Below are 144,179 nucleotides of genomic sequence, written 5' to 3' on the forward strand. Positions count from 1 at the left end.
ATAAGAAAGTGGTAGAGGGAATTCCCTGGTGGTACAGTGGTTAGGACTCCACGCTTACACTGCAGGGGCATAGGTTTGATCCCTGGTTGGGGAACTAAGTCCCACAAACCACACAGCACAGCCAAAAAAAAAAAGGAAAGAAAGTAGTAGAAAATTCCCATATGTTTGCAAAAAAATCACTGGAGAAAATGTTATAGTGAAAATTAGAATATACTTTGAAGTGAATAATACTCAAAATAGTACATAACAAAAAGTGATGGGATGCAGATAAGCTGTACATAGAAGGAAATGTACTGCCTTAAATACTCAGTATAAGAAATGAAGAAAGGGTGAAGATTAATGAGTTATATACATCATCTCAAGAAGGCAGAAAAATACTAACAAAATAAATTCACAGAAAGTAGAAGGAAATAGTAAGAAGACAAGCATAAATAAGAAATAGAAAACAAACATACAATGAAGAGAAACAACAAAGGCAAAAGTTGGATCTTTGAAACGATTAATAAAATTCTAAACCTCTGAGGAGAGTGATCAAAAGCAAATAGATATGGCACAAATGATCAATACAAATAATATAAAATAGAATATAAGGGAGGTTAAAGATACTATACATAATAATTAGAGAGTATTGTGAACATTTTATCTGTTACGTCAACAGATTTGAAAATTTAAATGAAATAGATGAATACCTTAAAAATATAACCACAACTTACACAAGAAGAAATAGAAAACTTGAATAGTCCTACAACCATTGAAAAAACTGAACCAGAAGTCATATATATTCCCATTTAAAAAAAAACAAACCTTCAAGCCCAGATGTTTTCATCAGTGAGTTTCAGCAAACAATCAGAAAAAAAAAAATCCAATTTCACACAAACATTCTAAGAGAATAGAAAAGAGGGAAAACTCCCATACTAATTTTAATAGGCTACCATAACTTGGATATGAAAATCTACCAAAAACTTTTCAAGAAATGTATTTACAGGCCGGTCTGAAACATGAATTTAAATGCATCAATCGTAATTGAAACTAACATCAAATACAGCAATGTATAAAAAGTATAGTAATTCAAGACCAAGTTGAGGTTCTCTCAAAATGTAGATTTGCTTTTAATTAGAAAGTCAATTATTGTAATTCACCACATTGACAATTCATAAGAGAGATACTGAAAGGCAACATAAAACTTAAGGCTTATTCCAGAAATACAAAGATATTTTAATGTTGACTATTAAAGCTACATCAGCTTGGTCATGTTAGGGAAGCACCTTATTCCTTGTTTACTATAAGTTTAAAAATATAATCAAGAATGAATGATAAATGTTATCAAATGTCTTACTTTTTATCTAAACAGATGGTCATATGGTTTTTCTCCAATGATCTATTTGATTTAACCTCTTACATTGTATTTATAAGGTATAAATACTGATAAGGTGTGACCAACCTATTTTTATTTCCTGATGGTATTATTGTCTACCAAGAAAATTAATTTTAAAACTAACTATTAGTTAGAGAGTATCATCTGAGACTCTTGATAAACCTTAACAACATCAGGTTAGTCTTCATTCTTTCCCACAGGAACACATGGAGTTAATAAACTGTGACACATTCTTAAGTCACACTAAGATTTGCGTGTTCCTTCCCAGAAAATAAATTATACATAATGCAACACGAGAAGATCATTTAATGTTTAAAATATTCTTGTTAAACATTTCATTTGTCTAGAAATTATGCTTCTTGCTATTTAACACTTATAGTTTAGGTATGCAAGTTAGAGCCCTAATGAGGTTAAAGTTGGTTTTGGAAATCACCGCTGAACACGTTTCACTGGTAAAAGTCTTGAGACTGAAGGATACCTTGAGCACACAGGTTGTGACCCAGAGGACGTAGTAACAGGGGTCGGCACAACCCCTTTTTGTGATGAGTAAGGCAGTGGGCCTAAGAAGCCGCTTCTTCACAAGAGGACTGGAAGCAAGAAGGGGATTGTCTGAACGTGCTGATCGTATTTGATGAGGAACAAAAGGGGACCAGAATCCCTTGATTTGTCTCCATTTCTTGGTGTCATAAAATTTCCACACACTGTGACCAGATTTTAGAGCTGGAGTAAGGTCTCACCAAAGAAGGGGTAGCAGTTGGTAAGTTTGACAAGCTTTTTACATACTTTACTAAGAAAGCCAAAATAAAACAAATTGATAAATATTGATAACTTTCCTTTATAACAGCAAAACTAGTTATTAGGCACAATAAAAAATGCCTTATTCACAATATCAAAAAAAATTTGGCCATAATAAAGATGGCATCACAAACAAATGGGGAAAGGAAGCATTAAGTAATCAATGGTTTAGGGAAAATTGGTTAATTAGGAAAGGAAGAAACAGCAAGGCATTATGTGAAACTGGGCTGTCACTGCTGGTCCACGGGAGAAAACAGAGAAGACGGCAGATTTTTTGTTTTAATTTTTATTGGAATATTGGAATATATCTCCCTGCCCCTCCCTGCTAAGGACAACTATAAACCCCAGACACAAGGCAAGACACAACCAAAGGAAAACTCTGGAAATGTAAAGAGGAGATGAGCTGATTTAGGACCCAGGAAAGGAGGACATCTAACACCTTTCCCCAGTTTTTCTTTGTTTTGTTTTAAATCAGAGAAGTCTGTTTCTAAGTAGCTCTAAGAGCAGGTAAACAACTTTACTGCAAAGAATTTTTAAGCTAAAAAAAAAAAACCAAAGCCTAAATTAGGGTTGCCAGATTCAGTATTTGTATTTGTTGTTTATCTGAAATTCAAATTTAACTAAGCATCCTCTATTTTATCTGGCAACCTAACCTAAACTTAAACACATTTTGAATTTATAGAATTTTGATGGTTACGTTACCACAATTATTTCTTAGGACAGTAGTTCTTAACTTTGATGTCAGATTATAATCAACTAAGGAGCTAGAGTCTCGGGGGGGTGGCGGGCGGGAACAGGGTATCAGTAATTTTAAAATTGTCCCTTCCCCACCCTCTCCACCATCCACCTCTCTCCCAACCAAGTGATCCTAATGTGCAAAGCTTAGAAAAACTAATCAATGTTTTCAGGTGCTTAAATATTCTCTAGCTTACAGAAAGTTATGAAAAATCAAATTTCCAAGATAATTACCGTAATCTAATTTGATGTCTTTAAATACATTGTCTTAACTGGACAGTGACATATGTGACATGACCACATCACTCTATAGGCAGCCTGTTTTTCACTACATTTCTCTGGAAATTTCAAGTTTTTTTCCCCTCTCATTTCGGAGAAAACTTGCTAAAGATGATGGTATGAAAGCAAGTAAAAACTCTTCCCTAAGCGGAGATGAAAAGCAATTCAATGTAGTATTTTTTAACTTGTATTTGGTGACAGAATTTATTTCAAAGGAGAAGGAAAGAAATTTATAAAAAGCAGATTATGTTAAAAGTATGAGCCCTTGCCTTCTAGCATAATTCAGTATTTATCAAATTCTTTGTTTATTTCTGCTGAGCTTGGAAAGAGTAGCTTTGGTCTCATGACTAATATTCAACTGTCTATGATAAATATTCTTAGTCCCATTTACACAAAATTCAAGCGTGCTTATTTTTTTTCCTTTCAATTTCACAAGAAAGGGAGACAAGACTGAACTGCTGAATGTTTCTTTTTTGATCTTATGTACTATTTCAGCTTGTTGGAATAAATGAGAAACGTCTGCATTCCATTGTCTGTGTTAGCCTGTCTTCCTACTGCTAAGTGTAGGCAACTACACCTACAAAAGGATCAAAAGTTGTGAGTTCAATTGCTCCTTCGTTTTCTAGTCTATTGACAGTTCTTGGGAATATCAGTCAATTTTGTTGAAAATGGTTTATTATAAACCTTGAAATAACCACTTCCTATCTCACATCCTAAATCATTATTTCCTCCCTAGGGATAGTTGATGAGGTGTCTTCCAAATATCTCATGATCATTGGTTAATGCAAACTGCGGTTTGGAAAGAGAACTTACCCTAAAACTGGTGGTCTCATGGAAAAAGCCTGAGGCCACCCTGACAGGTAGGTACTGGGGCACCACCTGGGGTGAGTGCTCAACACTCCATCCAGAGCCAGCCCTTGACCTCACAGACTTGATTTATAATCTCTCAGGTAAAGACTCAGGTTAAACACACTCTTACAGATTAATGTGTGTGACCAGAAAGCCAATTTATTGATCGGTTATAAAAATATAACATAGGGACTTCCCTGGTGGCACAGTGGTTGAGAGTCTGCCTGCCGATGCAGCGGACACGGGTTCGTGCCCCGGTCCGGGAAGATCCCACATGCCGCGGAGCGGCTGGGCCCGTGAGCCATGGCCGCTGAGCCTGCGCGTCCGGAGCCTGTGCTCCGCAACGGGAGAGGCCACAGCAGTGAGAGGCCCGCGTATCACAAAAAAAAAAAAAAAAAAAAGTTCGTTCGGTTCTCCCATAATATCTTACGGAAAAACCCAAACGAACTTTTTGGCCAACCCAATAGTTTACTCCAGAGTTTAGCTATATTTTTATCTTTTCATATTCTGAGGAGCATCTCGACTCTAAGCCGCATGAGAACAGAAACCTTGTCTGTCTCAGTCACAACTCTACACCCAGAGCCTAGAACAGTGCCTGGAACATAGTAAACACTAACAATGATAATAATAATTGAAAGAGCAAGGCCTGTTGTCTCTGAGGTGTTCTTACACTACACAAATGTTGTTAGAAAAAAGAGGATATGCTAAGTACCCATGGCTTATTCTGCTTTTTGAGGATCTCAAAGAGAATAACTCACAGAGCATTTGCCCTTGAACAATCAATTTAAATTAGACTTCCCGTCCCCCCCCCCCGACTCCTTTATTATTCTCTCTCTCATCCTTCTTTTCCTTCAGCACTTACCGTAATCCGTAGTTTGCAATTTATATGTGTTTATTTTTTTAAGGTCTGAATCATAAGCTACAGAAGGCAGGGACTGTGTCCGTTTCATATATCACCTGTATCTATAGCCCACCTGTACCTGTAGCCCACCTGTATGCTGTGGGCTTCATGATATTTAATAAAAATCGCCTTGGATTTTATGAGCTGCATCTATCTTGCTCCTAGGAGAAATCACTAATGACGTGAGGACTTTGGATATCAGCCTCGTTGGAGGATGAGCTATTCTGGAAGGCAGGCAGCCCTCCCAACACCCCGAAATCCCACCCCACAGGGAACTGCTGGTCATAGGCGGACTGTGGATCATCAGTGTTCCAGGCTATCTATAGAAGGAAAGAGCAAGGAAACAATTTAGTTCATGTTCATTTTGTAAATCTGAAAGTTAAGATTAATTTATCATTTGGATAGGAATCTAGCTGCATGCTTAATCATCACTACAATTTGTTCATCTCAACTAACATTCAGTTAATAGTGCACTTTTGCCTTGACTATTAAATTTTATATATTTAAATGCTATTTACATCTAACTTTACATTTTTATTGTGTGTTATGATAGGCAATTCACTGAAATAAATCACGTGCTTAGAGGTAGTTAAGTAAAATATAAAGGTAGTGATAAAAATGGTAATGTAATAGAAAAACAGTGTAAATGTAAACAGTGAACAGGAGTCCAATGCAAATATCGAATGTGAGGCTGTATACGTTAGAACAAGTGAATCTTGATGAATATGTGAAAATTGGATTTTATCAGACCAGCAATCAATTTGCCTCTAGTTTCTATTACATTGTCTCTTACAAAACTTTGTTAAAGAATGGCAAGAAGCCACAGAGGCTTTTGCATTGCTTTCAAAGCATCATGACCTTTCTGATAAACCAATTGAGTTTTTCCTGAACAAGCACAAAATAATGCTTTCTAATATGAAATTGATAAATTTTGTCATTTAAAGGTGGAGAAGGGACCAAAACTAAAGAAACATTCATCAAAGTTGTACACCAAACAACACAAAACACACCAACCAACAAACAAACAAAAAAACAAATATAGAAGTCACATATTGCTAAAAAGTTTACAAATCCAGCTAGAAGGCTAATGATAATTACCATGCTCAGGAAGAAATTTTAATTAGCTACTGGGAATTTCATAATCCAAGTGGACTGTTGAACATTGTATAATATTAATGGCATTCAGCAAAGAAGGGTCATGTCTATCATGAGTGCATGCTGGTAGATATTTGGCCTACATTTGGGAAGAATCAGATGTCCTGAGTATCAGTCAATGCTTGGCAGAAATGTGCAGAAATATATAAAAGGGAAGTGCTCAGTGACCTACTGGTTAGTTTATTGCTCCACCCCCATGCTAGAGATTTTTTCATGTAGTTGACAATTATTTTGTGAACCATGATGTAGGCTGGAAGGATACTGCCAGCACCAGTTATGAATTCAAGGAGGAAGTGCTTACCTATTTGGATAAAATGCTCGTATCCTTATCCCTTGTTTCCTCCCCAGAACATAGTTGGTGAAAGTAGTTAATACGTTTGAACTGTGGTCACCAAGTGTTTATCTTTTAAGCATGCTTTGTGAAGAAATCAGCAGTAAGTACAAGCCTTCTTTTCCACACAGAAATAAACTGTTTATCAAGATGAAGGTGTTTAAACGAGCTTTTAAAATCAGGGAGGCAATAAAAGCATTTCTTCATGACACTAGTAATGCCATTTTTTTAAGTAGTTTTTTCCAGTAGTATATTTCAACGATATATTCTGTTTTTAAGAGCCTTGGTCTATCATGTCAGAGTATAAATTTTTATCATTTTAAATATTGTGGCGCTCAGGATGTCTTAAGAAGATCAAACTATGGTATAAATATCTTAATCAACAAGTTTGATTTTAACACGTGATTTTTTCATTCATCGGAGAAATCCAAGACATTATGGGATGTGCTTCTGCGTTCTATCCGTAAAAATAAGATAAATAAAAGAAACTAATTCAAATGCTGTCCCCAAGCCTGGTGAAACACTTTGCAGGACCAAATGAAATCAAAGTGGAGACCTACTCCATTTATCATCATCTCTGACATTGCAACAGAGAACGTTCCAGGTATTACATGTGGTGGTGTTGTGTTTTTTTGTCCTGATGACTGACTTACTGCTGAGAGAGAAACCACAACATACTTTCTGGGTATATGTTTGAGTCGTAGATTTAGAAGTATCAGACAGAGGTCGTGAACAATTTTGCAAATTCTGATGACCAGTAATTATGGTTAGGATTTTCTATTTCAGTAGAAATGAGTAAGAAAAAAATCTGGAGCGTTCCCTGGTGGCCTCGTGGTTAGGATTCTGGGCTTTCACTTCCGTGGCCCGGGGTTCAATCCCTGACTAGGGAACTGAGATCTTGCAAGCCTCACAGGGTGGCCAAAAAAAAAAAGAATCTGACTGGATGTGGGCTCTAACCTGTGCCTCCCGTGCTCCCTCTTTCAGAGGGTTAACGAAACCTTGGTGAAAGATTACAAACAGTATTGTCCCTTTCCCTGATACAATAATTATTATTGTTCGCTGAAACTATTTTGTTTCAGATGAACCTTGCAAACATTATGTGAAGTGAAATAAGCCAGACGCCAAAAGGACAAATATTGTATGATTCCGCTTATATGAAGTACCTAGAATAATTTATAGAGACAGAAGGTAAATTAGAAGTTACCAGGGATGCAGGGGTGGGGGGATGGCAGTGGAGAGCTCGTGTTTAAGGTTTCAGAGTTTCTGTGTTGGGTGATTGAAAAGTTCTAGAAGCGGATGGGAATGATGGTTGCATAACAAAGTGAATGTACTTAATACCACTGAACTGTACACTCGAAATGGTTAAAATGGTAAATATTATGTTGTGTGTATTTTACCACAGTGAAAAACAATGGTTTATTACTATTTTAGATCTTTTTTTTTTTTTTTTTTTTTTGCCACACCGCAAGGCTTGTGGGATCTTAGTTCCCCGACCAGGGATCGAACCCGCAGCCCCTGCAGTGAGAGCACAGAGTCAGACCACTGGACCACCAGGGAATTCCCTTATTACTATTTTAAAACTGGAATAAAAATGCATTTCAACATACCGCACATGGTTAGTCTTGCGAGGAGCAAACGCCCAACGAGCAGCCCGTACATGCCGGAAGCCAGCTCTGGACGTTCCCACTATTGATGCCTTTTGAAGCATCAATGCTACAGTCTAAAGGAAGTGAGAACTGATTGACAAAGGCCAAGAGGAGGCGGCCTTGAAGAATGAAGGCCCGGAGGTGAAAGTTGGAGCCCCGGGTAGTTTGCTGTGGAGAATCCACTCTCCTCTGGAGTCCAAAGAGAAGCTAAACGTTTGGTTTCCTCCCCACTGAGAATTCTGTGCAATTTCAGGCAACAGAAGCACACTTGTTGCTGTTTGTTTGCTAGTTTATTTTGCACTTTAACTCATTAAGCATATTCAACTGAACGCCTTTGGCTGTGGAATTTCTTCTTTAGGCAACTGCAGTAATGGAAACAAGAGGCCTTTGAGACTTAAAGAGGAGCATCTCCTAGGCCTTTACTGGAAGACAGGCTCCTAGAGTGAGCCATGGAATGCTAATAAGTGTTCCATGAAAAAAGGTATCTGTGGTCCAGTAAGGAATTGCTGCTGCAGGTTTCTCCACTGCAGAACTTTCCAAAGTGGTCTTTGAATTGACAAAAGGGTTAGTCCTTTCTTTTTGTTTTTAAAATTTTTATACAATGTTTAAAGGTTACTTTCCATTTACAGTTTTACAAAGTATTAGCTATATTCCCCATGTTGTACAATACATCCCTGAGACGATCTTACACCCGATAGTTTGTACCTCCCACTCCAGGTTAGTCCTTTCTTAAATGTTGCTGACATTGTGGTAGGTCTGAAAGTCGACCTCCTTTATTTTTTTCACAGGGTATTTTGTGGCACGTGTGTTCTGGGGAACACACCCTGGGGAAGGTTGGCCCTAAGGAATTGTGATACTGTGATCAGAAATATGTATTTGGCTTTCCTCCCCATTTCTGGCACAGAGCTCTTAAAGCCCCTGGTATTTTCTAAGTGATAAGAATGATAAAGGTGTCTTTTTAAAAATTTAAGTGCAGTTGATTTCCAATGTTGTGTTAGTTTCAGGTGTACAGCACAGTGATTCAGTTTTTTTGCAGATTATACTCCATTATAGGTTATCATAAGATAATGGGTATAATTCCCTGTGCTATACAGTATATCCTTGTTACTTACCTATTCTATTTATTTTATATACAGTAGTTTGCACCTGTTAATCCCATACCCCTAATTTGTCCCTCTCCACCTTCTCTCTCCCCTTTGGTAACCACAAATTTGTTTCCTGTAGCTGTGAGTCTGTTTCTGTTTTGTAGAACCATTCATTTGTATTATTTTTTTAGAGTCCACATGTAAGTGATACCATATAGTATTTGCCTTTCTCTTACTCACTTCACCTCATTCTCTAGGTCCATCCACGTGGCTGCAAATGGCAGTATATCATTTTTTTCAGGCCCACCCCTTGACTTCTAGAGATTGCATCAGTTGTCAATGGCCAATGATTTAATTAACCCTGCCTATGTAATAAGGCCTCAAAATGATAAGATCAGGGCTTCCCTGATGGCGCAGTGGTTGAGAGTCCGCCTGCCAATGCAGGGGATATGGGTTCGTGCCCCGGTCCGGAAAGATCCCACATGCCGCAGAGTGACTGGGCGCGTGAGCCATGGCCGCTGAGCCTGCGTGTCCGGAGCCTGTGCTCTGCAACGGGAGAGGCCACAGCAGTGAGAGGCCCGCGTACCGCAAAAAAAAACCACAAAGATTCCAAAGGCTTCCAGTGGCGAAAAATAACAGGTCATCTAAAAAAGATTGATAATCAGGCTGGTACCAGTTTCTCACCTGCAGTCCTAGATAACACGGAAAAACTCTATCAGTGCTTTCAAAGTTTTTAGGGGGACATTATTTTCAACCTGGAATTCCGTACCCAAACTGTCCATCAAGGGGGAGAGCAAAATGTAAAACATTTTCTCAAAGTTTACCTTCATTTTTTTAAAAGGAAATAACTTGTAGTAGAACTCCAACAAATTGAGGAAATAAACCAATAGACAGGATGATGTGAATCCAGGAAACGTAAGTTCAACTTGAGAGAGCAGTGAGGGGAAGTCCTGAGAAAGCGACTGTCCCTTAGGAGCTAGAGAGTGATGTCTGTGGATTGAAAGGGGAGCGAAACAGCTCCAGGAGGGAGGGCTCCAGCAAACACGGCATTTGGTGGACTAAACAGTCTGATGAAAACACTGGTAAATTTTGAAGTTGTGATAAAGGAACAGAAGGGTTCAAGTAGAAAAGCAGAACCAGTTTGAGATGATAGAAGATTGACAGATGACAGATTAGACAGATAGATAGACAGATAGACAGATAGATAGATAGAGATGGATAGATAGAGAGATAGAGAGATGGATAGATAGAGTGATTACAAAGGAATTGGCTTACATGATTGCGGGGGCTGGTTACAGAAGTCTCAAATCCATAGACCAGGTTATTGGGAAGAAGATATCATGGCAGGCTCGAAACCATAGGCACAGACTGAACCTGTTGTCCATAGGTCCAAAGAAATTCTTTTTCTCTGAGGGAAACGTCACCCCACCCACTTTAACCTCCCTTACTTAGAATCAACTAATTGGGGACTTTAATGATCAAAATCCCTTCAGAGCAACACCTAGATTAGAGTCTGAATGACAGAACTCTAGCCTAGACAAGCTGACATATCAAAAACCTCATTCCATTTAGGCAAAATAAAAGAGAAGGAAAGGAATCAGAAACTACAAGAAAAAAATTCACATCATCAGAAAGTTATGGTCTACTACTGGACAGCACAGGGAACTACACTCAATTTTCTATATTAACCTATATGGGAAAAGAATCTGAAAAAGAAGGGATATATGTATATATATAAAACTGAATCGCTTTGCTATGCACCTGAAACGAACACATCATTGTAAATCAATTATACTCCAATAAAAATTTAAAAATAAAATAAAATTTTGATTATCTAAAAAAAAACAAAGAAAGTTATGGTCCAAGTAAAAAGCAAACTAATATTAACTGTTATTTTGATTACACGGTAGAACACAGAAAAGGAAAATCCATTTGAACTTGACTGTAGAAACATTTTCCATTCAGGGGCACAGCTGTTGTGATATTGGAGGAAGCCTGGTGATCTAGGCTCACCACTTGTCTCTGCATGGATACTATTTACCTAGTTATGATAGTAAACATTGTTTATTATCTTGGAACATATAGAATCAACCTGTGGGCAAATCACAGGAGACTGGACTCTGTTTAAGGAACACAGTGTAAATGCCATCAACTTTGACATTTTACCAACAGAGGTTCAGGTAACAAGGCTGGGAGAAGTTAAGTGCAAAGTGAAGGAAACAAGAATCGTGAAATTTCTACACTGGGACTGTAACAGGGAAGAACAAATCTGACTCCATATTGGATCCATTTCTTTTACTTTAACCTTTGTATTCTATTGCTTTTGCTACAAGTTAATCACTAAATGGATGTTGCCTGTAATTTAAAGTGTACATAATGGCCCATCTCCTGGAACCCTTCCTCCCCGTGCCTGAGCATTAAGCTAAAATATCTTTGTTTAAGCTCACAGGAAACATCCTCACCAGGCTCACCTTGGAACGGCTGCAGGAAAGAAGAAATTAACACATCCCCTCCTGAGTCTGACCAGAGCCAGGAAACATTTGCAACAGCTTAGCACCTTGTTTACTTTACCTCCTCACTTCCCTCTCTTTGCTCTATAAGAAAAACTAGTAGCCAAACCTGGTCGAGATGGTTCTTTGGGACACTATTCCACCATGTTCTCGGTCTGCTGGCTTTCCCAATAATGTCGCTATTCCTTGCCCCAGCAACTTGTGTCTCAATTTATCAGCCTGTCGTGTGGGCGAGCAGTACAAGCTTGGACTCAGTAACAGGAGGAGGCAGGAAGGGGATGTGGGAGCCATGTAGACCAGCTGAGTCCTCTATCGCAGTGAGAGGGATTCAGTAGGATAATCAAATAGTCACCTTGGAAACCCCATTAGGGGACTGCAGATAGGGAGGGAGTTTTAGGGGGCTTTGGGAGACCACAGTAAGATTAATGATCACTCAAGAAAGTAATGGAAAAATCCTGAAACAATGTGGGCTGGCTTGACTCATAAGGCAGGACAAGTCGCTTAGCATCAAAGCCAGATTGGCTTGCTTAACGACAAAATAAAGCTAACTTGATTAGCAACAAAATCGCACAACAGAAGCACGAGACATGCCCCCAAACAATAAGACAATGGTGGCATGAGGCCTACATCCTGCCCAGTGAGCTCAGTAAGTTAATGACCCCCAAAACATGCTCTTTGACCCCTAGGACATGCTCTTTGCACAGTGCCCTAAAAACAATAAAACAACAGTGAAGAATAAGGCCTGCAACCTGCCCAGTGGTGTCATCAAGGTAATGACCCCCAGGACATGCTCTGTGCGCACAAAAACAATCACTTACGGAAAGGTGACATTTCAAAGTGAAAGACCCTCGTTGCACTGAGACCTGAAATCATTTTTCCAAAGTGGCCTGACAGTCCTGGCCTGACCATGTAGGGACAAAAAACCCAGCCTGGAGGAGGAGCTGATGTTGAAAGCATGATGTCTACGCAAGAAAGACAGGGCTTCCCTGGTGGCGCAGTGTTTGACAGTCCGCCTGCCAATTCAGGGGATGCAGGTTCGTGCCCCGGTCCGGGAGGATCCCACATGCCGCGGAGCGGCTGGGCCCGTGAGCCGTGGCCGCTGAGCCTGCGCGTCCGGAGCCTGTGCTCCGCAACGGGAGAGGCCACAACAGTGAGAGGCCCGCGTACTGAAAAAAAAAAAAAAGAAAGACAAAGAAGGTCCTCTCCCCCTCCCCTCTCTTCCTTTATTATAAAAATGTAACCCACTAAGTACTCGGGGGCAGTGCAATGCTTGCCTGCCCGCCTGTAAACCTCACAATCATCCTATTCTAATAAATCACTTGTTATCCATCACTTTGCCTCTCGCTGAATTCTTTCTGCGCTGCGACACAGAGAGCCTGAGCCTCAGCAAGTCCAGACATCAGGTGAGTGATTCTAATGAAAAGACCATGGGTTCAAGTCCCAATCTAAGTTACATGAATTTCAATGGGAGGGAATCAACAAACGAGGTCTAGAATTGATAAATCAAGACATAGAAGTAGAAGCTGACTATGTAGAGCTGTGGAGATGGCAACCCAAAGAAAACAACAGGTGGAACAATGGTTACGACTGGGCAGCAAAATCAAGGGGAGGGCAGAGTCCAGGATAGTTGCTTTGCAATGATGAGTCCTCTGGACTCTTTGATTTCTAATTCATCATGTACATTTTAGCTTTATGAAAAATTTAAACAATTGTATCTGTAAACAGAATCTCAAACCAAAACAAAGGGCCATGTGAGGTTTGTAAGAGATGAAATTAGACACAAGAGAGCACTGTGGTGATCACAGTATTTATAACAGGAATCCAGGATGACCTCCCAGTCTTCTATTGCCTGTGTCCTCAATGAAGCCCCCGAGGATTGGTATTTGGGGGTGAAGGTTCAGCATGGTGGTACACACACCCAGCCTGGAGAATGGGGAAGAACACCAGAGAATAAGTCAAGTATAATGTGGTAGTAACATAATATCTGACCCCTAACCAGTATCAGAGGGCGTTTCTCCAATCTCCCGGCTTCTCAGGCCATCTGCTCACACATACGGTTACCTCAGAGCAAACAACTACTGGACTACCGTGTGAAGGAACCTGGGGAGAGGGGACCACTTTGGTAGTGACCTCAATTCTATTAGCGTGTCACCCCACACTGCAGGTGATTAAGGATCTCCTTAAAACTGTCCCAGGTTTTACTTCCTCTTTGCAATTTCCCGGCAGCCCTGCTCCAAGGCTAGATGAAATCTTGACTCTTGCCAGAAGCCATTTTCAGTAAACATTTGCTGGGTAAATGCTCGCATACATGAATGAATGAATGAATGATTAGAAGCTAGAGGAAGAAGCTTGCAAGAGGGGTTTTGAAACAAGCAGGGTAGCAAGTGGGAAACTGAGTCTCTTTGAGGCTGTGGGTACCTGGTGGGCTCGTGAGGCACGTACCGTAGGGAACAGGGATTTCGGGGCAGACAACAGTCTTCTGCTTTTCCTCTTTTTGCTGTCAGCTCTGAACTCAGCTCCTGTTTCTCTCCTGCCTTGGGTGGCTTTGTCCCTGGCCTGGGCTTCCAGGGCCCCCCTCGTGTTCTACTCCATTCTGTTCTGCATTTCCAATGTACACGCAGCTGTCCCTCTTACATATGTGATGCTAACTTTATTTCTCCATATTTACATAAGGTTCCTATCATTTCCTTTCTGGCCTTTCTTCTTCCGAAACATCTAGTCATTTTTAGGGATCCCTAGAGAGAGAGGACAGGTGTTTAAGAACGATAGTGACATATCTCATTGAGCTCTTCGGCACCTGAGAGCTTTTTCTCCCTCTCTCTCTCCCTCCCCTGATTGATTTGAACCCTCTGAGTGAGACTTTTTTAGCAATAATTCCAAGTTTTCAGTAGAATCACCACAGGCAGTTGTGCAACCCGGGAAGAACTCCTGTTCTTCAGTATTATTTAAAAGCCAAGGGAAACGGGGTTGGGGGAGGGATGGAGTGGGAGGTTGGGGTTAGAAGATGTAAGCTGTTATATAGAGAATGGATAAACAACAAGGTCCTCCTGTATAGCACAGGGAGCTATACTCGATATCCTATGATAAAACATAATGCAAAAGAATGTATATATATATATATATATATATATACACATATGCATGTATGTATAACTGAATCACTTTGCTGGACAGCAGAAATTAAACAACATTGTGAATCAACTATACTTCAATAATAAAAAAAAAAGCCAAGAAAACCAGCATGTGATGATAGACCATTCTTGCTGCTTTTCACAGCAATTGCACCAGGGCAGTAATTCTAAAGAGGGTCCCATTCCACGAGGAACAGAAACACAGAACCTCTTTTTTACCATCCCCAGCCAAAGAGCCATGATGCTCCTCTTTCTAAAAGCATAAAAATGGAGTCAAAACAAGAATTTTCCCGGGAACTTCTCATGGTAATTTCCAACAGAGAAAACAAGTAATAAAATTCATAGTCCCTTTAAAAGAGTTAAATAGCTTGGCTCATGTATAAATAAAGCAAGTCATCACAGTTTTAGAAACCAAGAGCCTATGAAACTGCAATTTTAAAAGCTCAAACACAGCTCAGTAATTTTATTACAAAATTTGCATTCTGACCTGTAGGACAAATAAAAATGAAATTTAAAAGTGCCTCCAAAGTTTGTGTGGGGAAAAAATGGAGGTATGCAATAGCACTTAATGGCAGTACAGTTATACAATCTTGGTGAAAAACCAAGATCAAATGTAATGAACATATTATTTACCCTCAGTTTTAAAGTGCTACCCCTTGATATTATATTTAATTTAGGACAAATGAGAGCCTGCCATCAGTTGGTGAAGCATTGCTAAGGAAACTGTCAGAGCATCAGGCCTCTCTGAAGGGATGGCAATATGGCTAAGGGGAGGGAAGATCCCAGAGACTGGGTTATAGATGCAGGTATGACACCAAGGTGCTTGAGGCCTTGGACAAATCACCCAACTGCTCAGGCCTCAGTTTATTTCCTAAAGGGAGAGGGGTTGATAGTGGGCTGTATCTTAACCTTTTACTGGTCACAGATGGTTTTGAGAATGTAGTGAAATCTACAAGCCCATCTGCCCCCAGGGAAAATACACCCTTCCAGGAAAAATATATGTTGGTGCATACACAAAGCATTTTCTACGCGATTTCAGGGGTTCATCACTGTACACCTAAAGCCCATACTTGGACCATCTGAGGGCCTGGAGGCTACATGACCTCCTGGTCCCTCGAGCTCTCTCCCCTGTGACTGTCTGCTGGGCCGCCTCAGCTTAGCTGTGAACCAGGCTGGGCCGCAGCCTCCACTCTTGGAAACCTCATTATAGTGTTATGGTCACAAACACCCTCTGTAAAAGCTTGTTGACTTTAACATACATAAATATTCACTTGCCTCCATTCATCTTTTTACTAAACAATATTCGAAAGAGGTGGAATATTTGAATCCCAAGGAAAGAAAGTCCAGCTCTCACATTCAGACTCAGTGAGCTTTCCCAAGGGAATCATGTTCAATTCTCAAAGGATAAAAATGATATTTAAAATAGCAGCTTCTGGGATATCAGTTTACTCCAGCAAGAAGAGTTATGAAGCTTTCAGTGAATGCATTCTTTCATTCAGACAAGCATGTACTGAGTGGCTATTATATTCCAAGCCTGGGGATAGTAGCACCGGGAGGCCTAATATAAGTAAGATACAGTCCTGTAAGCAAACAGCAGCTAGATGAGTGGAGAAGTATGATGAAAATTACACTAGAAATGTTCTGTTTAAAATGGGGGTCTGTTGAGGGTAGTGCAATGGGAGAATAAGAGAGGGGCACCCAACACTGCCTGAGACAGACATCAGGGAGGCTACACAGAAGAGGTGATGCCTCAGTATTTCTTGATGATGAGTTAGGATTTTCCAGGCAGCAGAAGGGCCTCTCAGGGAGGGGCTGTGTAAGAGCAAGCCACTGTCATGAGTGAGGATGACAAGTGTTCCAGTGTGACTGGAGTTTAGGGCCTGTGTGGGGACATACAAGGGGATGGGAGGAGCCGGACTATGAAGGGTCTTTGCCTGCTTTGCAAATAGTGACACTTTGTTGCTTTCATGAGTATGCACATCATATGTGGCAATAAGGACTTACCGGAGGATTTCCGTCAGAGTAGAGAGGTAACATTGATATTTTAGAAAGAGGGTGTAAGGATGGATTGGAGGTGAGGGAGGCTGGAGGCAAGTTAATTACCACCCTTCACACACATCTCTCTTCACTAACTCTCTGGATAAATTTTTGCTCATCTAAGCCCGATGCTTTTACTCCACTTATTGATGCTGATAATTTGCTTGTTAGTAATAGTTTGCTGGGAGTCATCTGACCTCATGTTCATCCATTATCATTTGGTTTTAACCCCAGTTTGAACAAGATCTCACTTTTCTGAGCTTTTATATCCTACACACATGCCCACAAATATATAATAGTTTAACTAAAACACCACACCTAATCGGAAAAAAAAGAGCTTGCAAAATATTGTGAACATCACTTTCAGTTAGCGCTAATTTGCAGACTCTGAAATGGTGAGCGTGGGTGCCACCCCTGCCACAGTATTGGTTCAAGTGTCTTAATATTTTATTTCATAAGGCAAAACCTTACAGTTTTAGATAAGATCAAATGATGAATGCTCTTTATATATCACCAACAAGATGCTTTACCTTGCCTTATCTTATTCATTCTTTCATTCCACAAATGTTTACTGGGCCCCTACCATATCCCAGGCAATGTTCAAGGCACGGAGGATACACTGCGGCGTAGACAGAAAAGGTCCCTAATCAGGTGGTGACAAGGGCTAAAGAGAATTCAAGTAGGTGGTGTGACAGCGAGTGCCTCGGGGCCACGCCTGCCAGAGAGGTCAGCAAGGGCCCTGGAAGTAAAACTCAAGGAGGCGTCATCCTGCAAACAGCAGGGAGCAAGGACCGGGGCAGGGAGCGTTCGCGGAAGAGGAGGGGCTGGTGCGGAGGAGCTCAGGGGGAAGGAGCTTGGTGTGTTTGAGGATTTGGATTGGGGTGGGATGAAGTGAGCTGGGAGACGTAAGCAGAAGCCAGTGCATGCAGGACATTGGCTCTCAAACTCGAGACCCAATGCCTCCTTAAAAAAATATACTTTATAGTGCCCTTCCTCCTGCCCTAAAATGAAGTTCTCAGATAATATGGGTTTTTTTCCGCCTTAACTGTTTTTTAAATTTAAAAACATATGAAGAAGGCAAAAGCTATCTAATTCTCCTAGGAAACAAAAGCGATGTTAAAACTGAAATTCCAGCCCCGAGTTTGTGGGTGGTCCGTAAATTAATGGACCGCGTCCACAGTTTTTCTCATGAGAAGAGTAAGGCCCCTCCTACGTGGCCCATGTCAGTTATTGGTTATTCTGTTATAAGGTTGTTATGACAACCATACTCCATGCATTGGGAAATAATTTGTGCTTCATATCCAAGGGCCCTCATCTCATTCCTCAATGGAGGAATATAATTAGTCCAAAATTTTTACTCTTAAGCCCGGACTGGGGTCATCAACCAATGACTAATTCATGCTAAAGGAATAATTTTAAAAAGAAGTTTATAACAAAGTACTACTTTTGTATCATAAAAGTAGCAATTAATGTTTGCATTAAGGGCAGGATACCTAAGGGACAACTTGGGCTCCTGTTCTCATGAAAAACTACAGATGAAGTCCATTAATCAATGTTTACTGGTCACCTACAGAATAGGCCCTGAGATTTTTTGGTTTAAAAATCACTTGTGGGCTTCCCTGGTGGCACAGCAGTTAAGAATCTGCCTGCCAACGCAGGGGACATGGGTTCGAGCCCTGGTTCGGGAAGATGCCACATGCCGCGGAGCAATTAAGCCTGTGCGCCACAACCACTGAGCCTGTGTGCCACAACTACTGAAGCCCGTGTGCCCTAGTGCCCGTGCTCCGCAACAAGAGAGGTCACCGCAATGAGAAGCCCACGCAGGGCAACAAAGAGTAGCCCCCGCTCGCCGCAACTAGAGAAAGCCCGTGCGCAGCAACGAAGACCCAATGCAGCCAAATAAATAAATAAATAAATTTATTAAAGAAAAATCACTTGAATGTTTTCTAAGGGGATTTGATAGATCCCCTTTTCTAAATTTTAAAAATCTTCCTTTTTTTTACCTTTATTGAGATGTATATACAATTTTCATACCATACAACTTTAATATTTTTGAATTTGAAGGCAGTTACAGTGAATTTTCAAACAAATCTAAATAAATTAACAAATAAATCACCCCGCCGACTCAACCAAACATAATAATGGTAACTACTGTTTATTGGGCATCAACTCAGGTGACAGGTACGGCAAGCAGCACTTTACATAATCATTCCTAATCTTTACGACATCCCTGAAGAGTTTGTTTCCCACTTTACAGAGAGAAAATCTGGCCTCAGAAGATCTGGAGAACTTCACAGAGGTCACCACGAAGGGAGCTCTGGGGCCAGGATCAAGATGCCATTCTCTGACTCAAAGCCTTTCTCTCTCCCTTACTCCATCCTGCACCCAGTCTCCCCAAAAACAGAAGCTAAAAAACAGAGGCTGGAATATATATATAGAAATCCTCCACCCATTTTAAGCATAGATCAATGTCACACCCCATCGGGACTGGCTTCTCAAGGGCTCAAATTTTAAAGCGTTTTAGTGTCCTACGGGGATTAGCTTCAGAGACATTTCTTAACGGTGTTACCTTTAATGCCTTGTGCTTAAGTAGAATTACATATCCTATAAAGGTTAAATTGGTTAATCTTGTCTCCTTCCTCTCAAAAGGACCTATGTTAATTGTAGTTTCTAAATATATTTAGGCAAGCAAGGGGGTGGGGTAGGAAAATTCGTAGGGCCCTGAGTTAATGGATTTTACTAGATACAAGTGAGCTATTAATATCTGATGACTGGTCAGGGTAGAATCTGCTGTGTACTTAGGCAGACACCCAGGGCAGAGTGGCTGCCACTTCACCCAGTTAGGAATCATACCCTTCCAGAAGTAGAACACGAGCCTTCCGTGTCCCAACCAGCGGAGACAAAATTACACTACCAGAATAAATCCTTGCCTACAAAGGGATAAACAAGAATCTGGAATGTGGCACTACACAGAAGGACGATGGCTCAAGTTGTGGCAAAGGATGAGAATGTACCTAAGATGAGAATTCCCAGTGGTGCGTTCTTTCAGCAGATGAAGTAGAATCTGGGTGAAAGCAAGCACAGAAGAGTGGCTTGAAGAGTGGCTTGAATCCACCAATGCCACCAAGCCACTACTAAGCGTTCACAGCGTGCCTGGCTCTGCACCAAGCGTTCAGTGTGAATCACACAACCTACGAGAACATGGCTATTATGTTCCCATTTTACAGACAGTGAGACTGAAGCGCAGACATTCATTCACTTGCCTAAGACTGGTGGTGAAAGTTACAGGTCTGAGATCAGGTGTGGCAAACATTCAAGTAGAAATGGAACCAGGAATAAAGAAAGGTTTTTAGAATTAGAAGTCACCAGGCTAAGAGATGTCCTACCAAGGAGTTAGTCTCTAAATTAGGGTGACGTAGGGAGTGATGTAAATGAAAATCAATATTTATAAGCACCTCGACAGCACAAGTATTTAGCAAATAGGATAAAACTTTCAATATAGTCACCTCAAGTGTCTTCAGTCAAGAATCCACAGATGGATATCACTCATTTGGAATCTAAAAAATACAACAAACTAGTGAATAAATCAAAAAAGAAGCAGATTCATAGATACAGAGAACAAACTAGTGGTTACTAGTGGGGAGGGGGGAGAGGCAACATGGGGTGGAGGAGAAAAGGGGGTCATTATGGGATTATATGAAATCATGTGTGTGAAACTTTTGAAAATTGTAAAGCACTATAGAATTTAAAGAATCTTTCATTCAATTAAAAAAAAGAAGAAAAATGCAGAAAAACAAAACAAAACAAAGACTCCACAGATGGGATTCTTGTTGGAAGCATCAGGGGAAAATGGACAAGATTTAGGTTTTATTAACATTAGTTATGCTACACACTGGGCATTTCTTTTTTTTTTTTTTTTTCTTTTCCTCTGCCAGAACTCACTGCATTTTTCTTTACTAGAATGTTTATTATTGTTATGGGGATTTGAAACATTCTTACGGGTTTCAGGTCATCTACCAACTCCCAGAGGTACCAAAGAGCCTACCCCCCCCCCTTTATTGAGAGGCCTGCATTTATGAAGCCCACTGGGTCAGCATCACCAATGCCACCAAGCCACTACTAAGCGTTCACAGCGTGCCTGGCTCTGCACCAAGCGTTCAGTGTGAATCACACAACCTACGAGAACATGGCTATTATGTTCCCATTTTACAGACAGTGAGACTGAAGCGCAGACATTCATTCACTTGCCTGAAATGACACAGCTCGAAAGTGATGGAGTCGGCATTAAAAACAGGTCCCTATAACTCAGGTGCCCTGACTCAACAATCACACCCACAGGGGATGGAAATAAGGTGGAGGAGACTCGGACCCAAGACCAAGGGAAAGAAGAACATTTTCTTCCTCAGGTTCTCAAAGGGTATCTAGTCCTAAAGGGTAACAGCAGCTCAATTTCAATTTTTTTCTTCTCTTTTTCTCCTTTTTAAAACTTACTCTTTGTTAAGGGATAAAGAGAGCAGAGCTGTGTTACTTGGATTTATTTGGTTTTCTGATCAAGGGGGGAATTTACACATTGTCAGCTTTTCACAAAGTCTTCCTTAGAGAAGTCAGTCCCAACCTTTTAAATATAATACAGCCCTGCCTGTTTAATATCAGGTTACGTTTCAACTGGAGTGGATTATGGCCTCTCAGTTGCCGGGACCGAGCTTCCAGATCTGCCGAAGAGGTTTTCAGTTCCACTGCTTGGAAACCGCAGCCCTCAGGATTCCCTACAGCACCCTCTTTGGGGACCACTGCCTTGAAAACCATTTAAGAATGATAAAAGTCAACAGATTCAATAAAAATAGACTTTTCAGTAAACCACCTACAATTTTTCCAATCCCACTTCTCCCAGAAAAAAATAAATGTATATGGAACAAATAAATCAACTAACATGGAGGCTAACAGCTCATCTACTATGTTGGGGGAAACCTAGTAATGAAATCTAAATCTAGTACAATAACTTGCAAGGCTTGGGCAAATTATTTCTTTTTAATAAGTTCTGCTAGTGTAAGAAAACACTGCAGACCCAATGCAGGCAATATACAAAACATATTCTTTTAAGAAAAACCTACTGCTCTAAATGATTCAGCTGGTATTGTATCAGCCCAGAAATCACCTGAAGTTTCCACACTCATGGTCCCTAGAGCTGGCAGTGGGCAAGCAGCTCTTCTACTTTACTCTTCTTTCGCCTGCTGGAAATCTGGTGTGCTTTGGGAAGTGGAGGAGACTGCCCTCACGTTCCAGAGCAGCTTGGATCACCATCTTCCTGTCCTGCTATTGTGTCCGTCCCACTGTCTTCCATTCATTCCACTTGCTGACCCTGCTCTTATTATGTACATTATCGTTGACATCGTATCATCTGGGGAAGCAACTAGTCTATAACCTGAAATACAAGAAATAAGACTCCCGGGAGCCCAGAATTCTATCCCATGAGCTTCATCAACGTCACTCCTCCCCACACCTGTTTCCTCTTTCTTGCGTTCCTATTTTATTTAACTGTATCACGAACCCTATGAACTGAGCAAGAAATTCTTCAGAAATCCTTTCCAAAACCTCAGGCACAGGGGATCTTTAAAAGACACAGATGACGTAAATTTGTGTGTGTGAAGTATGCCAAGCACTGGGGAGAAGGAAGCTTTTCACCTTTCACTTTGCTCCCTCTCGGATCCTGGGATGAAACGATAGACGCTCCTAAGTCTCTCTGGCTTTCTTTCCCATTTGTCTTCCCTTGAAGACTGATGTTCTTCTGGAGTCTTTTTTCTCACTACAGTAGTTCTGCTGGTCCCTTGCCCTAATTCCACTGTAAGCCCCTACACTGTCTCCTCCATCACCCTAAATGACCTCAGTATCCATGCTGTTAGACCATATCATTCATTCATTCATTTTCTTATGGAGTACCTATCACGGGTTAAGCACTATCTGGTGACACAATGATGGGCAAAAACACTTGTTACCTAGTCCAAGCTCTTAATTGCTCACCCCACGACAGGCCAGTAAATCGAGAGATGAGGTGTAGCAAGGAATAGTGACTTTAGTCGGAAAGCCAGCAGACCAAGAAGATGGTGGACTAGTGTCCCAAAGAACCATCTTCCCCAAGTTAGAACTCAGGCTTCTTTTATACTCAAAGGGGAGGGGCTGTGGCTGGTTGTTACAAACTTCTTGGTGCCGGAATCCTTTGTTCTTGCAGCTGTCCATGTAGGTCAGGTCATGATGTTCCTATAAACCTGCAGCAAGACAAATATTATTCTCTGCTCTGCAACTTTTTCTCTCTATGTGAATAGAAAAGTGTTATCCGTTTAAAGGTCAGAGCCTTGAGGATGAGCTATCCTGTATATTTCAGGCTCTAGGCAACATTCTTAACTCCTAACAACAGCAACAGAATACAAAGTCAAAGAAACAGATCCAATATGGAGTCAGATTTGTTCTTCCCTATGACACACTTAACTCCTCTCAGCCTACTTCTTGGTTCCTTGATTTTCTTTCCTCCAACCACTTTCACAACTCTACCTCACAAAGCACCCTTTATGCAGGGCCTTGGTTCAGGATTTTTTGTCTGAGATGCAGCATTTTCAAATTTCTCTGAGTGACGGAAGGAGAGCAGGCTGTGGTCATTCACACCAAACATGCTCTCTGTTCTCATCCCAGTTTCCCAGCGACTCCTGCTTGGTTTCTCGTTCCTCATTTGCTTCTTAGCCTGGACCACCTAGGCCACCGTTCCATTGATGGTCATTAGTCCCCTTGAGTTTCCCCAGGACTGCCTTGTCAATAATCGACTCTGGGAATTTTACCACAGTCTTTTTCTCTAATCCTGCCCCCGATTCCAGAGCCTTTATGGAACCATGAAGATGGGATCGACTTCCAGGCCATGTCCCCCACCTCGGCTTTGCCAATGATGCTCTCCCAGGGCTCGAGCTTATTGCTGGTTGAGTCCTCTCTTCAGCACCTGCCGTGGCCTTTCCACTCTTCCTCAGCCCAGCCTTAGCCTCTTGTGGTGGATGGCCTCACCGAAGAGGCACACATCATCTCACAGGCGTGCGATAGCTCTGTTCTAACACAGCCTTCCTCATATCGTCCTCTCTCCAGCCCCCATATTCACTTCCTCGTCTTCTCCGCACCACTCAACTTTTCTAGATTCAATGCTCTTTGCCTCCACTTTTTTAGTCCAGACTCTCTAACCCTTATCTGTTGGCTTTATGCACCACCCCCCAAAACTTCTAAGGTCGCCAGAGACTTCCTAAGTACCAAGCGTAAACCTTTTCTAAGTTCTCACCTTTCTGCATCTGTTCTCTTCATGTCGTTCTTTAAATCCTCCTTATTGACATGCTCCCCTTGGTTTCTACGATTCTTTTCTATGTCGTTAGCTCCTCTCTGCTCCTTGTGTGTATGCCTCACCATAGATTCTCTCCTGGACTCTGGACTATCATAACCACTTCTAGGTTGAGATGTCTAGGAGCTAAAATTCTAGGGGGGAAGTCCCTAGACTTCCCTAGTCCCTAGTCCCTTTTTAGTATTACATATACAAGATCTTTAACGACCTGTCCCCTTCTTTCCCCTCCATTCCTTCCTTTACCATTGCAAATTGCCCTACACTCCAGCTACACTGCAGTTTTGCCCCCAAAGATGCCAGGCTCTCCCACCCTCTGCCCCACCTGCCTGTCTCACATCCTTCCCCAGCCATCCCATGCCCATATCATTCCTAGCCAGCACACTAAGACTGAGCCTGCAGGCACCATCTCCTGTTATAAGTCTTCCCTTACACTTCTGGTCCCGTTTATATCCCCTTCTGGCCCCTCGCTGTCACAGCACTGTGTCATTGCCTATTCACTTGTCTGCCTCTATCAATAGAGTGCAGGTTCCTTGAGGCAGGGCCGAGGATTTGTTTACTTTTATCATCCTGCACGGTGGTTGGCACAGGACTGGTGCCAGTAACTGCTTAACAAATGGAGCCAATCATCACCTCTCTAATAAGACCAACCTTTAGACCTGAATTTCCTATAGCCTGCTGAGTATCTCTCTGCCAGGTTATCATAATCACCTAGTTCAAGGATAACCTTACTTATCAAGGGTTAGTACAGGTGACTTTGTTTCTTCTTTTTGTTTTTCTTGGACTTTTAAAATCTTGCATGAACAAGAACTGCTTTGGTTAAAATTACCTATAAAAATGATCTCTCTTTAAAAAGTCAAATGTGTTCTTACTTGTATTGCTTAAGTCACATTTGCTTGCAGGTAACAAAAACGCAAATCAAACTACATGAAGCAGAAGAGGGGATTCTCCCTAAAGACTCCGGTGTGTCCCAGGATAGCCAAGAACAGGAACATGGCAGCACTTGGGAAATCCTAGACCCAGGAACCAGGATTCCCTGAGAACCCTCTCTCTCTCACTTTTTGTCTCCAGCACAGGTAGCAGAAGAGATGGCAGGAAACAATTCCCAAGGTTTACCATAGCTTCAGCCAGGCACAGAAAAACCCGCTTCCCTATTTCCAGTCCCAGAACAGGCCCCTGCCTGGACCACGTGACAGTAGCCAGAAGGGACATCGCATTATACTGTATGGTAAATCCCACAGTAACCCTGTGGGTTGGAGACGGGTCTTTAGAAATTGGTGGGCAGATGCTGGGTGACTGTCACACACACTTCTACTCAGACTGTTCTCTTGCCTCAAAGTTTCAAAATGCTTCCATCTTTCAAGTTTCAACCTTAAACACCACTTTCTCTCTAAAACCTTCATTGATCTCCACTCAGCCGGGTCCGAACATTTTTCTTTCCTCTGTTCTCCTCTATGCTTTTCATTTTGCCTTATTTTATTTTACATTTTTTAAAAATTTTATTCATTCATTTATTTATTTTTGGCTGTGTTGGGTCTTCGTTGCTGTGTGCGGGCTTTCTCTAGTTGCAGCGAGCGGGGGCTACTCTTCGTTGCGGTGCATGGGCTTCTCATTGCGGTGGCTTCTCTTGTTGCAGAGCATGGGCTTTAGGCGCATGGGCTTCAGTAGTTGTGGCAAGTGGGCTCAGCAGTTGTGGCCAGCGGGCTCTAGAGCGCAGGCTCAGTAGCTGTGGTGCACGGGCTTAGTTGCTCCACGGCATGTGGGATCTTCCTGGCCCAGGGCTCGAACCCATGTTCCCTGCATTAGCAGGTGGATTCTTAACCACTGAGCCACCAGGGAAGTCCCAGTGCCTGTTTTGACAGATGAGGAAATAGGTGCAGAAAAGTTCAGAAACTTGCTGGAGGTCTAATTCTATGAAGCAGTGAAGTGAAGCAGTGGCTTCAGGGCCCTCCACTTCTAATCATCCCACCTAGTGCTTTCTTAGGGCAGAAAACATGTCTACTATAAAACAGTTCACATTGCCTTGTTTGTTTGAACTAGCTTAAATTTTTTCTAGTAATCCAAACAAATGGTTGCTTTGACTTTTTCATTCCTTTAATTAAAAACTTCCTGGAGACTTAAAAGCCTCCTATGGCTGATGACAACAGTCCTAGGATTTCACCAAAAATACAAATAATTGCAGTTGTATGAGGGCCACACTGCCAACTCCTAGGATCGTGGACCCAGTACATTTCAATCTCCTGGACAATCTGAGGGTTTCACCTGGTAGATCTCCAAGCTGGCTGCCAGCATAGCTATACCACTTAACCCCTTGCATAACTGTCCTAGCAGGCAGCCCCAGGAATTCGGGGAAAGCAAAAAATAGCTGTCCACTAGGAACAAGGTGAGAAATCCTGACCTGAGTTCTTTATTCTTAGACAATTTCCAGTTATACTTCATTGCTGAAGCCTGATAGTTTTATTAATCTCCTTTTATTACAGCTCACCAGTCACCACTGTGTATCCAGATCACCTGTGCCAGGAATGATAGCAGGTAAGTGAGAAAACAGAGTACGGGGGGGTCAAAGCAAAGAGTGAGCCCATACTTGCATGGCAGTTATGTTTGCCAGGTATATTCAAACACATTTTTCTTCCAATAGATCCTCCCCTCAACCTGTGATGAGGACACAACGACATTATCTCCATTTTACAGATGAGGACACAGAGGTTCACAGAAGTGAAATGCCCTAGCAAAGCATGAATGTGTGTTATAACAGAGGTCTTCCATTCAGGGCTTTCTACACTTACACCATGATGCTTTTGGAGACAGCAAGATGCAGCAGAAATTTCTGCTTGGTCCTAGTTTGGGGAATAGAAGGGGCTGATAAATACCTCTGGGAAAGAGGTACAAAAATGTACAGGAGAAACAGTGGCATCTATTTGGCCAGGGAAGAATCTGAGTCTCCCCAAATCTGTGTCCTTCGTGGGCAAACTCCATTTTGGGGGTGAGGTGGGGCTGAGAGAGAGAGAGGATGGGCTCATCCCAGTCACAAGTAGATGGCAGAAGCGATCATCCTGTCTCGCTGCAGTTTTAGTTCTCCTTCTTCCCCCAATGTTACGTCCTTTCACATTCATCCTTGCATCCTCATCTGAAGTTTAGAAACTGGGACTTTTGGTGGACTGCGAGGCATTCACCAATAATGGCCGCTACAGACACTGCTCACACGAGAAGGTATGTTTAGATCTGGAATTCCAGGTTGTGCAAGTTAGCTTTTTCTTAATTTTTAAAGTTCCATATGTCTTTTCTTTTCTGATTTAAAGTGACTCTGCTCTTTCCATGATTCAGTCTCCCTGTCTCTGCAATTTAGGTTTTCAGTCATCTAGTTTGTTATGTTTGGCAAAGAACATTTGAGAAAAATCTCTCAAGAGAGTGGTGAGCTTTATTCATTTTAAAATCTTGTGCGTGAAGAAAGGAAACAACAAATTTTTAATCAAAGTAAGCAATAATGACAGGTTTATTTAAAATTTCCAGTAGAGAAAACCCACTAGTTTTGGAATAAAAGTACTCAATGTACGAGAGCGTAAGTGAATATAAAAGATTAGCAGAAGAAAAATAAAACCAAACACAGTACAAAAAAACTTAAAAAGTTTGAAATGGATTTAAACTGAGATGTTCCTTAAATCCTCCAAATATTTAACAGAGTTACTAGGTTTGGCAAACAATTCACTTGAAAATTAAAGCCTATTTCTGTATTGTAAACTCCATAAAAACTCCTTATTGAATTCAAGCACTCCATACAATTGGTACTGAAACATACAGGCAGTCAATTTCAGAATAGTAGGAATTATTCATTTGCTCTCACAGTTATATGAATTAACCAGCTGCATAACTGTTTTTTGGAGAGGATGGGACAGAAGATGAAAAAAAAAAAGGTAGGATAAAATCTCTAAAAAATTGAAACACAGCAAAATTCAGACATCAGTTTGTTTCTTTAAAGCAACAAACTGAATTTTTACAGTATATTCTACATTTGTCATTTCCCTCTCCCCCCGCCCCCTCCAATACTCCTAAATCCACTAGTCTAATCAATTCTTAACTTCCAAATATTCTGTACATATATATTTAGCAAAGAGCATATGCCTAACATTATTCTGACAGCATTATGGTCAGCATACAATTTTAGAAAGATTACTATGTATATCACCAAGATTAACCTTTACTTAAAAAAACGAACAAACAAAAACCATTACTAAACAAATAGTTTTAAAATATTATGAAAACCCATGTGAGAAGACTCCACATGGGCTCTAAACCTGATAAAAACACACGTCAGAAAGACTATTAATGCTCAGCTTCTGCCAAACGATGACCTTAAAGTGCCAAACACAACAGAATCTCTTAGGACCGTTTTTCCAATAGATGATTTGTCCCTGGCTTGGCCATCTCTCCTTTAACTATACACGAAGTCCTGCTAAAAGTATGCATTTTAGTTGATTTTACAATAGAATGTTACAATGTAAACTAAACAGGTTCTTATATCAACAGTATGTTACCCAGGTTTTTAAATTTCTGAATCCAACAGTTGGTCACAGAGGTCAAGTATTATCAAGGCTCCTTTGTCAGTTCAGATGGTGTCTGACTCATCCATCCTTCAAGTACATGCAAGGCTCAATAGTTTTCAAGAGGCAGAAGCCCGAGGCCGTTTTAAGACACAGATGAAATAGGATTATGAGGTGAACCCATCTGGGTAAGAACTTTATCCAGCCACTGGAGGGGGCCATGCAGATGGATCTCAATCCAGCAGGGGGTGCTAGTAACATCCTGGCGGTGGTATTCTGCTCCCCAACCCTAGAAACAACATGGGAGGTCATTTAACTTGTTTGACTCAGTGGTTCAACTTATGAAGTAAAAAGAGCTCACATAATCAGACACTCCGATTAAAGATCCGGTTCTCTCCACAAGACAAACGTGCACACATGATTTGGCAGGCAATTTCACAGCTCCCCAGAGGCCATCCATGGGTTCCAGATTAAGAAGTACTGGTCTTGGGGAATGAAAGTTTCAAACTACATTATAAGGCTGTTGTAATAAAGATACTTTCTAACTTTCATTTTTATTGCCCATTATCTCACCGATAATATTGTGACAGATGTTGTTAAATTCTCATTTCATCATCAAGGAAATAAGGAAAAAGGCATGTAAGACAAACTGACATTCTGTTTCTTCCTATTTAGCCACTGAAGTCTCTATAAACACAGAGCTTGACCTTTCAATCTCTAAGCAAAACTGGCAGGAGCATGTAAGTATCCAAAAATCTATTAGTAACACCTAGCCATTGCCCTGAATCATCTGTACGAGAGGGTAGCTTGCCAGGCAGCTTCAGGATTACTGAATTAAGACATGAAAGCTGACAGAAGCAAGTCCCTGTACAAAAGAGAAAAATAATTTTGCCATTGCAAAGATCAAAACCTCACTGGTATGGTGGATGATGGCATACAAGGGCCTGATAAACCCTTGTTTCCTGAGGGATGTCAGACAAGGCCAGGTTCTATTTATCTCTGCTATCTACCTACCCCAGGAATTTCAAGAAACGTATCTGAATATCAGAACTTTCAAGAGAAAGTTGTGACACATGAACTGCATATGTATAAACATCCATGCATTTGTACATATATCAACAAACTGCTAAGTTTAAGCAGAAGATTTATGTGCATGTTTCCTACATTAGATAGTAAGTTCTTTGAAGGCAGAGACCAGATCTTATTTATCTTTGATCTCAAACATCTAGCACAGTGACTGGCACAAAGCAGAAGCTCCAGGAACACTTGTTCAGCTGAAATGACTTGGAGTTTTCAGCTATGCGGAGTTTACTATGCAACTAATCTATAAAGTATGTGTTTTATATTAAAGTCCAAAAATGATCATCTTTAAAAAATAGTACAAAATTGGCTATTAATATTAGTAAAACGTTCTATATCCTTTCTCTAGGATGCTAAGTGTGAGAGGGCAAAGTATGCAGTCCTTATGATAATAAAGAACAATGTTGTACCATGTGTAAATTTTTTGTTGCTAATGTATAATAAAGTAGCTGCCCTTTGTCATGTCAGCAGGGGGTTTAAAATAAGATGTTTATCTTTAACTCTCCAAATCCAGCTTCCTAGCTATGTCCATTATAGCCTGTATAACCCTTCATTCCAATACTTACCACTTTATATTATAATTAAACACAGACTGGGCCATCAGCATCTTGAAGCTAGACACTTTAGGTGCTTTTTCATCTCTGTATTAATTCTCTGGAATGGTGCTAAAAATGTTTGCTGAATAAATGAAATCTAATACATTTTTAATGCATATCTCTGCACTATAAACACTTTTTATCAGCGTAACGGTGGTTTTTACTTGTGTAAAAGTCAATACTTAAAAATGTGTAAAAGTAAAATCATTAAAATTGATTGGGTAATCCATAAGAAATAAGTTTGAGGAGAAAGCCAATTAGAGCATTGGAGTCATAAATTCTCCTAGAGTGGTCCTTCAATAACAATAGACTTATCAAGGGACCTCAGTAATGATCACCACAGTTCCCCAACTGCAGCCACCCTTTTTTTTTTTTTTTTTTTGCGGTAGGCGGGCCTCTCACTGCTGTGGCCTCTCCCCTTGCGGAGCACAGGCTCCAGACGCGCAGGCCCAGTGGCCATGGCTCACGGGCCCAGCCGCTCCACAGCATGTGGGATCTTCCCAGATCGGGGCACTAACCTGTGTCCCCTGCATTGGCAGGCGGACTCTCAACCACTGCGCCACCAGGGAAGCCCGCAGCCACCCATTTTAAAAATAATGAACGTGGGGATCAGGAAGGAATCCCGGGTCCTTAATCACACACACACAGAACTAGAACCTGGATCTCCTGACTCTCAAGAGGTCTTCTTTCCTCCATATCAATAAAAACAACAAACACAAACAATGCTGGCAACTCACTGTCCTCATTTTAAAATTCATTTCAGTCAAAATGCTAAGTCAACAATTAAACAGTGCACATTACTAATGGATGAGAAAGCTCTTTGTAGTCTCATAGGTACATAGCATATAGGTAAGCCTCTTGAAAAGGTAAAAAAAAAACCTTCAATACTAAAAAGTTCTGGACTCAGCTATAAGAAACTGTTGAATTGTGTTTCAAGAAAACACACTGAAAACCTGCTAATGTGACTCAAAGAAGTAGGGAAAAAATGATATTCAGGGAAAGATACCTTTGACGTAAAGGATGATTAACAAAGTAAGGTTCCAAAGTTACCCTCTGTAATAAATACAGCACAGAACAGGTTTAACAACAAGTTCTGTGAGCTTCTGAAGAGAGGATGTGAAAGGTGACTGCCTCGCCCAAATATATAATTAGTTTTGTTTCTCAGAGTAACAGAGGAGGAAAATCTATCTTTGAGGATTCAGAGCCGTCAGTCAGCCACTGGAATAAGTTTCTGACTCATAAATTTAATCAGACATGAGAGTTTCTTTTTTCCATTTCGATGGCATCTTAAAACTTTTTATTTCTCAGAGGCAGAAGAGGAGGCAAAAAAGAGATCAATTCTTGTGAGCGATGTCTGTAACCTTCACCCTCCTCGAACCTCACAGCACAATCCTAGCGCTGAGGCAAGGGCCTTATTAACTCTTGAATATAAGAAAATCAGGGGAAGGGGGGGCTGGGATGTAGTGAGAGAGTAGCTTTGCCATATACACACTACCAAACGTAAATGGATAGCTAGTGGGAAACAGCTGCATAGCACAGGGAGATCAGCTCGGTGCTCTGACCACCTAGAGGGGTGGGATAAGGAGGGTGGGAGGGAGACGCAAGAGGGAGGGGATATGGGGCTATATGTATACGTACAGCTGATTCACTGTGCTGTATAGCAGAAACTAACACAACATTGTAAAGCAGTTATACTCTAATAAAGATGTATTAAAAAAAAAAAAGGATGAGTGTCATATGGGACAGAGCCACCCCCAGTGGCACTCATACTAGATCAGTGCATCCCTTGCCCACCCATATGTACCTGAGAATAAATTATTGTTTTTTGGAAAAAAAAAAAAAAAACAGAAAATCACAAGCTTTACTGGAACCACTAAAAAACTGACCGATCAAAAATAAATCTCAGTGTGATGAACTTTTACTCTCACACACAAAAAAGACCACTTGCTTATTGTTGAAACAAAAGTAACAAGTGTCTCCGTCCTAAAAGTACTAACAAGCATAGCATTAAAAAAAAAGAGGGGTGCGTTTATAGAACTGATCTCTGGGAATTCCCTGGCGGCCCAGGGGTTAGGACTCTGCGCTTTCACTGCCAAGGGTGAAGGTTCAACCCCTAGTCAGGGAACTAAGATCCCTGAAGCCACGTGGCACAGCCAAAAAATAAATAAACAAAAAAATAAAAATAAAAAGAACTGATCTCGTAAGACAACCATGCATTTAAAGCATATACTTTATATATATATACATAATAACATATTCTAATAGTATTACAATAGCTAAAATAGTGCTACTTGAATAAGGAAAAGTTATTAAAGCCTGCTACTACTAACATTTAACACAAACACTCCTATATTCCAATGATACTTTCCTCACAGTTGACATCCTTGTTAAAGGTTAAAAATGTCTAGATAATAAGTTGGTGTCTATGGACACATATCAAGAGGATATAGATTTACATATAACATGGCAGTGCATTAAACCCTGACTAGAGGAATCAGAGCTCACTTACCTTCACAAAGCTCATGCGAATAGTACACATTTTTGTGAGCTCATAGACTGTCTCGAAGCCATGGTTCACAGACTGTGCCAGTAACTGAGCAAATTCTTGGTTGTTAAAAATTTTCAAACTACACCCACTAGGGATCTTGCAAACAGTAGTGGGATGAAATCCATGATGGTAGTTGCAGTTCCGACTCTGCACAAAGATACTACTGTCACTGAGGCATTCAGCATATACCTCGCCTCCGACATAATAAAGATGAACTCCTGCAGGGAGACAAAGCACAGAGTGTGGTCATTATCGCTTTTCACAGCTGAAAAGCATCCGTGTAGCTTCAGAATGTAAATTTACGTGGTTGATTCGATAAACAGACATTCTCCAAGTCTTGCACAATTGATAAAATCTTAGTTAACTGTATTAGTTAATACAATGTCCATATGTCAACATGCATGTCTAGAAGGTTGTAGGAAATAACACAACAAAGTCTCTTAAAAATAAGTAACAGAGTGCAGCAATTTCATTTTGAAAAGCACTTAAGGCCTATTTGGCCATGAATTGAGAGCAAATTCTCACTTTAAAAACATAGCACAATAAAGCTGAACTTGACCATGGGATCCTACGCATATTCGTTACATAAGCTCTCTTGTATTTATTTTGCAGCTAAGCTTTTCAAAAAATTTTAGGGTAGGGGAAGGGAGGATCGAGAGGAGTAAAAGAACTAGAAAACCACAGGTGGAGGAAGTACTGCTGAGAAGTGTAAGATGTAAGGTCCAGGGCTTCCCTGGTGGCGCAGTGGTTGAGAGTCCGCCTGCCGATGCAGGGGACACGGGTTCGTGACCCGGTCCGGGAGGATCCCACATGCCACGGAGCGGCTGGGCCCGTGAGCCATGGCCACTGAGCCTGCGTGTCCGGAGCCTGTGCAACGGGAGAGGCCACAGCAGTGAGAGGCCCACGTATCGCAAAAAAAAAAAAAAAAAAAAAAAAAAATAGATGTAAGGCCCAGGGGGGAAAAAACCTAGAAAAAGTAATTCATACTGTGTGTAATCTGATCTCACTCAACTATTATCTGCTCCAAACTTCTTCCTGTGAGACCTAGAGTGCCAGGAGTGTAGGAAATTGATCTTACCCAGCCTTTAAAAAAATGAAAGGGGAAAAAACCACTCTGACAAAACCCCACACCATTATAGGCCACCCAGCAAACAGTCACATCCCATGTGGCTTTCAGTGATGGACCTTGCAGGTAACTCTGGCAAAGCTTAGTCAATGCAAGAACCTACTGTCTCATCCAAAATACTATGTGCTCATATGTGGAATGCAAAAAAACCAGTAGTACTGATGAACCTAGGGGCAGGGCAGGAATAAAAGACGCAGACGTAGAGAACGGACTTGAGGACACAGTGGGGGGAAAGGGAAGCTGGGACAAAGTGAGAGAGTGGCATGGACATATATACACTACCAAATGTAAAATGGATGGCTAGTGGGAAGCTGCTGCATGGCACAGGGAGATCAGCTCAGTGTTTTGTGACCACCTAGAGGGGTGGGATAGGGAGGGTGGGAGGGAGACTCGAGAGAGGGGATATGGGGATATATGTATACGTATAGCTGATTCACTTTGTTGTACAGCAGAAACTAATACAACAGTGGAAAGCGATTATACTCCCATAAAGATATTAAAGAAAGAAAGAAGGAAAAAAATGCAAGTCGAGCTGATGGCTGTGTCTACAGGGCTGTCATGATTTGAGTGAACTAAAGTATTTTAGAAAAATGAAAAAAAAATACTATGTGCTGTGTTGATATGTATACACAATGGCTAAGACTGCTGTAACAATTAAATAGCCGCTGGAGCAGAAGCCCATTTTTCTGTCTGATGTAGAGAAAACAATTTAAGGGTGTGTGTGTGTTTGCTACTTTTTTCCTGATTATAAAAATGAGGAATTTTCATTTTAGAAAATTTAGAAAGTAAAGCAAAATATAAAGAAGCAGAAAACATTATCACTCCTTTAGAGGCCCAGAGGCAGTAACTGTGAATACACATCGTATTCGGTCTTGAGTATCATTAAACTTTCTTTGCAAACATCTAACATATCTCCACCATTGAATGACTACAACAATTTATTTAAAGGATTCTCCCATCATTGGACCATTCTGTTGATACTAATTTTCTGCTATGATAACAATGCCATGATGAATGTCTCAGCATAATTTTTGATAATATCGTTAGGAGCAATTCCTGGAAGTTATGTCATTGGATCGAAGGCTCTTGATTCACTTTGCCGGAGCACTTGTATCAATATACACTCTCTCCAGCAGCAGATGAGTGCCTTTCTCACTTCACCCGTGCCAGTACTGAGTCTGAGTTTAAAACAACAACAAAATTCCCCTAATTTATAGCTGGAAAACAATATTGTTTTAATTTGCACGTGAGCCTTGATACGCTCTCCTCTGTTTACTAGCCATCTGTGTTTCTCTTATGGATTTACTGTTCATATTTCTTACTTATTTATTCCTCTGGGGTTCTAGTATTTTTATTATTTTTTTAATGAGCTGCGCATATGGGAAAGATATAAATAATTTATTTCTTATTTGTTTCCCCGTTAGTCCTTTGTCTTTTAATTTTGTTCACGGTACCGTTTTTCTTTAACCTACAGAAGTTTGAAATCTTTAAGTAGACAAATCTCTTGCAATCTTTCTGTTGCTTTTTATGCTTAGAAAATCTCTGCCACTCTTTTTTTTTTTTAAAGCATTTTCCAGTCTATCTCATCCTTTTTTTTTTTTAAATTTATTTAATTTTTGTCTGTGTTGGGTCTTCCCTGCGGTGCACGGGCTTTTCTCCAGTTGCAGAGAGCGGGGGCCACTCTTCATTGTGGTGCATGGGCTTACTGCGGAGTAGTTATGGCACGCAGACTCAGCTGCTCCGCAGCACGTGAGATCCTCCCGGACCGGGGCACGAACCCACGTCCCCTGCATCGGCAGGCAGACTCTCAACCACTGCACCACCAGGGAAGTCCTCTCTGCCACTCTTGATCAATATATGTTCTTCTAGTTTTTCAATAGCTTGCCTTAAAAAATAATTCAACTCACTAATCCATTTGCATATGTGGAATGGGGCAGGGTTTCTACCCCCAGCCTCCCCCCAAAGCTAACTTTGTTATTGCAGGACCACTGGAAGACTCTACTAATTTGTTATGCTTCACTTATCATACATTAAATTTTTAAATACAGTATAGTCTGAGTTTACTTTATTCTACTGTTCTCTCTACACACCGATTTAATTGTAGTTTCATAATCTTTCATTAATCGTCACCTTGAGAATTTTTTCTTTACTCTTCCATTAAAAAATTTTAGCTATTTTCACTTATTTATCCTTCTGGGTAATATGCAGAATACATCTTCCAACTTTCAAAAACAAAACATTGTGATTCTGACATGGATTGTTTAAACTATGAATTAAATTAGGAAGAATGAATATCCTTAAACTGTTCTCACAATATTAAGCCTTTTCTTTAAGGAACACAGACGACCTATTTATTATTCAAATTTTCTTTCGCTCTCAGTGAAATTTGGTTTTCTTTACATAATTCTCATATGTTGCTGGTTCAGATTATTTACGCATTCTGCTGCTACTGAGAATGTAATTTTCCTCTCCATTATATTTGCTAACTGGTTATTGCCAGATTAAAGAAAACTGATATATAATTTCTAAAACTAGAGTCGAGGCATCTGGAACAATTTGAAATAACAGCATTCCCAGAATCCTTATTTTCTTCCTAATTGTTAATAGGAATGTTCCAGAGTACAATGGCTTTTTACTACATTGGAGTAATGGTCAACTTTAGAATATAATGAAAACTATGTCCCTCTGTTCCAAATGTATGCAAAACTGTGTTTATATACAATTTCAGGGGTTTACAGACCACAGAAAGATACCTATACGATATGAACCTGAGTTCTGACATTTCATCATTAGATGTGTAGTTTAGGCTTATATTTTTTCCTGAAGCCTGCTACGGAATTATCTATCAGTTCCTGTTTTAAGAGTTGTTGTTTTTGTTTCCAGGATTCAATGTTAAACTTCATCTCAAATGTCTTTTAAGCACCTATTGAATAACCTTTTAATTTGTTCTAAATTTCATAGTAGGTCATTTAAAAAAACTTTTACTCTGGAAATAATTTCAAAACTTACAGAAATAGAACAAACAACAAAGAAAAACAGAACAAAGAACACCCACACAACCATTCTCCAGATTCACCTGTTGGGACAGTTCGCTCCATATGCTTCATCATGGGTACCTCTGTCCTCTCTATTCTTCCACACACACCCTCATATACACACACATAGGTACATACATGTATACATTCGGACACAGGATTGTTTTAGGTGGATAGATATCTCTATCTATAAGCATAAGATACATATATAATTTCCTCCTGAACCATTTCATCAAGGTCCTTTACCCCTACATACTTAAGTGTGTATTTCCTAAGAACAGGGGTCTTCTCTTACAAGCCACACCATAATCAGCAATGCCACTGCATTTAACACTGATGTAATACTTCTATCTTATCTACCACTCATATTCTAATTCTGTCTGCTGACCCCAATAATGCTCTTTGTAGTACTTTTCCCCTGTCTGCTGCAGGATCACGTCCAGGGGCAGATTATTACATAGAGCTGTCATGTTTCTTTAGCCGTTTTAATGTGGAACATTCTCACACCTTTGTCTTTCGACATCAGTATTTTGGAACAATACAGTCCCTTCTCACCCTTTGTGTCTGGGGTCTGTCTGAAGGCACCCTGAGATTCGATTCAGATCTGCATGCTCAGTTGGATTTCTGTGTAGGTGACGTTACTCCCTCCTCAGAGCACCACAGCTGGAGGTTCACGACCTCCATCTGCCTCTCACTGGCGATGATAATTCTCATCGCCTAGTCAAGATGTTGTCCAATTTCTCCACTAAATAGTTACTGATTTTTATTCTCCCATGTCAGTAATAGGCAGCCTGGGAGGAGATACTTAAAGACCATGAAAATATCCTGATTCTCATAAAAAGTTCTCTCTATATTTAGCATCACTGACTATTCTTGCCTGTTGGTTGCAAAATGGGGACTTTCTAACTCCACCAACTCACCCTGCATTTACCAGTCAGCCTTCCCCATTCATTTATTTATCTGTTATTGGCATGGACTTATGGATTACTATGGTTTTCCAGTGGTTTAAAACTCACTACTGTATTTAATTATTTTGGTGCTCGAACTATCCCAGAGTTGGCCAGTGGAAGCCCCTCCAAGTTGGCTCCTGGGAAATGCCTCCATCATGTGCATAAGTATTTGTTTACTTTCGGACATAACAGAACGTTTCGGCTCATCTTCCATCTACCTGTCTCAGCCTTGGAGTCAGTCAGCCCTTTCTCCAAAAGCCCTGGTTCCTCTTAGCAGCCATGGAGTTAAGAGATGATGGTCTGAGCACTGTATGTGCTTATTACTACTGGGTATCTTTGCCTCTTGGCCCTCTCAGCAGACAGATCAGAAACTATATGCATGCAGAGACACATCCACATATGCCTTCATACACGTGTACAGGAGTACATAAACATGCATGTACACATTATTAAAATCACGATCTCACACTGCTACCTCCACACGGTTTATTTTTTACCCTTCTCCACACTTGTATGTCTCTTCTTTTTTTTTTTTTTTTTTGTGGTACGTGTGCCTCTCACTGTTGTGGCCTCTCCCGTTGCGGAACACAGGCTCCGGACGCGCAGGCTCAGCGGCCGTGGCTCGCGGGCCCAGCCGCTCCACGGCACGTGGGATCTTCCCAGACCGGGGCACGAACCCGCGTCCCCTGCATCGGCAGGTGGACTCCCAACCACTGCGCCACCAGGGAAGCCCTGTATGTCTTTTCTTATTCCACAGTGAAAACCCAGGTTTACCCCAACAACCACACATTTAGTCATTTGCTTAATATTATAATACATCTTAAAATTTCATAACTGTCTCCTTCATACTGCCACTAAATAATCAAGTCTATTAAAAAGAGTTCAGGACTTGTTTGCAGTCGCTCTACCTTACCTGGCTCAGGCTGAGGTTCTATAGCCAAATACTATATATTCATAAGTTATTTTGAATTAGTTCTTTTTTTTTTCCCCAGTGGGTCATGGTATTCATTTGAAATACATTCGGTTTACTTGTTTTCATTTGCTTTTTGCTTTTAGTTTTAGGTTGTAAAGAATTTTTTAACAGCTATTTCATTCTTTGGCAAAACACATGATAGAATGGTGTACCCAGATAGCAAATCACTATTCCAGCTATAATTATTATGAGTCAGGAGACCGCAAAAATCGCTGATTGGAAAATGAAGAACTTCCTGATAATACAAATTGAAAAAATATTTATAAACCGTACCGGCAAGTGTATATCATCTGGTATTGACTCCAGGAACGACTGGTGAGTTCTGGGGGAAGAGGGACACGACAGACAAACATTTTGAGAGAGGTTCCAGTGAAAGCTCACCTTTCCCGATATGTCGCCTCGTGTTTTCGATAGTGGAATTCCGGTTGACGTTGGAGAGCAGCCCAAGGCAGAAACGGTTCTTGTTGTTGGAAGGATCGGTGAAGCCATCCACCAGCACGCTCGTGGAGGAGGCATGGAAAGCTTCGCCCACACGATTATTGAGCTCGTAGTAGACAATAGAGCACCAGTGTTTTGGTTCCTCGTAAGCAACTGCTTGAACATCTTTAAGAAAGAAAAGCTGAGAGTCAACAACGGTGAGTGCCCTGGGCTCTCAAAAACTGAAACTTGTGTGGTGAAGTTGGCTCAGGGTCGTGGAATGAAGATGTGAAGAAGCCACTGCTATGATGATGTATAGAGTTCATCTCTGATCTCAGAAGCAGGTACACTCCTTGCTAAGTGCGACATTCACCTTTCACTGGAAGATATTTTCTCCAGTGGCCATCAGATAACCAAGACACTGGCTGAGCAAGCACACGAGCAGCATGTGCTGAACGCTCTGTAATTCACCAAAATGGAAATGACCCCACCACTGACCCTGGCTCACCATCTAAAGAGACGCAACAAGTGGCAAGTGAAAAAACAAGTGCGGAGAGAACAATAGAGGACAGGAAATGTGCCAAAGGTGCTGGCACAAAGAGGAATTACTTTGGACAACGCCTCAGTAGGCCGACGCTTTTTCAAAGCAATGAAAATCAGTTTCTAATTATTGATAAGAAGTTACCTTACTTCACATTCGGTTGCCAATAACTCTCACAGCTACAGCTTTGCTCCAGTCCTCAAGCTCAGGAAGAAATCCTGCCAGCTGGCCATTCTTACAGGATGAATCATATCTCTCTCATCCAGATTTCATGCTAACTTCCTTATATTTGCTTTAAGTCATGCAGAGCAGGTGTGTTTTGTCTCTCCATTCCCAGAATGGGCCAACAATGGAAATTACCCAGCTTTACTGACAGGATGCAGCTTGTTAAGTCAAATCTCTTAAGACTAACAAATCTCCAAACAGAACATGCTTCTAAACATTTGCAACTAAAAAGTTCTAAAGATAAGTTCCTTCTGTAGTAAAACCTCTTATACCAGTGCTTTAGCAATTCCAGGAATGCAAACCATATGTATCTAGTATGCCAATATGTAATGATCCGAGGTTTATGAAGACTTGAGTGTACAATCTTAAAAAAAAGAGAAAATCCACATTGGAAGCACGAACTCTAACTGTTAAGGGAGAATGACCTCTGCGTTCTTCACATCAACCTCCACGAATATTAAAATGAGCTTTACTGTAGAATTTGGTAAAGAAAATAAGGAAAATGATCATTAAGAAAATCCACACATACAGTAACTGCTTTATACACTTAAGCAGGTAAGCTGAACACAAACACACACCATCTTCCCTGTATGCTGTTATCCCATGTCAATAAGCTGTATTTCAAAGAGCAAAGTTTTAGTGATTTACAGGTGCCAAATCTTAAAGAAGACTGCAACATCATAAAGAGAAGGCTTTTTTTTTTTTCTGGCTGTGCCGCACGGCAGGCGGAACTTCCCCGACCACGGATCAAACGCGCACCCCCTGCACTGGAAGCTCGGAGTCGTAACCACTGGACCATCAGGGAAGTCTAAGAGAGGGCTTGAATCAGCTGTCAGGATTGCTCACAGGACTATTCATCCAGGTTGGAGGCTGACAATTGTTTTTTCTGTAAAAGGCCAGAAAGGTCTTGGGGGCCACGTGGTCTCTATGGCCCCTATTCAACTGTGCCCTAGCTGTGCAAAAGCAGCCACAGATAATATGTAATAAATGAACACAGCTGTGTCCCAATAAAGCTTTATTTACAAAAACAGGGAGCAGGCTGAAGTGGCCCGTGGGCTGCAGTCTGCTGACCCCTGCTCCAGGAAAACCACCAAAGTATAACAACCACAAGGCCAATAGCCCGTCCTCATGAAAATATTAAGTGTAAACTTATTCTAATGGGGAAAGAATTTTAAGCCATTTAAAGGAAAAATTTTAAAGCAAATTGAGGGTCTCTTTCCTGAAATCAGACATTTTGGGCTTAGCCACCATGGCTGCAGGTCCACAGGCTTATAACTGTTTCACAGTGCTGTGCCCATTCTCTCCTGCTATTCTGTTCCCCAAATACACATTCCAAGGATGTGTGAGACAGGAGTCATTTTCCCCAACCAAAATCGTTGTCAACTCATAATTTTATGTTTGAGAGTATATTCTAGAGATTATCAAAATACAGAGCTAATAAAAAAGATGACAGACAGCCAATAAAAAAGATATAAGAAATGTTTACAGATTAAAAAGGTGTAAATTCCAATTTATTACACTGCACACTGAAGGAAGGTTCTTTGAGTTCATCCACAACTTTTAAGAGGTTAAAAGATATCAGCAACTCTGACAAGGTCTGAGGTATCTGCAGACCTTTACTTAAAAAGTGATAGGAATGAGATAAGACATACCTAGTAACGAAATGGCTTTTTAACTTCAATGTGCATTAAATGAATACAAATTGAATGAGCCATCTCTGCCGCTGCTGAGCGGGCCAGCGAAGCACTTTCCTCCAGGGGAGGTTACCTGGGGACAGTTTCACTCAATGTGTGGTCATGACTTCTTACAGATGCTCAGGGATTCTCCCAACGCTTATTTACCCGAGTTCCCTGCTCGCTTAAGCCTCTGCAGACCCGGCAGGATGATGGCATCCTCCTCTCAGACACTGCCAGGGATCACAAAGACCCACCCTCTACTAGAGAGGAAAAGAAGTCAGCTCCTCAGGGTAAGAAAAGGAAAAACATGCGCCTCCCACCCCTTCTTGTAACAAGGTAAGAAACAAACAAATAGAGCGAGAAGGGAACAAAAGCTATTAGTTTGTTTCAGCTGCAGCTATACATAGATGAGGCCTAGAAAATAGATGGGGCTTATGAATATCTATTCCAACGACCAAAGAACCTTTTGGAAAGCCTTGTTATACGAACTTTAAATTTTGGAAATCACCAGTGAAAACTCTAGTTTTACGTTTTTTCTCCCTCAACATCCTTTGTCTTTCACATAAAAATACTCTTTTATCACCAATTCAAAAGTATTGAGTATTGAAGTTATAAACAGATGACTGCACAATTGTATTTAGGCCTTCATTAGTTAAATCAGTGCGCCTGTTCTTCATATAAAAGGCTTATCTGTAATCCAAAGAAGTCTTTCCATTGAGCTTCTCTTACTATAAGTGCTCTATCTTTTTCAAATAGCTATCTTTTTAAAGACTAATAAAAATCTGTGAGAGAAAGCAACACTTGGACAGATAAACTTCAGACTCTGAAAGGGAATAAGCAGCAATTCATTTTACCTCCTCTGTTGACTTCTGAGGGCAGTGAAGGCGCCATTATATTTGTGTCCATGGGCTGAGAGCCATCCTGGGTTATGGGATCTTCAGGAGGCAGATAAGCAGGTGGAGGTGTATCGGCTACAAAATTTGGAAAAAAGCTCTGGTAAACACACGTGCTTAAAACATATATTCTCTTCGGTGCCGAAATTCTTAAGAGATTAAGTTGCCATTTCAACCTCCCCATCGGAAGATTAGAGGCTACAGGCGCTGGACTGGGTGTACACTTTTTGAAAATTACTACCATCTTATGCAATAAATAATCTTATACGATTGTAGTGAAGATTCAGTGGGACGAAAGCACCGTATGCCAGTTCTAGAAGTTGTCTGCCTACCGAGGATCATGCCATTTTAAAACAATCAGAAGGGCATTTAAACGTGCTTTCACCCAACCCACTTTAAAAGGGCCTCTGCATTTCATCATTTCCCTGGTGGACGGAAAACCTTCGAAAGCTACGCAGGGCTTCTTAAGAAAAGGAGCTTCAGGGTCTCTTGCATTAAATCTATGGGCTTTTAGGGATTTATCAACTGAGTTTCATTACAGCCAACTTACTGACTCCAACTGTGAATTTCCCATGACTTCAAGAAATCTGCTGGGACTACCTTCTCCCTACCCACTTAAATATATATAACAGATTCACTTTGCTGTACACCTGAAACTAACACAATGTTGTAAATAAACTATACCCCAATAAAAATTTTTTAAAAATCTTCTGTACCCATATTAAAAAAAATAGTAATCACGAGTTTCAAAATCCCTAGTAGCAGAATAATAGGAAAGAAATCAGTTTGTCGCAACTATCTTCTATTTCAGAATTTGCATCCATGTTTCTCCTGGAAAGCTCACAGCTAACTGGCAAATAAGAGGCAAAGAGTGTGATTTTTGAAACAAAGAACACTAACACAAGTCTTGTGCTTTCTTAAATAAGGATTTCCCACAAACAATCCTTTGTGATGGAAAAACAAGTTCCTCATGGGCTATGGTGAGCTCACCTCATACCACTTAGCACATACAACAGAGCAGGGAACAAAGCTTCACCTCAAAGAACCACCAATAGCTTGGACAGGTACTCTAGACCACTCAGGGCAACCATCAAATAGAAAAAGCAAACACTACTCTTTCAGAGTTTCTCAAGAGATTTCCCAGACTGACTTTCCAGCTGAATCACAACCTGGCCACTTCTACCGTCCAGGTGCTAACAAGCCAAGCCTCAGAGCACAAAGACAGGACTATGGGGACCTGATCTGGATGTATTTTCCACCCTTTCTCCAGCTTTTTAAAATTCAGCTTCTTCCCTGCAGCTGTAACACTGCCTCTGCTTTACTTCCAGCCAGGAATGAAGACAAAGAGCCTCCTCTGAGACCAAATCCAATACCATTTCTGCAAACAAGCTGGTGAAAACTTCATCAACGACTTAAGGCATCAGCGTCCCTGGGAGGCACCAGATACTCTGGGTGATGCTCTGCTCTCCCCACAAGGTCCTCCTCCCACCCCTTCAGCTTTCTCTGCTCCATATTTCCTCTACTTGGCCTGTGCCTTAATCCCTGACAGCTGGGGACAAGGTGTAAATTCAAGCAATAATCTTCAGTTTTGTCACTCTTGGGCCCACCCTGGGTCTGCCACTGCTCCACAGCCTTCCAAAACAATCTCCTTACCACTAACCTGTTCCTCAAACCCAGCGGGTCCAGGAGGGAGTGCGGTGGATAGCAGATTACCAGATGATACTAGTTTGATTTTGAAACAAGTCTATCCCTCACCCTCATCTTAAACCATTTTCGACTGAAAAACAAACAGTGCAGGGGCTTCGCTGGTGGCGCAGTGGTTGAGAGTCCGCCTGCCGATGCAGGGGACACGGGTTCGTGCCCCAGTCCGGGAAGATCCCACATGCCGCGGAGTGGCTGGGCCCGTGAGCCATGGCTGCTGAGCCTGCGCGTCCGGAGCCTGTGCTCCGCAACGGGAGAGGCCACAACAGTGAGAGGCCCGCGTACCGCAAAAAAAAAAAAAAAAAAGTGCAAAATAATAGGCTAAAAATGTAAAAAAGCAATAAATATATAAATAAAAGATAGGAATATCAAGTGTGGACCACTTTTCAATTTTTGAGGACACACCAGCTCTGCTGTCGGATTCAAATCTGCCCAAAAACATTTCAAGTGATACATTAAACATGCTCGCCCACTCATTTTCCCTTCCTGCAACGTTAATAGATGTCAAGTGTATCTTTGCTTGGCGTATCCTTTGTGAGGTCTGCTGGCGAGAAATTGGGCACTAATCATTTTTTGAGGTGCTCGCTTATGAACCTGTAACTCGAAAAATATAATGTCCTAATTACTCATTTAATTTGACAAACATTACACCACCAGAGAAGTCTAAAAATGAAGGATAATGGTTTTTTTGTCTTTGTTAAACAAGCAGATGGTTTCCAGTACTCCTGATGCAAGTCTTTTGTTGTTAAAGTCTATGTTTCTTGGGGTTACATCACCACTTAAACGCATCTAATTAAGTTGTGTGGTGGGGTGTGATCCCCCAGGAAATATCTTTTCTGAGGCTGCACTTACGACAGGGATTTTTCCTTGCATGGGAACAGCAAATGTGTGCAGCATGCTATTTTTTTCCTCGTTTTTATCAAGCGCAAAGGCTAGAACAACTATGCCACTCCCAGAAGGATGCAGCTGTTTTAAAACCTGTCAAAAATCAAAAATGTATTCAAGCATCTGTGCCAGACAAGTAAAACACTGGCTTACTTGGCTAGAAGTCCCCTTTCATTCCAAGTTGCATCCTGAGTTCTAGAGGCGCAGTGCCACGTACCAGGGCTGGAAACTTTCTCCATTCCAGGGAACCCAGCTTCGCCTTAACACTGTGATGACAATTTGACCACAGAACATCACTGTTCTGTGGTCAAATCTGATCTGACCACAGAACATCACTGAACACTGCAACCTACCTGGCATCTGAAAGGGGCTTCCTGGGTCTGAGCTGGTCGGAGAGTGAGGGTAGGTGCTACTGCTGCTCCCAGGAGAGTTTGGGTAACTGCTATTGGGAGAATGAGGAAACGGATGGCTGCTGGGTTGCTGGAAAGAATCCGGGAAAGTGGCGTTGAGTGGCATGTGAGGCTCATTTTGTCCTAAGTTCCGGAACTGAGCTAAGAGGCTGTGCTGAGGATTATATTCACTGTGTCTTGGAACCAGTACTGGAGGAAGAACTGGAAAAAGGGAAAGAAAAGAAAAGACGGACAAAAATGAGAATGATGAAAATCATTAATAATGTCACAATAAAACACAATAAAGTTGAAACCTAATCTGTAAGTAACAACAAATTATTCGAACACTGTCATGCTGCCAACTGAAAGGCACCATTCAAATGAAAAGACATTTTTCACTCAGGAATAAATGCAGTAAACTATACGGTCTCCTTAGAATCACTGATGGCCTATGCCTGGACCTGCAGCATTGACAAACTACCCAAGGAAAGTCTGCAAAATACATTCTTTTAGGTTAAAAATGTTAAGGTTCCCTTATTCTTAATTTTTTCATTCACTAAAAACCAAAGCACAACTAGGAACATATATCGCCATTGACAATTCCAGTTTACATCTCTGGCTGATGAGATTTCACATTTAAGAGTTAATAATATTTATTGAATGCTATGAGTTATTCACCACAAATGCTTTAAATGGACACATTAACTCACTTTAAACCAAAGGAAGTGTAGTAAATAAAGTTGAGAGGGTAAATACAATGAGCTGTATAAAATCCAAATGCCAATGAAGACAGTTAATTAGATAAAATGTGATTTTCTGTGGGACAGACTGTATGTTGTGTCCTAGCAGTCATACTTTATGAACATTTTTCCTCTAAGGATCTTAATGTATTTACCCACTTCTCAGTAATCCTTATCACTACCTGATAGGCAAAGGAAGAAACAGGTCATACAATCCACATTTTGCTAACTGAATGAATACTCAAGGTACAAAGGCCAAAAAACATACACACCAGGAGAGAAGGAAATAAAACAACTTAAGCCATTCCTAAAAGCTCTGTATGTTAGGAACCTAAGGAGTTAATGATTAGCATGGTCCTCAACCTCCAGAAACCTCCAGGGGCAAAGCCACTACAAAGGCAATGATAAAGGGAAGGGCAGGCTGGCTTCCAGAGCCCTAACTGGGGTTAGCAGCTTCTTGCCAGGGTCACCAGATGGCTCCTCCCCATAATCAAGGTCCTTGGAATCCCTACTGCTCTTGTGGCCTTGGCTGGAAGGAGAAAAACAACCCATCTGGTAAACTACATGGGAGGGAAGAGGAGATTTAAAATCTGTTATTGTTGTTGGGAGTCAGGCCTCAGAATACATTTTCCCAAAGAAACCATATTTAGTGGCATTAGGAATTAAGTAGATTTTTGAGGGCTTTCCAGGGAATCTATCCATGACTGATACCATTTCTACAGGAAAAAGTACTCTTAATGCTTGGATTATCACTAATTTATGAGCTGAAAACTGTTTAAGAAAAAAAAAAAGTTTTTGAAGGTATTAAAAGTTCTCATGTGCTGTATCGTAGATTTCTCCGTAATCCTGTAGCAATAAGATTTGCTGATTCCCCTACTATCTGATCCCTTAGAAACAAATCTTTTTAGTAGAATAAATGTATTTCCTTTTTCACACAGTGATGGAATCTGTCCAAATCAAGTCATCAAAAGCATGATTCCTACCTATAGTGGAAAAAGAATAAATACATATATATATCAGAATTACTTTGTTGTATGCCTGAAACTAACCCAACGTTGTAAATCAATTATACACTCCAAAACACCCGACGCCCTCCCCCCAAAAAAACACAAGAAGGAAAAAAGTGGGGGGAAGGGAAAAGAAGGCCTAATTCCTCCTACCTTTCAGTAGTCATTTGAAATGTAAACCACTGTGCTTTGTTGTCAACAAAGTTCCCAACTGTCACAAAGGCTCCCCCAACACCAAGAGAAATCTATATTCCAAAATAAATACATGCTCTGAAATAGTGCAATATCTTTAAATTACCTATGCAATCAAACACTTTTCTTTTTCTTTCAACTGTTGCAGCCTGAATTACCGCTTCCCAGCTTGCCTTTTATGGTCATCTAGCTACAGCCTCCATTCTGATCCGTACCTTTAAAAGGTGGAAAATACTGGCTTCTAAATCCCTCGTGCCAACTACAGCACCAGACAGCAACTTAAAAGAGTTCTCCATCTCTCTTCTCTCTCCCTTCCTCTCTCCCACCCACACTCCCTTACTGGAGCCCCTGTTTTAGAGACTCTTATTGCCTAACAGAGTTTTAGAACTGGGAATTTACTTCTTCCCACTGCTTGCAGATGACAGTGGCAGCAGAAGGCAATGTATTTCTACACCTCCGGCTGATACTACGCACACACGTGTTCCTGTGTAACTGTTGCGTGGTGTGCAGTGGTCTGGCTCTAAAGCACCGGGCTGCCCTTAGTGTACACCACAGGTGAGATCAATCAGCTTTTGTACATGACCTGGGATGTGAGCCACCAACTACAACAAAGCAGCACTCTATAGATGAACTTGACGAGACTGATACCTTTTTCTCACCTCTGATTATTAAGATGAGATGATTCTGCTGCTGCTGATATAGGTACAGGTATATTTTAATGAACTTAAAAAAGGTACTGAGGTATCACACACCTATAATAAAATGCAGAAATCTTTTTATAAATGAAATCGTATATACTCTTGTGTCTGGCTTCTTAAGTTCAACATTATGTCTGTATGAGTGATTCATCCAATGTGTGTAGCATCTCATCATATGTATATATTACAATTTATCAGTCAGCCCATCTAACCTCCTCAGAGGATAATCAATTTCATTTTTTTCTGTTTTATCCTTTCTGTGTTTCTTCTTGAAGAAATTAAACAGATAAATGTTTGCTTTCTTATTTCATCTTTATTACTAAAAGGAAAGGCAGCCTCCTATACAGCCTTTGCACTTAGCTTTTTCAACTGTATCTTAGGATTAACTTCATATTAGTTTGTAGAGATTGACCTTATTTGTTTTACAGCTAATAGCACCATAGTTTATTCAACCAATCTCCAATGCCTGGGCATTTAGGTAGTTTACAATATTCTACCATTACATACTATATTGCAATGAATAACTCCAGGCATATACTGCAGTACTGTTAAAGGTGTATCTTCAGGGTAAATTCCTCGAAGTGGAAATACTGGGTGAAAGGGTAAATGCGGGTATAATTTTGTTATCGTCAAGTATCCCTACATAGGGGTTGTACCATTTTGCATTGCTACCAGCAACAAATGAAAGTGACTTTTCCCTCAAAGCCTCCTGAACAGACTATGCTGACAGGTTTTTAAAAAATTTTTCTGATAATCTGATGGGTGGAAAATGGTAGGTATTGTGGTGCAATTCTAATTTATATTTCTATTATGGTGAAAGTTGATCATCTTTCCATGTATTTCAGAAGATGTATTTTTATCTTTTTTTGGTGAATTGCCTGCTTGTGGCTTTTGCCCATTTTTCATCTTCCCATTTTTCATTTTTATATATATATATATATATATATATATATATGATATTAGCCCATGATATATTACGTTACAAATATCTTATCACAATCTGTCAATTTGTCTTTTGGCTCTGCTTATGTGCAAGTTTATTTTTTATTTTTTGGTAGTCAAATTTATCAATGTTTTCTTTTATGGCATATGGATTTTGAGTGATAAAAAGCCTTCTTCTACACCCAGACTGTAAGGAGGAATTCATCCATGCATTCTTCCAGTGCATATAAAGTTTCATATTTTACTTAAACCTCTGATCCATTTGGAGTTCAGTTTATTTATAGTATGAGGAACAGATCTAACTTTATCTTTTTCCAAATGGTTAGCCAGCTGCCCCAATACCATTAATTAAAAAGCCCAACTCTGGGGAATTCCCTGGCGGCCCAGTGGTTAAGACGCCATGCTTCCATTGCAGGGGGCGCGGGTTCGATCCCTGGTGGGAGAACTAAGATCCTCCAAGCCACGTGGTGAGGCCAAAAAAAAAAAAAAAGCCCACCCATCCTAGTGGTTGGAGATACCACCTTTCTCATAAATGTCCATGTATGTTAGGGTCTATCTTTAGACATTCCATCCCATTCCATTCTAGTCTGTGTCCCAGTATCACTCTGCTTTAATTATAGAGACTTTATAGTACATGCTAATATCTGTAAGGCTAGTCCCCTCTCACAGTTCTTCCTTTTCAGTGTTTTACTCATACGCTTACTTTTCCATATGAACTTTGGTTATCACCTTGTCGACCTCCAGAAAAAAAGATTACTGGTACTTTTAGTGGGATCACATTATATTTAAACATTAATTGGGCTTCCCTGGTGGCGCAGTGGTTGAGAGTCCGCCTGCCAATGCAGGGGACATGGGCTCATGCCCCAGTCCGGGAAGATCCCACATGTCGCGGAGTGGCTGGGCCCGTGAGCCATGGCCGCTGAGCCTGTGAGTCCGGAGCCTGTGCTCCGCAATGGGAGAGGCCACAACAGTGAGGACTGCGCACCGCAAAAATAAAAAAAAAAACAACCAAAAAAAACATTAATTTAGTAAGAATATGTTGATGATGTTAAAATATTCTATTCAAGAACTAGGAAGGTCTGTCAACTCTACCTTTGCATCTTTCAGGACTGCCCCATAGCTACTGTCTGTATTAATTTGCCAGGCCTGCCCATAACAAAGTACCACAGAACTGGGGGACTTAAACAACAGAAATTTATTTACTCAAAGTTCTGGTGGCTAGAAATCTGAGACCAAGGTGTTGGCAGGTTGGTTTCTCCTGAGGCCTCTCTTCTTGGTTTGCAGATGGCCACTTTCTTGCTGCGTTCTCCCGTAGCTTACTTCCCTGGTGTTCCTCTGTATGTCCTAATCTCCTCTTCTTATAAGGACACCAGTCAGTTTAGGGTCCAGACCAATGGCCTCATTTTAACTTTCTAAAGACCCTACTTCCAAACACAGTCACATTCTTAGGTATTATACTTATGATTAGGGCTTCAACAGATACATTTTGCAGGGGACATAATTCAATCTATAACACTGCATTAGGTTTTAAACATTTCTTATAAAATTAAGTATTTTATCTTTTCCGTTGCTATTTTAAATGGAGTTTTCTATTCCATTATATCTTCTATCTAGTAATTATTTATATATATGGTTATTGGTATTTCCATGCTATTTTATATATTACTACCTGGCTGAATTCTTTTGTTGTCTGAGTTATTTTTATCATTGACTCATTATAGAGTGAGTTCTCCAGCAAATGATCACGTCTCCAACTAGTTTTACTTTTTCCTTTTGAATTGTTTTCTCTTGTCTGATTGCACTGGCTAGTAGTGCTAATACAATGTTAAAAAGTAATGGAGATAGTGAATTTCCATGACTTATTCTTGACCTTGGTGAGAATGCCTCTAGTGTTTCCCCATTCAGTAAGATGCTGACTTTAGGACTGACATATATAAATTATGTTAAGGAAGTATCCATCCATTCCTATAGTTGAGTGTTTTTACTAGGAATAGGTGTTGAATTTTTGTCAGAAGGTTGTTCAGCATTTCTAAAGATATTATGATTTTCTTCTTATACTTATTAATATGGTGAATTATCCCTGCATTCTGGCATAAGACCTGCTTGGTGATGATGTATTATTTTCTTAATGTGGGGCATTAGAGTCTTATAACTAATATTTTATTTCAGTTTATATTAATATTCATAAACTATATTGATCTGTAAGTTTCTTTGTGTGCTATCTTTAGCAGGTTGTCATGTCACTGTTACACCTGCTTCATAAATGTTTGTGTGCTCAGAAACAGTTTATGTTTCTAAACAGACTCTAAATTGTTGGTAGACTCCCTCTCTTAAACTCTCTGGGATTGGTGCTTTCCTGTGGAGTAGTTCCTTAAAACTTTCTCTATTTGTCCTCTGTAAATAAATGTAAGCTTTCTACGTCTACTGAGGATAATTTTGGTAAATTATACTTTCTTCTAGAAAATTATCCATTTCACCTAGGTTTTTAAATTTACTTGCATAAAGGTATGCTAAGTAACCTTACAGTAAAATTTTGTATTCTCTTTATCAATATCTATTTCCCTCTTATTTCTTATTTTATATTTGTGCTTTCTTCTTGCAACACCTTTTTCTTCCTTTATTAAATTGACCCTTGGGTTGTTTTTTTTTCAAACCAGGATTTGGATTTGTTGACTTGATCTGTTTTTTTTTTTTTACTATTTCATTATTTTTTGCTTTTATCTTTATTATCTTTGTCCTCATACTTTTGCTTTTTCTTTGGCTTACTTCAGCATTCTTTTCCTAGCCTTTTGATTGGGAATTTAAAATTTATTTTTATTCTTTCATTTTTACTGATATAGGTGTTCAACGCTATGAATTTTTCTCTGATCACTGGTTTAAATGCATCCCACAGATTCTAATATGTAGCTGTTTGATCATTATTTTCCAGAAATTATGTAATTTATATTTTCTCATTTGCCAATAGGTCATTTAGTAGAAAAGTTTTAAAATTCCCAGAGAGAAGAGCTTATTTGCTTCAAATTTCTAGGTTTATGGCATTGTGATAAGAATGCTGACTGCAGTATTTCTAACTTATGGAACTTGATATTTTCTTTATGACCTACAATATTATACATTTTTGTGAGTGTTCCTTGCACACTTGAGAAGGTATATTTTCTATTATTAGGATGCAGTGTTTAATACGTTTCCGTAAAAACTACCTAATTAATAATGTTGCTTAGGTCTCCAGCATCGGGGGCGGGGTGTGTGTGTGTGTGTGTGTCAGTGAACTTCTTCTGTAAAGGAACGGAGAGTAAACGTTTGAGGTTTTGTGCACTACAGGGCCTCTGTCACAACTATTCAACTCTGCTGTTGTAGTAAGAAACACATAGACAATATGTAAACAAGTGGATGTGTCTGTGTGTTAAAAAGCTTTATCTACAGAAACAAGTAACAGACTTGACTTGGCCTGTGTGCAGTTTCCCAACCTCTGGCTGCTATGTTACTTACGTTTTTTCCCACATGACCTGTCTTGTATTTAGACTGGTGTATTAAAGTTTCCATTATTGTTGTGTTTCTATTCATCTTCCCTGCCATATCCTGCTTTATACAGGAGGTTGCTGTGATGTTTGGTGCATATATGTTCACTTTAAAGTGCTCTCTGTGTCAGTGCTTTTTGGTCTTCTGAATTCTATTTTGTGTGATACTAGAATCACAATCCCCTATTTCCTGTTGTTTACAAGTGCCTGATATACCTTTGCCAATTCCTTGATTTTTAGCTTTTTAATCACTTTGGCAGGGGGGGCGGATGGGTCTTCTGAATACAGCATAAAGTTTTGCTTTACGAACCAACTTGAAAACCTTTTAATTTTAATAGGTGATTAAACCCATGTATATATATATATGTATATATATATATATATATACACACACACACATGATGTATATTTTTATCTTGGGCCATGCCGCACGGCCTGTGGGATCTTAGTTCCCTGACCAGGGATTGAACCCAGGCCCTCAGCAGTGAGAGCATGGAGTCCTAACCATTGGACCAGCAGGGAATTCCTGCCCATTTACATTTATTGCTATGACTGATGTTTGGTCTCAACTCTGTCATGTTATTTTTTATTAGAGTTACTGTAATATTATATTTACTATATTTCTCTACGTGATGTAATTATTTGTCTTCAATTTTTTTAAAAGGAAACTCTAAAGATAGTTTTATATTGCTGTGCTATGGTTATTTTTCTATTTGTATCTATTAAGGTCTTCCATCTCTGTTTTTTTCCTTGCTCAACCTCATACCGTCTAGTTGGTCAGTTTTAAATGGTATCTTTTAATTCTCATCTATCACCTATACAATCAATGATCTTATTTTACTTTCCCCCTTTCCCTATTCTTCTATTCCATTTTTATAGTTGTACTCTTTCTACTTTGTCAGAATAAAGTTTATATACTATTCTTTCATCCATAACACTACACTTATTTTAGCCTTATCTCTATGACTGAATATATTAAATGCTCACCACCTGTCCTTTTGCCAAACCTCCCCCAGTCATATCTTAGTTGAATAAAATGACCCCAGCAGATGCCTCAGGAAGAGCTAGCTCATTGTTACAGTATTCCCTGACTTGTTGCACATTTAAAACTTTCTATAGCCCTGATGCTTGAAGGAGAGCTTGGCTTGTCCTTGATTTCCTTGTTTCTTGAAATGCTTTTTCACTGTTGCCTATTTCTAGATGATGCTTTTGAGAAGTTTGATTTTAGCTTTACTTTCTTGCCTTTACAAGTAATGTGCTCTTTTTACCTGGAAGCCCTGAGGACTTTCCTTTATCTTTAAAGTCTAATAGTTTTACTAGGATATGTCTCAAAGTTGATCATTTTAGGTGAATTTTCCCAAGTGTAAGCTGAGTTCTTTCAATATGTAGATTTAGGTCTTCTCTAACTTCTGGAAAGTTTTAAGTATTAGCCCTGTTCTACTGGCTCTGGGTACTTTGGAGCTCCAGTTATACATATTTTGGATCTTCTTTGTTGTCCTTTCCAATCACTTTCTCTTAGACCCTTTTCATCTCATTTTAAATTTCTTATTCACTCATTTAGTTTTTTTCCTGACTTTCTTCAATGAACCTTACTACATTTTAATACAAATCTACTGTTCTTTGGCACACTGAAATTTATTCTTTATTTATGAAATGTTTTTCTTTTAAATTTATTTACTGAATTCCATCAATTCTCTTTGATTTTCTTCCAATTTTTATCCATTTCTGTATTTAGTTTCTGAATTTCCGATTTTTTCCCCACAAATGCTGGTTTAAGGATATTTATTTTGAAGTATTGTCTTACACTTAACACATTGAAGCCACAGACTCAAAGGAAATATTTGCAATCACATATCTGATAAAGGACTTGTGTCTTGAATATATAATGAACTCTCAAAACTCATTAATAAAAATCCAAATAATCCAATTAAAAATTAGGTAAAAGATGTGAACACACCCTTCATCAGAGAAATCCTTAAAAGTACTATGCTTATTGAAGTAAATCAAACACAGAAGGAAAAATATCTTACTTATATGAGGGACTTAGAATAGAAAAATTCACAGACAAAAAGTGGAACAGAGGTTACCAGGGGCTGGGGGAAAGGGAAAAGATGCAGTTATTGTTTAATGGGAACCAAGTTTTTGTTGGGGATGATGACAAAGTTTTGGATGATGGTTGCACAACACTGTGAATGTATTTAATGCCATGAAGTTGTACACTTATAAAGGGTTAAAATCATAAGTATTACATTATGTGTATTTTACCACAATAAAATTTTTTAATTAAAAGGCTTAACCATATCAAGTAATGGCAGCAGGGATTTTCTCACACATTGATGGCTGGAATGTAAAATGGCACAACCGCTTTGGACAATATTTTGGCAGTTTCTTGTAAAGTTGAATACGCACTTACCATATGACCCAGCCATTCTACTTCTAGGTATTTACCCAAGAGAAATGAAAACATGTATCTACAAAGACGTGTATACTTTATTTGTGATAGCCAAAAACTAGAAACAAACCAAATGTCCATCAACACATGAATGAATAAACAAATATGGTACATCCATACACTGGAATACTACTCAGTAATAAAAAGGAATGAAATATTGATTCACACAGCAACATGGATCGGTCTCAAAATAATATGCTGCGAGAAGGCGGACAGAAAAAGAGTGTATGCTGTATGATTCCACGCAAACAAAATCTAGAAGATGCAAACCAATGTATGGTGACAGAAAGCAGGTCAGTAGTGGCCTGGGGATGAGAGTCGGGGCTGGGGGGAGAGACTGAAAAGTGCAGGAGTACACTTTTGTGGGTGATGAGTGTGTTCATTATCTTGATTGTGGTGATTCTTTCCCATGTATGTCAAAACTAATCATATTGTACATTTTAAAAATGTGCAGTATATTCTAAGCCAATTAATCCTCAATAAAGCTGTTCAAAAAATGAATGTGAAGAGGCAATTTAAAATTGCCTTTTGCTAATCTAAAAAAACGGCTAAAATTTTCTATTATTTATTCCTTTCCCAATCCCATCTTCAAGGTTTGCAAACCATTATTCTGAGCTCTCAACAGTACCACATCCCCAATTAACACAGTTTTATCCTACCACCTCTGCTTCTGGGGCTATATATAAGATGTACATCTCCCAATTCAGAATCCCCATTCAGGAAAGGAATTCCAGTTTGCTATCACAGATACACCCGATCCTACAGGGAAAACCAACTGAAGATACCAAAAGGAAAGAGCTGCAAGGAAGTCTTATGCTGAAGGGGGTGATAATCTTTAAGACATACATCTTCTACGGGCTGTTCAAAGTTAATGAGCAGAACTGCAACATAAAAAATATAAACGGATATCCTCCTATACACTCTAGGATGAAGACATTTCTGTCAAATTTACCTAAAGTTCAACTTAACCCTCTAACGATAGCAGCAACCAGTGCTTCAAAGCCTCTCAAATTACCCATAGAATGTTTCTGAAAGACATTTTCCCAGTATTTCTCAACATTCTCCACCAAGGTAAGCATCAGTGACAGAGGAGAGTGAATTCATCCGGGGTCCCAGCAGCACCACTGGAACTGAAATTACATCGACATGTTGATTTATCTTAACCAACTCATATACATTTTACACTCTGCTCTTCACTATTTATCAAATATAAAAGTGATATCTTAAATAATTTACAATCTAGTAAAACTGATCCTCCAGGAAGATGTGCTTGCCATGTTACCTATGGCTTTGAGTAGCTGGTGTGGGACACTGTGCTGGGGTGGTTTGAATGTGTGGATTTCCTATTTACTCAGCATCACAATTCTAATAAGTTACTAATTTCTCAGAAAATTACAGCAAAAAGACTGGTCACAGCAAGGAGGGAGGCAGATAAGATGTAAAGCTAGACTCTAGAACTAAGAGCATTTACGTAGAAGCAAGGAGATGTTCATCAAATTGGTTTTCAGGTGATCACCAGAATCTACAAAATTCAGATTACCACCACTAATATTTACTTTAAGCCTGGAACCATGCCGATCACATTATCACACTTTGCAAATAAGAGTTCTAGAGGGATAACTTACCTAAGGTCACAGAGAAAGGGGCGAGAGTTGAGACAAAGGCAATGAGCACTGTCAACCACTGAGGTTCTGCTGTCTCGATTACTAACTTCCAAGAATGTTAAATTATGTCTGATACAGTTTAAGGGATGGGTGAGTAGAATAAAGTCTAAAAGTGTTTCTGGACAAATTAAAGGTCCGCTCAATTGAAAGGAGAAAACTCCAGTCCAGTTGAGTGAGTCCAGTTATGAGTCCAGTTATGAGCATTGATGATGCTAAGAGATGAATCATTATCAAAACTGATTTGTGCAGTTGAAGATTATAAGTAGAGTATCTGTACATTCTGGCCTGCCTTGGACAATCCCAGTCTGTACCTGTTGTCCGATGGAATTATTAATAAGTGACTCTGTCACTCTCAAAAGTGTTCTGGTTTAGACAATAAGTTTTATGGTCATCCAAACTATAAACAATAACTGATTAAATTAAGGAGAGGAATGAAATGGTTCTGGGGTGTGGAACAGCTGCTAGTCCTAGAAAGAAGTATTAATGTGGAAGAGAAGAGATGGGGCGGGGGGGCGGGGGGGGGAGCTAGCTAGGCAGGGTTAGGCCTATATACACAAATTGCTTGAAAACAACAAGGCCCAGGCACCTCGCCTGTGTGGGATCCTTAAGGACAGTGCACTTCCCTCCCAGCTGTCTTCCCCACCCCCCATCCCCAGTCCTTGTTCCTTTCATTTCAGCAATATTTCAATGTTAAGGTATGTTTTCTACTGGGGGAAAAGGAAAGAATAAACATCCAGACCAATTATCTATGTGTAAGTAAACCTATGTGCAATTCTTTTTTTTTTTTTGTCTGTGTTGGGTCTTTGTTGCTGTGCGCGGGATTTCTCTAGTTGCGGTGAGCAGGGGCTACTCTTCGTTGTGGAGCATGGGCTCTAGGGGCGCGGGCTTCAGTAGTTGTGGCGCATGGGTTCAGTAGTGGCAGTGCGCGGGCCCTAGAGTGTGTGGGCTTCAGTAGTTGCAGCACGTGGGTTCAGTAGTTGTGGCTCACGGACTCTAGAGCACAGGCTCAGTAGCTGTGGCACACAGGCTTAGTTGCTCCGCGGCCTGTGGGATCTTCCTGGGGCCAGGGCTGGAACCCGTGTCCTCTGCATCGGCAGACAGATTCTTAACCACTGAGCCACCAGGGAAGTCCCCCTATGTGCAATTCTTATTTCTTGGGTGAGAGGATGATTACCCAGCTGAAAGAAGTAGGATTTGCAAACGCTATGCTTGACTCAGGTCAGAAATAGGAAGGGAGAGAGGGTGAGGAATGCCTTCCTCTTCATATTTCTTTCCATGTTTCAGTCTACTCCATTTTATAGAAAACAGAAATATGGGAGCACTGACGCTCCTGGGGACCCTTTTCCTTGGCAACTGATAAGGTTACTCCTACTTGGCAACTTGAGAGAAGTTTGCAGCTTCCCTTTAAGGGCTGCTCCTACTGGCTAATTTGAATGACAAGAATCTCCTTTGAAAGAGGGGCTCAGTGTTAAAACACTTTCTTTACACACATGAATTTCTTTTTGATTTGAATCACTGAAAAATCAGATTGTGCTGTGTCATTCCTGTATTCTAGGAGTTGTACCCCTAGTTAAAGAACAAAACAAAACAGAAAAAGCCCGAGCTGGTTGCACACCACCTCTTCAGGTGTGTTCTAGTAGGGGGTGAGGGCAAGGCTCCTAGGTAATTTCACTACACCTCCCTCCACCTACTTGAAAATCTCTAATAATTGCTGTATGTCTTTAAAAGGAGGGAGCTTTCTTCCCGTCTTTTCCTGACCTCCCAGGAGGAAAAAGGTCAGATTTCTGCCTTTTCTTAGTGATGTATATCTCTGCTTTTCAAAGTATTTATGTGTCCCTTTTAGTTAAAAAATAAATAAAATCCCTTTTCCAGTCAATAGGGAAACCAGACTAAGAAAGTTTCAGGAGGTATTTTCATTTCAGGAAGCGAGTTTCAGAAGACATTTGCGATTCTGCTACTGGACTCAGCTTTTCTGTGTTACCAGGGCACAAGGAAAAGGAATGAAAAAGAAACAGCTAACATTGCAGAGAGGGGCTGAGTTGTGAAAAGTATTCCTGTACACCCTCCAGATTTGTGAACATCTTCAAGATTCTGAAGTGTTGTTTGAAATTCTATCACCAAGTCATCAGTGTAAAGTAGTCTAGTGACCAGACCAAGGCTGACGAGGTTGTGACCTGCCAAATGCTCGTGGACGAGAATTTTTTTTTTTTTTTTAAACACACAAGCGAGTTCTGATAACAAAGCTGCCAGGCTGTCGCCTATGTTTGTCCACACAGACATAATGGCAAATAAGCTGGCTGTGACCCAGTGGTACATAAACGTCCCTTAGTTCCGAAGACCTGGAAAATGAATTGAGGTAACAGTCGAGACGCCTGAGTTCTAGCCTAGCTATGATAATTATTAGTTCTGTGACTTTGAGCAAGTCACTTAATTTCCCAGGGTCTCAATCTTCTCACTCCGAAGAGCAAGGGGTCTGAATCCCGAGGGCCCTCCCTGCCCTAAACTGTGTGAGTCTGCCCCTGCTGCTTGTGGAAATCTGGAGCGTCGCGGTGCACAAGTGTCAGACCACATCTCACTCGGATCTCAGGACAGCCAGTGAGGCCACCCAAGAGCAGGAAGGTGGCCCAGGGCTAATGGGAGAACAGCCTGAGAGCTGGTCCAGCGGCCACAATTCTCATCTGAAAACGGGTGGGCGGGGGGGCGCGAGGGAAGGGGAAAGGGGGAAGGCAGCCAAGCTGCCGGAGCAGCTGTGCCCAGTATAATATCTAAACTAGACAGATGTCCCTAAATATGGTGTGTGTTCATGACTTTCTAAATAGAAGCGTTTCCAGGAGAGAGTGGAGGAGAGGGTAAGACTACTTAAAAGTTAATAGTATATGCATTTATGAAATAGAATTCCTAACCTCAGGATATATCAGGGAAACTACACTGAAAAAAAGATTCTCATAACCTTTAATCGAGGTTAAATTTTAATGCAAATATAGCCCCAAATCCCTGAGTGGTGGCCCTTTATCTTTTTGCGTGCTTATTGGTGGTCAGGCGGCAGAAGGGAGGGTTTGAAGTAAAATTAGATACTGTTCACTGGGCACTACATACATGCCCATCGAATACTGACCTCAGGGCCAGGCTCTGGGTGGGACATGGCAGGTGCAGACGTCAGCGGGACGGCCACTGTCCCTGCCCACACGGAGTTTATAACAGATCCCTGAACCCTCACAGCAGATGAGGAAGCAGGCTCAGTCCAGCTCCATGACACGTCCAAGGTCACACAGCTGCTAAGCGGAGGGCCAGGGTTTGAATCAAGGTCTGTACATAATAACCACCAGACTATGTTACTCAGTACTGCCAAACTGTAAAAAGACTGTGGATTTAAAATTCTTTTTCCATTCTTCTGTTTAGTTTTTTGAGGGAACATCTTTTTAAAAGTTAAGACGATTTTGCCTAACGATAGCAACTTTGTAGTATTTGTTTTCTAGGAATGTATCAATTACTCGAGTACAAATACATGAACAGAAGATGAATATGTGAACACAATTTAAATATAAACAGAGAAATGAACTATATTCAATAAAAGTATCTGCAAAACAACATGAAATTGACTTAAAAAGAGCCTGAATTGAAATCAACTTCTGAGAACCCAACTTCCTAGATAATTCCAAGCTTGGGATTCTCTCTTTTTTTGTACACCATGGGTGATTCCTTTGAAATACATCTCATCTGAGAGATTACGTGCCCACAGTACGTCCTTTAAGACTCCACGATCTAGTGCAGATTCAGGGTCCAACCTATCTTTTGGGTAACTGCCCTGTCACTTCACCCAGCCACCTGGAGCTTCCTGCAGTTTCCACCTGCTGGTTTCATACTCCTGTACCTCTGCTCACTTGACATCCTTCTAACCTCAGTTCTAATGCCATCTCTTTTATGGTATCTTTCTTGGTTTTTCTACTCACCTCCAGGAGAAATGAATTCCTCTTTTCTTTGTGCCGCACTGTGGCTTAGATCATCATGGCATCTGTAACATTTTATTGCTAATTTGACTTTACCTCACCCAGACCATAAGCCCCTTGGGGGCAGAATTGAGTTTTCTTTCGCTGTATCATCCAGTGCCTGGCATATAATAGATCCCTAATAAGTGTTTTTTCAATTAATGTATGTTTGTGAATTATATGACTGTTCTTAGATTGCTTATTATAACCTGATTAATACAGACCAGTCTTGCTCAAAGTATAGTCCTCGGTGACTTAGCAAGACACTTGTTTAAAGGCAGATTCCTGTACCTCATCCCAGACACAATAAATCAGGCCTCCTGGAGTCTGGCTGAATGCAGCCTAGGTGGGGAAGATGAGGGGTTACCATATTTGTGGGCAACACAGCCCCAGGCCTCTTGACCTGTCTACGTCTCTAACTAGCTGTGGAGCTTGAACTTCAATTTTCTCACCTTTAGTCAGATTTCTAGAAATCATCCCTTTCAACTCTAAAACTCCATACAGCTTCGGTCCCAGTTCTCAGGTATGCAGATTAAATTAGAATGATACAAGAAAAGACCAGCATGGCCTTATTATACCAAGTTGACAAGAAAATTCACAGTGTCCAGTTTTTCTGGTCAGGTGTCTTGGTGCCAAGGAAAAAGCACTGTCTTTGGACCAAGAAGCCCAGGGTCCTAGCGGCACGAATCAGACAGCACAGGCCTTTGTCCCCCTGCAGGGCTAGTGGCCAAGCTCTGGCAGGTGGCATGTGGCAGCCTCTCAAATGCTGGCTCCTCCCTCCAGGTCCCCTTCCCATCCTTACCCCAGGTTCCTTTCCTTTGCCAAATACTTATTTGCTTAACTACCACAGAAGGAAGATGCTATATTATTGGAGACTTCATAGTTTGTTAGAGGTAGAAAAACTTCAGGGTGTCAGCTAAAAATACCAGGAGAGGAAAAAGTCCTTCATAAGGTACACCGGAAGTTTAGGAACAGTTAGAGGCGGGCTTTAATTTTGGACTTCTGGATAGAAGTCTTGTCCAGTTATTTACTAGACGATTAACAGGGAACTTACTCTTTACACTGAACTTCTTACTAGTAAAATGGGAAGAGTAGTACTTCTCCCAGATTTCCTTTTCATTTAGCATTTACATTGTGCTTATATATGCCAAGGGCTGTACCAAATGTTCACTCATCTAATCCTCATAACAACTCCGACCTAGGGTGGATACTGAGGTAGAGAGAGATTAAGTGACTTGCCGATAAGTATACAACCAGGAACCAGTGGGGGGAGGCAAGTGTCTCTCAATGTGACGCAGTTAGCTTTAGCAAGTTCCTGGGCTCTGGTCAGCCCTCGGCCTAGCGCGTCTAATCATCTATCAGACGCTATTGATATGGAAATGGCCATCCCCAGGTGTCACACCAGGCAGCTTGGTTTCATTTCTAATTGCAGCTGAATGTAATTAGTTCTCTTTCAGAGTTCAAATATATTCTAGGAAACAGACACTTATTATCTAATGATGAAGATTGACCGATGGGAAATAAACACAAATAAGGCTTCCAGAAGCATCTAAAGCACAGGTGTGCTTTAGAATTTACCATTAGCAACCCCCAATTCAAGCAACTGCTGCACATATGTATTTCAGATCAAATGCTCTACCACTGAAAATTGTGGATACCTTTTCCCTCTGTCAGAGAGAGAAAACTGATCAGGGTGGAGGGGGGGAACGACTTCTTTTGGGAAGCAGTAGTGTGGTGGGTAGCGGCATGGACTTTGCATTTAGACTTCAATTTGAATCCACCCTCTCCCCTTACAAGCCATGTGACAACTTACTTAAACTGCAGCTAAGTGGCCCTGTCGGTGGGTACCTCGCTCTACCTTTCACAGCTCAGTCAGGATGAAATGAGAATACACGTGAATCCATAAGCACAGTGCCTGGCACACAGGAAGCATAAAAAGTAGCTCTTTTAATTTCTATTATTACTATTATTAATACTGTAAAAATTGACCCTTGAATAACACGGGTTTGAACTGCACAGACCCATACACACGGATTTTTTCCCACTAAATATGTACTACAGTACTACCCGACCCACAGGTGACTGAATCCAAGGATGCAGAACCACGGATATGGAGGGCCGACTATACCTTTACACGTGGATTTTCCACTGCATGGAGGGTTTGTGCCGCTAACCTCCGAGTTGTTCATGGGTCAACTGTATTATAGTTTCCTGAAGATCTGTTTAGTGAAAACTTAACATTACAAATTTTGTTTTTATTCTAAAGATGTGCACAAAAGTTATGCTCTTTGTTTCACTGTTTCAGCCACATTATGTTTCCAGAATGCATAAAGCCTTTTCATGTGCATTGTTTAACTTAAGCCTCAGCATGACCTTGGAGGCTAAATACCATCGCTCCCCATTTCACAGGTTAGCAAACACAAGCTCAAAGAGGACAAGCAACTGGCCCAAGGTCAAATATACCAAGTGCCAAAATTTTAGTCCAGGCCTTCTCACCTGAGCTTCCGCCCCACCATATTTTAACCTTACAGCTACAGAGAAGTATCTCCTTTAATAGTCCCCATTTGTCCTGATTTTCCTGAAGAACTCCACTCCACATCTACCAGTCAGCAATCAGCATTCTACTGTAAGAGCAGAATGAATACTACCAGCATGGATCCCCGTTTTTATCCCCCCGTGGCTGATAATTCATTTCTGCCCTTAAATATCTTGTTGATCAAATTGTCTGATTTAGCTAGAAGCAGCCCCTTCAAGCTGACCTCTGTGTCCCTGTGACATGCTCCCACCAGTTTTCTCTTTTAAAAATAACTCATTGTAAAATCAGCTGTTCTTTTTTCTGTTTAAAAGCTGTTAAGTTTGATGTTTCAAAAGCGTTTACCCACAACTGTTTCCCAACTTGACCATCGTACTTAAATACCTGTCCCGGTACACCATCATACCCTGGAAACACTTTTTAGATGCTCAAAGAAAGGGTACTGTCACAAAAAATACTGCTGAATCTGCTACAGAGCTGGTCAGATGTAATTGTCAGGAATTTATAGGGAAACATACAAAGGAATTCCACTCTGTTGTCATATATATGTTTACTTTCAGTTTACAAAAAGCTGCTGAAATACCACTCAAAAAATCATAGGCTGGGGGCTTCCCTGGTGGTGCAGTGGTTAAGAATCCTCCTGCCAGTGCAGGGGCCACGGGTTCGAGCCCTGGTCCAGGAAGATCCCACATGCCGTGGAGCAACTAAGCCCGTGCGCCACAACTACTGAGCCTGCGCTCTAGAGCCCGCGAGCCAGAACTACTGAGCCCCTGCACCGCAACTACTAAAGCCCGTGCACTCTAGAGCCCGTGCTCCGCAACGAGAAGCCACCGCATTGAGAAGCCCCGCGCACCACAACGAAGAGGAGCCCCCGCTCGCTGCAACTAGAGAAAGCCCGAGCACAGCAACGAAGACCCAACGCAGCTAAAAATAAATAAATTTATATATTAAAAAAAAAGCATAGGCTCTCCTTTTGCCTTCTTCTGACTTAAGATCCCATACAGGAGCAAGTGGGAGGTGGTCAGGTGACGTATGACTACGTAAGCCAGACACTCTCGCTTAGACAGGAAATGGCTTGTTTCATGTGAGAGCGGGGAACTAAGAACAGCAGCATCTCGGAGAGCTGTTTTAGAACTGACGTAGTGATGCAGTAGAACGTAAACCTCATCTTCCATTGTAAGGTCTGCTAAAATGCCAGAGTATAAAAATGCCCATTTAAAGAACCAGGAGGTGGGCTTCCCTGGTAGCGCAGTGGTTGAGAGTCCGCCTGCCGATGCAGGGGACACTGGCTCCTGCCCGGTCCGGGAAGATCCCACATGCCGTGGACCGGCTGGGCCCGTGAGCCATGCATGGCCTCTGAGCCTGCGCGTCCGGAGCCTGTGCTCCGCAACGGGAGAGGCCACAACAGTGAGAGGCCCGCGTGCCGCAAAAAAAAAAAGAACCGGGGGAAAAAGTGCCAAACAGTCCTTTGTGGACCTAAATCTCTTTATTTAAACATAGTCTCTGTTTACAGATTCTCATTCTTTTCTCGGGAAGATTACCGTTACTTCTAGTTACACAACCCATGTGGCTCGCAGCACAGCCGTCCCCAGCCCTTCTGGCACCAGGGACCAGTTTTGTGGAAGACAGTTCTTCCATGGACGGGGGGGTTCGGGGGATGGTTCAGGCGGTAATGCGAGCGGTGGGGAGTGACGGGTCAGATGAAGCCTTGCTCGCCCGCCCGCCGCTCACATCCTGCCGCGCGGCCCAGTTCCTAACAGGCCTCGGACCACGGTTCACGGCCCAGGGGGTTGGGAACGCCTGCATTGCAGTTTTAGGAAGAGCAGACGGGGTGGAGTGTTACGGGCTGGCTTCGGTGCTAAAGGTCATGGGAATGGAGAAGTCCAGTTGAGGCACTGGTAATTAGGTAAGTGAAATGGGTAAGTGGCAAGTTCAGCGTTACCTCCCCATCTCCCACCCACGGGGAAGAGCTGCTGTTGACACGGTGGAAGCCCAGACCAGACTAAACGCAGGGGAAGCAAGTCTGCATGCAGCCTTTCCAAGCAGTCCTGAGACCAGTATCTGAGAGCAACGAATCCCCAGCCAAGCCAGCAAATTAACAAAATTTGGGGGTTTTTTAGTCCTCCCCTTCTCCAGGCCCTCTGCAATTTTTAACACAGTGCTCAGGGTAGCCTCCAGCTGCCCAAAGTCCCCCAGCTCTGCTCTTTAAATTAAATAAATATCCACTCTGTTTCCCCATCTCCTCCCCAAACAAATCTCCTTCTTCCAAATAACAGGGCAGAGGTCTGACGATTTGGCTAATTCATGATTATCAGGCATGATGCTGGGTCTTTCAAGAGAATATTTGCATCTCAAAGTGGAAAAAGACAAGGGGATGGGACCTACATTTTGGGAAAGAAATGCCCAGGCTTTTCCTTGAGCCTTTGAACAGCTAGTACCAAGAAGGCTGAAAGTAAAACCGAGAAAATCAGTCTGAGATCATTACAAAAGCCAACTTCCCCTCCATTTCTCTCACTTTCCGTGTCTGTCAAGAGCCTAGGGCACTACCAGCCTGGGGCAAGTCAACTGTGGCTCCCCACCACAATCACACAGAACATTCCCCGACCGACAAGATATCACTGAGGATTTTCCACACGCGGGGATACAAAGCCAAAAAGCAGTACTCACAGGTCTCCGTATTATTTCACCCAAAGCTAGTCTTGGAAGTCATGAGCCAGGCTTTCCCTTTTGATTTGAAACATTATTTCCACACAATTGCAATCAGTGAACTACTTTATTACGACAAATGTTTTTCTGTGGTTTTCAAAATTGCTTATCAGCCATGGTTTTGTGTGTGTGTGTGCTTTGTTTCCAACAGCTGCCAGCCGGCTAGTGTTCCTTCAGCCCTATAAACTAGCAGGGGTAGAGAGAAGGGTGCTGAGCTTTACATGAATCCAGAAGGTCTGAAAATATCTGCTCTGGCCCACCTAATGTTGCAGAGATAGGAAAGGAATGAAGTGGAGGATCATGGTCAGGAAAGCAAAAGTATGAGCAAGATACTTTGTATAATCTATGGAGTATGGTCTTAAAATTTCAGATTGGAGTAGACCTGGCAATAGAGAAATGCTACCCAGAAACAAATCACAGAATTATGGTCTCCATGTCTGCTTCAACTTATGAAATGTATGTACTTTTACAATTTATGTAAAAGTAACATATAGTAACTGCTAAAACATACCATGTGCTCATCAATTAATAAATAACACAAAACCAGTTGCCCAAATCATGTACTAGGCACAGTTGCTCGGGGAAAAAAAAGATCGGAATAATAAACTTCACATTTTGCCTTGGATTTGAGAAAATGGAATCCACTAAGAGATCTGGGTATAAAATCCCACACATGATTACATTACTTCATCTGTTTCTAATAATATTTGAGATGACACTGATGAAATTATCAAACACAAGCCAAATGCCCAAGATAATATTTGGGAAATAAGTTCAATATCTAAACTCCACGTCCACTTGGCTGTCCCTTGAACTCGGACAGAAGCAAAAGTAGTAACCAAATGCTCTTGCACAACAAAACTTCCACATGGACAGGAGAACGGGGCCCTGAGTGGACTATGGAAAAGCAACTGCGAAGTCAGGGGACATTGCCCTCGCCCCAAGGATCCCTCCCGCAGGAAGTCTCTGCAAACTGCCTCGGTGGCTCTACCCACCACCCACCCTCAGGCACAGATGCTCTGAACTACCTTTTACAGCTTTCAAAGCCTTCTTCCTTCTTTTCAATGTCATACACATCTCTCCCCCACACCAAAAGCAGGAGAGAACCATCCAGACTAGGATCACAAACTTAAAGTAACTATGCACAGCAGTACATCTGTATCATCGTGAGTCATGGGACGCATATGTGCTAATTTTCCTCTTAGTCTTGACTTTCCTTTTGAATTTGCTTTCCCTGGCCTACCTTATTAGTTATACTTTCTACTTTACTGTAAGTCTTCTTATAAACCAACTTAAATCCTTTGTACGATGAAATATACTATATACTTATATAACTGAACCACCACACAGGCTGGAACACAATGTCCAGATGCGTTGGGGTCCAGCGAGCTTCTCTGTGGCCACTCTCAGGCTTGTAAGAGTTGGCTGCATCTCCCGTCCACACTTCTATCATTCAATTTAGCACACTGTGCTGTACTCACATGCCCATCTTTCTCTGGCAGACCCAGTTCCTGAGGAGTTGTACATGGGCCCCAGATGTCTGAGTGAAGAGGAATTTAGATGTAGATGATGAACACAGGGTGTGACGGTTAATTTTATGTGTCAACCTGAGTGGGCTGAGGGATGCTCAGAGAGCTGGTAAAACAGTATTTCTGGTTGTGTCTGTGAGGGTATCTCCAGAGGAGATAAGCATTTGAATTGGTAGACTGAGTAAGGAAGATCACCCTCACCACTGTAAGTGGACGTCACCCAATTGCTGAGCACCTGAACAGAACAAAAAGGCTGGGTCACCTATCTTCTCCTGCCCTCGGATACGGTGCTCCTGCTTCCCAGGCCTTTGGGCTAAGACTGGGACTTCCACCATCAGACCTGCTGGTTCTACAGCTTGCAGACAGCAGATCACAGGACCTCTCGGCCTCCATACTCACATGAGCCAGCTCCCATAATAAACCTATAATGTATAATAGACTTTTTTAAAAACTCTTTTTTTTTTTTGGCTGGGCTGTGAGGCTTATGGGATCTGAGTTCCCCGACTAGGGATTGAACCCGGCCCCTCAGCAGGGAAAGCGCCGAGTCCTAACCACTGGACCGCCAGGGAAATCCCAATAGTAGACTTATTAATAGGATAATTAATAAATTAATTTAAATTTTGTAGGATCCTATTAAATATATAGGATCTAGGTATAAAATATATATATGTATATATATAATATATAAGATCTATATATATAATACCTATGTGTGTGTATGTATATAGATAGATAGATCGATCGATCGATCCTATTGGTTCTGTTGCTCTGGAGAACTCTGACTATAATATACAGGTCATAATGCTTTATTTTAATTTTTATAGTTGATATTGTTGCTAATTAATCCTAAATCTTCAAAACACTTGTCACCATCGTATCCTGGTATCTGGTTTACAGCGTCAGTCACCAGACTCCTAGATACAGCCACTCAGATAAACTTGAAGGAAAAGTCAATACGTCCCCCCACCCATCACCATCCTCCGAATGGATGTACTAATACAAAGACTTAAAAAAAAAAAAAGGCACTTTAATTAGATAGAGGTTTTTGTCATCCTTGGCTCATGTAAAAACACATTCACAACATGAAGAAACACATTAAAATTTTTTGATTTAAATTTTTAAATATTAATTTTATTAAATCTTGATCCTTGAGTATATGTCCGTCTAATATTCTGTGTGACAATATAAAAGTACTCACAGAGCACCTCTGCTACATGCCAAAACACAACGGTTGTTGAGGAAAAGCACTCAATGTGACTGAGTCGCAGGCTGCACTAGCTGCTTTTTCAGGGAATCACCATTTTTAAAATTCAAATAATGGCAGATTCACATGCAGCTGTAAGAAGTAACAAGAGAAATCCTGCCTACCCTCTCACCCAGTTTCCTCAAATGGTAACATCCTGCAAAACTATAGACCGTCATCACAATCACGACACTGACACAGGCAAGATACAGAACACTTCCATCAACCCAAGGGTCCCTCCCCAATGTTGCCCTTTTATACCCACACCTACTCCCCTCCTGCCCCCAGCAACCACCAACTCATTCTCCATTTCTATGATTTTAAGGCCTTCTTCTTAAGGTAAAATTTACCAAGCCAGGAATTACCTGGTGACTGAGGCAGCCAAAGAGGCAAAACTTGCATTCGGTCAACAGGTGAAGAGGATTTTAGGTGTATTTTAAACAGCTGGAGCCATGCTGCTGAAAATGGAAGAAGCACCAGGAAGTGAACAGCAGGGTATTACTTTAAAGATCAAACTGAAATCTCAGAATTTCAAGCTCAGGATCAATATGGCCTTGCAAGTGGATGAAGTTCAAAGTACAGATGATAATTCTCAGGAACCACGTGAAAAACATTAAAAGAAAAAAAAGGCCAAATGACAGGAAGTCTCCATGAAGACATTTTAATGGCGGCAGATAGCAACTGAATAGCCTTCTCATACCACATTGAGATGACTGACTTTACCCTGTCAGCATTTGCTTTGGTAAAGAAAAAGAAAACCGCCATTTAACCCAACCACTAATAAGTAGCCTGGACTCTAAAGGCTACCCAAAGTCCAAGTAAACAGTCACCTGTTACATCATCAGCAGGGGCACGGTCTTCAGAAACTGCACACACTTCCTCTTTCCTGTAACTATCCACACACTTGCAGAAAAAGAAATTCTTACCACTTTCTACTTTCCCAAAGATGCATTTTTCAGTAATGGCCAAGGTGCTTTACTACCTTTCACCAAAAGGAAGGTTCGTCCCTCTCACACTCTCTCCCATCATTGCCTATGATGAGCACAAGTTGTTGCAAAGTGTTTCTGTAACTTTCGGTTTTTTCCCCACCACAATGTTTAGACTCTTTTATTTATAACAAAATTAATGGCACAGGTAAAGAAAAACTACGTTTACTTAAATCCATTAAAATTATTTTTGGTCAAAGAAACAGAGACAGTAAAAGATACCCCAAAGAACAATTATAAAACTTCCACTGGGCCAAACAACAAAGCATTCCTTCCTCCCCTCACTCCTCCACTCCCTTTAAGACACCTTTATCACACTGTATCAGAATGCTAATCTTAATGAATATCAACAGGAAGGGAAATTCTGGAAAGAGCAAGTCAGTTTTATACCCCTAACAAGATGCTAAGTTAAAAATGATGAAGGATTTCAAACTGTAACTCATTAGCATCTCTTTTCAATAAGAGACTTCATCTGGTCAGCTGGACGTGACCTGCCTGGATACCTTAAACCAGTGGTTCTCACACTTTAGCCTGAATCAGAATCACCTGGAGAGTTTGTCCAAACAGATTGCTGGCTCCATCCCCAGAGTTTGATTCAGTAGGTCTGTGGAAGGATCTAACAATATTCGTTTCTACAAAGTTCCCAGGTGATGCTGATGCTGCTAGTCTGAGGACCACACACTTTGAAAACCACTGCTCTAAATCTAGAGACTCCCTCCCAATTTCCGCGGAAGTTTTCTCTAGAGATCCCAAAAGGGGCCTTAGCAGAAAATAACAAGTTTGGGAGACCTATCTTATGCTTAAACTGTTAAATTGCTCTTTGAAATACTTTATCTGAGGTAAAATAGTTACAGAGTTCAGAGTAATTCAGTGTTGAGCTGCAGTGTCCGCAGCTTAGACTTCCAGACCCCTTTTTTCCTATTTCACGGAAACAACAACCAGGTGTGCTCCATGCTGCATTATAGAGGGAAAATGCCTACTTAACTCTGGGACTGTGAGGGGCTGAGGCCCCACTGCACTTTGATTTAGAGGGGCTTCTCCCCATATGGTGCAGGGGCTGCTTCACGGTGGTCTCTGGAAGAAGTCCAGTTACTCATTCCCACCATATTTTCACTTCACAATATAAAAAATATAAGGAAAATCCTGATATGTTCAAATTCAACAGATATTGGCCTCACGGTTTTTGAGAACTGGTCTGTGCACGGCTCACCGGATTCCTGGCTAAAGGGGAGGATGGAATGATACTCGTGGAGTCTCAGAATGCCCTGTTTTAGCTGGTTTCCCACCTCCTCCCTATCAAGTAAATTATTAAGAGCAACAAAATCACCTCAGCGTTAACTTTTAAAAAATCCTTTCCATCTGTGTCAGATAGTAACGGCAATGAAATGGACACGAAAGGGAAGATGATGGCTGGAGGACATAAACAAATTGAAAGCTCATCTCTAAACAAACAAACAAAAAGACCATACAGAGAAACTAAAAGAAGTATTTTCATTTAACAGCAAAAACGTATTTAACCATGCTCACTACTAAATGTAGAGATGTTAATAATAAACATGGTCCTTGCCATCATGGAGCTTGATTTACTATTCTGCAAGGAAGACTAACAGTGGCAAATATAAGTGTGAAGAACATCAGGAAGAAATTCAAATTGCTACTATGGGAAACACAGACAGGCATGCGGTGGGGAGGGGGCGGGGGGGCGGGGGGAGGAGGTATCAACAAAGGCTTCTCAGCAAAGTCGGCCTCCATTAAGCTTAGGCCTGAAGGATAAAGAAGAGTGAACTAGGCAAAGAGGGAGGAGAAACGAGGTACAGAGGAAGAGTGCACTGAGTGTCCCTATATGACTCAAGCACAAGAAGCATGGAAGGTGGGAAAAGAAGCTGGCAAGGTGGGTGAAGACCAGAACACAGAGCTGTGTGTAAGAGCAATGGGAAGCAGGAAGATTACATGGCCACAGCGCGCATCTTCAAAGAACACTCTCTGTAGTGTGCTGGTCCCCAGCTGCCGCAGCGTAAGATGAAATGGAGCAGAGTGGAGGAAGGGGTGGCGGGAGAAAATGTATCCATCAGTGTTTTCTCAATACTGAACCTTGGCTGTCTGACACACAGATCACTTAATTTATATGGACCTCAGTTTTACCATTTGTGAAGTGGGATTAGAATCTTCCCCGTGTACCTCTTAAAGTTACTATGGGGATCTAAAAACCAAGTACCTAAGCAATCCTGTTTGTACATATTACACACTAAAATTTACATCACAGTGGGTGTGACAAGCAGTAAAGAATGTCTAGATTAGAACAAGGAGAATTCTGCAAGATCGCTGGAAAAAAGCAAGTACAGTCCTAGCCATGAACAACTGTAACAAGATGTAACTTTTAAAAGGATACAATAAAACCCAAACAGTTACCTAGAAATAAATCTCAGAAAAGATGTGCAAGAACTTTATGGAAGAAACTTAAAATACCTAAATAGGGCTTCCCTGGTGGCGCAGTGGTTGAGAGTCCGCCTGCCGATGCAGGGGACACGGGTTCGTGCCGCGGTCTGGGAAGATCCCACATGCCACGGAGCGGCTGGGCCCGTGAGCCATGGCCGCTGAGCCTGCGTGTCTGGAGCCTGTGCTCCGCAGCAGGAGAGGCCACAACAGTGAGAGGCCCGCGTACCGCAAAAAAAAAAAAAAAAAAAACCTAAATAAATTTAGAAAAAAACTGCGCTCAAGAAGAGAACTATATCAATCCTTTCCCAAATGAAATCAATGAAATTCCAATAAAATCTCCAGAGGATTTTTCACAGGCCTTGACAAGGTAATCCTAAAGTGTGTAATATAGAAATCACACATCAATGATGTTGAATGAATATAGCAAATTGTAGAAGGATACTCCAATATCATTATATAATACCTTTAAATATACAAAATTGACAGTACATACTGTCAAGGATTCAAACACATACAGAATTGCTGTATAAAAGCACGCATGGGAATGATGAACTTCAAACTTAACCATCAAATTCAGGACAGTAGTTACTGAAGGCAACTGGGTGGTGGATACAAAGATGTTTATTATTATTATTCCCTAGTCCTTAAACTCTTCTTCAATATTCCGTAAGAAACCAGAATGCCTTTTATTTGAGAGCCATGTTATTACAGGATCTAGCTTAGTAGTTCCCAAACACCAATCCAACAGCTCCCATCAGCCCCACCTGGAGTACCTGTTAAAAACACAGATTACCAGGCTAGGCCAGAATCAGAATTTCCGGGGGGGAGCCACGTGAAGCTAATGCACAGCCTCATTTGGGAACCCCTGGTAACCAACAGCTATTAATAACTAATCCATCAACAAAATTTTTCCAATCTGACAATGAGATATCTAGGGTCTTGAGATTGCCTGATCACTTTCCAATTGATGCAACTGTCTAGAATGTGGACTCTAATTTGAGGGCAAAACCAAGTAAATTTTGAAGTGTATCCTTTACTGTGCTTCTCCTCCTGCCCACCGGCCAAGGTCATATATGTAAAAACTAAGAAATATCTTATAAAGTAATAGTATCAAATGATTCCACAGCAGAACATAATTCCTTCATATCCTCTACAGGGAATATGCCATAGTGAAATTCCACTGGAGATGATAAAAATTGCTATTTTTAAGGATAAAGTTGCCAAGTCACTGGCAACTGCCCTCAAGTAGGTAGACAGTAATGCCATGCTTCTTTCCTTTCCTGTCCCTCACAATAAAATCATAGCTAAATTTGTCTAGAGAAATGCACAGAGCCAAAGGGAAACATAAAGAATAAATTTAGAAAGAAAACAATTTATTACAAGTTAGAGGTATTAGTACCAGGATAACAGTTTTCACAGCCCCGCTCCTAAGAAATAAGATTAACTAGAGACTATGCTGTTAGAACATATGACATATTCAAGGGCGGACAAATGTAACTTTTCCCCTAATATTTGAAAATTACAACTAAAAACATGGAAAGGAATGATTTTGAGAAACAATACAAATCTGCTAAACGCATCAACATAAAAGGGCTCACTTACCAGGGCTTTCTACTCGCTTATAGTGGTAGGGATTGATGCACACCTCCTTCTGCTTGGAACCAAAAGGAAACTCACAGCATTCCAGTGGTTTTAGTTCATGGTGGCTCTGAAGGTCAGGCCAGCGCCACACACGGCAGTAAATGACGTGAGGCAGCCCCTTCCGGTGGGAAACTTGCAGCCTGCCGTCCAGGGAGCGGGGAATGGTGACACAGTTACTAGGCTGCCCTGGACAGCTCAAGGCCTTTTCCAGTTCCTCCATGGCACCTTTCTTTTTCTTCAGTTTTTTCACCAAAGCGTCAACAGCTTTCTCTGCCCATTTTTCTTCTTCATCACCCTGTTTCCACCCAAGCAGTCTCTTCACAGCTGGACTTGTGAAGGAAAACAAACTTGTCACGTTCATGATGGCACCACGTACACTCCTTGTGGATGGAGAAAGAAAGACGTCCCCAAATGTGAAAGGAGAGCAGAAGAGGTTTCACTTTATTTACATAGGATTCTCCTTAGCTTCTTCGTGCTGAGGTCCTGAAAAGTAGAAATCACCATTCCTAGTGTTTTCAAAAGTAACCCAAAGTCAGCACCTAGAAAAGAAAAAAGGGAGAAAGATGTTTAAAATCATCTCTAGCACAAAATCACAATTTATTAAACAATTACCACGGGCCAGATACTATTTTAAGCACTTTTATGTATTACAGTATGCTATGGGCTGAATTATGTCCCCCCCTAAAACTCACGTTGAAGCCCTCACACCCAGTGTGACTGTATTTGGAGATGGGGCCTCTAAGGAAGTAATTAACATTAAATGAGGTCATGAGGATGGGGCCCTGATCTAATTGGATTGGTGGCCTTATAAGAAGAAGGGAGAGATTTCTCTCTCCCTCCCTACGGTGGCCTTATAAGAAGAAGGGAGAGATTTCTCTCTCCCTCCCTACATGTGCACCCACTGAGGAAAGGCCTTCTTCATAGAGGCAGCTGTCTGCAAGCCTGGAAGACAGCCCTCACCAGAAACCAAACTGGCTGGAGCCTTCATCTTGGACTTCCTAGCCTCCAGGACTGTGAGAAATACATTTCTACTGTTTAAGCCACTCGGTCAGTGGTATTTTGTTATGGCAGCCCAAGCAGACTAACACAGTATTTAATCCTTTAAATAATTCTTTCAACTAGGTAGTACCATCATTGCCATTTTACAGATGAATAAACTGAGATACAGCTTTAAAAAGGAGTATGTTACTGTTTACATGAGTTCTGAGATAGAAGCAACAGACCCCTTAGTGCAAAAAAAGTTCAAGTTCTCAACAGATATTGTGATGTTTTATATTTAGATTCATTTGTAGGCTCTAAGATATATATTTCAAAATACACCTCAATCAACAAAAACTGAAAGCAAAAGGAAATAATAAAAATGCAATAGTCTTAACATCTATTTTGGGCTGTTCCTCAAGTATGTCTTAGGCTATAAAAAAGGTAGTTATATTTACACTATGTAAATGTAGCAACATTTTAGGGTATTTATTCAGTAAACCAGTAAACAAGCCTATGCCTATGGGCTATCAGGCAAGTCAGGTAGGAAATTTACCCCCTACTTTTTCAAATTTGCTTTTTATTTACATGAAAGGAATGAAGCACGTGAACACATACTGTACCAAATACTTTTGTCAAGTTGTCTCATTTAAACTTTCTAGTTACTCTTCACCAGATAAAAACACAAACGGTGAAAAAGATTAAAGATGATAACTTTGTACCAAGTCCGGCTAAGATTCAGTAGCAGGTATCAAACCAACCTCCTCCCCAAAGTAACTATAAAAGCTGAATAAAATACAAATGAACAAATCAGGGGGAAAACCCCCCAACTTTTTAAATGTATCAAAGAGCAACCAAAGTACGCAGGACATGAGGGGCCAAGATGCTGGAGAGATGTGAAAAGCAATGAAATAATAAGCTGAACACTCTTCATTGCTTTTCTTCTCAAGGCGTTTAGTTGCCAATGCCTGTGCTGTGAGTAGCCAAGCAGAAAGAGGCTAAAGAACCAAACAGAGATTTCAGTAGTCTCACAGTGCTGAGGAGACGAAAAAAAAAGAAAAAAGAAAAATGGAGTTGAGGGCCTGGTAAACATACCAGACTTTCAGTTGAGACCCCTGAAGAGGTATGCCCTAGTGTGCAAGGGTAAAACTGAAATGGACCAGTGTTTACAAACACTGAAACACAGCCTAGAATCATCTTAATAGAATCATCTTAATACTAGACTGGAACAAGATGATGGGAAAAGAGGAGAGAAAAACTGTGAGAGAGGAAATATTTGTAGATACTGGCCAAGGATTTTCCAAAAGTGACAACAGATGTCTAGCCACAGATTCATGAAGGCCTACAAATCCAAAGAAGGAGAGACGGAAAGGTATCCACAAGTTTTAATGTGTCATATCACAGTATAATTGCTGAAACCCTACCACAAAAGTCTTTAAAAAGACACAATACTTTCAAAATGAGTACAATAAGGCTGACAGCTGACATTTCAACAGAAACAATGGAAACCAGATGACAGTGAAATGACATCTTTAGCCTACAAATAAAAAGCTGGAAACTCAGAATTCTATACTTAGTGGAGAAAAATCATTCAAAATGACTGTGAAATAAATATGCTCTCCAACAAACAAAATCTGAGAGAACTGGCTTCCAGCAGGAATTTTCAGGCACAAGGGAAAAGCAAGGAACTGCAGGAAAGAACGAAGAGCTCCAAAAGGGTACTGACTTTACAGAACAATTATAGGAATGTCTTGTGGTGTTTAGAATACAGAATTAAAACGCATAACAAATAAAGCAGAAGGGGTAAATGAAGTCAGATTTCTAAGGTCCTTGCCTACCCAGGTTGTGGTAAAGCATTAAAGTATTGTTGATATGTTATGAATTCATGTCATAATAAACAAACAACTGAAAGAATTTAAAAACCACAAAAAGGTAATAGAGGAGTTAAAAATATGGAATTATTTTTTAAAATATGTTTAATCCAAAAAAACTTAAGAAAAAGGAAAAAAGTGCACATAATAGATGGGAAAAATAGAAAACAGTAAGATTCACAGCTAATCCTCAAAGTCTCAAGAATTACTTAAATATCAAGAGACTAAATTTGCCAAGCAAAAGACTGGGGTAGGGGTGGAGACACCACTTAACTATACTGTACTTACAAGAGACACATATCGTCGAATATAAAGACAGAGAATGGCCAAAAGAAAAAAAATATGGAAAGAAATATACTATTCATATTCTAACCAAAAAAGCTCACACAGCTATCGTATCAGGCAAAAGAAGCCGTAAAGTAAGAAGCATCACCAAGGATAAAAGAGGGACATTTCATAACGTTAAGAGTTGATCCACCACAAATACACCACAATCCCAATTTTTTATCCAAGTAATCAGTTTTAAAACACATAAAGCAGAAACTGACAGAATTAAAATGATTAACAATCTTAGTGGGAGATTAACACAGTAAATGACTAAACAGGTAAACAGAAATCAACAGATATAGAAGATTAACAACATGTTTAAAAACTTGACTCAATCGTGTATGCACCCAACAACTATAACATACGTACTACTTTCAAAAACACATGGAATGCTTATCCAAACTGACCATATGAGCCATTAAGCAAATCTCAACACATATCAAAGGAATAAAACCATACAGAATATGTCCTTTGATCACAGTATAACTAAGAATAAATGCCAAAAGTATTGTTATTGAAAATAATTACTTTTAAATAATGCATGGGTCAAAAAAGAAACTACAGGAGAAATTAGAAAATATTTTAAACTGAATGATTATAAAAATATGACACATCAAAACTTGTAAGATGTAGCTCAATCCATGCTTAGCAGGAAATGGGTTGTCTTAAATGCATATATTAGAAAAGAAAAAAAGCTGAAAACTAATTTTCTATGTATCAAAAGAAAAAAAAAGGAACAGCAAATTAAACCTAAAGACAGTAAAAAGAAATGAGAGCAAAAATTAAATATATATATACAAGAGAGAAAACCTATAAAATCAAAGTTAGCTCTTTGAAAATACGAATAAAATCAAGACATTCCTCTAAAAAAACCTATAAATCAATAAAAGAGAAGGCACAAATTACCAATAACAGGAATAAAAGGGGGAAATCATTACTGATCCTCAGAACTCAAAGGGATAATAATTATGAACAGCTATCATAGCAAACTGTGCATGTCTATAGCTACTTTGTGGTATAGACATACAGCTGTGCATGTCTATAGCTACTTCTTCACTAGAGGAAAATGACTCAGGAATTCTATCTTACTGTCTTCCTAGCTTTGGAACCTAGCCCTGTAGCTGGCACATATCAGAATCTCAATAAATGTTTGATGAATGATTTAGCTCCCTGAAGGAATCAGAAGGCCAAGTGTGGAGCTTTACTTATTCAACAGGCTGTAGCGGGTCCGTTGTTTCCTTTTGTAAGGTAAAGAGTTTTACCAGTGCTTTGAAGCTGGCGTTATTTTCGTTGAACAGAAAAAGAGAAAATAAAACTATGCTACCATCAAAAGTCACACTTGGTCAGAGTGTACCTCCTGAAATGATCATTTACTTTTACCTAAAGGTTAATTGTGCCAAAGAACAAGAAAGACAACTTCTTTTCCTTGTCCTCTAGCAACAATTTATAAAAGGAATACATTTCTTCTTATTCTGTATGTCCTTTTCTTCAACTCCAAAAACTGCTTTTTTATATTTTGGTCAATGGTTTTCAAATAGAGGGGGCGAGTTTATATCAAAATCACCTGGGGCTGTTTCAAACTCTAGCACTGATGGGTTTGTTATAGAAGGTAAGTATGTGGGGAGTTGGGGAGATTAAGGACCACCATTGCAGACCTTTGCTTTAACTGCTCAAAGTGACATTCATTCAGCAAAGCTGCACTGAGTGCCTGCTAAGTACCTACGGTATCCACAGAGGATGGAAGCAAAGATGTCTCCATCCTGAAGAGCCAGTGTGTAAACAGTGAACTCTCTTGAAGCAAACTGGTTCCCCTGCATGCCAAGCTAAAGGACTGTACTGCGGAGTCTTGGGTCAAGTGCAGACCTCAGCAGGAAGGAATGCCAGGACTGTAGCAAGGTGAACCCTGAGTGCAGGAATAGAAGAGGCGGCCCATGTACCATGCATTTGCCCACCCTGAACCAACAATAACACTGTGTGCAAAAGCTATACGACAAGTATAAACGATAACGAATAAAAGCAGAAAAGGAGAGAACAGTTAATTCCAGGGATTTCAGGAAGTTTTCCCAAAGAAGAACTATCAGACAAGCATTAAAGGATGAGCAGAATTTTGCAAAACAACAGAGCTAATATTCTGAGTGATCGCTACTTGATAGACACTGTTCCAAGCACTTTATATCTACTAACTAGTTTAATCTTTGTGACAAACCCTCTTTAGTGAACACTCTTATTTTCCTCATTTTACAGGTAAGGAAAGTGAAATATACAATAGAAAAGTTAAATAACTTGTCCGAGGTTTCATGCGCACAGTTGTAAGTGGTGGGGCCAGAGTGAACCTATGTTGTCTGGCTCTAGAGCCTCAACTTTTAAACCACTTTTGTAAATTACTCATTCTCACCAACATCAGAGAAATGCTAGGGCTCACGGTTGCTGTAGACGATACAAGGCTGATAAAGGCAGGGCAAGACTGTGAAGGGCCTGTCACACATCTTATCCTGTGGACAAATGGAAGGCTTTAAATCAGGGCATCAGTGTGATTAGATTTATGTTTTAGAAAGACAGCTAAGGTGATATCCTCAATACAAAAGGCTTCTCCGCACAGGGAACAAAAAATGAAAAAAAAACCCTATGTTCTCCAAACACCACAGGGCCAGTTGGGGGGTCTGATGCCACTAAAAACTTTCAAGTGACAAGATCACAAACTCTTGCACATAAATGTGCATATGAAACAAAATACAGGCTGATGACTGATTTTTGCCTACTTGAGTTAAGCATTTTTTTATATTCAAGTCAAACAAGTAACCTACCTCCCATCAGGAACTCAAACGTGTCCATGACACTATGGCCTTGGCAAGGCAACTCATTCTTTTTCTGCCCCTTTTGGTACTTCCTGCTTTAGTTTATGTCAAAAGCTAAGTGGCGTTATCAGTTTAAAGTGCAAAATAAAAACATGAGTCAGCAAACAGAGATTTCCTTCCCTCTTCTCCAAATACAAACATTTCAAAATGACAGAGAAGCAAAAGCATTCATCTGGTAAAGAACCCCTTAGAAGCCTTAAAAAATAGGGAGATCTTTGTTCCGGCAACTTCACTTCTAGAAATTTACTCTAAGGAAACACTCTGCACTGGAAAGGTAAAAAAGTTTTTGCATAATGATTTTCATTAGAGCATTCTTTATTATAAGGAAAAAAAGTATCTAAAAGTTGGAAAATAAGTAAGATGTAGTATAATCCACTCAACGGGATATTACGTAACCCTTAAAAAATTATGTTCATAAAAATAACTGGGAAAACACCTTAAGCAGAATGTAAAATGGTATATACAGCATGAACAACTATGTAAATATACCAAAATAACGGTATACATAACATGAACAACTATGTAAATATACCAAAGCATGTAACGGTGGCCGGGTCTGGAAGGGTAATAATCTCTCTCTCTCTCCCCTACTTGTTAAAACTTTTCAAACATTCTTTAATAAAAAACTGTTACTTTGAAAATTTTTAAAAGCCTCTATACACAAATATTTGCAAATTACACACAAAAAAACAAAACCTCAATTCATTAACTCAAGACACATACAAAGTCTACTTATAAATCAGGTTGCATTTACAGTGTGACCCGATTTGGGAAGTAATAAAAATGCAGTTTAGGGCTTCCCTGGTGGCGCAGTGGTTGAGAGTCCGCCTGCCGATGCAGGGGACACGGGTTCGTGCCCCGTTCCGGGAAGATCCCACATGCCGCGGAGCGGCTGGGCCCGTGAGCCATGGCCGCTGAGCCTGCGCATCCGGAGCCTGTGCTCCGCAGCGGAAGAGGCCACAACAGTGAGATGCCCGCGTACCAAAAAAAAAAAAAAAAAAATGCAGTTTAAAACAGGGTTCTAAAGTCAGGCCCTTTCCCTATGGAGTCTTGCCCACGGGAAGGATTTCTATTAGCAATGCCAGAATCAAATGAGAAGAATACTTATAATGCTCCTTTCAACCTGGCTCTTGAATTCTGCAGCTTATGTGGTATTCCTTAATGTTAAAAGGAAAAAAGGAAGAAGCTGTAAAATACCTTTAACTGCTGTGAGACTCGCTCTATACTGAAAGAAAACCTCATTAGCCAATTGCACAACAACGGCATTTTCTTCATCTTCATCTAGCACAGAAACATGTAATTATCCAACTGTGTGAATATCAACAAAATACACTCTCTGCCATGCCTCAGATCCCAGATTCCCACTGAAAGTTTTAAAAGGAAATTATTCTAATTTGTATCTGAAGCACAATAAAAGGGCGGGAGGGGGGAGTTGCCAAGTGCTACAAACCAAGTACCTTTAACAGAAGGAGGAGGAGAGGAGACAGACAATGGCCAGTCGCCCTCTACAGCTTCAGACCAGTGCTGTTACAGTTCCTGCACTGGCACGCAATTCAGTGAACTAGACAAAACGACTGAGGGAATAATGAAATGATTCAATAAAATCAGCATGAAATACAGGCTCCAAAAAAGTGACTGGGGGGAAAAACATCAAAGACTCCCTGCTAGTACCTTAAAAAAAAAAGGAGATAAATGGTCTACCGTCAATGAAGCAAGCAACTCTCCCCCACCCCCGACTTCTTGTTCTTTGGTTCATTACTGTCTTAACTCTAATGGTAAAACATCAAGGCATAAAGATCAAAAGAATCAAGGAACTAAACGCAGGGGTATTGATTAACTTCGCTTTGGAACTGTGTAACTGTTGGATGTGTTACTTAAGAAAAACGAAACTTTACAAAAATTATCTTTCTGTAAAAAAATGCCTGATCCATTTTGCGGGGGAAACAAGTATTTCCAAGTGACTAAATAAACTGTAGGCATATTTCCTGACTTATACCACTAGCTCTTCTTAAACAGATGATCTTGTGAAGAAACAGAAAAAGTAAGACTAGCTCCTAAAGAAGAGCTACTGTGCGGCTTTAGAGAAATCACAAGCAAACTACATGATTTCTGTAGTTCGGTAGTTGTATCTAAATTATTTCACCAAATACCTCACCAGAATGCCATGGAGGTGTAAAGTACATCAGAGGTGTGTTGTATAAAGTGACTGGCGGCAATATTAATTAGTTCTGTGGAAAGGTATGTGTCATCTAGCCTAACATCCGATTTCAGATAGGATTCAAGGCCTGATGAGAACTCTTGCCTCCCCCAAGATGCTTAGCTAAATTAAAACATCAAAAAGAGTCAGAAAGTTAACATACCAGGGGAAACAGGGGAAAAAACGAGTTAAAATTTGCTACACAAGTATAATGCCATCACAATGAAAATAAAAACGGAGATGGGTTTTCTCCAGCTATTTCAGTCTCAGAAAATATCCCAAAGCAACGATGGTCTGTGATTCTGTGACGTCGTTTCAACAAATAACCTGTTCAAATGTTTCTATTCCCCGGTTACTGCAATTAGGAACTCATCTGGCTTTGGGATACTTGTCTTGAAGGAGAAAACAGGTGAAGTCCCTCTGCATTTCCTTTTCCTGTTTTAAACTAGCAGTTAGTCCTGGACCTTCACTCAACATTTCTCAATTTCAAACGGGTCAAATGTAGCTTAATAAAGCTCACCACTAACCAAAATAAAGGGGGAAAAAAAATCCTAGAACAAGAAGAAAGTGAGGATGAATAAAACCTCTCTCCATTTCTTTTACAGACTTGAAAGCGCTTTTTAAACTACCTACTTCTTTGCTGAGAAGTTGGGCTAACAGGAACTCTACTCTGATTGAATCCTCAGAAAAAGAAAATATATTTAAACCAAGTCCCTACACAAGAAAGCGATACGAAGATCCACTGGCGGGTAGGGACAGATTGGGAGTCTGGGATTGACGTACAGACTGCAGTGTTTAAAATGGATAACTACAAGGACCTAACTGTATTGCAGAGGGAACTGTGCTCAATATTCTGTAATAATCTAAATGGGAAAGGAATTTGAAAAAGAATAAAAAAATTAGAAAACATTTTTTAAATAATACTTTTTACAAAAAAAAAAAAAGATCCACTGGCAATCGCAGAATTCTGCTGGTCTTACAGCAAAGTCCTGCCGTCACAAACATTCAGAAGGCAGACTTCACTGTCCTGAGCCTCTTACTATAAAGCCTTGTTTCGGTTACTTCCAAACATTTCCCAACTTTCCAAATGTCAGTTTGATGACACAGAATAGCTAGTTTGCCTCTTTTTCATTAAAAAATTGTTTTCAAGGTTAATTTTCCAAGTCTGGAGAAACTAGGGGGTGAAGGTGGAAGAGTGGACCAGCTCTTGAAAGCTATTTTTCATAATGAAGTCACGCAGGTACCGGTGCCTTTAAAACACAGGCACTAACAGCCAGTCTACCAGTCTCTCAGGTGTGACCTGAGGGACATGCTGGCAAGGGCTGCCGTGATGTGGTCTCTCAACAGTGTTAAGTGAGTAGGAATCTTAGGAATCAAAAAGAAGAGCTCACCACCTACCAGCTGGAAGTTCATCGTGAGCGGTGACATTTCGACCAAAAGCAGCATCCCCTTCATGACAATGAAGCAAGGAGTTTAGGGATGTCGCAATTAGATGCGTCTCTAAGGACAGGGCCGTAGTTTATGCATTCAGTTGCACCAAGTATGCTATTTAATATATGTTCGTTGTGTTAGAAAATTCTTCAAGACAAGAACTCTTTCTGGTTCTGCTCTGCATACACAAGTCCTTCCATCCTGACAAATTCTGGCTGCTGACAGGGCACCTGGTCAATTTTTCTTAGTCACAGAGCTTCCCTTATAGAGTAACAAGTGTCAGTTCTGTTTTGTTTCACGAGACGATTACTTGTTTAGTTAAAGTAGACTGGAGACACTTAAAAGTTTTCTTGCTGTCCTCAACTTCAACAAACAAGCTTGCCTTATTGCTACATCTCCTTACCACTTCTCTAGAAGTTGTATAACATTCCTTAATCCCCCTGAATCCCTGTTCTCGAATTCATGCTTGTAATGGAAAGCTGTCCTTCAGTACGTGGTAGCCTTTCAAGATATCCAGGTCCTAAAGGCCTCACTCTGATAAATCTCATCTGCAGTCACCTCAACTCAAAAATTGTATAGACTCATTTGGCTTGCAAGTGCTTACTCCTCAAACACTGGGAACTGCAGAGCAGGGACATGTGCAAGTTCAACTGTACAGACTATAAGTGGAAAAAGTATACAGTCGTCTCTTAGAAAAAACTCTTCGCTTTGAGTCATTGTTATCGTAGTATAGCAATTTTACTGATTGCAAAGCATGCTAAATGCGGTAAATTCCCATAAGCGACCAGTGAGGAATGATTCAATCGTTAACAAATGAAATTATTTTAATTGAGCTATTACCTTATGCAAGGATTATATTGGTCGTTTTTAGAAACACGATCGTATTGACTTCTTATAGCAATCTTTCAAGATGTATAGCATTCTCTCAGTTTTAGTAATAAACCTAAGGATCAGAGGTTAAGTACCTGTTTCAAGATCATATTCTAGTAAGTGGTAGATTTACACTTGAAACCAGAACAGATACTAAAGTCTATGAATCAGGTTAAGAAAAAAAAAAAAAATCAGTAATTCAAATGCCAAATTCACAAATGAAAATGGAATAGGCCGAAGGGCGGAAAAAAACTGTCCCTTTTATTTAAAAAAGAAAAATACTCTGCTGTATTTCATTTTTTGGAACATTTCTCCTTCTCCACTGATCTGGCAGGTGTTATTTATGACAACAAACACGCACATCTGTAGGGGTGAGCTGACACCCACAAGGCAGGACAGCCTGAACCCTCTCCCTATATTTAGATCCTCCAGCTCCGGGCTTAATTGAATAATTTAATCAGGACCCTCTAGAAGGGAAACACATCCATATTCATCACAGGCATCAAAGGAAACATCTTTACAAGTTATATCCTTTTACAAACCAACATATGGTCTCACGCCATTCTCCCAATTGTTGAACTCCTCCTCTGGGAAGAGCATGGAATTTTCTTTCTTTTTATCACTTGAAAAAATCACTTCCCTCCTAATTCAGTAAAACTGGGTGGAGGCCACTTCCTCCACAGGTGAGAGAAATAAAACTTGTTGCTCTGTCATTGTCAGGAATTTTAAAGTGAACCATTTATTTTATGTGCTTTCCAAATGGAAACAAAAGGCAGGCGAAATCTAGAGTAAGCAATCAGGGCAGTCTCCAGGCTTTCAAATAAGACCCCCACCATGTTTCTGTCATTTTGAGATGCTTCTAAATGAGAGAGCAGGAGTCCTTCACTTGGAATGAAAGAAGATAGGTCTGAAGAGCAGCTTTCCACTTAGCAGCTGCTCTCTGAACAAAACACCTCTCTGAGCCTCAATTTGCTCTTCCATGAAATTTTGATTCCACCACCTACCCCCCGCTGGGCTGGCATCAGCCTTAAATAGGGATACGTAAAGTTGATTTGAAAATTATAACATGCTGAAAAATGTAACATATTTACAGAGCTGGTTCACAATAAGCTAATTCTAATATTTTGTTTATATAAAAAAAACAAAGTTTGTGTCCTAGCTTTTGTCTGTCCAGTGAAGTTCTAACTTTGTCCAAAAAAGGAAAGAAAACGATAAAAAGAAAGGCTGATAACCACTACAGTCATTCGACTCATTCGACAAACACCCACAACATGCCAGTCACTATTCTAAGCACTGGGACACAGGGCTGAACAAGAGACAGAAACAGCTTTTTCTCTTTTTAAAAACGATCATGCCTTCATGGGACCTACATTCTTGTGGTCAGGGAAGGCCTCACTGAGAAGGTGATATTCCAACAGAAGCCTGAAAAGGTGAGGGACGGAGCCACGTGGATATCTAGGGAAGCACGTCGCAAGCAGAGGGGGAGCAACGGCAGAGGCCAAGAGGCAAGAATATGCCTGAAATGTTCCAGGGGCAGCAAGGAGTCCAATGTGACTGGGATGGAGAGAGCGAGGGGAGGGGAGGTCGAAGCAGACAGACAGGAACGCCGCAAGGATTCTGTAGCTTCCCCTCTGAACTGAGACGAGAACCGCTGCGAGCTGGGAGCAGAGATGCCAACGTGATCTGACTTCTAGCTTAACAGGCTGACTGTGGTATGGCTGGGCTGAGAACTGTCTGAAGGCATGGAAGGAGGAGGAGTGATAGGAGTGGGAAGGAGGAAAGAGACCAGCTACAAAGCTATGGCAAAAAAAAAAAAAAAAAAGCTATGGCAATTGTTACAGCTCAAGATGATAAAGGTTTAGGGGCTTCCCTGGTGGCGCAGTGGTTGAGAGTCCGCCTGCCGATGCAGGGGACGCGGGTTCGTGCCCCGGTCCGGGAAGCTCCCACATGCCGCGGAGCGGCTGGGCCCGTGAGCCATGGCCGCTGAGCCTGAGCATCCAGAGCCTGCGCTCCACAACAGGAGAGGCCACAGCAGTGAGAGGCCCGCGTACCGCAAAAAAAAAAAAAAAAAAGATGATAAAGGTTTGGATCAGCCCAGTAGAAGTGGTCAGATCCCAGCTACTGCGTATTCTGAAGGTAAGCTATGAACAAATAACACTTTATTGCTTAAGTAAATGAGGAAAATAATTAAACATAAAGTTGGTGAAATCTGTTTAAATTTTAGAAGTGCAAAATCCCGTATTATGGGTCTATGAGCCTGAGTACCTGAGCTGGGGTCAAAGGTCACTGGAGAAGTAGACCGAGAATGATCATAGGAGCAGCAGGAAGGGAATAAAGACACTGAAATCCTGTAGGAATTAGGGTGGAGGGTGGGCAGTGAGGCAGTGAGTGAGTAACAAGGAGGGGACGTGTGGTATAACCTGACAGGATGGTCAAAGGTGGGTGTTTTCATGGAGGATGGTGGGAGAATGGTCTGGAGGAGACAATTAGGAGGCCCCTACCTCCAGCAGGCCGGTGGTATGAGGGTGATGAGAGAAAACAGCCGCAGAAACAGCTACAAGGGAAGCAGTATCCTCAGATGCGTTTGATCTGTGTTCAAGATCATCCATGTTCCACATAACCCAGGTATCTAACGATAATGGAACGATTAAATAAATTATAGTACATCCGACAATGATGTAACTGTCCGAAAAAAGGTGGGGGGGAGGACAGCCTTTCATGTCTAACATGGAAAGAAAACCGTACTGTAATTGTTCAGTTAAAAAAAGCTAGAGAACCATACACATAGTACAATCCCATTTTAAAAACACAAATAGAAATGAAACCTGCACATGTATAATATATGCACACCTTTAAAAGCCTGGAAGGAAATAAACAAATCTGAACAAGTGGTTGCCTTTAGGAGTGAGCTGGCAGGAGGGGAGTTCAGGAAAGCAGACCATTTTTATTTACAACCAATTACGGTTTTCAATTTTAAGACTCTAACAATAAAAACAAATAAAAACTGAAAGTAGGTAAGAGGTTTATTCTACACGGCTCCAGGAGACAGTATTATGACCAACAGGTGACAAGATTTATCGTTTTACGAAGGAAAAAATAATAGAAAGTGTCTCTGCCCAGAATGGAATTATCACTGAACTAGGATTTTCAGAGAAATGTATTCCAATGTATGGGGTTGGGACATATGACCTAATTCTGGGTGAATATGATATGGGTGGGAATGTACTTTTTTATTATACAATTCAGCCACATGATCAAAAAATTCAATTTTACAAAATGGCATATTATAACAAAAAATTCAGTTTCCTCTCCGTTCTAGTTCCTAGTCCCCTTTCCATTAACAATTCAAATCTCCTTCCAATTTTTCAGGGCATGAATTTCTTACCAGAGAAATGTTTTGTATTACTCAAATATCTCAAAAGCAATTTGGTCCTGTCCCTTTTCCAGTATGTAAATCTGTTATCTGGAAGAATAAAATGACTTCTCAAAATCAAAGTTTACATAACCACCGAAACAAACATTGAGATCAGCCAGATTTCACTCTCCTCCATGATCAATGACATCCTGTTCTCAATCTGCCAAAAACGAAGCTGGACTTACATTCGCTTGGCCACCTCAGAGGAGAATTTGAACAAAGGGCAGCAGCCCTCTTCCAGAACAGTGAGAGCTCCCTCCAACTGAGAGCGAAAAGCAGCAGATGCTCCGTCTTTCACTGCGTTAGGGAAACCATGCTGTGGATACAAGCAAGCATCACCTAGAGAATTAGGTGAGACCAGCACCACCGATCTAGGTCTCTTCTGCCTCAGATCCCTTGTTCAGTCCAGTTTCTATCCATTAACCTCCCCTCAGTGAGTTACTGACCAATCGAGATGGAAAAACCTAATAAACAGAGTGCCCTTAGAAGGCTTCAGAACACAAGTTCTCCTCCTTTGTACGTTCAACTACTAAGAGGCGTTAGTCTCCACCAATTCACTATTTAACTGAACAGTACTTTAAGTGCTTATCCCCAACACAAAGGTGCAGTAGGAAGAAAATGGGTATGAAACAGTTCCCAGCATCACCCTGCTCACCGTATGGGGGGCGGGGGGTTGAAGAACCATATATTATCAGGTTGATCATGATAGAGTCACAGGACGTGTTCAGGCTGTTTATCTAAGGGACAGAGGCCAAAAACCTGTGCCATTTCTTTACCACAACTACATCTCCTGTGCATCTGGGGCTTTGTGTTGCCTACCCTGATGCGGAAATCCAAACGAGTCCAGCTATCAACCACTTGCATCAGTGGGGATGAAGCACGGAATGGATAATCCAAAGCAGCCTTAATAAAACGTAACCATTGCTTTTCGAATATGTATTATGCTTTTATCAAAGAACGCTTTTAATTCCTTACCACATGTTGCTTACACTAACCATAAAACTGTTATATACTCTGAGAATGTAGTAAATTCTAAAGAAATGCCTGCTCAAGATTCAAATATTGCTGTGGAAAATCTATACGTGGATGACAGAGACTTAACTATAATGGTTTTATTATGTTATAAAAACTTAAAAACATATTTCGTCACATAAATCACTCTATCCTCCTCTGGAAATTCATTCTATTGGGAACAGTCTTTACAGAACGTCTGAAACACCCCAGTTTGAGGACTCCATAAGCTCTCAGCTTCATCACCACCCACTTCGAAGGGAGAGAGGACTGTCACGCAGGTGGCTCTATGGGAGAAATCACACAAGAGTGTATCCATGGTCTCTGTCAGTTTCCAACACAGCTCAAGTATTCAGAGGGAATAAAAAATCATTCTCATATCGTCGTCATCATCACCATCACCACCACCGTGAAACACCAAACACTGTGCTGAACACTTCATACCTATTCACTCTCTTTAATCCTTATGGGAGTCCTATGATGTAGAGACTATTTTAGAGATGATGAAACCGTGGTGCAGAAAGGTTAAGGGCTTGCCAAGGCAACCCCTCCACCACCCTGCTTCTCCTAAATAACCTCCTCCTTTGTCTCATGCATAAAGTAGAGGGACTGACAAGCAAGCATGTGCTTATGGTTTTACTTTAATCCCCCTGGTTCCTTCTCTCCCCAACTTATTTTTGTTTTCGTTGTTGCTTTCCTTCTTGGCATCTTGCCACTTTCCTAGAACATGAAAAAACCAAGAGTTTTATCAGGGCAGCGATGACAAAATTAAATTCATTTTCATCTAAACAGCCTAGCATAGGGATAAGTAGTTGTAAGCGATAACTGAACAAAGACACAAGGAAATTGGCACCATTACCTCACACCAACAGCCCACGTATGTGTTCAACTCGTAATACTCTTTTCTTATGATGAGGCTGTGGAATATTAAAATTAAACTCCTTTTAAGAAATTCATTTTCTTTACATTCCCACTGATTGTTCTCTTTTTAAAATCTAGTTTATTTTTACCACTTACTGTGTAGTGGTTTTAAAAAAAAAAAAAGACATACAGACTGTATTTTCTTATCCATTCCTAAAAGGGAGACACTTGCGCCGCCTCAAACTCCTCCTTTATAAATGATGCTGTAAGAAACAGCAGTTTAAAAAGTAAGATTTTAGTAGATAGCCTTTGTTAAGATTGGAAATTTTCCTTTTATTCTGGTTCTCTCAGAGATGGATTGATTGATTGCTTTACTGGGTTTATTTTTGTAATGTTTTTTTTCCCGTTTTACTGATCGTTCTTAGTATCCTTTACTGAAAACGTATGCAAAACAGAACAAAAATTACTGGCTTATTTTTTTGCATGTGAATTAATACTGTCCCGTTCAAGCAAATGTACAGATGGAAAATAACTGAAGGACTCTTTCAAGTATCATATTTTATTATAGGTAAAATATTAAAATGTTCATTTTTAACGGCTCATACACAGCTGGCAGTCACAATCCTATCTACAGATAAGGGCAAAAAACAGTGCTCTTGACTCTAGAGGATTTGGGAGAGGGGCTAACACAGCAAACAGTATACGGGTGTGGCAGGAACAGCCATCTGTGACACGACCACTTCAGTATCCTATCTGCCTTCCAGGCCCCCTCCTTATCCCCTATTCCAGGGTTTCTCAACCTCGGCATTACAGGACATTTGGCAGCATCCTTGCTGGCGGAAACAGCCCTGCCCTCCCCCCAGCTGTGACACCCAAACACTCCTCCAGACTCTGCCGGATAACCTCCGCTAACACTCTTCTCTCCTTTTCTCTTTGTGCTCTTGGTGCCCCAGGTCGCAGCAGCTTTATTTATTAGCTCTACTTCTAGACTCTAGGACACAAGGAATTGCCGATTCCTTCAAGAAGGGAAAAGCGAAAGCTCTCAAACACACATATCCTTTCTTTCTATCTCTTCTCTCCTCAAATTAAAAAAGGGGGACCAAAAGTTAACCCTCAGAACTACCTGGGTCGTCTGGAGCACCTAGAACAGGTATCACCCGGCAGCAAGTGCTGCTGGATATCAAAGACATAGTTCATACTCACAACAGACCTACAGCATACCACACGTCCTATTTCCCAACATGTTTTTAAACACATCAAAATGAAAAAGTTCACTCATCACTACCGTGTGTCAAGCCGACAGTTCTCAATGCTATTGTACATTAGACTCACCTGTGGTGCTTCTTTAAAAGCTCCCCAACAGAAACCCTGGAATCAGAGCCCCCCCCAGGGGCGGGCCCTGGCATTTCTGCGGTGGTTGTCATTCACAGGATTCTGATGTGCAAAGTGAGAACCACTGTGCTAACATCAAGATCGTAAAGATACTGTCCACATACCCTCAAGGAACTCAGTCTAAAGAATGAATAAGATAACTGTAATAAAAGCTATTAAAACAGAAGCTGCATTAGACAAGCACGTTTGCATTTTTCCTCAAAGTTACAATCTCAGTGCAAAGCCTACATTTATGACCCCTTATCCCAACTTTATCAAGCTCTATAAGAGACACTATGAACAGAAATATAGGTAGAGATGCTCAAAAACTTGCCGAAAGAATCCATTAAGCTGGAGGTGGGCAGTGCAGGAGCTCTACCAACTACGTTAGATTTCTTTCCTAATCCCTTGATTCTGAAAGGCTATCCCAATTACTGAAGAAATACACTCAAAATAAGACGCTATAACATGAGTAACGATGGCTTGTTATTTAGCTTTTCATATAATCGTAGTCTCCTCTTACCAGTAAGATTGCTTCTGCACAGCAAAAACTGACTTAGATGTTTCTCTCTCCCTCCCCGAAACAGAGCCCAGCACTGGATGCATGAAACATTTGCTGAATTGATTAATATTGGCTCAACAAAAAGCAGAACTGCTCAGTGAGGATGCACCGCTTTTAATGGAGGCTTTCCTGGAATACAGATCAACATCTCAGCCTGCACAGTATGACAAGACAGAACTCTTCAGTGTTTCCATGCAAATAAATGCTATAAATACAGCTTGGATGCCAATCATTTCAAGGGTAATCAAATTAATTTTGCTCACAGTTTAACAGAAGGCCATTTGAAACCAAGCTCGTTCTCTCGAGCTTGAACAAACTGAATAGAAGTCCTGAGCACACAAACACGAACACTGGGAAAATAAAGAGGTTGTTATTAATTATGCAGACTGCAAAGCCAGCAACGGACACAAAGCAAAACAGGAAGCCATAACAGATGGGATGGCAAGCTATGTACAGGCAGCTGTGCTGAGCTGTCACAGGGCTAAAGGTGTAATTCCTAAAGCAACACTCACTGTAGCATTACCACTCCCTTCCACACAAAGCTACCCATAAAATTAAGGACCCTTTTTGATAAAATTAAGACTCGTGTTGCCGGCATTCATCCTCCCTCCCCAACTTGGCTTAAAGAGTTTGAAGGATGGCTCTGACCAATGCATACCAGCTCCGGCCCCCTACTCCCAGGCACCGTCCTCTGAAAGGACTTAACGAAAGAAGAGGCGGGGGTAACTGGCCTGTGGCTGAAATTCGTGGTAAGCCTGTGGGTAAAATTCAAAAGCCTTTTTTCCCCCCCAACTCTGAAATATTTGCAGATCACTTAAGAGAGAGGAGATGGTGGGTCAGAAGATGCTGATGAATCCTCTTCTGTCAAGTGGCCAGGTAGAAACTCAAGGCTGAGGTAAGACTGAGTGTACTTCGGTTAGGTAAGGACCCTACCAATAACCACCTTACGGGCAGCACATGAGAAGCCTTTCTTACGCCCATGACATTAACTATTACCCTCAAGAGACAATCTGGGAAATCAAATGCTAATGCCTAACTTCAAATTTTCTTCACTTTATAAGAGGTTTTACTATGTGGGAGAACTTCTTATTTCAATACCTTATGAACCAGTCTAGCTCAATAAGAAAAATCATGTTCTAAGGCCATCACTGTGTATCATATGAATAAGAAAACGCCACTACAAATCAAATCTAATACTGCAACTCAGGTGGGAGAGCAAGAGGCCCATTTCGATGTGCTCTATGGAGCACTGGTATCCTTAAAAGTTCACTGATAAGTTGGGAGTCCGCCTGCTGGTGCAGGGGACGCGGGTTTGTGCCCCGGTCCGGGAGTATCCCACATGCCGCGGAGCGGCTGGGCCCGTGAGCCATGGCCGCTGAGCCTGCGCGTCCGGAGCCTGTGCTCCGCGGCGGGAGAGGCCACAATGATGAGAGGCCCGCTTACCGCAAAAAAAAAAAAAAAAAAAGTTCACCCATCATGCCAGCTGGTTGAGAACCTGCATAGAACTGAGAGCCCCTAAAGCACTGGGAACACCTCACATTCCAATGAGGAGACTCCTAGCCCAATGTCATGAGGGTAGCAGGGCAACATCAAGGAAATGGGATGGAGATGGCCTGTCTCTTATAACTCCAGCTTACATTCATTGTGTACCTCCTTGTGACCCCAGCTTCTCTTAGGAGGCAGGGAAATTTTGGCTTCCTTTCCTTCGGTGAGAAAAGCCCAGTTTCCCCAGACTGATCCTTCCTGGTCCACAAAGAATGATACAATAAAGTAAAAGAGAAGACATCGTCCCCATTCCAGTGAAGAGTCTCATCCAGGACACGGCAGAACAGTTCATGTCTATTAGTAGTTTGCATTTCATTCATTTGTGAATTGTTCCTGTCCTTTACCAATTTTTTTAGGAGCCCAGAATTTCATTTATTTTTTTTTTAATTGAAGCATACTTGATTTACGTTTCAGGTGTATGTACACACACACACACACACACACACACACACACACATTCTTTTTCAGATTCTTTTCCATTATAGGTTATTCCAAGATATTAAGTATAGTTCCCTGTGCTATACAGTAGATCCTTGTAGTTTATCTATTTTACATAGAGTAGTGTGTATCTGTTAATCCCAAATTCATCCCTCCCCCACTTTCCCCCTTGGTGACCATAAATTTGTTTTCTACGTCTGTGAGTCTTTTGTAAATAAGTTCATTGTATCATGTTTTTAGATTCCACCTATAAGTGATATCTATGATACTTGTCTTTGTCTGCCTGACTTCACCTAGTATGATACTCTCCAGGTCCATGTACCAATTTTTCTGTAGGGGTGGAATTTCCCATTGATTTTAAGTTTTTTACAAGAAGAGTAACTTGCTGCAAATTTGAACGGTTGTATTTTTGTGTGTGGTCATTCAAGAGTGTGTGTTTGGTCACATAAATGTTGTCAAATCTATAATTTTTTCCTTTATGGTTTCTGCTTTCTGAGCCATGTTTAAAAGAGCTCTACAGGGACTTCCCTGGTGGTCCAATGGTTAAGACTCCACACTCCCAACGGAGGGGGCACGGGTTCGATCCCTGGTGGGGGAACTAAGATCCCGCATGCCACACAGCGTGGCCAAAACAAAAACCAAAAACAAAAGAGCTCTACAAGCAGCTATTAGTACTACCCCCGCCCCCATACCCCCATCTCTTGAAAATGACAATTCACTCAATCAATGATAATCGAGAATCCATCTCCCCCTTTCCTTCTGACACTATGACCAGAATCCACGCCGGAATCTTTCTTCACTGAGTGTGTATTCTCTAATGAAAAAAAATTTTTTAACACTAATGAATAGTGTAAGAAAAATCCATAGATAAATTCACAATACTTACTTTTAAAAGCTCTGGGCAACTTTAAATAGCTTTTTAAAATCAATAAAGGGCATTCTTCTCTTAGTTCAATTACGATACTTTTCTTAAAAAACTTTAGCTGGCATTGTCAGGGAAACGCTCCATCTACAAATTCCCAAACTTGATATTCCACAATTTCATTATCAGGATTCCCATTGCTTAACCCTTCTCAGTTCATTTAATCCATTAGACTCCTTATAACCTGTAACCCCTTATCTAGGTTGGATTCGATATTGCTCTCATTAACATTCTAGACGCTACAATCACATTGACTCTTACAAATATTAAATAGCTAACATTTTCCAAATGCTAATTATGTGCCAGGTCCTAGGCTAAGTCCCTTATGTATCCTGTACTTCACTGACTGCAAGATGTACCCTCTCCTAACCAGGAAATTTACAGTCAGTGGTATGTTGTGCCTAAATGATGGTTTTTTCCTCAGTAGTACATGAAATAACATCTTATGATTAACAGCATCTTAGATGAAATATGGAAGGATAACTCATCTCATCTTTCTATCAATCCTGAGGCTGATGCTATTATCTCTATTTTTCAGATGAGGAAAGTGAGGTTCAAAAAGTTAATGGTCAAAAAAAAAAAGTTAATGGTCACAACATTGTAAATCAACTATAGTTCAACTTTTAAAAATTAGAAAAAAAAAGTTAATGGCAGCTTTCCCAAAGTTATAAAAAAGCAAGTCAGTGTTGGGGGCTGGGACTTAAACCCAGGCAACCTGACTCTAGAACCTCATTTCTTAGCCTATTTTCTATCCCTCAGCCAGAATCATCTCTGCCAACATTCCTCTCCAATCTTACTTTCAGGCACCAAGTTACACTAAAAAGCAGCAATTACTAGTCTACTCTACAGCCACGTCAAACCTCACCCCAGGCTTCCTCCGACTGCTCAGCCTCTGAATTCGCCACAGATTTCCTGGCACATCACCTACAATGGTTCTTCCAAACCTTCTCCATTATTCTTAAACTTCCAGCACCATTTTCTGATTCTCCCGGCTCACCATCCCAATGAAGGGACTGACTTGCCTCCGACACTACTGGGAAAACCAGCGCAAGCTGACATGAGCTCTGTGCCATCCGCTTTCCTCTCTCGGACCCCATTCTGCTTCCTTCTCAGACAATCTCCCTCCTTACCATGACTAATATTTTGTCACCTGCGCTCCAGATCACTACCTCCATCATCTCATCTCTGATTGCTTTCTGTCCATTAACTTCTTTCCCTCAACCTTCAAATAAGAAGTCGTCTCATCAATTTTGAAACATAAATCACTCGAGGGCATAGAAGACTCTGTTTCTTATTTCTTAATATACTCAGTCTCTTCACCTCAGCTGCATTCACTTGATTACCCTGACCTTCTCTCCTTCACCCTGAACCATACATGTCCCCCTTTGAACCTTCCTCTGGAATCTCTCTTCCCTTGGCTTCCTGGTTTAACTTCTCCTCTGACCCCACACCTTCCTTTCAGTTCCTTCTTTTGTCTACTTCAAACATGCCTCTCCTTTCTACCACTTCCTAATTGTGGGCATCAATGGAAGATTCAACCCACCAGCTCTGTTTCTCTGTACATGATCCTCTCCAAATACCCATCCATTCCCGGACGTTCCACCATCATTCCCAACAGATCACTACTTGGCATCTACGTAAAGCTCCGAGCCCTCCCCTAGGCTTTAGCTTAGTTATGTATCTCCAACTTGCCTGTAGAATACTTAGATACCCCACCTTAAATTCAACCTGTCAATTCTAATTTATCATTCACACAATTTTTATTCCTTCCAGAACCAGTTCTTCTCTATTCTTAAGTAAAGGCTTTATTAATTTTCCAGCCACTCAGGTTGGAAACTTAAGGATAATCTGACACCCCTCTTTCCCATTACTCTATAGCCAAATAACCACCAGGTGTCTTTTCACTCACAAAACCCACCCCATCAGAGAGAGAGAACTCAAAGCGCTTTCTTATCAATCTCCTGGCATATGGACTCTACCCTCTCCAACCCAAACTGCAAGTTCAAACACCTTCTGTGACTTCCCAGTGCTTCCTTATTCTGGCACGCTGAGGTCCTCAAACCCTCATCCTCAACTTAACCTTTCCAAACACCTCTCCCAGCTCACCACACGGGACCGCATCAGGAATACCCTCTGTGGTCAGTCAGAGCTGCAGACTGGCCTCCAGATCTGTGCTGTCCAACGTGATAGCTCATTGTTAAACAGGTGGCTATTTAAACATAAATTAATGAAAATTTAAAATGCAGTCCCCAGTTGCACTAGCCACATTTAAATGCACAGCAGCCACTCGCGGCTAGTGGCTATAGTGCTGGACAGCACAGATGCAGCGCATTTCCATCACTGCAGAGAGTTCTATCGGACAGCGCTGCTCCTGTTACCTTGAGTCTTCCACGCCACTACTCTGCCCAAATGTCTCTTCCTTCTCCCAGTGCAAACCCACACATCCTTCCACATCACAGTGGGCCTCATGTGAACTGTCTGTACAACTTACCCCTATATTACCCTGCAACAACTCTTGTGATGTTGCATTTAATTTTTCATTTTTGTGGGTCTCCTCACTAATTACTGAGCCACTCTGAACTAACAGATTCACTAAGTGAAGCATATGCTCATTACCACACTGCATCAAAATTATCAAATAAGGAGATATTTAATACCCCTCTCCTCCATTAAAAAGACATGTTTTCCTTCAATCTAAACAAAAGATCTTGCATTTAGCTAACTAATGACTTAATTTAATGCCTAATTATAATACTTGAAAGATAATGAGTTCCCTTTCTTCTTGTGGTATTCGAAACCGAAAGAAAAAATACTATAAAGGTCTGAAATACTTCCACTTTGCATAAGCACACCGCAAAGAAACCACAAAACATAGACACGGAGAGGAAAATGAATGAATAGTTTGAGTAACTATACCCTAACTATCTGGAATTGTAGGAAAAAATATAGTACAGCTGCCCTAAAATTAAGGGGAAACTACAAATAAAGCATTAAAAAATTACACGTATATATTTTTGAATCAAAAGCTAGATCCCTCTATCCTCCTTTTCGCAAACATGACATAGTGAATATTTATTTTCACCGTGAGCTCAAAAGCATATAGATGCATAAGTAACTGCTGTGTATGTTGTATGTGTTCCTTGAAATCCAGGCTTGTCTCAAGAAAATTAGTTAAGAAATCAATCCACCAACCATAGACCTGGGTTCTATATAAGGCTCCTATGTGAACACTAGGAACCAAGCAGAGAGATTTGGGAGAATTGCCAGGTATGGATTCCCTCAAACCTTAGAGAGTTTGATGCTTTATCTTCAAGAGGGAATGTTCTCTAAAGTTCTGATTTTAGCTTATTAAAAAATCACAGGGGGCTTCCCTGGTGGCGCAGTGGTTAAGAATCCACCTGCCAATGCAGGGGACACGGGTTCGAGCCCTCGTCCAGGAAGATCCCACATGCCGCGGAGCAACTAAGCCCATGCGCCACAACTACTGAGTCTGCATGCCACAATTACTGAAGCCCGCGCACCTAGAGCCCGTGCTCTGCAACGAGAAGCCACCGCAATGAGAAGCCCACGCACCACAACGAAGAGGAGTCCCCGCTCGCCACAGCTAGAGAAAGCCCGCGCGCAGCAACGAAGACCCAACGCAGCCAAAAATAAAATAATAAATTAATTTTTAAAAAATCACAAAGATGTTAGATTAAACTGCTCAAATACTGCAGTTCCCAGTATCAGCCTAAAAGCCCGATGCAGTCATTGGAGTTGAACTGTTTTTGAAAGATTGGCTTTTCCCATCTGAAAGACAGCTTTCCTTATGCAAATGAACGTTCTACAGGGCCCGCTCATTTCTGCAAATCAGCCAGCAATAGCTGTAAATGTTACTTTTTTGCCTAGGACTAGTAGTACATCTCTAAAACTGACATTATTTTAATAATGAACACCATAGTGAAGATTCTGACTTAGATTTTAAGTAAGTACATTCATGCAACTTAGTTTTTTTTTTTTTTTTAAGGCAGTAACTCCAGAAGTATTAAAAATACTTCAGGTATTTTTGCAGCAAATCAGATGACAGGTCACCAGATTAGCCTAAATAGTTGCAATACGACGTAATAGCAGAAAAGGGGGATAAAGAGTCAAGAGATTTCAATTCGAGGCAAAATGGAGATGCCTCTATTTGTTACCAAAGCACTTCCTGCTAATCTTGGTACCAAAAATTAAGACCAGAGCCTCCAGGCCGGTGAACACATCAAGGTGCTATGCGGGTGGGGCGCCTGGAGAGGGCATGGAGCTCATGGCGCCCTTCCCCCATACCTTGCCCTGTCCATCTCTTCCATCTGGCTGTTCCTGAGTTATATCCTTTCATAATAAACCGGTGATAGTAAGTTTTTAAAAAAGAAAAGAAAAACCACATACAGAAGTACAATTACACAGAACACTTCATCAGCCTCAATGTCATTTTATAACTTTATACTTCATTTCTAAATTTTTATATTTAAATTATCCCTTTTCTCCTTAGACCTTTCCAATTCTCTCCCTAGTACCTCCTAACTCCTTCCCTAAATACCCCAATCTCTGACTTTTGGTTAGGAATATGATTTGTTTTTGAGAGCCAAACGAGGAGATTTGTACAGCAGACTTGCCTGATTTAATTTGAACTTCGTAGAATCTCGGATCTACCATTTTTTAGTAAGGTCCCATTGACTAAATCAGGCGTAAGTCGTTTCTTTTCCATCTCTAAAATTAAAAAAAAAAAAAATCAATTTTAATCTGTAAAAAACATCTGAGGTTGTCAGACTTGATTCATACTCAGCTCAAATAATGTTGGGTACAAAAAGTTAACATCATGCCAAAAAATTCTCCTTTCCTCCCCTCCCCAATTAACACTGGATATGCTCAGACCAAAGGCCCAGGAGCACAGCGAGTGAGGAAGGAAAAAACAAACAAATGGGAACTTGACAATGACAGTGATCCAGGTGCAGGCTTTCCCTCCTCCAATCACTGGATGGGTGACTTCAGGCAAGTCCGCTATCTTCCCTGGGCCTCGGATTGCTCAACTTGATAGGAACATCAAAGTAGCTTTTAACACTCAATATCTCTATTCTTTGTAAAGGAAATTACAAATCAGTGTTTATGAACACACTTGGCAAGGCAGTCCCATGGATGTCCTTCACCTGAAATTTGGGTACTTCTGTGCACACACAAGCTTCAGGGCATATAAGCATTTTTGGATTGGAGGATGGGAGCGTGATAGGGGATCCAGGGTTTCATCAAATTCTTAAATAGCCCTGACGAAAAAAAATAAAAATAAAAATGACTGAACTGTAAGACTATACAAAAATAGACATAAATGTAAAAAAATAAATTCCAAGGAATTTGCAATGAACTATTTGCATCTCAAAGTGCAGTGTTTACCAGCTAAAGAAGACTAATTTTAATGAGATAAACTGAACTACTAGAACTTTCTTTTTTAGTACCATCAGCTTGTGATAATACAAGAAAAAAGCAAGGGGAAAGTGACAGGAATTATCCAGAAAAGCAGAGATAAAACCAATTTGGCTTTGAAATGCATTACTTTTATGTCAGATTTAGTCTTCCAATTATGTTCTGCTTAGAGAGGTGTTAACATTATGTTTCCTTTCTTAAGCACTTAAAGGAAGACAACAGAAGATGGTCCAGAAAAGCACAATAGAAGGCAAAGTTGTCTAAAAGACTAAAAAATAAAAGCAAAGTCATATCTATACCAGAATAATAAAGCCCAGCAGAACAATGATTATTCAGGTATTCTAGATACAGATATATATATATAAGTGAGGGGACTTCCCTGGTGGTGCAGTGGTTAAGAATCCGCCTGCCAATGCAGGGAACACGGGTTCGAGCCCAGGTCTGAGAAGATCCCACATGCCGCAGAGCAACTAAGCCTCTGCACCACAACTACTGAGCCTGCGCTCTAGAGCCCATGAGCCACAACTACTGAGCCCATGCACCGCGACTACTGAAGCCCCTGCGCCTAGAGCCCGTGCTCCGCAACAAGAGAAGCCACCGCAATGAGAAGCCTGCGCACTGCAATGAAGAGTAGCCCCTGCTCGCCACAACTAGAGAAAGCCCGCGCGCAGCAACCAAGACCCAACACAGCCAAAAATTAATTAATTAATTTTTTAGAAAAGTGAGGCTCTAGAGTGAGCTTGCCTTGTTCACTTCATGGCTAAGAATATAATGACTAGTTACGTAGCCTGAGGCAAGACAATGAATCACTCAGAACTCAGTTTCCTTACCTGTAAAAAGGTGACAACGACAGTACTTAGGGAAGTTTTGATGCTTAAATGAGATATGAGTATTAAAGACAAGGACACAGAAAAAAAATCAGCTACAATTTCTCCTACCCAAAGCTCTAAATCAAATTAGAAGCCATGACACCAACGATAAATATGATTGACAGAAAAGTCAACCTTGTTTTATGCAGTAGCTTCAACTGTCACTTCCAAACTCTTTTAACAAGAGCAACTAGGAAGCAGCAAAATTAATTGACATATTTCTTTCTCCCTTCGACCTCACAAACTCATCCACAGAGGTACCAAGTAGAGAAGCAGCTGAAAGGTGAGTAGAAAGTGTGGATGAGCAGAGGCGAAAGGTCTAGAGCAGCACTGTCCAATAGAACCTTCTGTGATGATGGGAATGTTCTATGTATACATTCTCCAAGGTGGTAGCCACTAGCCACATTAGCTACTGAGCACGTGAACTGTGGCTAGTGCTACTGAGATGAATTTTTATTTTATTTTAATTTTAATTAATTTCAACTTAAATACCCACACATGATTATGGCTACCTAATTGGACGGCACAGCCCTAGATGACCCATAAATTGAATAAGGATTGCCAGAAATTTAAGCAAAAACTAAGAATCTTCTTTTCCTGAACTGTTTATATGTTCAATTCAAATATCTCTGTTTCCAGTGGAGACCTGGTAACTATGCTTAAAGAAATAACGTATCAGCGTTTGCATCAATACAGTGCAACTCAGTGTTAATAAAAGGATCAGAGATGTGAAATACGTGGTCCTCTGATATTTTATAAGGTCCTTAAGGCCAAGTTAAATTCAAGCTCACATGAAGCATGATTCAGTGCATGGATCAGAGCTGCTTTGAGGGTCCTTATCGGCACCCTCAAAGCATCTGTTTCTCCACTACCAAATGGAAAGCTATTTAGACAATGCAGACTGAACATGCCTTAATTTAGCTTCAATTTTTTCAGCAATTCAGAGTTCTGTAAGCCTTTCCCCTTTTCAGAAACACTAGCATTCCTTGCCAGTTTGGCCTTTCCACTATAAACAAAATCCATGTACCACCCATATCTGAAGGATAACGCCAGACTCCTGCTTAGCTGCCCCTGTAATATGGTTTAATTATGATGACTGAACTAATAGGCTGACATCATAGACTTTTACAGGCTGACCCCATGTCATCCTGATGTATCATTTTGCACCAGTTCAGTGCTGTAAATCAATTTAAGATCTCCAGCAGGTTGAAAAGGCTGGTAATGATGCTTTCTCTGCCGTCTCTGGAGACTCTACATTATACACAACTTACATTATTTATAAAGCCTCCATGATGCTTCCATTAGCCTTGTAAGACTACACAAATGAGATCTTTTATACACACACAACTTGGCCTTGATTATGTAGGCGACTGCAGCTTAAATATACTCATCTCATTACACTCAAGTTTATTCTTTTTCCACTCTAACCAAGTTACTAAACCCAGACTTACTAGAAATCAAAATCACAAACTGCAATTTAGTTTTCAACTAATAAATGTATTTGGAAAAATGAGACTTACTTCCTCTTAACGCTTTAATGAACTTAGTAGAAAAAAAATTAAATTCCAAGAGGTGTAAGAAGTTCATATTTTAAATTGCCTAAAAACTGTCGTTTCTCTAAAATGCAAAGGTCATCAGCTCTTCAAGGGTATAAAACCAAAGGATACTGCAAAAAGGAAAAATGTATTTGGTTACATACCTATGCTTGGAGGGGTCAAAACTAAATCAAGGACAAATCCCTACCCTCAGAAGAAACCCGATCCTGCCTGGATCCTCCAGAGGCTCTGACATCGCCCACCTCTAGAAAATCATCTCCCACGACCCTGGTTACAGTTTCCTAAGAACTGCAATATTACACAAATGTACACCACCTGCACAGAAATATCAAATAACTGCAAATGGGAAAGAGGGAGAGAGAGGGGAGGACAAACATTTAAATCAGTTACAGCATATTTAGGCCTGGCACCTCCATCAGAATTAACACTGATGCAAAATATTTATACTAATTGAAAATCCCGGGGCAGTGCACATTGATTCTGCCCTGATTCTTTTTAAATCGTGGTTCCAATACAGCTCAGCTACCTCCAATAAAGCGTCAAGAGGTAATGAGAAACAAGATGAAAAATCAACATGGGCAGAGAACAGTTTTCTCATTGTGCTACTGAATGCAGGCATGTTATCCACGGCAGGTAATGAAAGCGAGAAACGTTCTGAAATAAAGGCATTTTGCGATTGAGCTGCTTGCTAGGAGTTTCAGTAAGAGGAAGCACATACAGAGATCAGGCAACTTCTGTATCATTCCAACTACTCTGAAATTTCAGCAAGAGAACCTCAGGGGAAAGCAAGAGGCCGGCTGTCACAGCACTCACGACAACGATGTTTTCTCGGGAGAGGGTTCGGAGACGCGCCTCTATTTTCAGAAGGGAAGCGCCCGGCCGGGGACCTTGCAAGTGCACTGAAACATCGTCCGCGCCGCAAAATAAACAAAAGCCGCAGCTACTGTGGTTGTAAGATCCGGCAGGCATTTGTTCCCCCTCCCTTCCCAAAGTACATCAGGCAAACGCTCTCCCTGGAAGGCTTCATATTTATTAAGCAACTAGAAAAACAAGCCCACGTCTGTCTCTCTCACACCCAACACCCCCCCCCCTTCCTGCAGAAACAACCCCGAGAAACACTAACAAAGACCGGGCGCAGAGTAAATGAACAGTTGCTGCAGAGCGAACTCACAAATACACATGCAGTGAGGCAATCGAATCCGGGAAAGGGAAAGGAATGAGACGACACTCGGAGACTCCGAGGGGTGTAGGCGGAAGAGAAAAAAAAAAAAATACGCGCGCCGCCGCCGCCAAACCTTTGAATAAATGAGAGGGAATTTCAGTACGAACTTTCCTTGACCTCGACCCCCAAGACGCTAGTAGGGGGCACAGGAAGGAGCCCGCCCCGGACGCAGAAGGACCCAGGGCACCGGGTGTCCCCTTTACAACAGCCCCGCTCCGCGGAGAGGGCAGCGCCGGCGACCGCCCTCCGACTCCCGCAGGGGTCGCCCGGGCCGGCGCGGGACACAATGGGCCCGCGGGCTGCGCCGACGGCCCAGGCTCGGCTGCAGGAAGGGAAAGGGAAACGGGCAGCGGGCGGAGGGGGAGGGTGGCCGCGGAGGGCCGGCCGCAGGCAGGGCCGGGGACCGAGGAACGCGGCTTCCCCACCGCAGACCCAACAAAGACGCGGGGGGCACACGGGCCCGAGCCTTGCCCGGCTGGCCAGGCGCGAGGAGAGGAGGAGGTGGCAGGCTTGCTCCTCCGAGCGGCCGGGAGGCGCCATCATGGGGGGGGGGGGGAATCCCCGGTCCGCCCCACGCGGGGAAGAGCCCCCTCCCCGCCGCAGCCCGCGCCGCCGGCCCCGCGCGCGATCGTGGCCACCCGGCCGGGCCGCGCCCGCCCCAGCCCGCGGCGGCGGCGGCGCTGGGAAGCCCGGAGCGCCGAGGGGAGGGCGAGGACGCGACGGAGGGGAAAGTTGGGTTCGGGTCTGTTTCGTTTTACCGGGTTGGCTGCGCGCCTGTCCACGCGGGCGCACGAGTTGACCGGGCGAGCGGGGTCCCCCGCGGCCCCGGTCCGGCCGGCCGGGCGCTGCGCTCGCAGGGTCCCTCCCCGCGCCTCGGCCCGGGCTCAGCGGCTCGGCCTCTCCTTCCTCCTCCCGCCCGCCCGCCCGCTCGCACACTCGCTCGCTCGCTCGCTCCCGGAGCCTGGATTGATCTGGTCGCGCTGGCGTCAGGGAGTCGGAGCCGCCCAGCCTCCACTCCTCAGCTGCCAACACCCGGCGCACTCGCCCGCCCGCCTGCTCTCTAGCTCGCTCACACGCGCACTTGCGCGCGCCGCCGCTCCCGCCGCGGCTGCGCGACCAGGGATCCTCTCCAAATTCCCGGCCCCGCCGGCGCGAGCGCCGGGCCTGCGCCGCCTCCCGCGCCTCCAGCCCCACGCCCCGCTGGTTCCAAGGAGAAAACACCACAGCCCCTGCCTCCTTTAGTCCCGGGGGAGCGGTCTCGGTACCTTGCCTGCCGGTGAAGTTCCGCGTTCAATGTTTATTTTTTTGAAATGTTCGTAGAACAAGTCCACCGGGCCCACCCAACCGCTCTATAAACGTGGAGTGCGTTTTGACAATTACCTTTCGAGCCTCGCCTTTTTATGTCTAGTTTCATTGCCCCTCGCTTACTCCTCAATGATTTGCAAGCCCCAGAAGTTGCACGTACCCAAAAAGGATAACCTAGTAACTATTGCATGTGCTTGTAACAAACCCTGAATCAATATGTGTGTTTTATGCCAATCCGGGATCTAATGATTCCAGTTGGTTACCTCGCTGCTCCAAATAATGACAGATGCCACAATAGAACTTTAAATTTTTTTGATCCAGTTTCTACAATCTTTTAGATGACACCAACTTCCCAAAATAAAACCGAACTAGCTCCCAGATACCTGATCTGCGTAGACATTGAAAATATTTTTTTATAAGATTTCATTTTTCTCTTGGCCAGCTCTCTGGAAGCCGGCATGAAATCTTGGATAATTACCATAATGTTGAGTTATGTTTAGAGGCGAATAATTATTCTGAGGAATAAATTTCACATGTACCAAAAGAACCATTACCAGCAATATTTTTTTAAAAATCCAATTAATGGTACTCTCCAATTTTTCATGTAATTTTACACGTGCACATTCCATTTAAAATTCTTATTTATTAACTATTTTTTAATTTCTGCATTCCATGTTTAATTATTCTAAGGAAATGAAACAAGTCCCCCAAAACACATAAAATATATTTATATATAGGTCAGAATATTTCTGCTAATTTCTTCATTAAATATTTGAGCACTTACAGGTCAATTCTTGGGCCTCATCTTATTTTCCCAAAAAATCAACTTCTGATATAGTTATTCATTCTCTGCTCCTCAAAACAGCAGTTGGAGTGAGCCTTGTTAAATGCCACTCCCATCAGATCACTCCTCTGCTCAAACCCGCCTTTGATAAATAGAATGTGCTATATCCATACACTGGAACATTATTCAGTCATAAAAAGGAAGGAAGTACTGACACATGCTACATGGATGAAATTTGAAAACACTATGCTAAGTGAAAGAAGCCAGACACCAAAGACCACAAGTTGTAAGCTTCCATTTATACGAAATATCCGTAATAGGCAAACCTATAGAGACAGAAAGGAGAATGGTGGTTGCCTTTGTTTGGGGGAATTGGAAAGGCTGGGGTGGGGGTGGGGTGATAGGTAAAGGTTATGGGGTTTCTTTTGGGGGTGACAAAAATGTTCTAAAATTAGTTTGTGGTGATGGTTGCCCAGCTCTGTGGATATACTAAAGCCCACCGAATTGTACATTTTGTGGTCAAATTGTCCCAACGTGTGAATTTTATTTCAATAAAGCAGTTAAAAAAAAAAAAAGACATGACAACTAATCCTTGTTTGGATTCTGGATGAGGGGAAGAGCTATAAAAAGACGTAGAACTGTTCATTTTTTTAACTCTATAGATGACCTTTCCCAGTGCAGCCTATAGCCCCAAATGATAATTACTAATACTACACGTTGTGAACTTCGATCTTGCCACTCGTGCCAGTTATTTCTTTCAATGGTAATAGAAAATTGGACTGTTTTCAAAAGGACATTATTGGGACAGTTGTGAAAACTTGAATGTGGGTTGCATATTAATATCATTGTATCCAAAAAAATCCCCCCTTGGTTCCCCATTTCACTCAAAATAGAAGTTCTCACAATGTGTACAAGACCCTTCATGAACTTCCCTTCCCGTCTTTCTTTACCACTCTGACCTGGTCTGCTCTCTCCCTTGCTCTTTCCTCAAGTCTCTGTGGCCTCCTCACAAGTCCTGGGACCACTGGGGCACACTCCCACCTCAGGACCTGTGCACCGGCTGTTTCCTCCCTGGATCTGTGCATCGCTGTACCCTCAGTGCCTGCAGCAGAGTCCGGCACCTGTTGAATAAAGGAATGAGTGAATGAATCAATCTAGCACTGTTCAGGTCACAAGGGATATGGTGCAAAGAGATACAAATCCCTCAGGGGGGACAAATAATGAATAAATACACAAATATGCCAGGTGGCTGTACATGGGATGGAAGCCAAAGGGTAACAGAGATGGGGAATGGGGGTGGTTGCTGTGTCCATGCGGGTAGGGAAAACCTTATTGACAAGAGGTCCTAGAGGACGAGGGAGCATATCACATGATCTGCAGGGAGGGTTGCCAAGTGCAAAGACCCTGAGGCTGAGTCTTCTTCCCCTTTTCACAGAAGAGCCGGGGGCCAGAGCCCTGAAGCAGAGAGAAGCTAGCACAGAAAGGAAGGCAGTGTGTGGGCCCAGATGCACGAGGGCTGGTGGCTGAGGAGCTGGGAACACAGGGACCTTCTCTTCTCTCTGCTTCTCTTTTCTTGGTGAAATAGCCATGAACCCTACATCCGGAGAAATGGTGAGGGTGGAAGAGATGCTGGAGGTTGGAAAAGAGAGGAGCACATATGAAACGGTTATCTTTTGGGAGAGTTTGAGAGCAAATGAACCATGGAAATGTGGTAGGATTGCCAGGCAGCACTATTAAGTGCCCATTTGAGGTTCGTGGTCATGAATTTAAAGCAAGGCCAGTCAGCATGGCTGTGGCTTTTCCTCCAGCCTCGGGCGACCTAAAGGGTCAGAGCTGGGGTTTTGCAGGTGGGTGTGATGGAGGAAAAGAGGGTCAGAGAGCAGAGGGTGTAGGCAGGGGAGTGACTCTGGGGAACTGTGATAAGCAGAGAGGTGAGGACACGGGAGAGTGTGATGATGATGGAAAGATGAGAAGATCAAAGGAATGAAGGTGGGAGGAGGGGAATCCAAGAATTGCTGGAGCAGGGAACGACTCCCAAAAGCTGGGGAACAGTCTGAGAATGGGATGCTGGAGATTAAAATCATGAAGCTGGGACAGTGTGGGATAATGCCAAGATCTAGCAGTGTGATCAGAGAAAGTGGATGGGCTGAGCTAGGGAGGAGGACAGGATCCTCAGAGAAAAGGAGGTATCAAGGGACCAAAAGCAAATTAATTATGCTATTTAAGCAGTGTGTCTCCCCCTGCCCAAAATCAATTACTAATCATTTACAATAAAGTGAGCCCTTAAAATTGGCTGCAAATTTTATAGATGCAAACTGTGAACCCAAAAACTTATTTTAAGAGATGGTTCTACTCAGAAAAATAAATGCAACGTAGAGTTTGTGTATCAGCTCCTTAAATGAATTTAAGCGAATTAGTTTCCCTGGAACAAGCCTGCCAAGGATCACTGGTGTGGTATTCTTCACATTAAAAAGGGGTACTCCTTTTATTTTGTATCTAGGTGAGAGGATAGATGTTCACTAAACTTATCATGGTCATCATTTCATGATGTATGTAGGTCAAGTCATTATGCTGTACATCTGAAACTTATACAGTGTTGGATGTCACCTACATCTCATTAAAACGAGAAAAAAAAAGGCAGGAGGCAAAAAAAAGGGGGGGTTGTTCCTGTGATAACTGTGGTGGGGTAATTATATATTTTTGATGTTGAAATCCCTTTATTCTCTCATCACACCCTTTCCTCCATAGAACTTTGAACTGTTTGTAATTATAGACGTATTTAGGCATGTTGTTGACTATTCGTGGGAAGACCCTATCAGCCTTCTAAGTTGTGTGTAGGTGGGAGCTCTATCTAGTTTGTTTCCCACTACATCCCCAAAGTTTGCACAGACCTATCACAGTAGACACTCAAATATTTGCTGAAGGAATAAATCTCTAATAGAATGGCTGTGAAAATTCCAATTGGTGTCTTTCTTAAAGTAGACAATACTTCACAGTACTGGTTCTTTCCCATTATTATCCTCACCCTCAAGTCTAAATTTCAGATCTAATTATAATTCTAAGAATTTGCAAAAAGTTGTTAGCCTTTTTTCTAAGAGTTTCAAAACAGTCTGTATACTATGTAAAAAGTTCTATGTGAACATTTGATGGTAAATGTCATGGTGACAGTAGAATTTTAGATGAATTTCAACAGTTTCTGAAGTCTGTGGGGCATTCTATAATCCTTGCTTAGAATTATTCTCTGAGACCACGTTTCCAGTCAGGGTCAGGTAGAATTTGCAGCATGTAGACACAAGCCTTTGAGGACTGTTCCCTCCTCCGTTTTCCTGCCACACAGAACTTCAATGTTGTTATTCCCCAAAACTCACAGTGAATATTCAAGCTACTGAACTCCTAAACTGTAATAAATCGACATCATTCTTTTTGCTTATCTGACGTCTATTAATTCAACCATTATTAACAAGGCTGATCCCCAATTTTGTGAGCTTACTACCTACCATTCAAACTGTTTCCAAATTCACCTAACAAATGTTCAGACCCCCAGTTTCTGCCAGGAATGAATGGCTCTGCACTAAACTGCTGAACTGTCACATCTACTCCTTGCCAATTAAGTCATATGGGAGAATTTCCACAGGTTCATCCCTTCCGTGAGATATTCACTTCCCTCTTGAAACTCTCTCATGTCCTTCCTTTCCCATGCTCCTAGTTACTTTGATCTCATGCCTAGACCTCTAGGGTGGTCCCGCAACCCTCCTCCGTGCCTCAGTTAACCCTTATATCATTCTCGTTGCTGAAATAATCTCCCGAGGGGAGTGGTTTGAGCATGTCATTCCCCTGCTCAGAAAAGTTCAATGGCTTAGCAGTGCCTCCCAATAAACTTCTAACTTCAAGGCCTGGTACCCAAGGTTCTCAAAGGATGACCCTGACTCACATTTCCTGCCTGGTCTCGCTCATACTCTCACACAGACGTGGGCAAATTTGCAATGGTGTTCCCCCAAAGCATCTAAATAGTATATCCTGTGTTCAGTGTTGGTGTATGAACCAGAGCTCCAGTTTTCAAAATCTGACCTATTCTTTAAGGTCCAACATCATCTCTTAGATATTAAACAAACAAACAAAATTACTTTTTAAAGTTGGGATAGATGATGTATTGAACTCAGAATTCTCATTTTAACAAATGAGGGAAATGAAAAGTTAAGTAATTTGCCCAAGGTCAAAAAACTAGTAAATGGCAGAATCAGGTCCAATTCCATGTCTCCTGGGCCAGAGTTCTCTCTCCTCTATACCAAAGCCCCATCCCAAGGCGTTCTCTGTCCCTTAGCTCTTGCCGTGCCCCATATACTTGGTTTTTATCTATTGCATGTCAAATATCACTCATCCTTTGACATATTAATTATATATCATAAGGCACCATAAGTACATTATAGGAATGGATGAATAATACTAGCCTTCTCTCCCACAAAAAAAGCTAATTTTTTCTCCACACTGACACAATATTTCACTAAATTAGTGACACAGATCTCACTAAACGGCTTCATCTGACTGCTGTTCTGTATCGAACTCATAATAGCCAGAGCTTACTAAGCATTTACCTGGCACAATGCTAAACACTTGAGAGGAATCATCTCATAGTCTCAGAACCTCCCTATGAGATAGATGTTCTTACCCTCATCTGCTGGTAATAGCAGTGCCTAACCAATAGGGTTTGTGGGGAATAATAATCATGGTAATAATAACTAACACTTAGTGTTTCCTATTTGCCAGGCATTGTTTTGAGCACCTTACATATATACTATTAACTCCTTTATTTTTCAAAACCCCTCTATTATATAACTATTATGTTATCTCCGTCTTATAAATAGATGAAGCACCAAGATGTTGAGCTGCTCAAGGTTACACAGCAAGTGTGCTGATGTCTCTACAGTGCTTAGCACAGTATCTGGTACATTGCATGTGTTCAATAACAGTGGCCAAAATTCTCTTCACTGGTGGTTCATAGTGCTGTGCTGAGAATACAATTTCTGCCTCTAGAGTCAAGTATTTTAGGTAGATTCATTCCAACAAAATATTTTTTATATATATATAAATTTATTTGTTTGTTTTTATTTTTGGCTGTGTTGGGTCTTCATTGCTGCATGCGGGCTTTCTCTCGTGGCGAGCGGGGGCTACTCTTCATTGAGGTGCACGGGCTTCTCATTGCGGTGGCTTTCCTTGTAGCGGAGCACAGGCTCTAGGCGCGCAGGCTTCAGTAGTTGTGGCACGTGGGCTCGGTAGTTGTGGCTTGCAGGCTTTTGAGCGCAGGCTCAGTAGTTGGGGTGCATGGGCTTAGTTGCTCAGCAGCAAGTGGGATCTTTCTGGGCCAGGGCTCGAACCCATGTTCCTTGCATTGGCAGGCAGATTCTTAACAACTGTGCCACCAGGGAAGCCCTGATTGGTCAGTTTTTTAAAGTTTTAATGACTATGTGATTTCCAGAAAAAAAATTTTAAACAGTTTTTCTTCTGGTAGCAATTTCTCTTTACTAGGTCTGCATCTATTGGTGAGTTTGCCCAAGGTGAAAGGCTGGCTTTGGCTGCCTTTGACACAAAACCTAAATGACAGCGGTTTAAGCAATATAGGAATATATTTTATTTCTTATTTTTAAAAAGATCAGAAATAAGAACTCCAGAGGTGGTAAGGCAACTCAAAGATGTCAGGGCCAAGATCTCTGTGAGTTCCTTGTCCTCTCTCCTTAATTGTTGATCATAAAATGGCTGCTGCAGCTCCAGTCATCATGTATGCATTCCAGCCAGGAAAAAGAAAACGTTAAGGGTAAAAAGGGTTAGCTGAGTCTGAAGCTCCTTTAAGGAACACATCACGAGCACAGCTCCCACCATGACTTGTGCCTACTTCTCATCAGCACATGCTGTCTTATGGCCTATTTGCAAGAATGACTAGGAAGTGCCTTTCTTTTCTTTTTAATCATAGAAAATTGCCAGTGCAACAAAATGGAATTTCTGCTGGTGATGAAGAGGAGGAGGATGAATGCAGTGATGAGCTCCAAATGGCTCACTCTGGCTTGTGAGAGCCAATGGTTAAATTTTCAGGTTTTTTTTTTATAGGGTGGTTGTTAAACACATTGGTAGCCTGAAATTTGTCACAATGGGAGCATTTACAGCACAAAAATTGGCAAACACCAAAAAGTTTAGGCTTTCTTTTTTTTTTTTTCTAGAGCCAGTTGTTAGACATATACCATACCACTGAATATTGGATAAGTAGCTAAAAGACCGTGCTACAGAAGGCTTTTCATCTTCCTTACTACACTTGTCATTTATCTCTGACCGTAATGGTTGAGGCTTGTGAACGCTTAGGCAGGTAATCTTTTGAAGTACTTGGTATATTAACAATCTCCCTCTTTTTGTTCTGTAAAGATGTTAGGCGTATCCATTTATATTGGGTTTTAGTATTTTCCCAGAGATTGTAAAAGTTGTTCTTTGGTGTTAAGCTAGGGATGTCATAAAACCATCAAATTTCTGTCCTGGAACTTGAAAAAGTTTTATGTAAAAATATTCTGTTCTGGTAAGACTCATACATGTGCAGAAACAGCCCCTGCATTTTGTATTTGAGGCAATTGTCATATCAAGCTGTCGCTAAGACTGACCAGCTTTTCTAAGTTAAGGTATAACTTTCCTGAGATATAAAAAATTTCTTTAAAATAATTTCTTCTTCCAAAATGTATTCCTGGAAAAAGTGTACAGCGGAACATTTTCTTCTCCTGATTATAAGGAGGAATGGATAGTTTTTCACTCTTAAGGAGGAGACTCCTTGGTAGGTTTTGTTTTGGTTTGTTTTGGTTTTGCTTTTCTTTTGAACACAACCAGACACTTGAAAACACAGCACTGAAGGGACAAAGAGTGCCTTCCCTCTGGAGGGATAAAATAAGAAGAATGATTTCAGGAGTTGAGCCAGAAACTGAAAAGTAAATCTCAAGGGCTTGTGAACACGACCCCATCTAAGGGGTTTCACCTCCAAAATACGACTTAGGGTATTTAGAAATGAAAACCAGAAACAAAGGCACATATAAATTAGAGTTGCCAAATGTACCTTTAGATTTTTCTTTATCTTTTTCTTGTGATAAACTAACAAGACTGACAAAGAGAAGCCTTTGAAATTTTGCATTAAACTTTCCTTTAATTTTTTATTTCTTTGGATGATATCTTTTATGACTGGAATTTTTAGTGTTGTTTTATCACCTTTAGAGTCCATTGTATAGACATAATAAAGTTTTTTCTTGTACAAGACATTTTTCTTTTAAAAATCTTGCTTTTTATGATTTGCTTTAGCTAATGTTATCTGACTGTAGCGGTTATGATGAAGAATCTTATTTGAAAATAAAAACAATGATCAGTAGTGATCTATCTCTAAGGCTTGGGTATCCAACTGAATCAACCACATTTGAGCCACTGTCTGTTCAGGAGTTTTTGGAGGATGGTTGACAAATAACACTTCCTTTGCCTCCTGAGTATGGAGACAAATAATAACCAAACCCCAAAGTCAGGCAGATGGAATTCAAAACACCATCTTTATTATCTATAAAGTAGCTTGGAATATTTAGCCATAGATCTGTGGCCAAACTGGCTTGCTAATACTTTACCTCCAAATTAGACAGTCTTAGGCACTACCATAGTGGGACAGCCACAGGCTGCAATTTATTTGTACGACTAGATAGAAGGGGTCACTCCCTCACAAAAAAATACCCTTCTGGTTTCCTAAAGGATTCTTCCACTCTGCATCAGCACATACACTGAGTTATCTCATCTTTCAAAAGAAAGGCTAATGTTGCACTTTTCCACTTGAGACAAGGTGATCAGGTTTTTTTCCAGTTAACTCAGGGATACTCCACTTTGCCTACATAAAGCTCCTGAAATTTGCATTTTGTTGTTAAGGAGTTCCAACTCAAATTTTGTCCGTTTCAAAGTTTCTGCCGTTGTATTTATTCCCCAAAGTCATAACTGTTAAATTGAAATGCTTTGTGTGAAATAAAAGGAGAGAAAACAAGAGGTAAAAGGATGGGAAGATTACTATAGCAGGTCCTTGCAAAAGTCAAAGAACAATATTAATAGTTACCAAATGTATATTGAGTGGCTACTGTGTGCTGGGCATTGTTTAAGGCACTGGGTTTACTACAGTGAACAAGAAGTCTTCCTTTCAGTTGGCACAGATTTTAATTGGGGAGACAATGAACTAAGGAACACAAGATAAGTGAAGATGTGATCATTTAAGCTATGAGGACAATCAAACAGGGTGCTGTGACAGACAGTGACTTTAAGGGGTAGGCAGTGTTCTGTTTTCGGCAGGGCAGCCAGAAAAGGTGCCTTTGAGCCAAGTTATGAACAATGAGAAGGAGGCTGAAGAAGTTACAGATCATCATTTGCAGACCCTCTTAAGGACTTTGGAATCTTTTCTAACTGCCATAAGGAGTCATTGACTGGTTTAAAGCAGGGGAGAGACAGGATCTGAGTTATATTTTCCTGGCTTCTCTGTAGAAAAGTGGGAACCACAGAAAGGTTACGAGTGAAAGCAGGCAGGCCAGTTTGGAGGCTACTACAGTGGTCCCAAGAGATGATGGTGGCTTGGACTAGGCAGTAGTGGTAGTGATGGACCAAAAAGGATAGAATGCTGTAATAAGGATAAATGCCTCTTATACTATAAGCTTCAAGGGGACAAGGATGAGGCCAGTGAAAGTTGCCTTTTCATGGTGAGTTGAGTTCCTATAAATTTCAGGAAATGTATTTTTAAAAAGATGCTTGTTACATGTTATATTTTCTAACCATACTTCCAACAACCTTAAGAGCCTTCTCTTCAAAAATGAAGAATGACAACATCTCTCTGCAATCAACACCTTCTTTTCCTCTCATTTTAACTCTTTCTCTCTGTGGCTCCTTCCCCAAACAATAAACATGCTGTGATATCTTCTATTCTACAAACACATTTGCACAAACATTCATAAACATAAAATAGAGCCCCTCCAAATAAAACCCCTCTTGTTTCCAAATACTTATCTAGTTACACTTCTGTGTCCCTTCTTGTCCAACTTCCTCAAAGAGAAGTTTATACTACCTGTTGTCTCCTTTTTCTCACATTCACCCAGTGACCCACTATAATCTGATTTCAGTTCGCACCATGACATTGAAACTATCCTTGCTAAGCTAGGTTCTGCATGCTGCTGGGTAGGTTGTGTGTATACATCTTAGCCCTGGTTAAGATTTCATTGACCTTCATATTGCCAAATCCAGTGAATACTTTAATATCTTCTATTGGATGGCTCAGATTCGTTGGACACAACTAGTCATTGCTTCATTCTCAAAAACTTTGGCTTTGTAAAAGATCGGAAACAACCCAAATATCTGTTCTTCAAGGACTAGTTGAATTAACGTAATGGAATACTTTGGAGCTGAAATAAGGAATCAGGACTACTTTTTATATGCTACATGGGGAAATCTCCAGGATATCTGGTTAAGTGAAAAAGTAAGGTGGAGGGAATTCCCTGGTTGTCCAGTGGTTAGGATTCTGTGCTTCCACTGCAGAGGGCATGGGTTCGATCCCTGGTCAGGGAAGTAAGATTCTGCATGCCACACGGTGTGGCCAAAAAAATAATAAAATTTAGAAATAAATAAGTAGGCTTCCCTGGTGACACAGTGGTTGAGGGTCCGCCTACCGATGCAGGGGACACGGGTTCATGCCCCGGTCCGGGAAGATCCCACATGCCGCCGAGTGGCTGGGCCCGTGAGCCATGGCCGCTGAGCCTGCCTGTCCGGAGCCTGTGCTCCACAACGGGAAAGGCCACAACAGTGAGAGGCCCGTGTACCGCAAAAAATAAATAAATAAGTAGTAAGGTGGAGAAAATTATGTATAGTATGTTATATCTATTTCAAGAAAGTGGAGAGCTATGAATATATATTTATAGATATTTCTTCATAACAAAGCAATAATGCAAGGATAAACCAAAAGCTTGGGGTTTTTTTTGTTTTTTTAAGTTACATATAAGAGAGAGAAAGAATAAGGTGGTAAAAACAGGGATATAAATTAGATTTCTCTGAAAATACCCTATTTGTGAATTTGGTTTTGGAACCATGGAAATGTTTTATCTAGTTATAAAGCAAATGGTCCTTTCACTAACAAGGAAATGCATATAAATTGTAAAACTTTGTTGCCCACTGTCTTACCTCTACTTTTACAGTAATGAGAACCCAGCCCTGCATGAGTAAGTTTTCAAAATGTGTTTGTTTTTCCACTCAAGATTTCTGGAACCTGTAGCTGTTTCACTCTTTCAAACTGTCATGCTTTGAAATTCTAACTTTTGCAGAAAGCCCTTTTGTCTGAATTAGGTATAAGCTTTTCAGGCCAGAGAAACCTTGTGCCTTTTCAAAATTCTACATTTTTCAAAACTCTTCCCATGCTACAAGTAGCAAGACACAGATGATTTACTAGATCATTTTCTACATTAGCAAAACGAAAAAAGCATGGTACAAGGTCCCAGGAAACCTGCAACAATAGAGTTTCCTAACAAAGTTAAAAATTTTTTAAAAATCAAAGATAAAATATTCTTCTTTCCCAGTAAGTAGAGGCTACCCTGGCCTTTTCAGCCACTCCGGGGGGAATCAAACCATTAGCACACGTGTACACATTCAGCCACAAGCATCCTTGGATAAGTTACATCTTACCATCGTCCCATTTCTTCTCACATAGTCTAGACATCACAACATGACTTAGACCTCAAGCCTCACAGTGTGGCTCCTAGAATTACAGAGAGAACAGCAGAAAACATCTTTCCCCACATTCTCTATTACTTCCTGGACACACATTACTGAACGCCGGCTAACCCACAAAGGGAGGAAAATATACAGTCTGGAATAGGTCTTAAGGTGTTGTCTCCTTTGTCTGTCATCTTTAATGTGCTGGAATATCTGGCATCAGGCCCAGGGTATTGAGATTTACTTCCCCTTCTTTGAAGCTCTCTATTTCCTCTTGGTAGGGATACTCATCAGTAAACAAATGTTCTCTGGCTCAATTTAGCTCTGAGGGACATAGACTGAAGCCCCCCATCACACAAGCTTTCTCCCCAGTGTGTTTGTATTAATGTGTTCCTTCCTCTCACCAATCCTCCCTGAGGAAACTTCTCCCTCCCTAGTAGTGTTTTCAATGGACAGAAATTAACACTCATCCATCTTCAATTGTACATAGTAGTGTTTAGATACTTTCATGCCCCTTAGCTCACTAGAGGCATTTGTTTGTTCAGTAAATATTTACTGAGCTTCTACCTGTCCCTCTTATAGGTCAATAAGCAAAGCAGGACTCTTGCTTTCGTGGAATGGCCAACCTAGCAGATCCTGCAAATGTCCTTGTGAGATGGCTTCCAACAGGCAGCATGCTGGGACGTAAGGAAGAAGAAGCATAAAGCATCAGACTAGCACATGCAGATTTCCTTTCTCAAAGTCCTCACTATTACCCTCGGGGTCCATTTTTCTCAGAGATAGGCTGTGTACTTTGCTTCTTATATTCCAAGAAACACTGGGCTTAACTGCAGGTGTTGTGGGAATACATTTAAGAAATTTAGAGAAAGACCGTAAGGGAAATGACTCACTTGGTAAAAATCCTTGTCAACGGTGTATCTGGAATGATCCACAGCTACTAGCTTGGAGTACAAACACAGTCACCTCACTTTTATTTGTTCAGTGTATTGCTCAAGCACCCACCTGCCCTCAGTGACGGGAGGTCCTCTTATTCCCCAAGGCCTCCCCCAACCACCCTCCTTGGGCAGGAATACTACAGACTTAGTTCAAAGAAGATCGGTGCTACTGCAAGAAGCCAGGAAGAGAGAGAAAACCAGGAAACGTGACCAGTTCACTAATGCCGTGGCTTGGGACTCTGCCACGTGAGATTACATGTGGTCCTGCACATTCTGATGGTAGGAAACTTGTTCATGGTTGCTAAGATACTCCTATTGATTCAGCTCTTTTCTTCCTATCACCCCAGCAGCGTCCCCCTGAGCTCTGAGGACACTTCTCCTTTCTCACACGCTCAGCCATTTCCCCCTAATGCTTAGAATAGTGCCAGGTGGGCCATGCTGGAGAAGAACCCAGTGCCAGCCTCCCTGCGGTGCCTGGTTCGCTCCCCCTGCATGGGATCACCTCAGCACATCCCAACAAGGGATCTCCCCCTTGCACCTAAAGGAGAAAGGCAAATGTTGCTAAGCAACAAATACACACTTATTTTACATAACCACACCTACACCTACACCTACACCCAAACTTTCACTGGCAAGGATTGGCTGTTTGCTTACATTTTCATAACTTTGAGGGTCTTTTAAATCCTTCTCTACAATGAAGCAATAACCTCCAAGGGACTGTTCTTGGCGCTAGAGTAGAAGTGGCACCCCATTCCAATACTAATTTTTCATAAAAAGTCTGCTCCAAGACTGGCTATTGAGTGAGGCCAAGTAATCATCATTCAGGGCTTGAATGCTCATTGGGGGAGAGTTAATCAGCCATTTGCATCTCCCCCAGTATCTGGTAGTTTTACCAAGCATTAGAATTTTTTTCTAACACATGTAACTGCAAAGGATTAATATCCTTTGGACACCAATGGTCAAGAAAGAAACAGTGTAGTAGAAAAATGGGCATTTCACGGCAAACTAATGGCTAATAAGCCTTTATTAGTAACCTTGGAAATTCACAGGAAAACTACGAGATCCATTTCACACCCACCCAAGGGGTAAAAAACAGAAATTGGACAAAACCAAGTGCTGATGGCATGTGGAGGAATGGAGATGCTGGTGGGAGAGGGAGTCCCTTCAACTCCTTGGGGAGACAGTGGCGCTCACGGGGCACCATGGTGTTCAATTAGCCCCAAGTGTCAGTGGGTCAGTGAGCTGTGGTGTGTTCATCCGACGGGCGTCTGCAGCAGGGGGCCAGCGAGGCCTTTCCAGGACTGGCCGGAGCGAGCAGCCCACTGCCCTGAGAAGGCCCCATGCCACCAACACCAATGAATCTCAAAAACTTTCCCAGCCTCCATGCATCAGGGCTGTGAGCTCGGGGGGGAAGCTAGTGCTTCCACAACTGTAACGGGCATGGTGGGCAGCCTCACGTCGGTCCCAGTGAGCCTGCCCGATGGCAGTCAGGGCCTCAGTTGTCCCTCCCCGTCTGAGCGAGGCCAACCTGTGTAACGACACAGGTGACTTTGGAGGCACTGGGACTTCCTCCTGGACCACTTGCTGTGGGACCCCAGCTGCCATGTTGTCAGGACCCTCGAGTTGTCCCGTGGGTTGGAGAGGCCCCATGACGAGGAGCTGTCACCTCTGGCCACATCAGCATTAACTGGCCGGGCAGTGGGTGGGCCCTCGGGCCCCAGGCAGGCCTCGGCCAAGTCTTACTGCAGCCTTAGGAAGGACTGAGCCCGAGCCGTCCAGTGAAGCTGCTCCCTGACCCTCAGAAAGGGTGTGGACAGGTGGGCGGTGTGGGAAGGAAGGATTGGGAGTGTGGGGTGAGCAGAGGTAAACTCACACATATAGGATGGGTAAACGACAAGGTCCTACTGTAGAGCATGGGCAGCTATATTCAATATCCTGGGATAAACCATAATGGAAAAGAATAGTAAAAAAAAGAATTTCTGTATGTGTATAACTGAGTCATTTGCCATACAGCAGAGATAGGCACAACACTGTAAATCAACTCTACTTCAATAAAAAAATAAATGAAAATAACAAGAAAGGGCGTGAGATCATAAATATTGACTGTTTTTAGCACCTACAGTCTAGAGTGATTGGTTATGTAGCTGCAGATTATTGAGAAATCTTGTCAAATGCAGATTCTCTAACCATCCACTGCCGAAGGCTAGGATTCGGCACTTTAACAAGATCCAGGTGATGCCAGTGGCCCAGCAAGTGGTCCACAGTGAGGAGGAGAATTCGTCTCCTGCCCGCACTGCAGTGAGAGGCAGCAACGCAAAACAGTGCAGAGTCAGCAGCCCCAGGGCTGCAGGAGGGGTCAGAGCAGCCAGGCTGTGAGGACAGGCGAGCACAGCCCAGCACAACGGCGGTGACCAAGCTGAGTGCCAAGCCTGACGGGGGAAAGATGCATGGTGGACTCCTGAAGGTTCTTTGAGCCTGGAGCCTCCCAGTGAGTTCTGGTTCCATTTAATGCAGTTTGCTCAGTGGACTCCAGAAGGTTCTATGTGTTCTGGTTCCATTTAATTCAGAGTTTGTTCCATGGACTCCAGAAGGTTCTGTGAGTTCTGATTCCATTTAATTTAGAGTTTGCTCCATGGACTCTGGAAGGTTCTGTGCTCTCTGGTTCCCTTTAACCCAGCATTAGCATTTTAATAACTGAGGAAAGTATGATAGGGAAAATGTTACTGTGTTATTTGAATTGCTTTTCAGGGAGCCGGGTGTTGAACAAGCACAAACGAATGATGACATTCAAGCCTCTCTGGGGACAGAGCACCCATTTCAAGGCTCTGCTCTGTTCCTTTCTCCTTCAAACACCTCACCATCCTCCTACATTCAGTGACATTACATGGACCCCAGAATCCAAGTCCAAAATCTCTAGCCAGGCATGCAACGTCTTCTACGACTTGGCCCCTTTCCCACCCATTCATCTTAATTCGCCACTATTTTCCTAACAGAATTCTGTGCCTCGGTTATATTTGTTTACTCATGGTTTCATGAACTCATTTTGAAAGATAAACTTTCATTTGGAATAATTTTAGATTTACAGAAAAGCTGCAGAGATGGTAGAGAGAGTTCCTATAATATGGTTCACCCATTGAATCTGGGGGTTCTGTGACCGTGGATTCAACCACCCGTGGATGGAAATATTTTTTTAAAAAATTCCGAAAACTTCCTGAAAGCAAAACTTGAATTTGTCACAAGCTGGCAACTGTGTACATAGTACTTCCATTAGATGAGGTATAACAAGGAACCTAGAAATGATTTAAAGTATATGGGAGGATGTGCACATGTTATGTGCAAATATTACGTCATTTTATATAAGGAACTTGAGCATCTGCAGATTTTGGTATCCACAGGTGTTCTGGAACCAATCTCCCTGGGATACTGATGAACGACTATACTCCTCACCTAGTTTCCCTTAACGTTAACATCTTACATTATCATGGTCCATTTTTCCAAATTAAGAAAACAACATCAATATGTTACTCTTAACTAAATACCAGTTTTCCTGCTAATGTCCTCTGGCTGTCCTATACAATCCAGGACACCACATTCATTTAGATGAGGCATGAATATTTTTCATTATAAATGAAATACAAACTCATAATTTAAAAATTTGAAAGCTTTCCAACTGTACAGAAGAATATGCAAAAATAAAATCTCCCTAAGTCCTACTTTTCAGAGGAAACTGCTCTTGAAAGTTTACTACTGTAAAAGCTCCCGAAGTTTTTCTCTACCTAGATGCTTTTTGTGTTTTGTTTTTGTTGTTGGCAGGAATAGAATCCCTAGATTTCTGCTGCCTTTGACACCGTCACGCATTCTTTCTTTTTTCACATCCTAGCCACTCACTTTCTAGACACGAATCAATACTTTTCCTCTTTTTTAGACTGCTTTCCGACTCCGAAGAGTGAGCTTATCTGGGATCTCTGCTCTTTCTCTGAATATCTTCATCCTCAGAGAGTTTCTCCATTCTCTGAGTGGGCTACCATCTTCTCTCACTCTCTTCTCTTGCTGCTAAACTTCTTTTCAGACTTTCTCAGCCCACACTCGTCCTCTTGTGAGCTGACCCACATCCACCACTCCAATAAAATTACATTTCAAATTTCCGGAGACATCTCTTAATCAGAGAAATTCCCTTAGGCCCCCAACCCTATAGGCTTCTGGGTGTCATTTACTCTCTTTTGGAAGCACTCCCTTCCTGGCTTCTGAGACATTGCAAAATCCAAGTTCTTCCTCTGCCTTTAGGATCCGAGCTTCCCTCACCTTATTGTTGCCCCTCTGGGTCTTTTGCTCCCGATCTCTATCTCTCCCAGAGTCTCCCTGGGGAATGTCTTCATAATCTCAAACACAACTCAACTCCACATGTCCAACGTGAACTGACCTCTCTCAAATACCAGTTCCACATTTCCAGCTATCTGCTCGTCAGATTCACAATTTTGCCCCAGGGCTAAAGTGTCAGAGCTTAAACTCACACCACCTAAAAACACAGCCTCTTCCCCACTTCCTTACTTCTGTTAGTGGTACCACCACTCTCTTGGTCAACTAGGGGACACATTGGTCATTTTCCTCTCCAGTGCCCCTGGCGTCCCATCAGTTGTCTCGCTCATGAATCCTACTGCTATATCCCTTTGCCTGCTTCTTCTGCCTAATCCCACCATCTCACTGCTTCTCAACAGCATCTTTATGGCCTCCTGATTGTTTTATCTTCACCGCCCCCCTTTATTGTCCATCTACCCACAGATAAGTCAAATAAGTCTTCCCCAAAGCCTGACTCTAACCTTGTACTTCCCTGTTCAAAACCCTTCAGTGAAAGCCACTGCCTGTGAATGAAAGACAAATTCTTCAACGTAGTTTTAGAAATCCTCTATAACAGTGATTCTCAAGCTTTTTTGTTTTAGGATCCCTTTTCACTCTTAAAAATTCTTGAAAACCCCAAAGAGCTTTCATTTACATGGGCTACATCTGTCACTATTTATTGTGATTGGAAGTTAAGACTGAAAAAATTTTTAAATATTTACTTATATATGTAAAAATAATAGTAACAAACATGGTAACATAATGTTAACATAACACATTTTATGAAAAAAAAACTTTAAAAAAAAATAGTGAGAAAAGTGGCATTGTTTCACATTTTTGTAAATCTCTCGAGTGTCTGACTTAATAGAAGGCAGCTGTATTCTCCTATCTGCTTCTGCATTCAATCTGTTGTGATATCACAGGTCATGTAGCCCCTGGAAAATTCTACTGTATACTTAGAGAGAAGGAGAGTGAGAAGGGAAGTAACATGTAAGTATGAATGGGGAATAGTTTTGACCTCACAGACCCTATGAAAGTGCCCCAGGTCCCCAGAACATGCATTGAGAACCACACTATGTCTTCTCCCTCATGTCTCCTCAATCAACCTCACACTCCAGTTAAACTATTCTTTACCCCCAAACATATTCACATTTTCATGGCTTGTCTCTGGAAGTATTTCGGTCAAAAATATGTGTTTGTTTATTGGGAGTACCCTGTGGTTTGCCAGGGTACCGGGATTTAGTGAAAAAAAAAAAGAAAAAGAAAAAGATTTTTTCTCTGACTTACTGGAAAGTACTCAAGACTGGGAATCAAGGAACTTAAATGCTAGTGGCAATTCTGTAACTAACATTTTACGTCACCTTGGACAAGTCATTTAACTTGGTCAATGCCTTGGTTCTCAGTTCTTATATGTGTAACCAGAGGACACAGATAAAATGATGTCTGGGAGTTGTTCCAAGTCTAAAATCATCAATGATCTGGAATTAAATCACGTGCAGTCTATCCTGAAGAAGGAGGAAACACCGCCATTTCCAATCTTCTGTATATCCCCGCCCTCAGTTAACTACGAACTGCTGTCTTTTTATGAATGCATAAAAAAATCAGGTTCTCTGTGTTTGCAGTTTCTAATGATTGTCCTTTTTTTTTTTGCGGTACGCGGGCCTCTCACCGTTGTGGCCTCTCCCGTTGCATAATATTTCACTTAGCATAATATCCTCAAGTTTTGTCCATGTTGTCGCAAATGGTAGGATTCCCTTCTTCCTCATAGCTGAATAATATTCCACTGTATTAATACATCACATTTTCTTTATCCATGCATTCATTCATGGACACAATGAGTTTCTTAAATTGAAGGTATTTGGATTAAATTTGGAATAATTTTTTGATATAGTTCATGAAATCTGGGATAATTTCAGCCATTATTTCTTCAATTCCTGTTGATGGTCCCCTTTCTGTCCTCTCTCCTCTCCTGCAGGACTCTGATTACATATTGTCACACACCTGTGATGTTCTGTGGGGTTTTTTTGTTTGTTTGTTTTTTGCCTTTTTTCTCTCTGTGTTGCATTTTGGATAGTTTTTATTGCCATGTCTTCAAATTTACTAATCTTTTCTTAAAATATGTCTATTGTTTTAAAATCCCATCCAGTGTATTTTTCATCTCAGATTTTGTATTTTTCATCTGTAGCAGTTTTATTTGGGTCTTTCAAAAAAACCTCTTTCATGCCTTTTCTTAACATCTCATGATTTCCTCTACTTTCTAGAATATTTGGAATATATTATGATAGCTGTTTTAACATCCTTAACCACTAATTCTGTATTTCATTTCATTGGGTCTGTTTTTATTAATTGGTTTTTCTTCTCATTATAGATCATATTTTCCTTCTTCTTTGGCATATTTTTCTTCTTTGCATGCCTGGAAATTTGCTATTAGATGCCAGACATTGTGAACTTCATATTGTGCAAGCCGGATATATTATATCTTTATATTCCTTTGGGCAGTCTTGAACTTTATTCTGGGATGCAGTTAAGCTACTTGGAAATAGTTTTGTCTTTTCAAAGCTTGCGTTTAAGCTTGTCTAGGTGGAACCAAAGCAGCCTTTAGTCTATGGTTAATTTAGCCCCATTACTGAAGCAGTACTTTTCTGAGTACTCTGTTGTCCTGTGTAGTACGAGGTTTTTCCATTTGGGCTGCATTTGCCCTGTGTGATCTCGGGAATTTTTCCAACTGCTCCTTTCTGGTATTCTTTCCCTGGTTCTCAGCACATGCATGAGCTGATCAATAATCAGCTGAATGTTCAAGGCGAAACCTCTGTGCATCTCCAGAGCTCTCTTTGCAGCCATCTTTCTGGCACTCTACCCATAAATCCCAGCTGCCTTGGCCTCCCTCAATCCTCAACGCTGTCTCCTTAACTCTAGGAGCTCTGTTTGGGTTCCTCCTTCCTGCACTGTGACCTGGAAACTTTCTTTAGGCACTAAATTGGGACAGTTCCAGGGCTTACTTTGTTAATTTCCATTTTCTCAGGGATGGTGGACCTGTGCCGCCTGATGTCCAATGTCTGAAAACTGTTACTTCACACCTATATTCACTTTTAATAAGTTTTAAAGTTTTGTTTTTCACATTTAAGTCCTCAATCAATCTGGAACAGATTTTTCTTTCTAATGGTACATAGGTGTTATGGACTGAATTATGTCCCCTCCGAATTCATATGTTGAAGCCCTAACACCTCCCCCGCCACACCATGTGACTGTGTTGGAGATGGGGCCTTTCAGGAGGTAATTAAGGTTAAATGAAGTCATAAGGGTGGGGCCCTAATCCAATACGACTGGTGTCCTTATAAGATGAAGAAGGGACACCAGGAAAGCACGCACACACAGAAGAAAGGCCATGTGAGGACACAGGGACAAAGTGTCACCTGCAAGCCAAGGGGGGGGTGGGTCTCATCAGAAACCAAACCAGCTGACCCCTTGATCTTGGACTCCAAATTGTGAGAAAACACATTTCTCTTGTTTAAGCCACCCAGTTTGTGGTATTTTTTTGTGGCAGCCCTAGCAGACAAAGACAAATATCTAACTTTATTTATAGATGACCAGCCTTACTTACAGATAACCAGGTGCCGTGTTTACTGACAGTCACATCTTCTCCCCACAGAACTGCTTTAGAACCTCTGCCATGTAGTAGATGTCCTGTTTTTGAACTGTCTATTCTGTTCCACTGGTCAATTGGTCTATTCTTGCACCAAGACGTTACTGTGTTAATTATTAAAGTTTGATGATGTCTTAATATCTGGTGGGCAAGTACATCCACCTCATTCCTCTTCATCAGAAGTATTGATGATTCCTAGCATGTTGCTCTTCTGTATGCATTTTAGAATCAGATCGTCAAGTTCCACCAAAAGCAATATAGGGATTTTAGTTGTGCTAAAAATGGAAACTATAGATCAACTTGGGGGCATATTTACATGTTTAGAATATTTGCATCTTCCTGTTCATGAATACGGGATCTTATTTTTTTAGTTCTTTAATGTCATTCAATAACATTTTATAGTTTATCCATAAGGATTGTAAACATTTTTTGGAGTGAGATTTTTTTCTTCAGTATTTTTGGTTCTTGTTGTTGCCATGGTAAATGGGTATCTAGAGTCCATTTGCTCTTTGTGGGCTGGTATATATAAATGCAATTGATTTTCGTGTATTGATCTTTTGGCCAGCTACCTCATCAAACTCATAATTCCAATAATTTATAGATTTTTTGGGGTTTCTATGTCTGTATAGCATCTGTGAAAAATGACCGTTTTTCTTCCTTTCTTTCCATTCCTTGTATCCCATTTTTTTCTCTCGATTTATTGTACTGGCTTGGTTTTCTAGCACAATGTTGAATAGCAGTGGAACTTTTTGTGTTGTTCCTGATTTTGAAGGGAATATTTTCAATGTTTCCCACTTAAACTGATAGTTTATACAAAATTTTGGTAGTTATCCTTTATTAGTGTGAGAAAATTCTCTTCTGTTTCTAATCTGATAGGGATTTTAATAAAAATGAGTGATACTGTTATACAATTTTTATTCTACATCTGTTGAAATGATCACATGGCTTTTTTCCTTTAATATATTTTATGTGGTAACTGACATATATAGATTTTATAATATTAAAGCACTCTTGCATTCTTGGGATAAACATACAACTTGGTCATGGTATGTTTTGGTTTTCTGTACATGCTAGATTCAGTTTGCTAATGTTTTATTTAAAAATTTTGCATCATGTTCCCAAGTTAGATTGACCTATAATTTTCTTATACCATTCTTTTCCAGTTTTAGTATCAAAGTTAAAATGCCCCATGGAATGCATTCTTAAGTTTTCCCCTGTTTTACATTTCTGTCTAAGTTTGTATGAGACTAGAATTATTTATTTCATAAAGTTTGGTAAAACTGCCTATTGCATATATAATAGGTACATACTTATTTTGAGTCACTTTTTGGGATATATTTTTTTAAGGATTTCTGCATTTTGTCTTTATTTTCAAGTTTATATTAATATAAGCTTGTTCATAGTACTTTTAATATTATAACCATGCATACAACAGAGATACAATCTTTTCAATGTTAGTATTGATCACTTGGGCGCACCTTCTCTTTCTCTCCCTTGCTCAATTTTACAAGAGGTTGACCTTTTAATAAATATTTTTAAAGAACCAACTTTGGTTTTATTCATTTTCTCTCTTGTAATTGTTTTCTAATTTGTTCATTTCTGCTCTTATCATGATTATCTCCTTCCTGCAGGCTTATCCTGTTTTTTCTAACTTGTTAGTTGGACATTTAACACATTCATTTTCAATCACTCTTCTTTTCTACAACACTGTCTCATTTGAAGGGTCATTTTTACCTCACTCCGCAAGTTATGTTTGTTTTATTCATTTCTAAGTGTTTTAAAATTTAATTTTGATACTTGAACTATGATTTAATAGTCTGTTTTTAATTTCTAAGTGTATGTGGATTTTATTCATCTTTTCATTATCAACACTGTCTCATCTATTTTTATTGTTGACTAATTTGGAAAAACCTCAATTCAGTTTCTTTCATGTATGGGCTATAAGACATCAGAGCATTTCAAGATTTCTAGTGCAGGGAAAATTTTAAATAATCTTTGAATTGACAACACTCAATAGGTAGTTTGTCACTGAAAAGTGATATACTTGTTTAGGCAGAGCAATATGAATTTTATATTAGTATCTTGGATGATATCAGAATTTTGTTAAATCAGCAGGGATTTATATTTTTCCCGTGCATTTTTATGTATCATTATCTTAATGTGTTACCAAAGAACCTATTCATTATTTCTGTTTGAAATGAATCTACTTTTCTTTCTTTAAAATTAATTTTATTTTAAAAAATTTACCTTTTATTGAGGTAACAGTTTTATAACATTGTGTAAGTTTCATGTGTATAACATTATATTTCTACTTCTGTATAAACTACAGTGTACTCACCACCAAAAATTTAGTTTCCACCTGTCACCATACAGTTGATCCCCTTTACCCATTTGGGCCTTCCCCACCCCCTACCCCTTACCCCCTGGTAACCACTACTCTGTTCTCTGTATCTGTGTGCCTATTTTTTGTTTGGTTCGTTCATTTATTTTGTTCATTTTTCATATTCCATGTATAAGTGAAATCATATGGTATTTGTCTTTCTCTGACTTATTTCACTTAGCCTAACACCCTCAAGAGCTATATATGTTGTTGCAAATGGCAAGATTTCATTCTTTTTTATGGCTGAGTAATATTCCATTGTGTGTGCATATATAATATATATCATATCTTATATAGTATATATTATATATATCATATCTTCTTTATCCGTTCATCTGTTAATGGGCACTTTGGTTGTTTCCATATCTTGGCTATTGTAAATAATGCTGCAATGAACATAGAGGTACATATCTCTTTTTGAATTAGTGTTTTCGTATTCTTTGGGTAAATACCCAGAAGTGGGATAGCTGGATCATATGGTAGTTCTATTCTTAATTTTTTGAGAAATCTCCATACCGTCTTTCATAGTGGTTGCACCAAGTTACATTCCCACCAATGGTGTATGAAGATTCGCTTTTCTCCACATCCTTGCCAACACTTGTTATGCCTTGCCTTTTTGATAATAGCTGCTATAACCAGCATGAGGTGATATCACTGTGGTTTTGATTTGCATTTCCCGAATAATTAGTGATGTTGAACATCTTTTCATGTGCCTGTTGGCCATGTATGTATGTCTTCTTTGGAAAAAGTCTGATAAGAGGTTAATATACAAAATATTTAAAGAACTCATCCAATTCAACGCCCCCCACCCCCCCGACCCCCGCCAACAACCTTGTTTAATAATGGGCAGAGAAGCTGAATAGACATTTTCCCAAAGGAGACATACAAATGGCTCTATAATTCTTAATGCATTATGGGTTTTTGTATGACCTGAGAAGTTTTTGGTTACAATTTGCTTTATGTCGAAATAATTCCTATTGATTTCATCAATCATCTTTATCACTTTAAGATTCTAGTAATTTTAAATGAGTTTTACTTCTGTTGTTAAATATATAAATTTATAGATGACAAAAGAAAATACCCTTCGTATATGTCCAAATCAAGCTTTTTTTTTTTGTGGTACGCGGGCCCCTCTCACTGTTGTGGCCTCTCCCGTTGCGGAGCACACGCTCTATTCGCGCAGGCTCAGCGGCCATGGCTCACAGGCCCAGCCACTCCGTGGCATGTGGGATCCTCCCGGAGCGGGACACAAACCCGTGTCCCCTGCATCGGCAGTCAGACTCTCAACTACTGTGCCACCAGGGAAGCCCAAATCAAGCATTTTTAATGTTCCCAATGTCTATACAAATTGCAATTAAAATGGCATAATTGGCTGTATCCATTTTTGAATAAACATTTTTCAAAACGGAAAATGGACTTGGATATAGGTCTCTCTTCCAAATCTTTGAAAATATAGGTTATCCTTAAAATGCAAGACTTGAACAACCCTATAGGAGGTAGACCATATGATTACATTTAGTTTCTTTAAAGAAAAATCCAGGTTAGCATATACATTAGTTTGCTAGGGGTGCCGTAACAAAATACCACAGACTAGGTAGCTGAAACAACAGAATTTATTTTCTCACGGTATTGAAGTCCAAGATCAAGGTGTTGGCAGAGAGAGTTTCTGATGAGACCTCTCTCCTCGCTTGCAGATGGTGTCTTCTCCTTGTGTCCTCACGTGATCCTCCCTCTGTGTGTGTGTGTGTGTCCTAATTGCTTCTTCTTATACAGACGTTAGTCAGTTGGATTAGGGCCCACCTTAACAGTCTCATTTTAACTTAATCACTTCTTTAAAGACCCTGTTTCCAAATACAGCCTCATTCTGAGGGTTAGGGGCTCAACATATGAATTTGGGGGGTGGGGACACAGTTCCATAACAGCCTACATATTTAAAACAGTCCATCTTTGGGGCAAATTGGAAAGACATAACTTTGCAAAACACAAATGATGTAAAAGGAATGAGCCTTACATGGCATATATGCAAACATATTAATGTTTTAAGTCGTGCTTAATAGAAGTGTTGTCCTAAGACTGACAATGGCTGTTGTTCAACGGCAGGTTATAATCGTCCAGAATCCTACCTTGTTGAATAAAATAACAGAAAGATGATTTTCAGTTGGCAAAAAAGATTAAAAATAGTTTTTAGGGTTTCCCTTCTTAACTGTGTCACACCATTACCATCTGATTGGTATTTGTCACATCTGTTGTGGCATCTACAAGAATGGAATAGTATCTGTTGTCTGGTTAATTTATTGAATTTGCTGTTTCATTTTGTACATGTTTCCACACTGTTTTTACGAATTCTTCATAAATTATTTTGGATAAATAGATCACTTGAGTTTTTAATTTTGACATTTCCATGTGGCCATGGGGAAAAAGGATCGAGTTTAGCCATTTGTTTAATGTAGTCCACGAAATTTCCATTGTTCAAAGTACACCAGGTTACTTCATGATGTCTGAAAGGCAAACTTCTTTCACTTAAAATTAAATAACCACAGCTACTGTTTTTATTTTAAAATAAAACTGGCTATTCTTCCTGGTCTGTTCATCTGTTCAGTACATCTTTATTTGATTTATGTGCAATCCAGGTGAACTTGCTTTCTTCTGCTCTGTGAAACCCAAATGACTTTTGAGGGGGTTCTCCATATAACATTCAGCCAGAAAAATGTGTCAGATGTAAGTATATCCATATTGTTGAAAAACGTTTGTGAACAAAACAAAACATTTAATTTTTAGTCTTAGAGGAAGCCAGGATCTCACAACAGTTTTATCACTTCTAAAATGTTTTCAAATAATACCTGTTTGAGAAGCATTCCTTTTTTTCATTGTATGTCCTATATGACTGTCTACAAATATTATTGGGATCTTGATTTTTTTTGGGGGGGGATGTGTCTCTAATAATTTCATTCACTATTGATTAACTAATCGCTATATCACCAAATTGAAAGATCATGTCTCTCAACAAAATAAAGCTGCCGCTGATCTTTGCATGTTCCCTGTTAATTAAGAAATTGTTTTTTCTTTACTACTACTTTTATCTTCTTTCCAGTTTTTTTTCCCTTTAGGAGTGTCTGGATTCTCATTCTCCTAGTCATCTTTATCTTTATTGTTGTCATTTTCATTACTTATATTTTCTTGTCTATTGTGTTACTTTTCTTTCTCCATGTGATTTTGATTACAAAAGATTTTAGTTTTGCTATGATATTTATAAGAGAATAATAAAATAATTATTTTGGGTTTTCTCTAGGGTACTTCCCATCATATTTGTATTTTGGCATGATCAATATTTCTGGAAAGTGTAAATAATCAGAAATTAAGGCATACATAAGAGAATTTTTAATGTATTTTAAAATTGCTACCATACTATGTTGGGCTATAATTGTTTTTTACTTTTACAATATACAATCAAATTAATTTTACAATATGTACATTGACAATTATGAATATGAGAAACTGTTTCATCATTGGAATACTTATATCTTCAGGCCATTTTACCAGGCCATTTACCAGTGACAATTTTCATCTGTAACTTCTAGATCTCCCACAAGACCAGATGTGTCAGGAAGATGAGATGCATAAAACGTACAGCTTCACGTAGTTGTATAGTTTGTGGCATCGCTTACAAAGATAGGAATTTTGATCAGTTTTATTCCATTGTGTGTAGTTAAGGTTCACTGAGAAACAGATGCCAGGTAGATGTGAAAAGATTTATTTGGGGGTGGGGGAGCAGGAGAAGGAGGGGAGAGCCTTAGATTGTGATGTAGTTCTGGGAGAAGAGAGGGAAGGAAGGAAGATAGAAAGACTCTCAGACTCCAGTGCAGTTCCGAGGAGGTTCAGCCAGGCTGATGCAGAGCCCTTAAGCCGAGAGACCCATTGGAAGAGCCCCGTATCTCACCAGAATTAGTCCACATTAGGGCTCACTGTGCTCAGTCATTGGCTGTGAATGGTCTGCACTAAGTGTTGCCTCAGAACAAACATAGTGCTGAGTCCAGAGGGGCAGGAGCTGGGGTGTCCGTCATTGATGCTCCCTGTAGCAAAATTCTCAGACTGCCACAGTCACCCCTTGTGCCACACAGATCTACTTCTCCATGCCCGTTCAGAAAGAAATTCCTCCAGGGTTTCCATGAGCCTTTCTTTCTGGGGCAAACATAGAAGTGATTGGTTAGTGACATGAACTACAGCCTCCATCACTGTGGGGGGACTCAGGGCCATAATGGAGCTCATCCTCAACCTGCTCTACTATCCATTCCCAATGCCCCTCACTCTCCACTATCACCTCAGCAGGTATTTGTGGCTTACCTGATAGTGATTATCCAAACCTTCATTCCTGAGGTGTCTGAACTCTTGGCAATCATACCTTTCCCAGACTAGGTTTGCTGCATATATCTGATCACAGTTACCAAAGGGTAAGCGTGTAGGAGAGCAGCCTTCCTCTCCTCCTAATTGGGGTCAATTACCTGCCAAATGACCTATCGCCTGCCAGTCCCTAGTCAAAGGAGTACAAAGGGCACTCAGGGTAGTCAAAGTTTGTAGTTCAATAGGACCTTCCTGTGTCCCCTGCAAGAATGGGATTCCAAGAGTGGTCTCTTTTAGGATCTTCCAACCTTGTAGAGCCCAGAATTGTGGGGATGAGAAAGAAAAAAATCCAAGTGGGTCACTGGGAACAATGATAAAGTCATTATGCTTCCACCCCTTGGTTTCTAGGACCATGTCTTCTTCCTAGTGGGGACATAGCACAGCTCTTTGATTAAATACATATGTTATATCCTGGAGAATGGTACCTAACCCTTCCAGAGTATTGTCTTAGAGCTGGTCCAGTGTTCCATAAGGCTGGCTGCTTGTGGATGATGGTATGCATGGACTAGTGAACCATAGGCCCACTCTCACATCCTTCCCTGTGAAGAGGGCCTCTTGCTTGTATGCTATGCTCTGTCAGATTCCATGCCTGTCTGAATCATTGCCCTGCATATTTGTTTCCCTACATTGGACCATTTCCCCAGGTCATCACCACTAACATCTTTAACAATTTAGCCTCCACCCTGGGCCAAGGTGCCCCACCTGTCATTTGGGATGATATCCTATTTGCCTGCTGGGCAGTGAGTAAACCAGCCCCAAATCTCCATCTTACTGCCTGTTTTTTGGACCACTCCCATGATCACTTGCCTTAGTTCAGGTCCACTGGGAAACGAATGCTAAGATGAGATTAGATGTACATGCGATGTATTGGAAGAGGTAGCAGGAGAAGGCAGGGAGAGCCTTCAGACCGTGATGCAGGTCTGATATCTGTGGAAGGAGAGAGGGTAGCAAGGAGATGGAGGGAAGGGAAGGGAAGGGAATTCAAAAGAGGGAAGAGAAGGGAAGAAGAGCCTTGGACTGCAGTGCAGTTCCAGAGAAGGTTTGTCCAGGCTGTAGTGTATTTTCATGGTCACGACATATGAGTACCAAATTAAAAAGCAAAAATCTTCATGGTCCATTTCAAATTGCATAAATATATTAGTAAGTACATTACTAACAGAAGAGAACTTCAGTTTTGATTAGGCCTTGATAAGAAACAAATCTCCTGCTTAAAATATTTAAACTTTTCTGATCAGAAGACATAAAGATAATGCTTGTTAAACACAGATTCATGGAATCCCAACTTATTCTTCTGAAACTCCCCAGGGGAGAAAAGTAGAAATCGCATTATGTCATGGTTCTTGATCATTAAGAACAGAAGGTTGAGCTAGTCTTTGGTCAATGCCAGGTCCTGCTCTTATGCTATTTATCCTTTCTCATTCCCTATTCCTTTCCTCTCCTGTCCTCATAGGCCTCCCTCTTAATGTCTGTGGGATATTACCTTTTTTATTGCATGTATTTTTGAATTATAGGTATTGTTGTCTTGTATGCACGTATTTTTAATTTATGTAAATGTTATTGTGTTATACATGCCTCTGCTTTTCTTTTCTTTTTGTAAATTTTTATTGAAGTATAGTTGACTTACAATGTTGTGTTAGTTTCAGGTGTACAACAAAGTGATTCAGTTATATATATATTATATAATATATATATATTCCTTTTTAGATTATTTTCCCTTATAGGTTATTACAAAATATTGAGTATAGTTCCCTGTGCTCTACAGTAGGTTATCTATTTTACATATAGTAATGTGTATGTATTAAACCCAAACCCCTTTCCCCTTTGGTAACCATTGGTTTGTTTTCTATGTCTGTGGGTCTATTTCTGTTTTTGATATAAGTTCATTTGTATCTTTTTTTTTTTTAGATTCCACATATAAGCGATATCATATGATATTTGTTTTTTTCTCTCTGGCTTACTTCACTTAGTATGACAATCTCTAGGTCCATCCATGTTGCTGCAAATGGCATTATTTCATTCGTTTTTATGGCTGAGTAATATTCCATTGTGTGTATATACCACATCTTCTTTATCCATTCATCTGTTGACGGACATTTAGGTTGCATCCATGTCTTGGCTATTGTAAATACTGCTATAATGAATATTGGGGTGCATGTATCTTTTTGAATTATGTTTTTTTCCCAATATATGCCCAGGAGTGGGATTGCAGGATCATATGGTAGTTCTATTTTTAGTTTTTTAAGGAATCTCCATACTGTTCTCCATAGTGGCTGCACCAATTTACATGCCAACCAGCAGTGTAGGAGGGTTCCTTTTTCTCCAGCATTTATTATTTGTAGACTTTTTTTTTTTTTCTCGGTACGCGGGCCTGTCACTGATGTGGCCTCTCCCGTGGCGGAGCACAGGCTCCGGACGCTCAGGCTCAGCGGCCATGGCTCACGGGCCCAGCTGCTCCGCGGCATGTGGGATCTTCCCAGACCGGGGCACGAACCCACGTCCCCTTCATCGGCAGGCGGACTCCCAACCACTGCGCCACCAGGGAAGCCCTATTTGTAGACTTTTTGATGATACATGCCGCTGCTTTTCATTTTTCCATGAAGTAGTATGTGGTTTAGGCCCACTCATGTTGCTGCGTGTACATGTAAGTCATTGCTTCTAACCCCTGCACAGTATTCTTTGGTGCACATTCACTACCCAGCAGTAGATCCTGAGGTTACCTCCAACTTCCCACCAGTACAAATACTGCAGCAACAGACAACATAATCCTCTTTCTAGGAGCCCAAATTATCTTTCTCATTTGGTGAGATTATCATTTATTTAGTGAAGGTTGAGTAGAGTAAACAAGTATAGATGAAAGAGGGGAAAATCTCATGCTTTCCAAAAAGCTGTTGGATACCAGACCTGAAGGAGGCCAGGAACCCCATTATTTCCTAACTAAAGATGATAACACTACAAAACAATATTTATTTTCAAGATACAAATTTAGTAAAATTAGTAGTCTTGACAAATCCCAGGTAATTTATAACAAGGCTTGTAAAAAGGCTGAATGTTCTTAGAACTAAGCTTTCATTTATTTGGAATCAGTTATGGGAACACCCTTGTTACACCCTTGAGACAACCCTGACTCCAAAGAAAGTTTTACAGACAATAGTGATCTCCCCAAAGCACTCCTGAGGACTGCCCAGGCTGAATAACAATCAGGCCCAGTTTGGAGTCATCACATGCACTCAAGCAGAAGCCAGTTGTGCTACACTGAAGTGCAGGTATTTTTAAAAGCTGAGCCCAGCAGAGACTCCCCCATCCATTCTGGCTGGCCTCAGTTTGTTGCCTGGAGCTATATTGCAGAACCTCTGATGTATTGCCAGAGGGGTCACTGGAAGATTGTGTATTTGCTCAAAGATACTCTAACCCTCTTGTCTTTGCCCATAAGTCATAGCATTGAAATGCATGTATTGGCAAAAACTACTCCAGCTGCCCCGGAATGCTTATGACAAGCCCCTTAGATCTTCTGCCATCATATCCAACAACATGTGGGAAAAGAAGAGGTACCTATCTCTCTTGAAATAATAAGCACAGCACCAAGGCTGGGGACTCTAAAGGAAATCCAAGGGGTTAACAAGAAGTCACAGTAACAACTTAAGGTAACAGCGTTCTACAGCTCTAAGAGCGACCCTTATTTACCTGGCTCAAAGAATTAGGACTGCTTATCATTTAAAAATGTAAGGGGCAAAGAATAAGGAACTGCAGGTTCCTCATGTAGATTGTACCACTGGAGAACAGGCAGTGTCCAAATTCCAACCTCCCCTCTGCTCAGCCCAGGGCTCTAGGAGAAGGGGCACATTTTTCTATTTAGTCCAACCAGAGGGGCACCTTTTTCTAATTGGTCAGTCAAAAGGGGACACATTTTTGTAAAGCCCCACCTGGAGGGATTTGGATGAGATTTCCATCTCCTCTGTTAAGGGGTACTTTATGTTCTAGGAACAGCCCTGGGGGGAGAGACATTGTGCCAGTCATATCTTAGCCCTCTGTGAAAAGTGCAGTGAATAACATGGTGATTGGCAATAAAATACAAGTTTGTTGAACTGAATGCTTGTCAGACTGGGATGTGTGGCTTTAAAATCCTAGCGCCTGTCTCCAAGAGTACACTCACAGTGAAGCCGATGAATCCATTTTACCTGACTCCCCAGCTACATGGCTGGTTTCCTTTTTAAGAGTGAGAATCACGTATCCATTTTCTTTATGTTCCCCAAAGCAGCATGTAGAGTCTTACGCCCAAGTAGATATTCAATAAACATTGGTGGATGGCTCATCCAGATGAAATGGGGAGTTTGTTTTAAAACCCGTATCATAAGGTGTATGCCATTTGAGAATTGCTAGAGCTGATTTGCTGAGACTCTCCTTTTCAATGTAACTTTTGACCCAGAACTTTGGAGTCCCTAAAGGCAAATCTTAATTTATATAAGTGTTCAGAAGAAACTACCCTGAAGGTATACAGGTGTTTCTTAACACAGGTGAGTCAAGAGTGGCAATGGGAACAAAATAGTTTGTGAGTTTCTTAAAGAGACAGCATTTCGCAATACAGGCAAAGGGGTTGACTTGTTCCTCTCCTCTTTCCTTATTTTCTAGTGTTTAACTAAAGCATAGACTTACGGTGTTTACAGGTAAATTATGGGGTCTGACTGGTCTCCAATTCCGTCTAACCTTCCTCAGAAAGAATGAAACCAAGCATTCAGAAGCAGAAACTGAAATGACACATTAAATAACCTGCTGACCCTCCCCCACTTTCCAAAAAAATTATCTGTAAAAAGGAAGGAAATGTTTGATTGATTTATTTAGGCCACGACCCGCGATTTATGGGATCTTAGTTCCCCCACCATGGACTGAACCTGGGCCCTCAGCAGTGAGACCGTGGAGTCCAACCACTGGACCGCCAGGGAATTCCCAAAAGGAATGTTTTAAAAGTTTAATACTGTCTCTCTAGAGATGATGAGATACTTATATTCTCTTTTTTCTACTTGTCTAACATTTCTACAATTTTTGTAAATGACATATATTTTAATATGAAAAGTGCTTTGTTAAAAAAATACAGTATTCTGCTCTCCCTTGGCAAATGGGTGGGCATATGATCCAATCTGGGCTGCTTATGGTTCTTCCCTAGGATTTTTCCATTTGGAACTGAAGGAGAAGGGGTCCTATCTCTAGAGTCACATAGCTGGAAGGATGTGCAAATATAGCTGCTTGGAAATATCTTCCCTGATACATGGAGAAAGCCTGGCTCTGTAAGAAAGACTAACAGTCAAGCATATACAAAAACAGAGAATTCAGAAGTCAGTGAGGCAACATCTGAATACAGTGTTCCTACAATATCTTTTCACTTTACTTTGATCATGGTTAATTTTTAAAATATTTATTCAGCAGTTGCTATGTGCTATGGGCCAGAAACTGTGATAGATGCTTAAGTATGCAACAGTGAATAAGACATAATTGCTGGGGTTTACATACTTATCTTAGGTACCTCTTTGTTATTCTGGACTAATAAGGTAAATATACGCACTTTGAAGTAGGCTGCAGTTCTGCTGTGACACTGTACCTTTGAAACACTAGAAATTGGATTTCAACTGTTGGCTAAAATGAAGAAAAAGGGATCAAATTTCCCTCCCGCTTGAAACGAGCAAAAAACCAGACAAAATATATGAAACAGTGATTTTTCAGAACGCTGGAGATGGTCATTGAAGCACAGAAAACAAAAAGGTGGGCCTTGCGATTGCCTTGGTTTACTGATTTAAGAGAAATTCCAGGTTGCGGGGCAGGAAGTGCAAGCCCATGTCTGTGGAGTCTGGCACTCTCTGAGCTGAGGAGATGGAGTTGAGGGTCCAGGTACATCAAGATGGTTAGAGTTCATAAGACAGAGAAACAGAGAAGAGAGAAATGGGGCAGAGAGAAAACTCCAGAGACTGCATGAATGCATGTGAGGAAACCAACCAAGGCTGGGGAAAGAACCATCTGAAAAGATCAGAGGAAACAGTACCTGGTGGTCCCCCAGATAATCCAGGGTAAGCTCCCTGTCTCAAGGTCCTTAACCTTAATCACATCAGCAAAGTCCTTTTTGCCATAGGAGGTAATATGTTCACAGATGCTGGGGATTGAGACATGGGCATCTTTGTGGGGTCTAACATCTAATAAAGGACTTGTAACCAGAATATATAAAGCACTGTCAAGACTCAACAGTAAGAAAACACACAATCAGATTAAAAACTGAACAAAAGATTTGCACAGATTTGAAACAGATGCACTTAACATATTAGGCAAATAAGTACATGAAATCATGTTCATCATTATTAGTCTGACACATTTTCAAATAGCTAAAACTAAGAGGTTTGACCACATAAACTATTGGTGGGGATACGGAATAACTGAAACTCTCAGAGACTGCTGATGGGAATGTAAAATTGTACAACCACTTTGCAAAGCAGTTTAGAAATTAAACAGACACATATCATATGATTTAGCTCTTCTACTCTCAGGTATTTATCCAAGAGACATGAAAGCATGTGTCCATTCTGAAATGAGAGGACATTCTTAGAGAGAGCATTCTGCCCACTTGTACATAATTGTTCATAGCAGCTTTATTTGTAATAGCCAAAAGCTGAAAAGACCACAGAGACGATGAAAAGGGAAATGGATGAACAAGTTATGGTACAGTCATGCACTGGAGCACTACACTGCAACAAAAAGTAATAAACTATTGATACATGCAACAACATGAATAGACCTCTAACCCTCCCCCCCCCGGGGAGTATATATAATATACATATTCATGTGTATTAATTTCCAAAAGATACGAATGAACCCATAGTGTCAGAAAGCAGTTCAGTGAGTGTTTGGGGGAAGGGGGAGTACAGACTAGAAAAGGAGCAGGAAGAAACCTTTTTTTTTTTTTTTTTGCGGTACGCGAGCCTCTCACTGTTGTGGCCTCTCCCGTTGCGGAGCACAGGCTCCGGACGCGCAGGCTCAACGGCCATGGCTCACGGGCCCAGCCGTTCCGCGGCATGTGCGATCTTCCCGGACCGGGGCACGAACCCGCGTCCCCTGCATCGGCAGGCGGACCCTCAACCACTGCGCCACCAGGGAAGCCCAGCTCTGTTCTTCTTTCTCAAAATTACTTTGACTATTAGGGTCCTTTTTTATTCCATACGAATTTTAGAATTATTTTTTCTAGTTCTGTGAAAAATGCTGTTGGTATTTTAATACAGATTGCATTGAATCTTTAGATGGCCTTGGGTAGTATGGTCACTGTAACAATATTACTTCTTCCAAATCATGAACGTGGTATATCTTTCCATCTGTTCGTGTTGTCTTCAATTTCTTTCATCAGCCTCTATTTATAGTTATCCGAGTATAGGTTTTTTACCTCCTTAGTTAGATTTACTCATAGGTAATTTTTTTGATGCAATGATAAGTGGGATTGTTTCCTTAATAACTCTTTCTGATAGTTTGTTCTTAGTGTATAGAAATGCCACAGATTTCTGTATATTCATTTTATATCCTGCAACTTTGCTGAATTCATTGATGACCTCTAGTAGTTTTTTGGTATCGTCTTGAGGATTTTCTATGTATAGTATCATGTCATTTGCAAACAGTGACAGTTTTACTTCTTCTTTTCCAATTTGGATTCCTTTTATTTCTTGTCTGATTGCTATGGCTAGGATTTCCAATACTATTTAAATAAAAATGGCAAGAGTGGGCATCCTTGTCTTATTCTGATCTTAAAGGAAACGCTTTCAGCTTTTCACTGTTGAGTATGTTAGTTGTGGACTTACATATGACCTTTATTATGTTAAGGTATGTTCCCTCTATACCTGCTTTGTGGAGAGTTTTTAATCATAAATGGATGTTAAATTTTGTCAAAATCTTTTTCTACATCTGTTGAGATGATTGTATGATTTTTATTCTTCAATTTGTTAATGCAGTGTATCACATTGATTTGTGGCTATTGAACCATCCTTTCATCCCTGAGGTAACTTCCACTTTTCATGATGTATGATCCTTGTAATGTATTGTTGGATTTGGTTTGCTAATATTTTGCTGAGGATTTTTTAATCTATGTTTATTAGTGATATTGGCCTGTAATTTTCTTTTTTGTAATATCTGTCTGATTTTGGTATCAGGATGATGATGGTCTTTGGAAGTATTCATTCCTCTGCAATTTTTGGAAATATTTTGAGAAGGATAGGTGTTAACTCTTTTCTAAATGTTTGGTAGAATTCACCTGTGAAGCCATCTGGTCCTGGACTTTTGTTTGTTGAAAGTTGGTTTATTATGATTATTATTACTGATTCAATTTCATTACTGGTAATTGGTCTTTTCATATTTTCTATTTCTTCCTGGTTTAGTCTTGGGAGATTGTTTATTTCTGGGATTTTGCCCATTTCTTGTAGGTTGTCCTTTTCTTTTTTTGGTGGATAGTTGTTTGTAGTAATCTCTTATAATCCTTTGTATTTCTGGAGTGTCAATTGTAACTTCTCCTTTTTCATTCAGATTTTATTAATTTAGGTCCTCTCTTTTTTTCTTGATAAATCTGGCTAAAGGTTTATCAATTTTGTTTATCTTTTCAAAGAACACATTCTTAGTTTCATTGAACTTTTCTATTGTTTTTTAAGCTCTATTTCATTTATTTCTGCTCTGATCTTTATGATTTCTTTCCTTCTACTAACTTTGGGTTTTATTCTTTTAAGTTCCTTTAAGTGTCAGGTTAGGTTATTTATTTGATATTTTTCTTATTTCCTGAGGTAAGCTTGTATTACTATAAACCTTCCTCTTAGAACTGTTTTTGCTGCATCCCATGGATTTTGGGTTATTGTATTTTTGTTTTCTTTTGTCTCCAGGTATTTTTCTATTTCTTCTTTGATTTCTTCAGTGACCATTGGTTTCTTAGTATTATATTGTGTAGCCTCCACGTTTTTGTGTATTTTGCAGTTTTTTCTTGTAGTTGATTTTTAGTCTCATAGCATTGTGGTCAGAAAATATACTTGATATAATTTCAGTTTTTTTTAAATGTACTGAGACTTGTTTTGTGGCTTAACATATGATCTATCCTGGAGAATGTTTCATGGGCACTGGAAAAAAATGTGTTCTGATACTTTTGGATGAAATGTTCTACATATAATCTATTAAGTCCATCCTATCCAATGTGTCATTTAAGGCTAGTGTTTCCTTATTGATTTTCTGTCTGGATGATCTGTTCGTTGATAGGATGTTACATTGTGTTGCTATTAATTTCTCCCTTTATGCCTATTAATATTTACTTTATGTATTTAGGTACTCCTATTTGGGTGTATATATATTTACTATTGTTATATTTTCTTCTTGGATTGATCCCTTGATCATTACATAATCTCTAGAAAGGGTTGTTTTGAGGCTAAAATTAGATGCCTTCTTAAAGCAACTGACCTATAATACATTTTGAGTTCTAGATGTTTTGGGGTAATTCATCTTTATTAATCTTCAGGACAACCTTGCAAAGTGGGCATTATTACTCTCATTTTACAAACTAAGAAACTGAAATTTGAAGGTTAAATAATTTATCAAGGTAACAGAATAGGTGGCACAGTAGTTAATCTGACTCAAAAGACCAAATACTTTACAGCATGCCATATTACTTTTCTAGCGTAGTTAATAAATATTTTCTGATTAATTGGTATTTAACATATGACTTTAAAAGACACTACAACATAAATATGCAGAGTGTGAAGGGGGTCTCTAGAGAAGACATTTACTTATGATGTCTGTGCTCAAATTTTTAAAATAGAAATTTCTTTGGAATCTGTAGTTCATTCCTTTTTATGTGCTCACTGTGGCCAAATTTTAAGATGAATATGGTTAAGGAAAATAGCCAAACACATTAAATACATGGGTGTGAGTGACTAACCTATGTACTTATACTTGAGGTAAAAGTAAAATGATAATACTAATATTGCTTTTTTGTAGTTTAAAAACACAATTTCAAAGAAGGAGTGTCAAAAATGCATTAAATAATGGTGGTATCAATTAAAATAAGTGTGTAGTCTTTTATGGTGCCCACTTTAAAGTAGAACACACTAATTTTAGTAACATCTGATGCTTACTTGAAAAATATAAAACTCGTCATGTCACAGTCGTAGCTCATTTAGCCTTGATCCTGCCCTGTTTCAAGTTGTGAATCAAGGGTGGCAAATCATTTAAGGTAGCTTTGCGTATATAAATATTATAGTTAAGTGTATTGTTGAGTTATCAGCTAGTTAGCTGTCTTTGAATACCAATTTGAAATACTGATTTAAAAATCTGTTACATATTTACCATGCAAGTCTCTAAAACTGAAAAAGAAAAAATAACTGTTTGTTACATAGTTATTCTAATGAATGTAACTGTAGAATCTAGAATTACAGACAATTGTAATAAATTGAATGCAGAAATCATTCTGTTTATTTACACCTATGACCTACAGAATATAGTGGAACCAAGCTTTCAAAAGTGAAAGAACAATTGGCCAACTTCCTACGTCATCCAGCATATTAATGTTAGTCATTTAAGATTCATATAACTACTTAGCTTCATTGTTTATTCCCAAAGCATGCAATACAAAGTATGGTCTGGTTACTGATGAACATTGCTGTTGGAATTTTTGTCATAAACTGTTTTCCAAATGCCCTGTGTAGGATTCTTTTTATTTTTTATTTTATTTTCCATCGAGTAGTCTGGAACCAAACAAGATGACCATCAATAAGCAATGCCTATGGACATATATACATTACCAAATGTAAAACAGATAGCTAGTGGGAAGCAGCCGCATAGCACAGGGAGATCAGCTCGGTGCTTTGTGACCACCTAGAGGGGTGGGATAGGGAGGGTGGGAGGGAGGGAGATGCAAGAGGGAAGAAATATGGGGACATATGTATATGTATAACTGATTCACTTTGTTATAAAGCAGAAACTAACACACCATTGTAAAGCAATTATATTCCAATAAAGATGTTAAAAATAAATAAATAAATTTGAAAAAAAAAGAGCAATGCCTATGTTTGATGTCTTTTGAAGGCAGCCACACCACATACATGCGCACGCGTGCGTGCACGCATGCGGGAAAATAATTAACTGACATCTGTTATTTTCCTTCAAATTTGGGCTTGGTTCAAAGGACACAAAGTACACAGCAATGGCCAGCTGCTGACAAGTAAAATTCCACAAACATTTTAAGACTGTGCCAAAATATTTACTACCTCTTCCTCTGTAAAATTTAATTGTGAAATATAGAATCACAAAATGTAACAGGAAGACTCAATTATGGAATATAATCTTAACTAAGATGAGCTAAATTTGTATGCTTCCATGAAAATTCATACTACCAGAGTTAAGTTTTACTTTTAAGTAAGAATTCACCTCTGGGAATTCATTCTTGTGCTAGTAACCTGGTCTTTTAAAATTTTGCATCAAGGCTTTCATAGGCCACTGCAGATGGGCCCCTAACACATTTTGGTTATAACCTTCAATACCTAAGGTTGTACTTTGTCATTTTTATTGCCTTTCAATATTCTTGATGCTCAGCTGAAAATGTAGGAATTAACAACTGTGTAGACTCTGAGAAATAATAGCAAAACAATCAGGGTGCTTCTTGTCATCATCCAGTATAAACAGCAGTCTAGTTTATTTCCACAAATATTCACAGCACTTACCATGTGCCCAGTGTGGTCTCTGTGGATACAGCCATGCACAAGACATATTCCTTTCCCCAAAGAAGTTACCATATAGCAAGTAATAAGCAAGTACTTTAATCTCAAATAACCAAGTAATAGAGCTTTGTGCAAAAGGGGAAGATTTTTACAGCTCTCTCTTCATTTATCAATTTGGGGATATACCT

General features: G+C 40.7%; 1 protein-coding gene across 5 annotated transcripts; it reads right to left on the reverse strand.

Annotated features, from left to right (window-relative positions):
* Nucleotides 1–28,091: 28,091 nt before the first annotated feature.
* Nucleotides 28,092–104,838, reverse strand: SMAD1 (SMAD family member 1). Of its 5 annotated transcripts, XM_070045607.1 has the most exons (8): nt 104,534–104,655; nt 99,327–99,420; nt 74,000–74,577; nt 45,730–45,987; nt 42,752–42,868; nt 39,420–39,641; nt 32,916–33,172; nt 28,092–29,019 (listed from the first exon to the last, which is right to left on the reverse strand). In XM_070045607.1, exons 3-8 carry the CDS (start codon nt 74,397–74,399, stop codon nt 28,876–28,878), a joined length of 1,398 nt encoding a protein of 465 aa, XP_069901708.1. In that variant the 5' UTR covers nt 74,400–74,577; nt 99,327–99,420; nt 104,534–104,655; the 3' UTR covers nt 28,092–28,875. The 5 variants fall into 5 exon arrangements, with proteins under 5 accessions (XP_069901708.1, XP_060155697.1, XP_030734000.1 ...); XM_060299714.2 differs by lacking the exons at nt 99,327–99,420; nt 104,534–104,655 and adding an exon at nt 104,710–104,838; XM_030878140.2 differs by lacking the exon at nt 99,327–99,420 and having other exon boundaries at nt 104,534–104,685.
* Nucleotides 104,839–144,179: the final 39,341 nt, after the last annotated feature.

This window comes from Globicephala melas, chromosome 5 (assembly GCF_963455315.2).
Source record: "Globicephala melas chromosome 5, mGloMel1.2, whole genome shotgun sequence".
Taxonomy (NCBI): Eukaryota; Metazoa; Chordata; class Mammalia; order Artiodactyla; family Delphinidae; genus Globicephala; species Globicephala melas.

Bases quoted from the DNA above. Each gene is read 5' to 3' on its own strand.
- SMAD1 (XM_060299714.2), bottom strand. From the start codon at position 74,399: ATGAACGTGACAAGTTTGTTTTCCTTCACAAGTCCAGCTGTGAAGAGA. The intron at 45,988-73,999 runs GTAAGTGAGCCC...CCCTTTTTCCAG, and splicing joins TAAGCGAGTAGAAAGCCCTG to TTCTTCCTCCAGTACTGGTT. The intron at 39,642-42,751 runs GTAAAATGAATT...TCTTTCTTAAAG, and splicing joins CTCAGAAGTCAACAGAGGAG to ATGTTCAAGCAGTTGCTTAC.